Source organism: Leucoraja erinacea, chromosome 7 (assembly GCF_028641065.1).
Source record: "Leucoraja erinacea ecotype New England chromosome 7, Leri_hhj_1, whole genome shotgun sequence".
Lineage (NCBI taxonomy): Eukaryota > Metazoa > Chordata > Chondrichthyes > Rajiformes > Rajidae > Leucoraja > Leucoraja erinaceus.
The window spans coordinates 51,307,225-51,451,403 of NC_073383.1; the positions used below are offsets into that span (position 1 = coordinate 51,307,225).

The 144,179-nt window shown below is 42.2% G+C and overlaps 2 protein-coding genes and 1 long non-coding RNA gene across 10 annotated transcripts; 2 read left to right on the forward strand and 1 right to left on the reverse strand.

Moving 5' to 3' along the window:
* The first annotated feature begins 14,681 nt into the window (after positions 1-14,681).
* c7h2orf76 (chromosome 7 C2orf76 homolog) lies at positions 14,682-34,482 on the forward strand. Of its 7 annotated transcripts, none has more exons than XM_055638581.1 (7): positions 14,692-14,860; positions 16,043-16,088; positions 18,275-18,431; positions 23,309-23,359; positions 25,046-25,083; positions 25,979-26,060; positions 31,883-34,482. In XM_055638581.1, exons 3-7 carry the CDS (start codon positions 18,299-18,301, stop codon positions 31,957-31,959), a joined length of 381 nt encoding a protein of 126 aa, XP_055494556.1. In that variant the 5' UTR covers positions 14,692-14,860; positions 16,043-16,088; positions 18,275-18,298; the 3' UTR covers positions 31,960-34,482. The 7 variants fall into 7 exon arrangements, with proteins under 7 accessions (XP_055494559.1, XP_055494556.1, XP_055494554.1 ...); XM_055638583.1 differs by lacking the exon at positions 14,692-14,860 and adding an exon at positions 15,046-15,160; XM_055638579.1 differs by lacking the exon at positions 16,043-16,088 and having other exon boundaries at positions 14,692-14,879.
* On the reverse strand, positions 33,240-74,533 carry steap3 (STEAP family member 3, metalloreductase). 2 transcript variants are annotated; one of them, XM_055638577.1, is made up of 6 exons: positions 73,642-73,659; positions 45,007-45,071; positions 43,288-43,764; positions 40,847-41,374; positions 38,813-38,977; positions 33,240-35,366 (listed from the first exon to the last, which is right to left on the reverse strand). In XM_055638577.1, exons 3-6 carry the CDS (start codon positions 43,759-43,761, stop codon positions 35,070-35,072), a joined length of 1,464 nt encoding a protein of 487 aa, XP_055494552.1. In that variant the 5' UTR covers positions 43,762-43,764; positions 45,007-45,071; positions 73,642-73,659; the 3' UTR covers positions 33,240-35,069. The 2 variants fall into 2 exon arrangements, with proteins under 2 accessions (XP_055494552.1, XP_055494551.1); XM_055638576.1 differs by lacking the exon at positions 45,007-45,071 and having other exon boundaries at positions 73,642-74,533.
* Positions 74,534-103,432: 28,899 nt separating this feature from the next.
* LOC129699018 (uncharacterized) lies at positions 103,433-109,107 on the forward strand. Its single transcript, XR_008723758.1, has 3 exons — positions 103,433-103,952; positions 104,821-104,884; positions 105,608-109,107. It is a non-coding gene; the product is annotated as an uncharacterized LOC129699018 (long non-coding RNA).
* Positions 109,108-144,179: the final 35,072 nt, after the last annotated feature.

The following is a 144,179-nucleotide window of genomic DNA, read 5'->3' on the forward strand; positions in this document are numbered from 1 at the left end:
CTAGCCACATTTTCCTATCTCCACCCCTTTCCGCCTTCCGCAGACCGTTCCCTCCGCAACAACCTGGTTAACTCATCCCCTCGCACCCAAACCACTCCCTCCCCGGGTACCTTCCCTAGCAATAGCAAAAGATGCAGCACCTGTCGCTATACCTCCACCCTCGACTCGGTCCAGGGACCCCGACAGTCCTTAGATTAGGCAGAGGTTCACTTGCACTTCCTCCAACCTCATCTATCGTATCCTTTGTTCAAGATGTGGACTCTTATACATTGGCGAGACCAAATGCAGACTGGTCGATCGTTTCGCGGAACACCTTTGCTTAGCCCACCTGAACCAACTGATCTCCCGGCTGCTGGACATTTTAATTCTCCTTCCCATTCATACACAGACCTTTCTGTCCTCGGTCTCCTCCATTGTCAGAGTGAGGCTAAATGCAAATTGGAGGAACTGCATTTCATATTTTGCTAATTTCTCTCACTTCAGGAACCCCCGGCGTTTCCTCCCCCACCCACTAGCTTCTCATTTTCACCCTACAAACAGTTTACAATGCTTGTTTCCTTTATCATAATAATTTTTTTGCATATCTTTCCCTTATCCCTAACCAGTCTGAAGAAGGGTCTTGACCCAAAACATCACCCATTCATTCTCTCCAGACATGCTGCCAGTCCCGCTGAGTTACTCCAGCTTTTTGTGTCTATCTTCGGTTAAAACCAACATCTGCAGTTACTTCTTACAGAGTTGTATATACCATATACAATGATATTTACACTGATCTGTTCTGTAGTCATGACTTCTATGTTCTGTTGTACTGAAGCAAAGCAAGAATTTAATTGTCCTATCAGGGACACATGACAATAAACTCTCTTGAACTTGAACTCCTCCAGTGGTTTGTTTTGTTTTTGGTCCAGACTGCAGCATCTACAATATTTTATGTCTTCATGTTATTTTGATGGTCGATTTTTTCTCTCATTTCATGATATCATTATTGATTGATTCAAAGCTAGATACATTCTATGGCAGCTCTGCCTGGAGAGGTATTTCCCTGTAGGGGTATTTCACTCTGCAGAACATACTTTTCATGTTGTATATTAATGATTTGGATGATGGAATCGATGGCTTTGTGGGCAGGTTTGATCATAAGATCATGTGACACTAGGCCATTAGGCCATTCGGCCCATCGTCTACTCCGCCATTCAAACATGTCCGATCTACCTCTCCCTCCTAACCCCATTCTCCTGCCTTCTCCTCATAACTGACACCAACCGGTAAGGGTGATAAGGGTGTTAGAAAACATAGAAACATAGAAATTAGGTGCAGGAGTAGGCCATTCGGCCCTTCGAGCCTGCACCGCCATTCAATATGATCATGGCTGATCATCCAACTCAGTATCCCGTACCTGCCTTCTCTCCATACCCCCTGATCCCCTTAGCCACAAGGGCCACATCTAACTCCCTCTTAAATATAGCCAATGAACTGGCCTCAACTACCCTCTGTGGCAGAGAGTTCCAGAGATTCACCACTCTCTGTGTGAAAAAAGTTCTTCTCATCTCGGTTTTAAAGGATTTCCCCCTTATCCTTAAGCTGTGACCCCTTGTCCTGGACTTTCCTAACATCGGGAACAATCTTCCTGCACCTAGCCTGTCCAACCCCTTAAGAATTTTGTAAGTTTCTATAAGATCCCCTCTCAATCTTCTAAATTCTAGAGAGTATAAACCAAGTCTATCCAGTCTTTCTTCATAAGACAGTCCTGACATCCCAGGAATCAGTCTGGTGAACCGTCTCTGCACTCCCTCTATGGCAATAATGTCCTTCCTCAGATTTGGAGACCAAAGCTGTACGCAATACTCCAGGTGTGGTCTCACCAAGACCCTGTACAACTGCAGTAGAACCTCCCTGCTCCTATACTCAAATCCTTTTGCAATGAAAACTAACATACCATTCGCTTTCTTTACTGCCTGCTGCACCTGCATGCCTACCTTCAATGACTGGTGTACCATGACACCCAGGTCTCGCTGCATCTCCCCCTTTCCCAATCGGCCACCATTTAGATAATAGTCTGCTTTCCCGTTAAACTGAGTTATTTTGTCAATCTAAAGTCAACTTGACTCAAATACTTGAAGCTGTTGAAATCGATTCTTTATTCAGCTGAGACTAGTCTCTGAACCTTTCAACAGAACTGGAAGCTCTGGGGCGCGTCCAGATAATTTAGTAACTTTGATACAAACTCATGGCATTTATATAGGTATTAGCCATTTCAGATTCAGAGGGTATGACAAACTAGTAACCAATCATCGGAGTCCTTCTGGTGATTTACAACAGCAGTCACATGATCCCCCCTTCTCTGGCCTCATTTTACAACCTTTGTTTGCCTGTGGTTTAACTTTGTTTAGAATTATTTTATTTCAACACATCAAAACCCCAGTAGGCTCAATTATCAATGACCACTCCTCAAAATATAAGATACACACATATAATACAATGATCACACCAAGAAGAAAGATATTTCTATAAATCTAAACAAGGTCTAATGTTTAAAATCCTACTTAGACACAAAACATTTCATAAATGGTTTCACTACAATTTTACACAGTTTAAAATACCATTACCTATGTATTAAAAACATTAATTATATGAATTCGCCAAATTACACAGCTTCTAAGTTAAATTCAAAACCCACACACACCTCCCAACTCCAAGCATACTTGGGTCGTAAATTTGTCAACTTAATTGATAAGTGTTTGGTGCCAGGATACAACTTCATTCTACATTACACCATCCCTTTCTCTGGGATATGGATTTTTAATCTCTCTGCAAGGTCATTTACAAATATTACAGAAAACAGGGTAAATTTACAACTTCAGACCATCACCTCAAAAGTACAGCTTCTCGATCCCTTATCAGGGCTTGAAATTAACGGTTGCCCGGTTGCCAATGGCCACCCAAAGCCCCGCCGGGCAACATAAAAGCCGTGTCATTTTGCCGGGCTTGGCAAGCGAAGGAAAGCTTGGCTGATGTGGACAGCGGGCAGCCTGGTGCAAACTGTGCCGGCATTTCAAAGAGAACTCTTGCCTTATCTTTGTTCCCTGCTTGCCCTGGGGAGTTGCTGTTTGTTTGTGAACCAGCGGCGCAGGCAACGGATTGGCTCTCGACAACGCTGCAAATTGTTCTGCTGCTGTTGTTCCCTTAAAGGGCTTGTCAGTGATGGTTTTAAAGGGTGTCAGTCACTGACGCTCCGCAGTCGCCGAAAAAAATCGCAAAGTGGGACATGCCCTTTAAGGGAACAACAGCAACCAAACAATTTGCAGCGGTGTTGAGCCCCTGGGTGTTGTTCCCAAAGTCTGCATTTATCCCAATGTCAATGTTACTAATACAGATGATGTGGAGTAGACTTTGTGCAGTACTATTAGTGGGATTTAGCTGCCACAGGCTGGGTCGACAAATGGGGGCGTCGTGGAAAGTGGGGGGGGGGGGGGGGGGAAGGGGGGTGGAAAATGGGAGATGGGAGAGAGAGGGAGAGAAGGGGATGTGAGCAGAGGGGGAGTGGAGAAGGGAGAGAAGAGTGGAGCAGGGTGGAGGAAGTGGGGGAAGGGAAGAAAGGAGGAGAGAGGGGAAGGAAGAAGGGTATGGGGGGGAGTGGGACGGGGCAAGAGGGGGGTGGAGGGGAGAGGGGAGTGGTCCAATAAAATAACAATGGTATGAACATTGACTTCTCTAACTTCAAGTAGCCATTGCTTTCTCTCTGTCTCCATCCCCTCCCCCTTCCCAGTTCTCCCAACAGTCTCATTGTCTCCGACTACATTCTATCTCTGTCCCAACCACTCCCCTGAAGGGTCTCGACCCGAAACGTCACCCTTTCCTTCTCTCCAGAGATGCTGCCTGCCCCACTGAGTTGCTCCAGCAGTTTGTGTCTACCTAACGAACTGTCTATCTCTGTCTCATAGAATCATAGAATGATACATTGTGGAAACAGGCCCTTCAGCCAAACGTGCCCACACCGGCCAACATGTCCCAGCTACACTAGCCCCACCTGCCCCATATCCCTCCAAACCTGTCCTATCCATGTACCTGTCTTGGTTCCTGTCTTTCTATCTGTCTCTGTCTCTCTGTTTCTGTCTCCATCTCTGTCTCTGCTCTTTCTGTTTCTCTCTGTCTCTCACCTACCAGTCATCCCCTACTTTTTCATCAGAAACCCACCCCAAAATTTGAAGCTCCCCTAATGCTCCAGTGTAGTGCCAAGTAACAGCCATGTTGCTGAAAGTGTTATGATACAGCATGGTGTTCCTAGAGTCCCACACCAGAAGAGCTACCCAACATCTGCACTCTCCTTGACCTCGTCCTTACCATACCAGCAAGTTCAACTCAGGCTGAGCGAGGCTTCAGCCGGCTGAAGCACCACCATCAGAAGTTCCTTCCAAGACAACCAGGTGATGGACCAGCTCCTCATCATGCTGCATGCCAGTAACATCAAGGACCTTGATCCACGGCCAGCCATCAGCTTGTGGCATGCAGGAGAGATGAGGGCAAGGAGGCCTGACACGGGAGAAGACCCAGCTGCAGCATCAGCCTCAGGACCTCACCCTGACAGTGACAAGTCTGATGAGGAGAATGCTCTGCTTGAGAGCCACTCAGATGACAATTAAAGTGATTTTTAGATGTGCTTGAACAGCTCTGTATTCACTCTGCTTTTCAGGAAATGGTTTAAATATCAAGCAGAAAAGTTACACGTTCTCACAAATATAATGTTTCTGTTCATTTAAACTTGATAATCCCCCACCCCCACTAAAAAAAAATAACCACCAGCCATTTTTGATGCCCTTCTGGGCAATCTCACTTGCCAAGTTCCATGATTGATTCAATTATAGTCGCATACTTCCATCACTCATCTTCTTAGTAGGCACAGAGTAAAAGAAGCACTATGTACATTCACAAGTAAGGTGTAGGTCTGGTCAGGTAATAATAATAATACAGTAACAAGTATGTTACAAGAAAAAGAAAATCAAAGTACACTTCCATTCTCTTTATTTCTTTTAAATTACCTTTCTTTTAAAGGTATTAAAGTTATTTTAAAATCCCAGAGCAGAAGGGATATATTATGTATCTATTTTTCCCTCTTGATATTGTTACTGTGTCGACCTTCAAAGGTGTCAAACAGATCGATTCAATTCTTTATCAACTTACCTTGCTGTGACAGGGCACAACAGAGATTGATGATTGAAGATTCAAGAGGAAAAGGCCCATGCTATGGCCATGTCATGATAATTGTCGGTCCTTCACAGAAAACATGCTTGTAGTGTGCATGGTTAAGCATATATGTTACCATGGGCCAGGATTTATTGACACAGGTTGATCATACGCCTTATAATCCAACCACATTTTTGTTTGAAAGTGGAAAGAAATAATAGAAACGGCATCCATTGCAATGTGTAAAAAGAGTTGAGATACTGTATTATAATTTTGCTGCATGTCATTGTGGTATATATATCTTGATTGATGAATACGTTTAGATTGTGACTTTATTTGAAGCAGAAATAATATTGAGCATAATTCCAACTGGTAACTACGCACTTTGTCCAAGCACATTATCGCACGCGTCATGCAAGCCGTCTTAAATGTCCACGTAAACTGTCATTTGGCAACCTGAAAAGCTGCCTAGATTGCCCAACTGACAACAGAGAAAAAAAGTTAAGTGAGAGCCCTGCTTATCCCAACCTAATTATAATTGAACATAGCCAAAGCTAACCAGAGTCTATTATCCCACAGCCTTGAATTCTGTAAGAGGCCCTATTCAGCTATCCATTCTTCAACACAAAATCATATCAAATACAATTTCCTACAGCATTATAATTGCCTCAAAGCAATAAACTAAGCTATGCAGGTTCAGATTAGCATTTCTATGTTTTGATTCATCTGTTCGCTGTATGTGTTTCTTTGTACTTTATTTCTTTAAGATACATGTGTTTCTGAAAACCTTAAGCTTTTCCTACAACTTAACATAGGTTCAAAACCCGAAAGTTACTATCCGAGCAATTCTATTATATAATATTTCCTCAAGGGAACATGATAAAGGAATAACGTTTAGTGCAAGATAAAGCCAGTAAAGTCCGATCAAAGATAATCTGAGGGTCACCAATGAAGTAGATGGGCGGTCAGGACTGCTCTCTAGTTGTGGTAGGAAAATTCACTTGCCTGATAATAGCCGGGAAGAAACTGTCCCTGAATCTGGAGGTGTGTGTTTTCACACTTCTGTACCATTTGCCTGATAGCAGAGGGGAGAAGAGGGAGTGACTGGGGTGAGACTGGTCCTTGATTATGCTGCTGGCCTTGCCGAGGCAGCGTGATGTATATATTGTGTTATTGGGAGGCAGGTTTGTGTGATGGTCTGGGTTGGGTCCACAATTCGCTGCAATTTCTTACAGTCTTGGAGCTGTTCCCAAACCAACCTGGGGGCATCCCGATAAAATGCTTTCTGCGGCGCATCTGTAGTAGTTGGTGAGAGTTGTTGGGGACATGTGAACTTCCTAAGCCTTCTTAGGAAGGAGAGATGTTGGTGTGTTTTCTTTGTCGTTGCTTCAGTATGAGTGGTCCAGGAGAAGTTATTGGTGATATTGACTCCTCGTAAATTGAAGTTTTATACTTCGGCGCAGTCAATGCAAACTGGGGTATGTGTACCAAGGATATTTCCACGGCCCATTTCCACCCTCCTGATTCCTTGTTTCGGTTCTCTACGCTTCCTTTACATGCGAGGGAGCTGCCCAATTTCACTTCTTAAATCTTGAGACACTTCCTTTTCCCTTTTAAACTAAACTTAGAGCAGCATGGTGGCCTCGCGGTAGAGCTACTGCCTTACAGCGCTTGAGACTCGGGTTAGATCCTGACTACAGGTGCTGTCATTACGGAGTTTGTACGTTCTCCCCTTGACCTGCGTGGGTTTTCTCCGAGATCTTCGGTTTCCTCTCCCCACCCGTGGACCAGGCGAGGAGCAAGACTTGGTCGAGCAGTGGGCGAGGAGCAGCAGCCAAACCATGGACGGCGCCACGATCATCGTTGCAGTCGGTCGCTCACCAGATGATCGCGGATGATACAAAGATAGGTGGAGGGACTGGTAGTGTAGAGGAAGCAAGGAGTCTACAGGTTGGGAGAGTGGGCAGTGAAGTGGCAGATGGAATACATTGTAGCAAAGTGTACAGTTATGCACTTTAGTAGAAGGAATTATTTGAATCGGTTGTAAAGAAAGTAAATGCAATATTAGCGACAAGAATATAAAAGAGCGACAAGAATATAAAAGTGGCGATAAAATACTGAGGCTTTAAAGGGCACTGGCCAGACTATATTTGGAGTTCTTCCCTGCGGCTGTCACACTACTCAACAATGTACCTCGGTGACTGCCAATCACCCCCCCCCCACCCCGGACACTCCTCCCACAGGAAAAACACTATGATTGTATGCATGTAAATAGATTTATTTATTGAAATCATATTCTATGTCGCTCTTCCAGGGAGATGCTAACTGCCCAAGAAGAGTAAGGTGACGTGCCTCAATGACTATCAACCAGTGGCACTAACGCCGGTGGTGATGAAGTGCTTTGAGAGGCTGATCATGGAGCAAATCAACTCCTACCTCGACAAAAACCTGGACCCACTGCAGTTTGCTTACCGCCACAACAGATCAACGGCCCTCCACTCCGCACTGGATCACTTGGACAACAAAAACTCATATGTCAGGCTGTTATTCATTGATTACAGCTCGGCATTCAACACAATCATCCACTCCAAACTGGTTACCAAACTCGCAGAACTGGGTCTCTGCGCATCCCTCTGCAACTGGATCCTCGACTTCCTCATCCACAAACCACAGTCTGTTCGTATTGGTGGAAATGTGTCAGCCTCGATAACAATCAGCACGGGAGCACCTCAAGGCTGCGTGCTCAGCCCCCTGCTGCACTCACTCTATATACCCATGACTGCGTAGCCAACCACAGTGCGAACTCCATCATCAAGTTCGCTGACGACACCACTGTTGTGGGACGTATCACTGATGGGGATGAGTCAGAGTACAGAAGAGAGATCGAGCAACTGTCCATATGGTGCCAGCGCAATAACCTGGCCCTCAACACCAGCAAAACCAAGGAACTGATTGTGGACTTTGGAAGGAGTAGGATGGGGACCCACAGCCCCATTTATATCAATGGGTCGATGGTTGAAAGGGTCAAGAACTTCAAATTCCTGGGCGTGCACATCTCTGAAGATCTTTCCTGGTCCGAGAACACTAACGCAATTATCAAAAAAGCTCATCAGCGCCTCTACTTCCTGAGAGATTACGGAGAGTCGGTTTGTCAAGGAAGACTCTCTCTAACTTCTACAGGTGCACAGTAGAGAGCATGCTGACCGGTTGCATTGTGGCTTGGTTCGGCAATTTGAGCGCCCTGGAGAGGAAAAGACTACAAAAAGTAGTAAACACTGCCCAGTCCATCATTGACCTTCCTTCCATCGAGGGGATTTATCGCAGTCGCTGCCTCAAAAAGGCTGGCAGTATCATCAAAGACCCACATCATCCTGGCCACACACTCATCTCCCTGCTACCTTCAGGTAGAAGGTACAGGAGCCTGAAGACTGCAACAACCAGGTTCAGGAATAGCTACTTCCCCACAACCATCAGGCTATTAAACCTGGCTCGGACAAAACTCTGATTATTAATAACCACTTTCTGCTATTTGCACTTTATCAGTTTATTTATTCATGTGTGTATATATTTATATCATGGTATATGGACACATTTATCTGTTTTGTAGTAAATGCCTACTATTTTCTGTGTGCTTAAGCAAAGCAAGAATTTCATTGTCCTATACAGGGACACATGACAATAAACTCACTTGAACACTTGAACATTTCGTTGTCTCTGTACTGTACACTGACAATGACAATTAAAGTTTAATCTGATTCTGAATCTGAGTATTGTGAGCCGTTTTGGGCCCCATATCTGAGGAGGAATGAACTGGTGTTGGGGAAGGTCCATTGGAGGTTTACGAGAATTATCTCAGGAATAATTTGATTAACATATGATGTGCGTTTGACAGCACTGGGCCTGTACTGACTGGCGTTTCGAAGGATGAGGGAGGGATCATTGAAACATCGAATAATGAAAGGCCTGAATATGTGTCTGGTCCTAGTGGATAATTGATGTTGGGGTCAAGGCCATGGAACGTCAGGCGTAGGTGGTTACATACTCGCTTTTTTGTAGGCAAAATGGTGCAGGCACACGTATCAATTAAATATCAAGCTAGATTTATCAACAATTTATTTCAATCACCCTTCTGATTTTATTTTGTGATCAATCAACTAGGTTAAAAATATAAATTTATTTATAATTCTAAAGTATTTAAAATCTATTTTTTGTTTAACTTTGTAGAGGTACCAGCACACATTAGCATAAATCAACACTGGATTATTTCTTAATGGAGATGGTTATTGCTTGACACTTCTGTGATATATTTTATGCCATTTATTAGCCTATGACCGAACATTGTTGTTATTCAGTGGGTAGGAAGGAACTTCAGATAGACAAAAAATGCTGGAGTAACTCAGCAGGACAGGCAGCATCTCTGGAGGGAAGGAATGGGTGACATTTTGGATCGAGACCCTTATTCAGTCTGAATAAACATCACCTATTCCTTTTCTCTAGAGATGCTGTCTGATCCACTGAGTTATTCCAGCTTTTTCTGTCTATTGTCATTACTCACACAGGCATGGACTGGTCCATTTTATGAAGCCCTGGATGACTCGGGAGGTCCAGCGGCTGTTGAAAGAGAGGAACACCGCTTTTAGGTCTGGCGATAGGGCTTTATACAGCACGGCCCGAGCTAACCTGAAGAGAGGCATCAGAGAGGCCAAATCAAATTACAGGAGGAAGATAGAGGACCACCTGGACAGTAATAACAGCAGGCAGGTGTGGCAGGGGATCCAGTGTCTCACCAACTATAAGACCAACCTTGGAGCTGTTGAAGGTGACGCCTCGCTGGCAGAGGAGCTGAACCACTTCTTTGCTCGCTTTGAAGTGGAGCCACCCGAGACAGCCACATCACAGCACATGGTCCACAGCAGCCTACCCCTCAAGATAGAGGAGCATGAGGTGAGGCGCACTCTGCGGGCCATCAATCCAAGGAAGGCTACTGGTCCTGACGGCGTATCTGGACGCGTGTTGAAGGACTGCGCAGACCAGCTGGCTGGAGTCTGGACGAGGATCTTTAACCAGTCTCTGGCCCAGTCCACTGTCCCACCCTGTCTGAAGTCCTCCACCATAGTCCCCTTGCCCAAAAAAACCAACATCTCCAGCCTCAACGACTACCGGCCAGTCGCACTCACACCAGTGGTGATGAAGTGTTTTGAAAAACTGGTCCGGGGTCACATCACATCACTTCTGCCCCGAAGCTTTGACCCCCACCAGTTTGCGTACAGAGCGAATAGATCCACAGAGGACGCTGTAGCCACAGCTCTCCATGCTGCACTGTCTCACCTGGAGCAGCGGGGGAGCTACGTGCGGATGCTCTTTGTGGACTACAGCTCTGCTTTTAATACTATCCTTCCCCACAAACTGGTGGACAAACTGGGGGACTTGGGACTTCCACACTCCACCTGTACGTGGATAAATAGCTTCCTGTCGGGTCGAAGCCAGAGAGTCAGAGTGGGCCATCACACATCCACGGCCCTCAGCCTCAGTACCGGCTCTCCACAGGGCTGCGTACTGAGCCCCCTGCTCTACACCATCTACACGCATGACTGCACCCCCGCCCACCACAGCAACACCATTGTCAAATTTGCGGATGACACTACAGTGGTGGGACTCATCTCCGCGGGGGACGAGTACGCCTACCGGGATGAGGTGGAGCAGCTGACAGTGTGGTGCGAAGAAAATAACCTGCTCCTCAACACCTCAAAGACGAAGGAGGTAATAATAGACTTCAGGAAAAACAAAACGGACATGGTACCACTGACCATCAGAGGGGACTGTGTAGAGAGGGTGGCGGATTTCCGCTTCCTGGGAATCCACATTGAGGAGGACCTGACGTGGAGCGTGAACACCACTGCGCTGCTGAAAAAGGTCCAGCAGAGACTGCACTTCCTGAGGGTGCTCAGGAAGAACAACATCACTCAGAGGCTGCTGCTGTCCTTTTATCGGTGCTCCATTGAGAGCATACTAACATACTGTGTATGCGTGTGGTACACCAGCTGCACAGCGGCTCAGAGGAAAGCGCTCCAGAGGGCCATTGACAACGCCCAGAGGATTGTCGGCTGCCCTCTCCTTACCTTGGAGGACCTACACAGTTCCCGCTGCAATAAAAAAAACCCAGAATATAATAAAGGACATCTCCCACCCCGGACACTCCCTGTTTGAACTGTTGCCGTCAGGCAGACGGTACAGATCCACAAGGACAAGGACAAATAGACTAAAAAACAGTTTTTACCCCACTGCTATAAAAGTACTAAATGTGGCCGCCAAGGAACGCAGGGGCGATACAGACTAAGGGACTGTGGTAACGGTGAAATCGACAGAAGGATGGAGGGTTGGGTGTGTATGCGTGCTTTGTCTGTGATTTTTATTTATTTGCTTATCTTTATTATTTTACCGTGGATGTTTCGTTAGCTTTAGAAATGTTTGAATGCTGCACTGACTGCCTGACATTTTAAATTTCGTTGTACATGGCCCATGTTACAATGACAATAAAGAAACTATTCTACTAAGTGCCTGTATGTGAATGTAATCAGACATTCTGTAATCAAGTACAAATCCTCTCTTCTGACCTTACAATGGAGAAGTTCAAATTCAGCTCTCGCTCCATCGACAAGTTTGCAGGTAACACCTGTGGTGGACCGAATCACAAATAATAACAAGACAGAGTACAGGAAAGAGGTCGTGTTAGTAACCCGGTGTGGGGACAATAACCTCTCCCTCAATGTCAGCAATACAACTAGTTATCAATTTCAGAAAGCATGGTGGAGTACATGTATCAATGGTGGTGAAGTGGCAATGGTCAAAAGCTTCAAGTCTAGACCACAAGGGGCGCCTCATGATTGGCAGTCCCACAGTCTGTTTGTTTTTTCCCTTTTTTAAATTTTTTTTAGTGTGTGTTAAAAGTCTGTGTAAATGTTCTCCGGTTTGTTTTATGTGGGCGAGGGGGAATCTTTTTTTTCAGTTTCATACCTTACCGGAGATGCGATTAATTTTCAGATCACATTCTCCGGTCACTCTGCGGCCTACATCGGTGGAGCTGGAGGCCTCCTCCTACTGACCTTGGGCCCCACCGCGGAGGCGTGGACTTAACATCGGAGTCGATCTCTTGCCTGGGATCGCTCCAACCGCGGCCTGCGGACTTTACATCGGGAGTTCGCAGTCTCGGGAGAGGCCATGGATGTCGGGAGCTCCAATGTCGCGGAAGGTTCGACTAGTGCCGACGCGGGGTTTGATCGTCCAGCGCGGGAGAGCTGATATGCAGCCCAGATGCAGGAGCTGATAGCCGCTGGCTACGGGAGTCAAGATCATCCTGTCAATGGAGGGCTCGAGGCCCCCGACCATGGGAGAGCAAAGGGAAGAGATTGAACTTTTTTTTCGTCTTGCATCACAGTGAGGCATGTGGAGGAGTCACTGTGATGGATGCTTATGTTAAAATATGTTGTGTGTGTTCCATTGCTTTTTATTTGTATGACTGACTTGGCAAATGAAATTTCTCGTATGTTGCAAAACATACTTAGCTAATAAAGTATGATTGTGATTGTGATTTCTTGGCATTAATACGTACCCAATGATCTGCCATGGACCAACCACATGGATACGACAGCCAAGAAAGCGTCTACTTCCTAAGGAAACTGACTCATAAACTTGTATGGATGCAGTTTGTCCAGACACAACGCTGAATTACTGCAGCACTTGGCTGTTTCACTGTTTTCGTCCGCTCCACTGCAAAATCTCCTCAAGGTTTTCCGACTTTGAAGAAGTTCTCCTCCTCTCTCCACCGAGAGTTCGGCAACATCCTCCCTCGCTGCTGCCCCTCCATGATTCCTCCTGCTCTGCAGAGTCTGAAGAAGGGTCTCGACCCGAAAAGTTGCCAATTCCTTTTCTCCAGAGATGCTGTCTGTCCTGCTGAGCTACTCCAGCACCTAGTGTCTAAACCAGCATCTGCAGTTTCTTCCTACCCACCGCTGAGGTATTCCAGCACTTCGTATCTATCTTCGATGACAACCAACATCTGTAGTTCCGTCCTACCCACCACTTAGTTACTCCAGCACTCCATGTTTAAATTCGGTGCACACCAGCATCTGCATTTCCTTCTTACCGACCACTGTTACTCCAGCACTTTGTAGGTATGTTACAATACATACCTTCAGTGGTGCTGCTGTTCTGCCACTGGCCGTGTGCGCGATTCTGGCGCCTTTGTGGGGGGGGAGGGGGGGGGTTAAAACGCGGCTTTCTCCTACCTTGTCCTGGATTATATTTTGTTGGAGTGCAAGCTTTTGCTGAAGAATTGTTACGACGGCCGTTCTGTGTATTTATATTTCAAATCGCCCGACAAGTTCAGCGTTGGGAGTAATTTTAAAATCAGCTTCTAAAGCCGTCAACGCCGATAACGGGGACGGATTTCACGTACGGGACAGGTAAAGGAAAGCTGTTTATTTTATGTATAAAAGTGCTCCTTAAGATGCCTTTAATTCACATTTTACGTTGCGAAACGGTGATTTTTTTTCCCCCATACGAACCGGCAGTATTTTTCCTGCCGATATGGAGTTTAAATTCACCGCAACCGCAATGTTCCAATCGATCGCGTTCCACAAAAACCCACTCGCAAGATGATTTAAATGGCCATTAATTTACAGGTATTAAACATTAAATTCCTTCCATTTGGCCTATAAATCCATGACAATGAGATTTAAAAATTATGTTAATATTGTGAATTCTTGTGTGAATGTTATTTGGACAGGCTATTTAAAAATGTTAATCTAATCTTAAGAAATTGATAGATGTTTAGATCTAGTAATTGAATTTTGTAATTAGCTACAATTAGGTAACTAACTAATTATATGCTTTAATTTCAAGTCATCTAAGTAAGATTGTTTCATATTTGTTTCATATTTGTTTCAGAATGCTTCAATCTATGATAACTGAAAATTTATTTCAGTTCTTTTACTTTTTAAGAAAGGTTTGGGCTTTTGACTGTCCTCGATCACAGCTTTTGAGTTAAGTAAATGGAAAAGCAATAGGGAACAAGATGCCGAGTATGAAAATGGCCATAACCTTTTTAATACTGAAGATATGAAAGTGAATTGGGTGTCAAATTAAACTTCTTTTTATGCTTTATCTGATGGGATAAATTACAGACTTGATTTTTAAAATCTCAAAATTTTGTAACATTGCTACACTTTGTGTCTATAAAAAAAACAGCAATTGCCGTTCCTTTCAACCCATCGCTGAGTTGCTCCAGCATTTTGTGTCCAACTTAAGTGTAACTAGTATCTTTGGTTTAAATCAGCATCTGCCGTTCCCTCGTCACCGCCCCAGCGTGAGTGGTGCTCGGGGGGTGGAGCAAAGATGCTAGAGCGAAGATCTTTGGGGTGGAGTTCTTACCGATTTGAAACGTCTGGCAGTTGCACAGGAGTGGAGTGGGCGCGGCCGCGGCCCGGCGTTGACGTCGGGGCTCTATGACCTTTGGGGGCGAGGCCACTGGCGGAGGCGGCGCTGCTCCGCTATAGGATCTTTGGTTGGGACGCACTCAGCTCCAAAGAGCAAAGATAGGATCTTTGGCTCTGAGTTTGTCCTCTGAGACTGCGCCACGGCCCTGAACTACAACTGAGCGAGTATCCTCAGCGGCATCAAAGTGCGTGTTCACTGAAAGGGTAACGGCAAGGAATCCCGAGAGTGCGGGAGCAAAACACAAAATGCTGGAGGGTCTCAGGTTCTGGCAGCATCTGTGAAAAGAAATGGAAGGGCGATAAAGGGCGATAATCAGGGTCCGGACCCTTCCTCGGTCTTGCTCGAAGGTTGCAGCATCTATAAATCCTTGTAGCCTAAAATTCGGAATTCAGCAAATGTAAACAGATACCATAAAATGTAATGAATCACAAAGATGGCGGCGACAGCAACGGAGCTCTAACATCTTTGGCGACGACCAGGCAGCGTGAGTCTATCCTGGATCTCGCAGGGAGCCAATGAAGGGAGAATAATACTGGGATCATAACAATGAAGGAGGGAGGACCTTTATAGCAAAGATCATAGATCTCCGCTCTATGATATTTGCTTTATAGTCTATCCTGGATCTCACAGGGAGCCAATGAAAGGAGTATCCTAATGAAAGGAGTATAATACTGGGGTGGGATCTAGCTCTCCGCCCTTGGACACAAAGATCTTAGACATTCGCAAGACTCTGGCTGCGGTAAACAGGGTTTTTTTCGACTGAATGGAGCCAAGTTGTAAATAAATGAAAGTCAATAAATAAATAAATAAATAAATAAATAAAGACACAAGGAACTACTCATGGAATCTTGAGCAATGTTCAGTGCTGGAAATACTCAGCGGGTCAGGCAGCATCTGTGGAGAGGAATGGGCAGAGGCTGCTTTGCGTCTTGACCCTTCAGTGGTATTGGAGTAGTGGGGAGAAAGCCTGGCAAATGTTAAATGGAGAAACGAACTGCAGATGCTAGTTTATAGTGCTGGGGGTTTATAGATAGGTGGGATAAGTGACAGGCTTGAGGTGACAATAGTGTTGGTTGGGATAAAATATACAAGTGTTGGAAATGTGAAGGTTTAATGAAATAGAGGTAGAGAGCAAAGATCTATGATCTTTGGTGGAGAGTATACCAAGAACTGCATATGTTGGGATCTTGAGCCATACACACAGTACTGGAAGATCTCAGCTGGTCAGGCTGCGTTGGGGAGGGAATGGACAGGTGATGCTTTGGGTTGTGACCTTGGCCTGGATCCATATATCATGACATATTTGATTGTGATTGAAAATTTAATATGGGCAAAATATGAAGCATATTCACATTTTATTTTGCAGTGGTGTGATCACTGTATTTCGGGTTCCAGTAATCTGGAGATAAGAGGTATGTGGCACAAATTGCACAGGTAGAAACCAAATTGTTGAAAATGGGGGGTAAAAAATAATAAACAGATGCTAGAAATTTGATATTTAGAACGGTGAATGCAGTAAAACTGAGCAGGTTGGGCAGCATCTGAGAAAACGAAAACAGTTATTGTTTTGAGCCAGAAACCTTTTGTCAGGCCATAATGAATTACTTTTGTATTTGCAAAACATTTACTTCTTTGGTGCAGTTTTCCTCTTAGTGTTTGGATTTGTATTGATGCTGTCAGGAGCAGATGTTGGAGCTCTCAGGAAAGTTTTTATATCTTATCAAAGTATTTGTATACAGTTGGGTCTTCTGGGTACCCCAAGCATTTGTTGATCTTGTATTATGAATAAATGGTGTTTTACTTTAGCTGTTCCAGGGATGTGGTTCACAGTGACAACGGTTAGGAATTGAGTAGTTTGTTGCGTTGGTATTTGGAAAGCATACATAATCGACCCAAAACGTCATCCATTCCTTCTCTCCAGAGATGCCGCCTGTCCCGCTGAGTTACTCCAGCTTTTTGTGTACAAAATGGAAGTATTTGGTGATTGGTATTTCCATGATGAAAGGATTTAGTGAGGAATGGCACTGGGTTAGAAACATGGGAAGTAGAATTGGTAACGATGGAGGCATGAAATAATAAAGCCAAAGTATTTGTGGTAGCGTATGTGCTTTCTAAATACAGGAGCACAAGTGGACAGAGAATTAACACATTAGAAAATTGTGCAAACATTTTTATTAAGAGTTTAATACTTTAAGAGTTTAATAAATTAAATTATAATGATTTAGAAAATGTTCCGAATACTTTCATCAATCACTTTCTCGGGCTATTATGCCATAGAATCAATAGGAAGTTGAAGAATATTGGACATGGTTATTATGTGGGTATGTGGATACAATGGCTAAAATATGCAGAAATTATATGATGAAAAATGTTTGTTGATTTTTGAGTAGTCTTAACATTGAAACAATTATATTTCCCAAATCTATATTCAATTGAGAAATAAAATATAGTGAGTAATGGGATCTGCCTATAAATAACTAAGAATTGAAGGGACGTTTGTTAGTAATAGAGACTTGGAATGCTGCTTGTAGGAAGCCTGGTAATCTGAAGTTTTAATAATCAAGATGACCATGGAATTTAGAGAGAGACGATGAAAAAAAAACTGAGAACAGCGTGAAATATTAAAGGTTAAACACATCAACACCCATGTAAAAGGAGAACAAAGTGGAAGAAAATAAAAATGGCTAATAAGTGGTTGACCATTAAATATTTAGTTGATCTTCATTTGCATTCAATTAATGTGCCAGAAACTGGAGGATCAAAGGTTTAATGTGTGAGAATATAATAATACAAATAAAATATTGGAGACATTAAGGATTGAGGGCCACTGTTCATTACTGCTAATGACTTCTGTATCAGGATTTTTAAAAAGATAGCTAGGGCATTCTGTATCCTTTATTCCAAGATTCCTACATTTGGAACCTAGCAAAAATACAGCCTTCTTTGATTTCCTATGTTCCTATGTCTTGACATTGTAGGTATAGAATCTTAGCTTTTGTAGCTGTATTTTGAAGATTCGCTTTCCTGTCTCCTACATTTACTTGATAACTTGCTTAAGATTTAACAAAAATGAAAATTAATCTTTAGTGTAAAGATGTCAAATATATATATTTCAAAAAAAATTGATAGGAGTGGATGCTGAAGGCTCAATCACTTTTAAGTTCTCGCATTCCAATGTCAGTACCCTCATGACCTCCAAATCGATGAGGCATAAGCACCTGAGATGCTGATGTAGTCTATAGCTTCTTATGTCTGTAGTAACAGAGTCTCACATAGACTTGAATATTGAATCTTAATAACCTTGATGAGCCATCACTGGCTTTGATTGCTTGCTATTTGACGCTGGCAAATATTTTTGACATTAAATTAATATGAGCCAAAATTTCCAAATTCAACGTGACAAATTCTTTGGTTGACACATTTAAGTTATTCTAATTTTCCCAACAAATATTTCTCAACTGCAAATGTTGGTGAAAGTTCAATGTTTTTGAATTCACAGTAAGTCATGTATTTCTCTGGTAATCTGAAATTGAATTGACTTAATGAACTAAATTTGGTTTAATATCATTCATTTTTTTATTTCTGCTTCAAATTGTAGGCTTAATGTTCCTAAATACAACACATGTCGTCTGAAAAAATAACTGTTACTGTTCGGCTGGTTCGTTCTTTCGAGCATCGCAATTTCAAACCCGTAGTCTACCATGACGTTAATGTTAATCAATCTGTAAAGGAATTCCTTTCCTTTCTCCAGAATGGTGAGTTAAGTGAATGATCTGTGTTTTATTATAGTAACATATTACTTTTGCACTGCTGGGTTAGATTTGCGATGCATGTGCATTCTACTATCAATGTGCATTCAAATGCCTTTCTAAAGAAAGTTGTCTTGTTTAAAGTCTCTGCTTATTCAATTGTATCTCCAGCCACAAAGTAGTATAAGGGTAGCAATGTAATAAGGTTTCACACAACAGCAGATGTTTATCACATCTTTCTGGTCACACAAAATGAGTGACTGCAAATGTAATTAGTTTAGTTTAGAGATGCAGCGCAGAAATAGGCACTTCGGCCCACCGAGTCCGCGCTGACCATCGATCCCCGCACACTGTGGGAGGAAACCGGAGATCCTGGAGAAAACTCGCGCCGATTAAGGAGAGAACGTACAAAGTCCGTACAGATAGCATCCTAAGTCAGGATCGAACCTGGGTCTCCAGCGCTGTAAGGCAGCAGCTCTTACTGCTATGCCACTTTGCTGCCCTTCTGTCATGCGCTCTGAGATCAGTAAGTATAGCGCACCTCAATGAGAGACCAGACTTTTATACAGTAGTCAGGGCTTGCCAGAACCTGGTATAGTTGGAACAAAGCAAATCCTCTTTAGTTGGAACAAAGCAAAGCACAGTCTCAGTGGGGCCCTGTACAACTGCAGAAGGGCCTCTTTGCTCCTATACTCCTCCTCTTGTTATGAAGGTCAACCTGCCATTAGCTTTCTTCACTGCATGCTGTACCTGCATGCTGACTTTCAGTGACTGATGAACAAGGACACCCAGATATTATTGTACTTCCCCTTTTCCTAACTTAATACCATTCAGATAATAATCTTGCCACCAAAGTGGATAACCTCACATTTATCCACATTAAACCGCATCTGCAATGTTTCTGCTCACTCACCCAACCTGTCCACTTACCCTGAATCCTAATAGCATCCTCCTCACAGTTCACACTGCCACCCAGCTTTGTGTCATCTTCAAATTTGCTAATGTTACTTTTAATCCCTTCATCTAAATCATTAATGTATATTGTAAATAGCTGCGGTCTGAGCACCGAGCCTTGCGGTACCCCATTAGTTACTGCCTGCCGTTCTGAAAAGGACCCGTTATTCCTTACTGTCTACCCGTTTCCTGTCTGCCAAGCAATTTTTTAATCCGTCAGTACCCTACCCCCAATACCATGTGCTCTAATTTTGCCCACTAATCTCCTATGTAGGACCTTATCAAAGGCTTTCTGAAAGTCCAGGTACACACTACATCCACGGGCTCTCTCTTGTCCATTTTCCTAGTAACATTCGCAAAAAGTGCCAGAAGAATAGTCAAGCATGATTTCCCCTTCGTATATCCATGCTGACTCGGACCTATCCCCTCTATGCAAACTTTATCAATGATTTAGAACAGCAGGGGACCTAGCATTGATACTGATGGGATTGTTTACAACTCAAATGATCTAGTTATTTCCACTGTATTCTGTCAGTTAACATTCCACATCACTATTGACTCCAACGCTGGATATACCACTTTTGTTTTTATCTCTTGTGACAACGTATCAAAGGCTTTCTGAAAAATTGAATTCGCATCAACTGCTTCACCCTAATCTATTCTCGTTACCATCGTAAAACTCAAGCAGACCTGTTAAACATAATTTTATTTTCTTATATCTGCATTGACATTGCCCAATCCAAGTGCCCTGTTGCCACTTCCTTAATATATTCCATATTTTCCCCTGCTACTGATGTCAAGTTTCTGGTTTTCTTTGGCCCTTATTTCTTAAAAAGTTGGATTCAATTTGTTATCTTCAGATGTGCAAGAATTGTTCAAGCATCATGGAATTTTCATAACCATAGGATGCAAAATCTTCAGGTCCTGGGCGTTATCTTTGTCTCATTAATTTCTCGAATACAAATTTTTAACTGATACATATTTCTCTGAGACCCTCATGCACACTGACCTTGGTTCTCTATTTCTAAAGGTTCTTCTGTGTCTTCTGTTAAGATCGATGCACATAATGATCCAATTTATTTGATATTTCTGTATTTCACGGTATTGCATACTTAACTCCTCCATTCCTTCTTTCCTTTTGCTGTTTCTTAGCTCCACCTAAACTGATACTGCTCTTGATATTTTTTAAAGCTAAGATCCTTCCTTTCCACATCCTTATCCTATTCTGTAGTAATAATCTTTCAAAACTCTTTAGATTCTGTTCCTGAAGATTGGCGGGTAGCAAACGTAACCCCACTTTTTAAGAAGGGAGGGAGAGAGAAAATGGGGAATTACAGACCAGTTAGTCTAACATCGGTAGTGGGGAAACTGCTAGAGTCAGTTATTAAAGATGGGATAGCAGCACATTTGGAAAGTGGTGAAATCATTGGACAAAGTCAGCATGGATTTACGAAAGGTAAATCATGTCTGGCGAATCTTATAGAATTTTTCGAGGACGTAACTAGTAGCGTGGATAGGGGAGAACCAGTGGATGTGGTGTATCTGGACTTCCAGAAGGCTTTCGACAAGGTCCCACATAAGAGATTAGTATACAAACTTAAAGCATACGGCATTGGGGGTTCAGTATTGATGTGGATAGAGAACTGGCTGGCAAACAGGAAGCAAAGAGTAGGAGTAAACGGGTCCTGTTCACAATGGCAGGCAGTGACTAGTGGGGTACCGCAAGGCTCAGTGCTGGGACCCCAGCTATTTACAATATATATTAATGATCTGGATGAGGGAATTGAAGGCAATACCTCCAAGTTTGCGGATGACACTAAGCTGGGGGGCAGTGTTAGCTGTGAGGAGGATGCTAGTGAGGAGGATGCTAGGAGAGTGCAAGGTGGATAGGCTGGGTGAGTGGGCAAATGTTTGGCAGATGCAGTATAATGTGGATAAATGTGAGGTTATCCATTTTGGTGGCAAAAACGGGAAAGCAGACTATTATCTAAATGGTGGCCGATTGGGAAAGGGGGAGATGCAGCGAGACCTGGGTGTCATGGTACACCAGTCATTGAAGGTAGGCATGCAGGTGCAGCAGGCAGTAAAGAAAGCGAATGGTATGTTAGCTTTCATTGCAAAAGGATTTGAGTATAGGGAGGTTCACTGCAGTTGTACAGGGTCTTGGTGAGACCACACTGCAGTTGTACAGGGTCGAATTGTGGTTGGACAGGCTAGAGATGCAGGAAGAGACTGTTCCCGATGTTAGGGACTGTCCAGGACAAGGGGTCATACTCTCTAAGGATAGATTGCGAGGGGATCTTATAGAAACTTACCTTTAAAACCGCTAGATGAGAAGATTGTTCCCGATTTTTTCACACAGAGCTTAAGGTGGTGAATCTCTGGAACTTTTTTCTCTCTGAACCACAGAGGGTAGTTGAGGCCAGTTCATTGGCTATATTTAAGAGGGAGTTAGATGTGGCCCTTGTGGCTAAGGGGATCAGGGGTATGGAGAGAGGGCAGGTATGGGATACTGAGTTGGATGATCAGCCATGATCATATTGAATGGCTGTGCTGGCTCGAAGGGCCGAATGGCCTACTCCTGCACCTAATTTCTATGTTTCTATGTGGTGGGCACAGCCTAAAGTTGTAAGACAACTTGTTCTGTTTATTACCTTCGCTCCATGGATGCTGCACCCGCTGAGTTTCTCCAGCATTTTTGTGTACCTTCGATTTTCCAGCATCTGCAGTTCCTTCTTGAACACAATGTTCTGTTTGATCTTCTGTTTGTGCACGCCAAGTCGATTGCATTCGTTGAAACAGGATGAACCACGTGAAGGTTGCAATCTCCCACCCCCTTCCGTAGGTTAAATCACGGAGGCTCCAAACGTCTAATGCTTTCAAAAAACCAAGGAGTATGTGGTAGTAGCGATTTTTGGGCAAGTTAATTATTTTTTTTTATTTTCCAATTTAATATATCAAAAACGTTGTGTCAAAAACGCAACGATCGTTTACGATATATTTTCTGATTTTATTTAAATCAATAAAATAAAATTTGGGACATCAATTGGTCATCAAAACTAAGAAACACTGTCTCTTGTTTGCCTTTCGTACGGACCAAGTCGCTAACTTCATTCCTTCGTGTCAACTTCGGGAAAAATCCATATGCCTGTGTATCCATGTGCTTATCCAAAAGTCTCAGTTAAACTATAATATATACTATTGGAAATGCCCTCACCACCATCCCTCTGGGTGTTCCAGGCACAGACCATTCTCTGTGTGTGTCTCATACATCTCCTTTAAAGGTTGCCCCACTCACCTAAAACCTAATGCCCTCTTGCATTTGATATTTCCATCCTGATTGCCTGTCCTTTCTAGGACTCCTCTTTCTTCATTTGCTAAGTTTCTCAAAGAGTTGGATATTGTAATGGCCTTTAATTCATTGTATATGGTGTGAACGAAACAGATAAATAGAAATGGTATTGTGAATTAAGTATTCATATATTAAATTAATATGTTTCAAATTTACATTATTTGGGACAGTTTGAAAGAATTAGATCATGCTTGGAAAATACAACTTTCTGTGTCAGTGAAATTGTTTATTACTTCATAATTGAATGTTTATTTATACTTGAATGACCAGACATTTCCTCCTGTTTCATGGAACTGTTAACTTCGTAACCTGTTATCAATATTGCCACATCTTTTGATACGTTATTGCAAATGTTTTGTAATCAGTCCTGTCTTTTGTGTCAATTTTGCAGATTGCAACCAAATTTTGTGTCAATTTTGCAGATTGCAACCAAAGATCATAGGCTCCACTCGATAATCTTTGATTGCAACTATAGTACTTGCAAGTAGCTTCTGAATAACTCCGATTGCATACCTGAAACATTATCATTATTTTTTAGTTTGGATCAATGCATAAATGTTTGTTTTGCTTTCTGTAGATGTATCTTCAAAGCCTGGGCTTCCCCCACCATTTAGGAAACACACATATGGTATGTTAATTTAACAGAAAGTTATGAATAGTTCTTTTGGGAAGTTGTTGTTTATATTCATAAAGCAGAACAGTTGACCATAGTCTCTCATTTATATAATTCACTAAATAACTAAATGTTTTCAACATGGTTCACAGGAAATTAGAAATTATTTTTCATTCCTGGCTATAAGTGGCAATAATACTCACAACTTTTCTCTGGCTTAAAGCTACATGTTTTTTTGCCATCCTGGCCACAAATGATGTGTGTCATGGTGATAAACTCCCCTGTTGTTGCTCTTGATTGACAGCCGCATCTTCCCTCACATTTATTAATGAGGAACAGTGTGTACCATAGTGTATCGCCTCCCCATCATTCTTCTACAGCTGACAGTCTTCTCTCTTGTTGTAATTGCTGTTGCATATTCCCGCAATGATATATTAGTAAGCTTGTTCAGCATCAGTTTTTTTTCTATTGTTTTTTCCTTTGAGCTTATATTTGATTCCTAAACGCTTTGGTTAAAGCAGGAATATAAACCTTTATGAAATATGAACTGTAGGTTCTGAGCTATAGGGAGAGGTTGCGTAGGCTAGGACTCTATTCCTTGGAGCGCAGATGGGGTGATCTTAGCGGTGTATAAAATCCTGAGAGGAATAGATCGGGTAGACGTACAGAGTCTCTTGACCAGAGTTGGGGAACCAAGGACGTAGGTTTAAGATGACGGGGGGAAAGATTTGATAGCAATCTGAGGGGTGACTTTTTCACATAAAGGGTGGTGGATGTATGCAATGAGCTGCAAGAGGAGGTTGATGAGGCAGGGAAAATCTCAACGTTAAAGAAACAATTCGACAGACACACTAATTTAGTTGGGACATATTGGACGGTGTGGGTACATGGGACCGAAGGGCATGTTTCCACACTGTATGACTCTGAATGGTCCGAAACTACAAATGTTTACATTATCTTAGTGGTATTTTTTGTAAATCTTGACAGCTAACGTAAGAGCATCATGTATGTTAATATACCTGTGTAGGAAGGAACTGCAGATGCTGGTTTAAACCAAAAATAGACATATACCTGTTGTGCTGCTACAAGTAAGAATTTCATTGTTCCATTTTGGGACAAATAGCCCTGTCTTAATAGCCCTGTCCCACGGTACGAGTTCATTCCAAGAGCTCTCCCGAGTTTAAAATAAAATCAAACTCGTGGTATGCACGGAGAATGAACGTAGCGGGTACGTCGGAGCTCGGGGACGTCTCTTAGCGCTAACGCCAGGTTCTCGGAAAGACTCGCTAACAGCAGGTAAGCACGGGAAGACTCGTGAAGATTTTTCAACATGATGAAAAATGTCCACGAGAGCCCCGAATACCGACGAGTGGCCATTACCATAAATCTCTGAGTTCGAATCAGGGCAAACTCGGGAGAACTCTTGGAATGAACTCGTACCGTGTGACAGGGGTTTAACTCTTGATCTTTGAATGTTAATTTCATCGGTTTGAGAGCCCCAGCCTAGTTTCAGCTCTACACCTGAGGAGAAAACATAATTTATGTGGCCAAAAAAAAAGAGTAGAACCCTAAGAATAGTTCCAGATTGAAAAGTAGCGAAATAAAGAAATGCTTAAAAATGGTGAGAAAATAGAAACAGACATATAGCCACAATTTTCTTAGTGAATTATGTAACTTTGATTATTTTTTAATTTACTTTAGATACATTAAAGATTATTCACCAAGCACATGGGGCAAAGGTAAGTATAAAAATAATATATTTTGCATCTTTTAAAAACCTTTTGCTATCTATGTTTAGTTTTTCCTTCAGTCAACAAATAATTTTGTAAGCTCATTCTTTTGCAGCATGTTGTTTTACTTTGCTACATTCCAATAAGCAAGTTTAATTTAATTGATTTAAAAATGAAAAGTGCTGAAGGAACTAAGCAGATCAAGCAGCATCTATGAAGGGAGGGGTCGGACTTTCTTTAGACTGGAATTTTAATTATTAGAACTAAATGATCTTGTCTACTTTTTAGTTTTACGATAGTATAAAATGATACCTGTGAATAAAATATTAATTAAATTGTTGAATCAAATACTAATATTTGTGACTTTTGTATTTTTAAGTGTGTTGGTTTACATTTAGCAACAATGAAACAAATAGTGCTTTGGGACTTTAGGGGGTTTTAACTTTGTTGGTATGTAATTTGCGGTTATGACTTCATAACATTCCCTTTTGTTCTTTTATCCAAATTGTGGCTGTGTGCTTTCAACATTTTCTTGCAGCTTTTCACTTATGGACATTTTGTATAAAAGAAACATTTAAAAAAGTGGTGTTGCTATTGATGAAAACCTCCTGTTAGATTCTGACAATCTACGCTCCTTTTTTGCTACCATTAATTGAACACTAATGTTTTGAGTTATAAAGGAGACCAATAAACCTTAAAATACACTTGCATTCTGGGGGGGAATAAAAAACTTTGTATGGTTATTTTAAAACTGGCTAAAAATATTTCTCACCCAGTTTTATAGGTGGTGATTGTTTTCCTGAAATATGCTTTCAGCCCCTGTGTGGTAGACTATGAATTGAATAGCTCTAGCTTGACACAAGTTAAACCACAATAAGGAATATTTTGTATTTATTTTTTACAGACAAATGATCTTGTTGTAAGTTTGGATAATGATGACCAACTTATATTAAAGGAGACAAGCACACTGAAAGAAGCAGGAGTGGGTAAGTGCTTGGAAATACCTGGCTTTATACTCTGAGATGGCTTGCAGCTTTTGGAAGGTGATGATGAGAGGTTAAGCTGCATTGATTAATAGGCAGTTGTTCATCTCGTGGTTCAATTGATTAATGACAATTAGATGCTAAATTGAGTTTCTCATTGGCATCACGGCTGTATGTTATTACTTAGTGCACCTCCATCTTGAAGGTAAAATATTAGTAGTGGTGGATAGATTTAAGTCTCACAATATATTAAACCCTCATTTAATGGACACCTTTATAACGCTTCATAGCGAATTCATCTTCCCACACCATTCTGGCTCGCTCTGCCTGCCAGACACGACTCCAGGCTCGCACCCCGCCCGGCTGAAGGAGGCCTCCCTCTCCCTCCCTCCCTCCCGGCCTTGGCGTGTGAGAGGGGTTGTTTTGAAAGCACCGTTGGTGGATTTGCAAGCAGCAGCCGCTATCGCCCTGATAACGGCCGCTGCCTGCAAATCCACCAACGGCGCTTTCAAAACAATCCCTCTCGCACGCCGAGGGAGGAAAGGAGGGAGGGGTCTCCTTCCGCCGTCTGGAGCAGCTGCACCAAAGATCCTGTAGCTATAGGATCTTTGAGCTGCACCGCTCGGCCCCGCGCCTTCCCGTCGGCTGGCAGAGGAGGGGAGGCGGTGGCCAGGAGATCCCAACCACCTACCCATTTGGTAGCAGCACTTTGGCGTTGGACAGGGATGGCCAAGGCAGCGGGGCGATGTTGTCCGAGGAGCGCTGACCCCATCTGCTCTCTCTCTCTCTCTCTCTCTCTCTCTCTCTCTCTCTCTCTCTCTCTCTCTCTCTCTCTCTCTCTCTCTCTCTCTCTCTCTCTCTCTCTCTTGCTCTCGATCTTTCCTTCGCTCCATAGATGCTGCTGCACCCGCTGAGTTTCTCCAGCACTTTTGTCTACCTTCGATTGTCCAGCATCTGCAGTTCCTTCTTGAACATAATATGTGAATGCTTCATTGAGCATAATTCCGACTGGTAACTACGCACTTCGTCCGAGCACATTATCGCACGCGTCATGCAAACTGTCTTAAATGACCACCTAAACTGTCATTTGGCAACCTAAAAAGCTGCCAAGGTTGCCCGGCTGGCAACAGGGAAAAAAAGTTGTGAGAGCCCTGAGATTTGATCGTTCTTTTTATTCTGGATTTTAATTCATGGATTGTTTTTTTTTAAATGTATAATTTATGATTCTTTTATGTGATATACTAAGATTTTATATGTACTTTTTTTTAATATGATGTTTTTAATATGCAATGTATTTTTATGTAATGTAACAATGTTACAATATTTTGAGATTTTAAAAATCAAGTCTGCAACTTTATCCCATCGGATAAAGCATAAAAATTAGTTTAATTTGACACCTAATTCACTTTCATATCTCAAGTATTTAAAAAGTTATGGCCATTTTCATACTCGGAAATTAGCATCTTGTTCCCTATTGATTTTCTATGGACATAACAAAAAAGCTGTGATCGTGGACAGTCAAAAGCCCATAACTTTCTTAAAAATTAAGAGAATGGAATGAAATTTTCAGTTATCATAGATTGAAGCATTCTGAAACAAATATAAAATCATCTTACTTGGATGACCTGAAATTAAAGCATATAATTAGTTAGTTACCTAATTGTAGCTAATTCCAAACTTCAATTACTAGATCTAAACATTTTTAAATAGCCTGTGTCCAAATAATATTCACAAATAATTCACAATAAAACATGATTTTTAAATCTTATTTACATTAATTTATAGGCCAAATGGAAGGAATTTAGTGTTTAATTGCTGTAAATTAAAGTCCATTTAAATCAGCTTTCTAGTGGGATCCTGTGAACGTGCTGGTTTGGAACGTTCACATTGCGGTAGATGTGTACCCTCAAATGCCCAGAAAAATACTGCGGGATATAATGGGCCCAAAATTAGCTACTCGCAACATTAAACTTTGTATAAAGGGATCTTAAGAAGCCCTTTTTAACGTGAAAATAAACAGCCTACCTTCCGTTTTCCCCTGCATGAGATCTGGCCCGTTGTCGGCGGTCGCGGGTTTAGAGGTTAATTTTTAACCTACCATAACAATTAAATAAAGCCCTTAAAACTAATAATAGCTCAAGCGAGGGAATCTTCCAGCGATTTTTCGTTAATAATTAACTAGGCTGAAAAACCTCGATTTGAACAGCCTAGGGAAAATCGCGTTTTAAACCCGCCCCCTTCTAAACGGCGCCAAAATAGTGCACATGGGCTGGGACAGATTTTCAGCGACCTTCAGGTACGTTTTGCAACATACCTATGTAATGTTGTCCCTTGTATGTAATGTTGTCACAAGTCCAACCTCCGCAGTTTTGGGGACAGAGCCTTCTCCAGGGCAGCTCCCAGGCCCTGGAACTCCCTCCCCCAACTGATCCGCAATTCCGTGTCCCTCACCATCTTCCAGTCCCGCCTCAAGACCCGTCTCTTCACCTCTGCCTATCCTTAGCCCCACGTCCCCCTCCCTTTTCATCTGTGCATTAATTGCCTCATATTGTGTTTTGTATTGAATTCTGTCTTTACTTTGTGTACTAGTCATGTCTCTACTATTTATTTCATTCCCCTTACATGTTTTTCCTCTACCTGCTAAATTTTTGTAAGGTGTCCTTGAGACTCTTGAAAGGCGCCCATAAAGAAAATGTATTATTATTATTATTGTCTGAACCTTGATTCCAAAATAAAGTTTATTATTATTATTATTATTATTATTATTGATAATACCTTACTTAAAATATGGCGGACAAGTTGGGAAGTTATGTTACGGTTATACAAGACATGGGTGAGGCCGCATTTGGAATACTTTGTTCAGTTTTCGTCACCCTGCTGTAGGAAGGATGTCACTAGCCTGGAAAGAGTGCAGATTGACCAGGGTGTGGACAGGACTCAAGAGCCTGATCTATAAAGGTTGGGCAGTCTAGGACTAAAGTCTAGGACTTTATTCTTTGGAGTGCAGGAGGCTGAAGGGTGATCTTGTAGAGGTGTTTTAAATCACGAGGGGAGTGGATAGGGTGAAGGAACAGTTTTATATATGGTAGGGAATCAAGAAACCAGAGGACATAGGTTTAAGGCGAGAGATGAAAGACTTAATATGAACCTGTGGCAGGATTTTCACTCAGAGGGTGGTGGGTATATGGAATAAGCTGCCAGAGGAGATAGGTGTGAGGCAGGTATTATTAACAGTATTTGAAAGACATTTGGATAGGTACATGGACCAAATGGATTAGCTTGGATGGGGCATCTTGGTCGGCTTGGGTGAAATTTGCCAAAGGGCCTGTTTTCTTGCCATAACTCTGGTTCTTATGGTATTATTTAATCAAAGTTTCACATTTTTCAAATTCGTGGTTGGTTGTTGTTGAATTTGAATTATGCAGCTGTTTCAGGATGTCTAAATATTGGTACATTGAAACAAATAAGTTACAATTTCTGTTTCATGTTTATACTAAGAATGAGTTGCAGCAATATTGTTTGTCAATGTTAGCATCAAAATTTACAGTCAGCACATTAATTGAATAGCCTTGACAGCGACTAGTTATGAGCAAGTCAAAGAATCAAGCTTGTGATTAAGGAAAAATGAATACGTTTGATTTTTGTCCAGGGCATTTGGTCAGCAGTCTGAACTTGGCTGTCAATTGGTGAGTTAGTAAAAGATCTTTGGAGTTATTGCCAATGAAAGATCAAGGTTCAGGTTTCAATCAAAAATAGAGTTGCCTGATCTCAACTGGGGCAGAGATTGATGTTTTACAACCAGTCTCAAGACGCCTGCAAAGGATTGAGAGAAAAATATGCCATGATATACTATTGTTAGTCAGAAGCATAAGTTTCTAAATTTGAAATGACAATGAATTTTTCAAACACTATATATTAATAGAAAGTAGTCCTGATGTACCATGTCTATCTGGACTACACTTCTTCCCACCCAGCTTCCTGTAAGGTCTCCATCCCCCTACTCCCAATTCCTTCGTCTATGCCGCATCTGCACCCAGGATAAGGTGTTCCACACCAGGGCATCGGAGATGTCCTCATTCGTCAGCGAACGGGGGTCCCCTCTTCTACTATAGTTGAGGCTGTCACCAGGTTCTCTTCTATACCCTGTAACTCTCACTCCCCATCCCTTCACTCGTAACAAGGGCAGAGTCCCCCTTGTCTTCACCTTCCACCCGATCAGCCGTCACGTACAACAAATAATCCTCCGACATTTTCGCCACCTCCAACGGGATCCCACCACCGGCCACATCTTCCCATCTCAGTGCACGGTGCGGGGGATACCGTACTTCAGCCGCTTCCTGGTGAGGACGCGACTATATTCGAGTCGCGTCCTCCCCCCCCCCACCCCCCCCACAGCGGCCTACCTACCTGGATTGGCGCGGCCTTTCCTGCCGGGATCGACTGGAGCTCCAGCAGCGGCGGGACAGCGCTGGAACATCGCGGGGCTGGCGATGCCTTACCGGGGGTCGCCGTCTGGAGCCCGGAGTGCTGGACCTGCTGCACCAACATCATGGAGCTGCGGTTTGCAGAGCTCCCAACGCGGGCGGCGCTGACTACAACGCGGGGTCCTGTGACTCTGCCCGGCTCGACCTGCGGACTCGGGAGCTGCAGACTCCGGCAGCGGGAGGCGGCTGATCAGGAGGTCCGGGCCGCTGAGGAGGAAGATGCTCACCGTCGGGGTTCGGCGTCGGCGTTCCACCAGCCCGGCGTGAGGGCCTGAACATCGGGCCACCCGGGGCGGCGACTGCGGGTGCTCGGAAGGCCCCGACCACGAATGGACACGGAGGGGAGGCTGGCTGGACTATGGTGCCTTCCTCACCTGGGTGCCATTTATGTTGTGTTGTGGACTTTCTGTGTTTGTGCTTTTTTAAAATTTTTAATTCAATTTCAATTTTATTTTTAATATGTTTTATTATTTTTTATTATTTTTCTTGTGATTTTTTTTTAACGATACTGCCTGTACGGGAAATTCATTTCGTTGTCTCAAAGTGAGGCAATGACAATAAAATTTGAATACAAGAATACAAGAATACAATCTCCTCCCCCGTTTGCTTTCCACAGAGACCGTTCCCTCCATAACTCCCTGGTCAATTCGTCCCTTCCCACCAAAACCACCCCTCTCCTGGCACTTTCCCTTGCAACCGCAGGAAATGCTACACATGTCGCTTTACCCCCCCTTCACTCCATTCAAGGACCCAAGCAGTCTTTCCAGGTGCGGCAGAGGTTCACCTGCACCTCCTCCAACCTCATCTATTGCATCCGCTGCTCTAGGTGTCAGCTGCTCTACATTGGTGAGTCCAAGCGTAGACTTGGTGATCGGTTTGCCCAACACCTCCGGTCGGTTCGCAATAACCAACCTGATCTCCCGGTGGCTCAGCACTTCAACTCCCCCTCCCATTCCGAATCCGACCTTTCTGTCCTGGGCCTCCTCCATGGCCAGAGTGAGGACTACCGTAAATTGGAGGAGCAGCATCTCATATTTCACTTGGGCAGTTTTACACCCCAGCGGTATGAACATTGACTTCTCTAATTTCAGGTAGTCCCTGCTTTCTCCTCCCCTTCTCGGTTCTCCCACAGCCCACTGTCTCCGCCTCTTCCTTTCTTCTTCCCCCCCCCACCCCGCATCAGTCTGAAGAAGGGTCTCGACCCGAAACGTTGCCTATTTACTTCGCGCCATAGATGCTGCCTCACCCGCTGAGTTTCTCCAGCATATTTGTCTACAACAGAAAGTACTATGTACCTTAATAGTATGGTACTGATACCCATTTGTTTTGTTTGTTTTGCAGCCCATGAAACTGAAATGGCTTACTTTAAAAAGGAAGATTATGAAACATACAAAACGAACCCTGTAGTTATTTGGTGACAATTGTAGAAATGTCAGTGTTTGAAAATTTAATGTCCAAGTATCACATTCTGTGAAGTTTGAAATTTTGAGAACTGTGTGATAAAGCAGCTCATGCAAATAATGTTTTTTTTTCTTTCCTGTTTAAAGATGAATTGTAAAAACATACATTTTAATTTGGCTGTCTCATTTATGTCACTCCACTATATTTTCACCAGTTGTAATGTACATTTCTGGAATAAGATGTTTAGAAAGTTCTTCAACTGGTCATGTTTACAACCCAGTATTGAGGGGAACCAGGGAGATTTCATACTTACCATCGGGAAATGTTTGATTATAGAACCATATAGCTGGATCAAAGTAAAACATTGTTTATTCATGGATAAAATAGTTAACATTCTTTCAAATTAAAATAATGTGGTTTTGTGAATTTATTTGGTAGTTGATGTAAACAAACCACATCCTGAGATTTTGTAATGAAAGTTATTGAGTGCATGGAATAGATATTCAAAAGCAGAGGTTGACAATTGCTGCAACAGCTTTTATCCTTTTAACAGTACAGCCGGTAGAGTTCCTGCCTCTCAGCTCCAGTGACCTGTAAAAAGCCTTGATTTCTACACAAAGTATTTTACTAATAGTTTATTATAAGCACTACATACATACTATGCACTAGCTGTCCGTGGTCATCACTGGAGCTAGAGAGCGAGCTGGAGGTGGGGACACTACAATTATACAAGAGACAATGGGGAGTGGTTAGTAGTGGTGAGGTCACTGTGTTAAAGGAACATGCACTGATCTACAGGTTAAATCTTAATCTGAAGTTTGCATGTTCTCCCTGTGAATGTGTGGGTTGTATCCATTGCTTTGGTATCCTCCCACATCCCAAAGATGTGTGGGATGGTAGGTTAATTGGCCATTGTAAATTAATCCTACTGTGCAGTTGAGTGTTAGAATGTGAGGCAAATTGATTTTTAAAAAACATTGGATTAGTATAAATGATTGGTAAGACCCAGTGGGTAGAAGTGCGTGCTTCCTTGTTGTTTGACCGACTCCTCAAAATTTATGGTTGATGTTATCATTGTAACCTATTGTTTGAATAATGACAATGATCAAAAATTTTATGAGGAATTTAAGTTATTAGAGGTGAGAGGTCATGTTTTAATTTCTTGAGATAGAATACCAAATTACGAAAAAATTTGAAATATTAAGCTTGAATTTATAACTGGTATTATCAAATTTACAGTATATCTTCTAGAACACAAGTTAAAAAAAACATGAATGTGCAGCAAATAAATCAAATGTTATTGAACATTGAGCTTTAGGTTTATTATTGTCATGGATACTGAGGTACAGTGAAAAGCTTTGTTCTCAATACAATCCAATCAAGTCAGCAAGTCATACACAAATACAATCAAATCATACTCAAGTACTATAGGTCGAGCAGAGTGAAAGATAGAGAGTGCAGAATATAGTTCTAAGCAATATTGTTTGAAATAGTTCATTTAACTAACTATTGTAACCCAAATTGTAAAATTACAACATGTCTTATGTTGTAATTTTACAATTTAATAAAGTAGTCATTTTTCTTAAGGACAGTTTGATTTGGCACAATTCTTTAAATAAGAACCTTTGAGATGAATTTTCATCTGGAACAACTCTGCTACAGTTAAATGGTACAGGCTGATTTGCTGCCTCTTGTCATGACAAATATGAGAAATGACTAGAATTACGTAACTCTCTAATTTACAGTTTCTCCATCAATAAGTAACAGAGGGGGGGTGCAATTAACTAGCTATCTATTTCTAGATTTACCATCACCCCTTTCTACCAACAATATTTGAGAAAAGTGGAAAGATTTACCTATCATTTAGTGACCGAGAGGTCAAAGAGTGATTATCAGTCAACATAGAAAGATGGTAGATGGTATGGTCTCATGACTAAGCAGAATATTGTGATTGTTAACTTCTAGGATTGTTGTCTTTCAAGGTGGTTCAAGAAAACTGAATGTGTAAATTTTACTAAGGAGACAAAAATCACCGTACAATATAGAATTATTTAATCCTCACCTAGTTTTTTCTAAGGATAATATTGCCAAAAAGGTTCAAGTTGTAAGTCTGGATGTTTATCACTGAATTCAAGACGAAATGTTTTTGAAACATACTCCAAGTATTCACTGGCACATTTATTTGCAATCTATGAATCAAATTGAGGCTAACTGGAACAGTACAGGACTTTTTGCTGTGCAGGAATAATATTTCATGTTAAGTAAATTCTAAAAGTTCTAAACTCTCCATACTAAATAGTCTGTATCCAACACTTCTGACATCTCAGTGTAATTCTTGAAATAAAATGTACTCTATATTGCAAGTATGCCAGAAAGTTTAGATTGGATGGGCTGATTTAATTCCAGAAATTATGTGAAACATTAATAATTCAACGGAAACATTTGCCCATACATATATACAAATATACTTATTGTGTAACAGCCAATGTCAGAGTATTTTGTGCTCCAGCCAGATCATAATAAATAGCTACATCAGTTTACTATTGTCTATAACTGCCATTTCTTCTCATCTGTTTAATGGTGTGGGGGATGGGTGAGATGTGGAAGGTTTAAAAAAAATTTAAAAAAAATCTACTCAGAACACATCCTGAGCTCTGTACAACTTTTTTAATTTTCAACATTATGAATTATTGCTGTCTAACCCAATAGTCTGCTGCTCTTTCCGGGTAACTTGTTATATGGTTATATGGTAACCTGTCACCTTAGTGGATCAAGGAGAAACTAATGTTTAAAAGTGCAATTAAATTTCACATTTAAAATGTTCAATACATTTAACATCGTTCAAATACATTCAAATTGATGCACAAGGTTCCAGAATGATGCCACAATTTTTAAAATGTCATAAGGAAACATTATTTTGCTTGTTCTGCACAATGTAATCATATTATTCAATATGTACAAACCATATGCAAAAAGTAATTCTATATATGTGGGAATAACTAATCTTGAGCAGCATCTCTGGCTCTACCTATCAGATATTTAAGAAACACATACATGTGTATATGCACTTGGTTTATTTGGGGAAAGTTTTTCCTTATAAAATGACTGACAACTTTGAAGATAGAAATCAAACCCTGCTGGTGCTCTCCATGCTGAAATGTGCAACAGAGTCTGCTTCACCAGGTTCACGGAACTTCGCTCGGTAACTGGTTTCCCATCCTCGCCTGATGCATTTCAGTTTCCGATTCACACAAGGAAGGAATAGGAACGCTTTGGCCGGAAGGACTATACACGGCACAATGAGAGTGATCGCGAATGTCGGTGGTAGGTAGAACTTGTATTGAGTAGAGTCAAAGGCTTTGCGCCATCCAAAAGTTAGAACATGCAGAGTGCTGACCACCAGAGCAGTGAATCCAAGTCTGGACTGAAAAAGTAAACAATTTATAATTATTACCTCAGAATGCATATGAATAATGTACAGCAGCTAATGAGCTTTTACGCAAAGAACTTTAAGAACCACCAGAATTAGAAAAGTAAATTATGTGCACAATTTAGATAGTATATGCAGAAACTATTCCAATATTTTACCATTGTAATTCACAAATTACAATTTACTTCTGGAGTATCTTAATCATAAGGAGAAGGATTAACAAATTGATATGCATTAATAAGTTCCACGTTTTGATTTGGTTTTGATTTAGTTTCTGTCTTAACAATGATCAATGTAAATTGTGTGTTCAATGATTCACTGTTCACAGAAAACCTAGAGAATTATGAAACAAATTGTTGATCTTCACCACTGTCTTTAAATTTCTCTTTAAATTGCAGTTTATAAATACACTTTCACTCGTTTTGCCCACAAGGTACAATTTTAAAGTGTAGATAGACACGAAAAACTGGAGTAAGTCAGCGGGACAGGCAGCATCTCTAGAGAGAAGGAATGGGTGACGTTTCTGGTCTTGACCCGAAACATTTCTCCAGAGATGCTGCCTGTCCTGCTGAGTTACTCCAGCTTTTTGTGTCTATCTTCGGTTTAAACCAGCATCTGCGCTTCCTTCTTACACTATTTTAAAATGTAGTTGTCTTATGACCATTCTCCTGGTCTGCAACTATTGATTTTCACAGATATTTCATTGTCTTATGATCAGCTTTGTGTTGAGCTCAGCTCCATCAGCATTGGCAACTGGCTGCACTCATTGACAATCAGTCAAAATTGTCCTTGATATCAGCTGGTTGATGTCTTTGATATTTAAAGAACTTAGTGATGTGTTGGGCTTGTCAATAAAATAAACTCTTTTGAACACTGTACTCAAATCCGTATGCTTCAAAAGTGAAAAAATATTCAAACTAAATAATAGAGCAAGCTCTACATGCTTTGTTCCTGGTAGCCAATGGAAATCTCAATTGAATAAAGGTTGCTATTAAGGCACAGAGCAGGACTCACAACTGGAGGGAGGGGAATTAAATGCACGACACTCTAAACACTATAGGGAGTCCAGAAGTGCAGTACAGAGGCAGCCAGTAGCATAGGCAGGAGATCACATGGTGGTGCAGAAGCAAGCCCAAGTTCACATCAGTACTGGACCCCAAGGCTTTCATGGGGAAAGGCGGATATGTCCCAGCTTTAATGTTAATGTTGGAACAGAAATCTATGCAATTATACCTCATAGTCCCCTTATTGAATTGCTAAAAACAACTTTAAAATATGCTGTTAACTAGAAAACAAAGAGCAAATATTGCTTTACAAATAATAAGTAACTAGCAGTAATCTAAAATCTTATTTTCTAACTACTATCATTATCAAATCTAGCATGTGGACATAAGACCTTGAGTTGTGTTTTTGTCTCCAAAATCATGTAATTCACTGCTAAAATCAAAAGACTCCCACAACTATCAAGGAAACTTTGTGACATGAATTTCCTCCTTCCAATAGTTCTAGGGGATCCCTGACATCAAGCAATAAAATTAACATGATATTGGCTGAGCAAACAGTCATAAAGAAGCATTGTCGTCCATGAAATCAAGAAATGATTAGTAGAATTTTCAGAGATAGAGAAAAATAAACAAACAAACAAAGAAATAATAAATTTCATAAAAATTGGAACACACAGATAATTAATGTAGAAACCTAGGTTTGAATTTTTTTTAAATTGCATTGAAATATTTATGAAATTAAAATCCATTCAAAATAGTGTTTATATTAGAAAAAACATGCTAAATAAGATATCTCAAATTAAAAGCTCAATTAGAGTCGGTGTCAACTCGATGACTTCGGCCCAACTCATCCACACTGGCCAACAATGTCCCAGCTACACTAGTCCAACTTGCCTGTGCCTGGTCCATATCCCTCCAAACCTATCCCATCCATATACCTATCTAACTGTTTCTTAAATGATGGGATAGTCCCAGCCTCAACTACCTACTCTGGCAGCTTGTTCCATACACCGACCACCCTTTGTGTGAAAAGGTTACCCCTCGGATACCTATTAAATCTTTTCCCCTTCACCTTGAACCTATCACCTTTGGTCCTCGATTCCCCTACTTTGGGCAAAAGACTGCACATCTACCCGTTCTATTCCTGTCATGATTTTGTATACCTCTATAAGATCTCCCCTCATCCTCCTATGCTCCATGGAATAGAGACCCAGCCTACTCAGCCTCTCCCTAGAGCTCACACCCTCTAGTCCTGGCAATATCCTCGTAAATCTTTTCTGAACCCTTTCAAGCTTGACAATATCTTTCCTATAACATGGTGCCCAGAACTGAACACAATATTTAGAATGCAGTCTCACCAACGTCTTATACAACTGCCACACGACCTCACAACTTCTATACTCAATACTCTGACTGATGAAGGCCAAAGTACCAAAAGCCTTTTTGACCTGCGACCCATCTGTGACTTGACCTTCAAGGAACCATGCACCTGTACTCCTAGACCCCTCTGTTCTACAACACTACCCAGAGACCTACCATTTACTGTGTAGGTCCTGCCCTTGTTCGACGTCCCAAAATTCAACACCTCACACTTCTCTATATTAAATTCCATCAACCATTCCTCCGCCCACCTGGCCAATCGATTTAGATCCGGCTGCAACCGTTCACAACCATCTTCACTATCTGCAAAATTCATGCTGCAAACTGGTGTAATTGTGGGAGGTATTTTTGCACTGGGGAATTGTGCTAGAGGAAGCATGGAAATCAGCATCCAGTGAGTTCGATATCAGGCCGTCAAGATTTCTGAACCGTTGCTGAGTACATTATTGGAACATTTCCTAAATGTTTGAAGGTCTCATCAATTTACCAACTTTTGAAGACTGGATTAAATGATTCTGATAAGCAACAGACCCTATGAAGGTGCAGGAGTTCAACTGCGTTTGGAATTTCCACATTGAATTGTGCACGTGAGCAGTGAATTTAAATAAAGTACCAATGAGTGCTAACAGTTTGACTATTGCAACCACCATAAAATCTGGACCAAGGGGTTCCAAATGTAATTAAAATGTCAACTGGAATGACAGTGCACAAAATACATCAATGGACAATGTTTTATATTTGAATTCATGTCCAAATTAGTTTAAAACATGATTGGTATGAGATGTATTTAAAGCTGACTGAACGAAAACCAACACAAGACTAATGAGACTGGTAAATTGTCAAAATTAACGTCAGCTTTCAAATACCAGAACTTTCAACAAATAAATAATTACTGCCAATGCTTTTCTTAAGAAACAGCTGTACGTTTGCTTTTTATAAATCTAAATTATTATTGACATTTACAAAAGTACTCAAAGAGCTTCACCAGAAACAGTCACGTATCACTGTCATAAGCTTACTGCCTCCAATTTACAAAAAAAAGTAAAATTGCCTTACTTGAATGAAATTGAATTCCCTCCAGTTCAGAGAATTTGCCACTGAAGGCAATGATGTCACAGCGAGCAATGAAAGCACGCCGATAGCCAAAATTCCAAAGAAAAGGTAAATTTCCATCCTCCATACTTCTTCTTCTACCCAAATATTCTTCTTATCACCTCTACTCTGTTAAAGCATGAGAAATTGCACCAGTTATAAACATAAATAACTATACCCAAAGAATCACTATAAAATTAATTTTCGATCTTTAATGCAACTCTTAGTCATTTTACTGCATTTTCAAACCGTGCCATAAGCCTTTTGAGTTTTGATGAAAAGTTAAATATTAAATCCTCTCTACGTTGTTGATAGATCTGATAAATGATTTTCAGCATTAAAGTTATCATTTTCTGGAGTGTACCTAATTGTACTAAGTTGTGTGTGTGTTAGTTGTACTATAAACACCTTATAAGCAACTCATTAAGTAATATCAAAATTCTGTTAGAGGCTTCAATCAATTAACTAATTTAAGAAGTTAACATTCCTTTAAAGGATAAACGTTCAATTAGGCCATTCGGCTCATCGGGTCTGCTCTGCCATTCGATCAACCCTATCCTGCAATCTGCCAATAACTTTTGACGCGCTTACTACTCAAGAACCTATTGATTTTTCAAAATACTCAATGACTTAGCTTCCACAGCAGTCAGTGGCAATTAATTCCACTGGATCACCAGCCTCTGACTAGAGAAATTCGTCCTCATCTCCATCCGCCTTTTATTCTGAGGCTGTGTCCTCTGGTCCTAGACACTCCCAAAAATATCCTCTCCACATCCACTATATCTAGGCCTTTCAATTGTCCTGCAAACTTAAAAACGTATTATTTTGGGCCATATTAGATATAAGCCATGACGGGATCAAATATTGATTTCAATCGAATCTCTTCATCACTATAATCGTTACACAACTTATTTAGCACTATTAATAGCATTCAGATGGGTACTGAGCACTGTCTTTTTTGATGCCCGATTACTCAAACTGCAAAGCCCAGATAAGTGACAATGTTACATAAAAGAGAAGTGATTCAGGGACTAAAATCAAAACAACATCATCAGCATTTATTATTTTATTGTAAGGATCTCAGAAAACTATATCATGCCAAATTCCTATATGAAACTCACAAATTATTAAAAACCTGAATTTTAATTTGCAGAGTCATTTTACCTTAATAAGTTTCAGTTCAAATTTCTGTTCCTATAATGCCAGTAATTTTTAAATTAAAAGTATTTAAAAAAATATTTTATTTTAAGCTATAGGAAATGGTGACATAGAGATTAGATAATTTTTCAAGTCATTGTTCAAAAATAATACATTACATAAATAACAAAGGCTATCAGGATGTACAGGTTTATTAGGATCTTCAGATTACTAAGTAGTCTTTGGTAGATCAAGCCGATTAAAAATTCCTTACAATAATATCTTCTTGTTAATGGTTGCTCTTCTAGGTCTTTGATTACCAGAATTTAGTTTTAAAACGGCTTGCATTCTAGTGCCAGTGTTTATAGCCATTTCTTTTTCAGATAAATGGTTGTTACTCATTTAATGTAGTCTGATCCAGCTCAGGAAAGTTACAGAACAAATGGTCACTATATTAAATATTTTAATGTAAAGTTAATTAGGAAGGAAGGTTAATAATTTTTACTAATTGTACTCTGTACCTATTAATTTAGTCAGTTCATATTTTTTTTATAATTTGAATTCATTTAAAGTGGTAATTTGCCATCTTAATGATATTGCTTAATTGAAATTTCTAGATAATTTGATAAATCAAAAAAAATCTCTCCATCCACTTACATTCCCACTCCAAGAGGAGATTTTACTTTTTGATTCTCTTAGAAAACACCAAATTTACTTATAAGACCAGGATCTAGTTTGACACTTGTAAAATGGTCTAGAAGGTATTCTCCAATGAAACTTGCCACTTGGTGGTGTGCTTGCTGCATCATCTTTGAAATTAGTTATTAACAGGCCAGTTGCGTGATATTACATTTCTCTTACCAAAGCAGAAGCTTCATTCAGCAGCTGGTAACGGGCAGATCTACGCATAGGGAGGCACAGGCTGTAGACAGCATGTAAGGCAGCACAGAGGAAGCTCAACAGACCAAGTTGTTTCCTTTGTTGAAGCCACTGATCCAACCAGCATGGAAAACGCTTGTACTTTGTACCATTGCGCAGTTGAAAGAGTGCTGCAAGAACTCCTGGCAGGTAAACAAGGGATAGCATCACAAATGAAACACATGGTAGAGTGACATTGACGACACCAATTGGGATTTTATAAAATACATTGTGCCCTTTCATTACATATGGGTGAATAACCTTCCTAATAAAGCTGTACACATAGAAAAGTACAAATAAGACTACAGTCAGGATAATAGGCATTTTCCACGAAGGGAAGAGACGTAATGGGAGGTTCTCAATTTCTTTTGCTGATGATAGTAAGCCAAAATCCAGAGGAATGAATCCCATATTTCGTGCTATTTCAACCACCATGCATCTAGCTTCTTGGCTGTTGCTACAGATCATCACCTGCAGGAGAAGAAGATATCCTTGTAAATCAAAAACATAGAAACAGTTTTCCAGAAAGTTTAAGGCTAAATAATGAACGCGAGGTTATTCTCCCAGCCAAACATATCTTTCGGCATAACTAGGATTTAATTTTGTTCACAGAAGTCTGTAGGAAATACTAAATTACACCACAAACTGTTTTGTTTATGGTCCAACAATCTGCACTTTCAGGAATTCTACATCACTTTACTCAAGAGTAAAACCATCGCCGATTTGGAATTGTCACAAATTATTTTCAGTACCAAGTGAGAATTCTTTTGCACCAAAGTTAGTTTCAATATAAATACGTTCTCATTTAAATGTAAAAATGTAGATTTGTTCTGAGAAATGTGCTGAAGTCCTAATCATGATCTGCACTTTAAAAAAAATCATAATTCAACACTTTGAAGAACAGCGAGACTGCAACTGGCCTGATCACTGTTTAAAATTCACAATTTAACAATTATACATTTTTTTGTTACCATATCACAACAGTAATGAAATCAAATTCAAGTTCAAGTTTACATTTATTGTCACTGTACCAATAGGTACAGCGAGATTTGTGTTGCCATACAGCAATACAAATAAAAATAACACAACACACGATAGAATTTAACATGAACATCCCCACACAGCGGAATCAACGTTTCCCACTGTGGGGAAGGCAATAAAAGTTCAGCCTCTATGTTCACCCGTAAATGCATAAATATTATAAACAGGATCTGGAAGGTTCAAGCGTCCAAGAGGTATTTTATACCCAAAGTCTTATAATGGTTCATAAGTCATAAGATCATAAATGATAGGAGCAGAATTAGGCCATTCGGCCCATCAAGTCTACTCCACCATTCAATCATGGCTGATCTATCCCCCCCCCCCCCCCCCCCCCCCCCCCCCCCCCCCCCCCCCCCCCCCCCACTACAATATTAAACCTCTCCCTGGCCAAGTCCGTGGTCCCTGCCTGCTTCAAAAGATCCGTCATTGTACCTGTACCTAAAATTGTCTCCCCAGCTTGTCTGAATGACTAACATTCGGTGGCCCTCACCTCGGTAGTCATGAAATGCTTTGAGGGGCTGGTCAAGAAACACATCTGCGCCTTCCTCCCTCGCAACATGGACCCGCTACAATTTGCACACCATCAATTCGCATACCGTAAGGCAAGGCAGCACCTTTACCACCTCAGGCAACTGAGGAAATTCAGAGTGTCTCTGAGGATCCTCCAGTGCTTCTACTCAGAGGCTGTGGAAAGCATCTTGTCTGGAAACATCACGATTTGGTTTGGGAACTGCTCTGCCCAGGACAAGGCTCTGCAGAGTAGTGCGTTCGGCCGAACGCACTATGGGAACTACACTCGCCCCCCTGCAGGAACTACACATCAGAACGTGCAACTCCAGAGCCAACAAGATCATGGGAGACCCCTTCCACCCCAGCAACAGACTGTTCCAGCTGCTACGGTCAGGCAAACACCTCCGTTGCCATGCTGTGAAAACGGAGGATGAGAAGGAGTTTCTTCCCAGAGGCAATTAGGACTGTAAACTCCCATCTCATCAGGGACTAACTTTACTGTACCTTTTACTGTTGTGTCTTTTTTAAATTGCTGGGTTTTTTCTTTTTTTCCTCCCACAAATATGCAATATGTGAATATGTGTTTCTGTTCCATTCTGTTTTGTAGTTTTTTTGCACAATCCACGAGCATTGCCACTTTTCATTTCACTGCACATCTCGTATGTGCATGTGACGAATAAACTTAACTTTGACTTTGTCCCCATTCTCTTGCCTTCTCCCCATAATCTCTGATACCTGTACTAATGGGTTTGTAGCCCCATGTCTATCATATATCAGGGTACATTAATAAAAGGAAAGAATTACATTGCGTCACTTTATTTACTGATACATACCTGTTTACTTCCATCTCTTGCACCTGACTGTAGAGCCCAGGCTGAGATGACATTAAAGGCTTTTACAACTGTAGATTCTGGGAACATAGAAGCAAGGCGTTCTGCATTTGATTCTTCACGCTCATTTACTTCAACATTGTTGCTGACATCCACAAGAATCTTTCCCATCAGTCCATCTCTAAGTTCGTTCAATGTACTGTAATGTTCATGGTGCACTGCTACAAAGATGATGTTTGCCTTGTTAGTAGCTTCACGTTGACTGGTAACTTCAATTGCACTGGGAAACAAACTTTCATTGCATTTAGGATATCGACTTCCAACGATCACGTCATAACCAGAACGTACGAGACGTGTTGCCAAGGAGCGAGCAAAATCTCCAGTCCCCAAAATACCCACTGTAATTTTCTGGAGGTTGTAATTATGAATTTCACACTCATTCCCCAAGAGTGGCTTTATCATTTCCTTTTTGGCCATTCTCTGCAGCAAGAAAAGAAATGGTGAGATGTGATTTTCTGTGGATAATTGTAGTATACAAACATGATGAGATGGAGGTGGGAAGTGGTGAATGTAAGTAGGAGCCATTCATGCTTAGGCTAGTTACTGTATAAATACATATTGCGTTATTTTGTCTAGATATTTCTAGCAGGATCATTTTGAACACTTGGGGGTGGGCATTTGATACGTAGATGGGTGTGACATACATGATAGAGGTTAGAGGGACTGACCAGATCAGAGACCAGCCATGGGATTTGGAGAGAAAACAGTTCTTACCAGATAGTAAGAGGGACTTCTTAAGGGAGAAGGGAGTCTGCTTTAGAGGTTTGAAGAAAGCACACATGAGTGGAGACTGCAAGAGTCGTATGACTTGTGATGTGTGCAAACATCCTGAAATACTTCACACTGAACAGAAGAACACAGAGAAGAAGCCTGAGCATACAGAACAGAATGAGAAACCAACTGTGAGTGATGCTGTTTCCTCATCTAAGATGTGTGCGCATATTGGGGCCGGTGATGAAGTCTGCATCTTCTCCACCTTACCAATACAGGTAAAAGCCGCAAGGGGGACATGGTGTTGCAACCATACGCATTTTTGGATCATGGATGTTCAACAACCTTATGTACAGAAAGCTCGACAGTACAGCACAAAAGATTAAGATTCTCTTGCATACCATAAATGAAGAGAAGCCCGTGATCAGTCATCATATCTCAGGTTTGGAAATATCTAGTCTGGACAAAGATGATTTTATACAACTATCTGATGTGTTCACACATAAGACAATTTCTCATCTAAACATTCCCAGCCAGGAAGAGCTGAAGCAATGGCCTTACTTGAAGGATGTCAAGATTCCTAAAATCCTAAAATAGAGACTGGCATCGACCTACTCATTGGAACAAATGCTCCAAAGGTATTGGAACCTTGGGAGCTGGTCAACAGCCAAGGGGATGGACCATTTGCCGTGAAGACCCTACTCGGATGGGTCATCTATGGTCCCCTGAGAAGAGACAATGAAAGCTGGAATGAAAATGGCTGCCCTGCTGCTGCTATCAATTGAATATCCATTGTAAACCTAGAACAGCTACTGGTCAAGTAATACAATCACGACTTCAGAGAAAGAACCAGCAAGGAAGCAGAAGAAATGTCCAGAAAAGAAGTAAAGTTCTTGGATATTATGAACCACTCAGTAAAGATGATAGATGGACACTACAGTCTAGATTTACCTTTCAAACAAGAAAGCGTCAATTTGCTGAATAACCGTTGCATTGCAGTGCAGCGCATCAAGAGCCTGAAATGCAGGTTTGGCAAGAATGAGTAATGTCATGATCAGGCACGGAAATCGCTGTCAAAACATTAGGGGGGGGACACAATTTCTTGGCGGCCATGCGCACGCACGTGAGGCATAGGCCCTAGATCCTGCCTAGTATCTTTGCTGTGGAAGGTAACATCGGGAGCTGACCTGGTTGGTGACCGACTCCGAACTCCAGCAATAGGAGGTTCGTACGTCCCGAATCGTGGTGCTTGAATCGGCCCGTTCGCGGGGCCACCCATCCCACGGCGGGGGCTTCAACATTGGGAGCCTCGATCGCCTCGACACAGCAATTTGACCATGGGGCGATGGAAGATCCCGTTCGCCGGGCTGGCTGGTGAAAAGCCCTGCGAACGGGCCAATTCAAGCTCCGCTCTATGATCTTTATTCCATGGACGTCTCCCTCCTCCAATCACTGCACTCTATCCTCAGTCCCACCCCCCTACTTCCGCCTCTGACCAACTCCTCCCTCCTCCAATTGTTGCGTTGAATCATCATGGTCCCGTCCCCCCCCCCATTGCCTGCTGACCAACGTCTCTCTCGTCCAATCGGCGCCCTCGATCATCAGTCCCACCCCACTGTCTCGCGGAAAGCGGTGATTTCACCGAGTTTTAAAATCCGGATTACAAAAAAATGGAGGGGATCGTCCCCCACCTCTCAAAACAGGGTGGGGGGGTGGGACGTGCCCCCCCCGGGATTTCCGCCCCCTGTTCATGATTAATATATATCTATCCTTACAGAAATAATTGATAATGGTTATACTGCAATGGTACCAGTGGACCAGCTGAATTGAAGTGATGGAGAGCTCTGGTACATCCCACTTCATGGGGTGTATCACTCAAGGAAAGGAAACTTAAGGGTGGTCTTTGACTGTGGGGCAGTTTTTAAAGGAACATCACCTAATTGCCAACTGCTGCAGGGTCCAGACATACCAATTCATTCATTGGACTTCTTATCAAATTCAGACAAGAACTGGTTGCTTTGATTGCTGATATGAAAGCAATGTTTCATCAGGTCAAGGTGACAGAAAAGCATATTGACTATTTGTGGCTCCTGTGGCAGCCTGAGGGTGATGCACAGCAAGATCCTGTTGAATACCGGATGAAGGTACATCTTTTTGGAGCAGTGTCATCGCCAAGTTGTGCAACCTTTGCATTAAGGAAGACTGCTGAAGCCAACAAAGCTCATTTCCCAGCAGAGGTGATAAACACAGTAAAGAACAACTTCTATGTAGACGATTCTTTAAAGTCTATGCCTTCAGAACAAGAAGCAATTCAAATGGCAGCACACTTGACTTCCCTCTGCCAAATGGGAGGATTCATGCTGTCAAAGTGGACCAGCAACAGCCATGCTGTATTGGCATCCATTCCACAAGAAAACAGAGCCAAGAAGACCAGGGAGTTGGACTTGGACAAAGACAATCGGCCTATGGAAAGGGCACTGGATTGCATTGAAGCAGGTGTTGAAGTTCAGAATTGTGGTACAGGAACGACCATACACAAGACAGGGCATCTTGTCCGTGGTTGGCTCTATATATGACCCTTTAGGATTTCTAGCCCCATTTACTCTGCCAGCTAAGCTGATTATGCAGGAGTTTTGTAAGGAAATACTTGGATGGGATGAGAGCATAACGCAAACCTATCAGCGATGGACAGGATGGTTAGCAGATCTCAACAAGATGTCAGAATTTAAAGTGGACCGGTGCATAAAGCCCACAAACTTTGGTCAAGTTTCATCTTTAAGATCAGACAATGGCACAAATTTTATCAGAGAGGAAAGAGAATTGAGAGAAGCAATCAATGGCTTAAATCAGAACAAGATCCAGTGAGGAATAAGGTGGAACTTTAATCCCCAGCAGGATCCCATCATGGCAGTGTTTGGGAATGATTGATCTGCATGGTTCAAAATGTGCTTCACTCTGTTCTTAAACAACAAGTTGTGAACGATGAAGGATTGCAAACATTATTTTGTGAAGTTGAAGCAATTTTAAATGATTGACCCATTACCAAGAATTCTGATGATCCAGAGGACCTGGAAGCACTTCACCTTACCATCTTCTTCTGTTGGAGACCAAGCCATTACTACCACCTGGACTCTTTGTGAAGGAAGACTTGTACATTAAACACAGATGGAAACAGGTACAATATATGGCAGATATTTTTTGGAAGCGGCGGACACAAGAATACTTGCCTCTAATCCAAGAAAGACAACGATGGTCAAGGGTAAGAAGAAGCTTTATTCAGTGCTAAAGATTAATTGCCACCTATCGGGGGAGGGGGGCTATATTAGGCTATATAGGGTACACCATCCTGCTTATAGCCAACAGCATGGATTTGTCATTCTGATCCCATGACAATCAAAACAAGCATAGGACCAGAGTCCAAACTCGTAACTATTTCATAATTTAAATTTTTTTCTTATTGTGATTTTAACAATTTCAAAGGTATCAAAGGTATTTTATTGGTCACATTCACATACACCTAGGTGTAGTGAAGTGAAATGCTTCTTGCCATTTTGCAGCACATAAAGAAGGAATACAGACATAACATTAATAAGAGTTTTAAACGTAAAGAACATCCCCCCACAATGGTTCCCATTATGAGGGAAGGCACAAAGTCCAGTCCCCAACCCCAGTTCACCCATTGTCGGGCCTATTGAGGCCTCCACAGTTGCCTCTATGGAGGCCCGATGTTCCAGGCCGTTCTCGCCGGGTGATGTTGCTCCGGCGTCGGGAGAGTCCTCTCAGCGGCTTGGGAACCCTGGAACGGCCGCTTCCGTACTGGAGGCCGCGGCTTCCAAAGCCAACAAGGCCGCGCCGGTTGGAGCTCCACAACTGGCGATCTCATCTAGAGATCCCAGGCTCCCGGAGTAAAGTTCAGCGCCGCCGCCCATGGCTGGTCACTCCACAGTCCAGCAGCTCCGCGATGTTTTCCTCAGCGATCTTCAGCTCACCGGAGCTCCAGCGTGGCGACCCGGGCAAGGTATCGCCCGCTCCGCGATAGCGCTCCAGCACTGTGCCGCCGCCGAAGCCGAGTTTCTGGGCGGTCCCCAACAGGAAACGCCGCTCCAGGCCCACTGGTAGGCCGCGAGGACGGGTCGAAGCTGCAGCCCGGAGAAAAGCTGCCTCTCCGACCAGGTAGGGACCCTGAAAGGTAGTTTCCCCCTTCCACCCCCCCACCCCCCACATAAAAAAGTCTAGACCTCCAAACAAAACACTTAACTAACTAAAATAAAAAATAAAAAGATGAAAAGACAGACAGCTGCTGGCTGGGCAGCCGTGCATAGGAGAGCGCCCCCCTACATGTGATTCAATCATTGATTTTAATGCTAGAATTTAAATGAAATTTTAAACTTTGTGCTTGTTGGTTGAAATTTTATTTATGCATTAATTTTATTATTATTATAAATATCCATATATTTATATAGTAAGAGACATTTTGCCAAGTTTGGAACCATATAAAAGAAGCATTGAACATCAAATAAAATTACCCGTTCCATTGAAGACGTACTGAAAATATACCCAATTTATGGAATTGATATTCACTCCCAGTGTAGGTGTTTTTGAAAGGTACTTTGAGGATCATTTCTGCAATAGCATGAAGCTGTGAACTGTGTGTTAAGCAAATCCTTGGCTTCAAAAGGCTACATTTACCTACAGCTACAAAGATTAATTGTTAGTGTGCACCAGGCATTTCAGCCAACAAATGTTTGAACCTCAGACTAACGTCTGTATTGAAACGTGCACTCATTTGTTTTTTCAGTGTAAATACTCGGGATGCTTGGTCAAGGACACTCAATTAAACAATACTGCAATAGGAGAGACAACTCAAATAGCAACAGCTTATATTTTGCAACTGATCCATTATCTTCAACAAATATTCAAGTATAATCCTCTGATTTGCGACTGTCAGTCAGTACTGGATCGCTGAAATGAATGGCATCTACATTTGAGTATGTAGGTAACATGAGCAAGACTGCATTTATTGCCCAGGCCAGTTATTGAGACGACAGTGGGATTTCTAGCTAAATATTTCAGTCCTGGTGACACCAGAGCTTCCACAATGTTATTAGTGGACAAGCAAATAAAGATGTTCCCAAACCGGAAACCCTGGATAAACAAGGAGGTTCAGGATCTGCTAAGGGCACGCAACAATGCCTTCAAATCCAGGGACACTTCTGCCTACAGTACGGCCAGGTCGAACCTGAACAAAGGCATATAAAAGGCCAAAGACATCCACAGACAAAGGGTGGAAGACCACTTCAATACCGCGGACACCAGAAGCATGTGGCAGGGTGTCGGGGGCATCACTGACTACAAAAGCAGCCCCGCCTGCCCCCACGGTGATATCACACTGGCCAACGAACTAAACACCTTCTTTGCCCGCTTCGAAACTGGCAACACCACCAGGAGTGGAATAACCCCAGCCATGGCGGAGGGACAGGCCTTAATACTGAGCACTCAGGAGGTACAGTGCGCTCTGCGTAGGATCAATCCACGCAAGGCTGCAGGCCCGGATGGAGTCCAGGGAAGGGTACTAAAGTACTGTGCTGTACAGCTGGCGGAGGTATTCACGAGAATCTTCAATCTGTCTCTATCTCTGGCAACGGTCCCCAAGTACCTGAAAACAGCCACCATAGTGCCGGTGCCGAAAAAGTCTAAAGTCACCAACCTGAACGACTACCGCCCGGTTGCCCTAACTCCAATCCCAATGAAGTGCTTTCGAAAGGCTGGTCCTCTCCCACATCAAATCCAGCATCCCTGCCTCACTGGACTCTCATCAATTTGCATACAGGGCAAATAAAGGATGCCATCTCTCTGGCTCTTCACAATGTCCTGACTCACCTGGACAGACAGGGCACGTACGTGAGGATGCTCTTCATTGACTATAGCTCTGCATTCAATACGGTCATCCCCACCAAGCTCACCACCAAACTCCACCAGCTAGGCCTCAGCTCGCCAATATGCGATTGGATCCTGAACTTTCTGACGGAGCGACCACAGGCAGTGAGACTGGGCCCGCACCTGTCCTCCACTATCACCCTGAGCACCGGCACACCACAGGGCTGTGTACTAAACCCCATACTCTACTCCCTCTTCACTCACGACTGTGTTCCTGCATTCGACACCAACACCATCGTGAAATTTGCAGACGACACAACAGTGATTGGGCTGATCACCAACGGTGATGAAACAAAATACAGAGCGGAGGTGCAGAACCTGGCGGACTGGTGCGCACGTGCAACAACTTGTCACTAAACACCTCCAAGACCAAGGAGCTGATTATTGACTTCAGGAGGTCCCATAATGGCGAATACGCCCCAATCTCCATTTACGGGGAAAGTGTGGAGAGAGTGTCCAGCTTTAAGTTTCTGGGCACTCACATTTCTGAGGACCTCACATGGTCCACCAACACCGCTGTGCTGGTCAAGAAGGCACAGCAACGACTGTTCTTCCTGAGGACATTAAAAAAGACTGGTCTGCCACAACAGCTGCTGACAACCTTCTACCGCTGCACCACTGAGAGCATATTAACGTATGGCATCTCTGTGTGGTATCTCAGCTGCACGGAGGCGGAGAGGAGAGCTCTTCAGCGCGTCGTCCACAGAGTGCAGAGGATCATTGGGACACAGCTACCAGCCTTGGAGGGCATCTACCACACACGGTGCCTCAGGAAGGCCGTCAGCATCCATAAAGACTCCTCACACCCTTGTAACGGACTATTCGAACTACTTCCCTCTGGCAGATGTTATAAGGCCTTTTACGCCCGAACCTCCAGACTCAGAAACAGCTTTATTCCCAGAGCTATAGCGGCTCTGAACCGGCCCTGCTGAGTGCCCCCCATCCCCCCTGGACTGTCTCCCTCGGATGGTCACGTCACACAGCTTATTTATTTATTTTACTCTTCTTTTACATCGGTTGGAAGCTGCAAACTAAATCTCGTTGCACTGACGTGCAATGACAATAAAAGATATTATTATTATTATTATTATTATTGTAGGGATTTCGGGATGCTGAGACAGTACTGTTGCAAAAAAAGCAATTTCTTTCCAAGTTAACATGTTCTGCTATTTGGAGTGGGAATATGGAAGTGATGGTGATTATGCAATATCATTGCTATGATTTTTCTTGGGTGGTTAAAGAATAATGCAGAGGCGTAATGTATTCTTACAGAAACGTAATTTGCTGCATTACAAATGTAGATAGTCAATATTGTGGCTACTCACACATCACAACAATGGAATGTTGTCAAAGATTATTCAAGTCAAAATCAAGAGAGGAATATATCGGATAGACACACTGTGTCTCTTGGCTAGTCTGGAAGGTTAGACCAAGGTTAGCCAGACATTTTGATTGAAAATTGGCTTGGAGGAAGAAGTAAACTTGTACTTGTGAAGGGTTGTTTTATGATTGGAGGCTTGTGATTAGTGGAGTTTCAAACGGTCCATTGCCATTTGTTACATAGATTTATGATTTGGATGACGATGTTGTTAACACGTTGCAGATGTAACTAATATTGGTGTAGTGGACAGTGAGGAAGGATATCTAAGTTTACAAGAGGATCGAGATTAGTTTGGAAGGTGGGCCAATGATGGTAAATGGAATTTAACTCTAACAAGCGGGAGGTGTTGCACAGGTATGTCAAACCAGGGCAGTTCCTGCACAGTAAATGATAGTGCTCATGAGTGCTGTGGGACAGTGCGATGTGGGAGTACAAGTGAATGGTTTCCGAAAAGTGAGGAGTCAGGTGGACAGTGTGGTGAAGGCGGCAATTGGTAGGCGTGGGTTTGTTGGGAGGAGTATTGATTACAAAGCTGCTGTGGCATTCACTAGGGCATTATCTGGGCTTGCAGGCTTGAGTTATATGGAGAGGTTGGATACGGTGAGGGGTGACCTTGTTAAGGTGTACAGAAGCATGAGAAGCATGTTTAAAGTAAAAGCTAACCATCTGTTTCTGCAGAGTAAATAATTCTAATACTAGAAGACATAGGTTGAGTGTGAGAGGGGAGTTTTAAGAGGAACCTCAAAGATAACTTTTTTAATGTCTGCGTAATCCATACGTAATGAGCTGCGAAAGAAAGCTAGTAAAGTAGATAAAATTGAGGCTTTTAAAGGATATTTGGACAGATATATATGGCTTTGAAGACTGGGCCAAATGCAGGAAAATGGGACTAGCCCAGTATGCCAACTTGATCATCATGGACAAGATAAATGGTCTGTTTCTGTGTTATATAGCTCTATGACTCTATGATTGGATTAAATGTGTCCTCTTGACAAATTCAGCTAACATTTTATCTAAATTCGCAGTCCGCATTCATATCTTGATCAAAACAGTGCAAAGGTCCAAAGAAGACTTGTTGTAGCAGTGAGAAAATTATGTGCATTGTTTGGTAGTATTATTCAACTCTGTCCATCACTTTGTTCCTGGCTGGTAGAATGGAAATTGGTCACATTAGATTTCCTCTACTTGTCTGCGGATAAATGCCTACTTGAGCTGTTCCTCTACATTGTCAAGTGGATCCTAATGCTATTATTGATTTGCCAGAGAAACAGCTAGTGATTAACAAGTTTTAGAAGCATTATAACAAGCATACAGTAACCCCTGTTATATTACTGGTTCCAGTAAATTAACTGGTAAAGGCTATGTGAAGGCCATAATCATTTCTACTGATGGTGCCGGCATCTTGAACGGAAGCCGAATGCAAATTCCAGTGGAAGAAACCTGTAGGCACTTCAACTTAATTTCATGAACTCCATACACAAACAGCTGATTAATCACGGGCTGCCTAAAGCAATGAGTTCAATATATTGTTTTTTTTCCAGTAAAAGTATCTTTTATTATCCAAGTTAGAGTTGAACTGGTGAAAATCGTGTAGGTTCTGCAGGTTACAAACTTCATGTTCAGAAGTCATATGAGCAGAATTAGGCCATTTGGCCCATTGAGTCAACTAGTCACTCAATCACAGCTGATCTATCTTTTCCTCTTAACCCCAATCACCTGCCTTCTCCCTGTAGCGTTCAAGAACCTATCAATCTCCACTTTAAAAATACCCAAAGACGACGTCCACAGCCATCGGTGGCAATGATTTCCACAGATTCCACCATCCTCTATTCCACCCCAACAAAATTCCTCATCTCCTTTCTAATGGTACGTCCTTTGATTCCGTGGGAGCCCTCTGGTCTTAGACTCTCTCAATAGTGGAAACATCATCTTCATATCCACTTTATCCAGACCTTTCATTATTCAACAGTGTCCGGGATAATTGTAAAATAGAAGCTAGCCACCACCCATCTAAGTTATTAAACTATGAAAGATCACAAAAGATTACGTTTAAAGAAACAACTAAAAATTGGACGGGACATGTATTGGGCGTATGTAATGGTTTTTTTTACACAAAGATAAAGGTTCATTTGACTTGGTATTATAAAGGAACAAAAATAAATCTCAAAACAAATAACCTTTAATTCCCTACTCCATCAAATATCTAACCCATTCTCCTGTACGTATATTTCCACCCACTTCCTCCCACCTGTGCTGGGGAGTCTGTTCCCCTCATGCAGTACACTCTGTGAAAGTCACGAAACATGCATTTTCCACTTAGACTCTAGTATCCATTTCTTTAAGATTCATGTTTAATATTAAACAATCACAAACAGTACTTTAGAAAGTATTTTTATGTAACTCTGTAATCAAAATTGGACCTGTGGATGGATTCAACACCATAATTAGGGCTTTTACTCTATCTCCTCTATATATAGCACAATCCGGTTGCTGCCATTTCACTACTTGATTTCATTCTGCTGTACATTCACGTTTCTCTCAACAGATCGCTCAGATGGGCAATGCCTTGTAGCCTCTAGTCACTTACATAGAGCACAAAACATACAGCACAGGAACAGACCTTTCGGCTCACAATGTTCGTGCCAAACATGTTGCCAAGTTAAATTACAATCATCTGTTGCACAAGATCCATATCCCTCAATTTCCTGCATTTCCATGTGCCTATCAAAAAGCAAATGGCACATCTAAAAGCTTCTTAAATGCCACTATCATACAGTGCCCTCCATAATGTTTGGGACAAAGACCCATCATTTATTTATTTGCCTCTGTACTCAACAATATGAGATTTGCAATAGAAAAAAAATCACATGTGGTTAAAGTGCACAATGTCAGATTTTAATAAAGGCCATTTGGTTTCACCATGTAGAAATTACAGCAGTGTTTATACATAGTCCCCCCATTTCAGGGCATCATAATGTTTGGGATACACCAATAGTCATGTTTAGTATCTTGTTGCATATCTTTTGCATGCAATGACTGCTTGAAGTCTGCGATTCATGGACATCACCACTTGCTGGGTGTCTTCTCTGGTGATGCTCTGCCAGACCTGTATTGCAGCCATCTTTAGCTTATGCTTGTTTTGGGGGCTAGTCCCCTTCCGTTTTCTCTTCAGCATATAAAAAGCATGCTCAATTGGGTTCAGATCGGGTGACTGACTTGGCCATTCAAAAATTTACCATTTTTGAGCTTTGAAAAACTCCCTTGTTGCTTTAGCAGTATGTTTTGGATCATTATCTTGCTGTAGAACGAACCACCGGCCAATGAGTTTTGAGGCATTTGTTTGAACTTGAGCAGATAGGATGTGTCTATACACTTTGGAATTCATTATGCTATTACCATCAGCAGTTGTATCATCAATTGAGATAAGTTAGCCAGTACCTTCAGCAGCCATACATGCCCAGGCCATAACACCCCCACCACTGTGTTTCACAGATGAGGTAGTATGCTTTGGATCTTGGGCAATTCCTTCTCACCTCCATACTTTGCTCTTGCCATCACTCTAATATAAGTTAATCTTCGTCTCATCTGTCCACAAGACCTTTTTCCAGAACTGTGATTGCTACTTGGCAAACAGTAACCTGGCCATCCATTTTTTGCGGCTAAACCACTGGTTTGCATCTTGTAGTGTAGCCTCTGTATTTCTGGTCATGAAGTCTTCTGTGGACAGTGGTCATTGACAAATCCACACCTGACTCCTGAAGAGTGTTTCTAATCTGTCGGACAGATGTTTGGGGATTTTTCTTTATTATAATGAGAATTGTGTCATCAGCTGTGGAGGTCTTCCTTGGCCTGCCAGTCACTTTGCGATTAGTAGGCTCGCCAGTGCTCTCAAGTAAGCCTAAGGTTTGGTTGATCTCTAATAGTTTTATTCTTGTTTCGCAGTCTCATAATGGCTTCTTTGACTTTCATTGGCACAACTTTGGTCCTCATGTTAATAAACAGCAATACAAGTTTCCAAAGGTGATGGAAAGACTGGAGAAGACTAGGTGCTGAGAGCTCTCATACCTGCATTAAGGAGGCATTTAAACACTCCTGAGCAATTACAAACACCTGTGAAGCCATGTGTCCCAAACATTATGGTGCCTTGAAATGGGGGGGGGCAATGTTATAAACACAGCTGTAATTTCCACATGGTGAAACCAAAATGTATAAAAATACCCTTAAGAAAATCTGACAATGTGCACTTTACCACGTAAATTTTTTCTATTACAAATCTCAAATTGTGGGGCACAGAGACAAATAAACGATGGGTCTTTGTCCCAAAATTATGGAGGGCACTGTATCTGTTTCCACCACCATTGGCAGTGCAATCCAGGCACTTACCACTCCCTGTAAACAAAAACTTGCCCCGTATGTCTCCTTTAAACTTTGCCCCTCTTAGCCTAAAACCATGCCCTGTAATAATAATAATAATAATAATAATACATTTTATTTATGGGCGCCTTTCAAGAGTCTCAAGGACACCTTACAAAAATTTAGCAGGTAGAGGAAAAACATGTAAGGGGAATGAAATAAATAGTAGAGACATGACTAGTACACAAAGTAAAGTCAGAATTCAATACAAAACACAATATGAGGCAATTAATGCACAGATGAAAAGGGAAGGGGACGTGGGGCTAAGGATAGGCAGAGGTGAAGAGATGGGTCTTGAGGCGGGACTGGAAGATGGTGAGGGACACAGAATTGCGGATCAGTTGGGGAGGGAGTTCCAGAGCCTGAGAGCTGCCCTGGAGAAGGCTCTGTCCCCAAAACTGCGGAGTTTGGACTTGTGGATGTAGAGGAGACCAGCTGATGTGGATCTGAGGGACCGTGAGGGTAGGTAGGGGGAGAGGAGGTCAGTGAGATATGGGGGGGGGGGGCCAGATGGTGGAGGGCTTTGTAGGTGAGGATCAGGATTTTGTAGTTGATCCGGTGGGAGATGGGAAGCCAGTGAAGTTGTTTGAGGACCGGAGTGATGTGATGCCAGGATTTGGTGTGGGTGATGAGTCGGGCGGCTGCGTTCTGGACCAGTTGGAGTCGGTTGATGTAGGTGGAGCTGATGCCAAGGAGAAGTGATTTGCAGTAGTCCAGTCGGGAGGAGATGAAGGCATGGATGAGTCTTTCAGCAGCGGGAGGTGTGAGAGAGGGTCTGGGTTTGGCGATGTTGCGGAGATGAAAGAAGGAGGTTTTAATGACATGGCGGATGTGAAGCTCAAGGGAGAGGGTGGAATCAAAGATCACGCCAAGGTTGTGGGCCTGGGGAGATGGGGAGACAGTGGTGCCGTCGATGGTGAGAGTGGGGTTATTGATTTTGCTGAGTGTGGATTTGGAGCCTATGAGGAGGAATTCTGTCTTATCGCTGTTGAGTTTGAGGAAATTATGTTGCATCCAGGTTTTTATAGCTGACAAACAGGATATGGGAGGGGGGGGTTTGTGGGGGGATTTGGTGCTGAGGTAGATCTGGGTGTCATCAGCGGAACCGTGGAAGTCCACGTTGAAGTGGCGGAGTATCTGACCAAGGGGGAGGATGTAGATGATGAAGAGGAGGGGGCCGAGTACGGAGCCTTGGGGAACGCCTTGAGTGACTGTGGCTGTAGCCTTGACATTTCTATCCTGAGAACAGTCTACCTTATTCTATGCCTCTCACTTTTTCCCCATTCTCCCTACTACAGTCTGCAGAAGGGTCCCAACCTTAAACGTCACCTATCCATTTTTTCCAGAGATGCTGCCTAACCTGTTGAGTTACTGCAGCATTTTGTGTCTATGCCTCTCATTATGTTATTTACTCATATCAGGCCTCCACTCAACCTCTAACGTTCCCGAAAAAACAATTCAATATTGTTCAATCCCTCCTTGTACGCAATTCCTGACCTTTTGAATCTAATTAATTTATAGTTAATCTTTATAACATTTCATTTCATTTTTCCAGTTTGTTGTAGTTCAATATGTCCCTTCCCACCATCTACCAAATACCTTTGCATTTGCTTTGCAAACTATACTTAAAATCTTCCTTCTGGTGCAGTATTTTATTCAACATTTCAGGAAACCTTGAACTATGATCACAACCTGATGCTTTTCTTTCTCCTGAAGTGACTGAAATTTTGTTACAAATACAGATATACTCTGGTGCTAGACTTTAAAATATAACATTTATTGAAATCAATTTTTTTATAAATTTGCCATAAGTGGATTTGGCTCTCACGAGTTAAGAATCTGGAATCATAACCAACAGAATGCTTTAACCTAAATGTCATCTGCAAACCGAGACAATTATGTTTAGATATCTAACTCCAATTTACAATCACATCCCAGAACTACTACCATGTTCCTGCAATAGTACTTTCTGCCTTCCTACTAATTTCTTGATTAATACGGGTGTCAGAGATTATGGGGAGAAGGCAGAAGAATGGGGTTAGGAGGCAGAGATAGATCAGCCATGATTGAATGGATGAGTAGACTTGATGGGCTGAATAGCCTAATTCTGCTCCTATCACTTCATCTTTTGTCTGTCCTGTGCTTATAACATTCTTTCACTAAGTTAGCCAATTCTGTATTTCTTTTATTGGCTTAGGTTGTTTCCATGATTACCTAGCTGGGGAATCTTCCTCATAAATTTATACTGACCTTTCTCCAATACTTAAGTCGGCATTTCATTATCACTCTTTCATGATGCATTTTAACATTTTACCCACAATAAATGTTAGGCTTGTAAGCTAGGAATTGTCTGGAGGATCGCCATGTCCCTGCTTCATTGTACCTATTTTCTAAACAGTGGAAAATATGAGGCTGGCAAAGATGTGGCTGACTTTCACTTGATTTGTGTGTGGGACTGGTGCCTTGCAGTGAAGTGCAACTGGCCACAACTAGGTCATTAGAAAACAAAGAACTGTATTGTATCACAATTTTTGGTCGGATGGCTCACGGAATTGGAAATCTTCAACAAATAGCCATAATAAATTGATTTTAATATTCCATGGGTCCTTGAAAATGCTGAAAGCTACTTAACAGTTAGGTATAAGCAGATTTCAACAGAACACATGCAAGCGTACAATAGACAAAGCAAAGCTTATACTTTGTGTGGAATTAGTTCTCAGCCTATGAGAGGCATTATTTTGGTCTACAATATTTCCGGTCTGACAGAATGTGCAGAAAATGTTCCTTTTTAAAAAAAGTAAAAGCACTAAGCGCTAAAGTGTACCCGGAAATGAAAGATTTTGGTAAAAGAGAGAAAAAACACAATTTAATAATTAACCAATAATTCTCATCTGATGTCTGAAAGTCAACATGAGACTTTGTTTGTGCAGTGTCGTATTTAGCAATTTCCACGCTAGTCTTCTGACCAGCTCAAAATACAGATTGTTAGATTCCCTACAGAGCAATCCTTCATTTCATTATCAATTTTTCAGAACTGGAATTGAGAAATGAAATGAAAATTATGATGTCTCATGCAAAGTAGACTTTAACATAAGGTTTTAATATACGAATGGAAAAAAAGCATTCCTTTCCCTACACAATGCTTCTTTAACTGCTGCCAGAGAGGCAAACCCATGTCATATGTTAGAAAAACTTCAATGTTACTTTATTGACATCTGTTTTATTCTAAGCAGCATGTGTTTCATTTTTGAAAACCATTACAAACTAATGCTTTGAATGAATTTGCAGAAAAAATACTGAATGAACAAAAATCAAATGGATTCCCTCCATTTCCTTTTGACTACCTCCAGTAGAACAACAGTTGACATCCTTACAAATCATAATTATGTACGTATCACATACAGAGCAAAATTATATTCTGGCATGGTTAGGTCTGCTGTGTTTATTTATAGTGACTCAGCCTACTCGTGAGACACAAACATCTAATCAAGAATTCAATACTTGTTATTGCATGTCTGATCTTTAGGCCTTGGGATAAAATTGACAGTACCTACTTGTACCAATGCAAGCATATATACCACAACTGGTCAAGAATTGTTGATCCACTTGGAGAATTTAGCACTGTCAAAGGATAGATTCTGCAGAAGCCTTTGGAAGTCAAATGGAAAAAAGTTGTCCAATTTTTACTTTGACTGTAAACTTTATATTTATGACATTCGTATAGTTTCAGAAGTTACCAAAGTTTTGTGGATGGTAGAAGAGATATGCTGGAGTCAAATGATTGAGGGCAAACTGCACACACAGAAAATTATGGTTACTTGGTAGTGGCTCTTGGATTTTGGCTAGGCTAAATGCAGACGTTCCTGACGATGAATTAGCTTTGTAAAACACTGGGAAAGCCCCATTTTAGTTTTTAATTCTTTGTATTGTTTTACCAAAAGTAGAAAAAATATTTCAAAATGTAAGGTCATGTGATATTAGCAGTTGCACAGGCTATAATAGTGCCTTTGTGCAGTTAGCAGTTGCATTGCATTCACCAAGGTGTGCTCAGCAACAACTGATAACTCCTGATGTAAAGGTTGGTACAGTGGCACAGCTGATAGAGCTACTGCCTCACAGCGCTAGAGACCCAGTTCAATCCTGACCTTTGATGCTCTCTGTGTGGAGTTTGCACATTCTCCCTGAAACAGTGTAAGTTTCCTCTTGGTATTCTGATTTCTTCCCACATCCCAAAGACGAGCGGGTTTGTACATTAATTGGCTATTGTAAATTGCCTCGTGTGTAGAAAGTGGACACAAAATAGGATACTGTAGACTGACAGTCAGTGTGGACTTGGTGGGCCAAAGTTTCCATGCTGTATCTTTCAATCAATCAATCAAAACTGGCAAAAAAAAAAAATCCAGTGATTTATGGGGTACAGATCTCACCTGTCCCTAAGGTTAATTTAATTCTGGCATTAATTTTAGAGAAATCTGGTGATGAATTTGAGCAGGCTTAGCAGCCAATTATATTGAAATGTTGTCACAAATGAGCAAAACAGAAAGTAGCATAGAAGTTTTACTATAGCTTTTTTTTCACAATTTTATAGAACAAAAAAATTAAATAATCAGAACATACACTGAATTATAATAGACACTAAATAATAAGTTTAAAATCTTTTGAATATCAACAGATTGATGGAAAATGGGGAAATTTGATATTCTAGTCATCAATTATGGCTCCCTAATGTAATATCACGATGTGCTGAACTGGGGTATAACTGGGGTCTAATCAAACAAAAATCTGATAGCTTACTTTTGAAAAAATAGCAGGACAGATCACCAAAGGCATGTTCAAGGAGAAGAATGGCTTGGATCTGTACCTGCATTCAAGCCCCTTTCAAAAAATCCCAGACAATACCTAAAAGGGAAGGCGGCTGGTAGTTTAAAATCCAATCCAAACATTGGTCGCCTGATGTTTACCCCTGCATTGTGCTGTCAGCTTGGATTCATCTATTCCGTCTGGACAATCCTATAACCTTCCGACACTGAACAAATGACACCAAGTGGTGAGTTTTAGAGGTGAAGATGAGAGTATATTGTGCAGTATAGTGCAACATTAAAGTTTCAAGTTGCACTTAATTCACCAAAGGTCAACATCTGAGCATTAACATAAGAAGAATGTACAAAAGTGGAAATTTATGCTGACTTAAAATGATTTCCATCTGGGAGGACTTTCAACAGCTCACATTGTAAAGGGACAGACTATCAATGCCAGCAACATGTGGATTAACTACACACTAACAAAACATAAACTGTCTTCAGTTTCATAAAGTAAAATGACTATTTCACCATTATTATCGGCTAAATTTTAGAGCTAGCATTTGGTAGAAAGGAGCAATGTATTGTGCCCCAGTGACTAATAAAACGGAATAGGTTGCACTTAGGTAGTAATTGGTGGAAAACAAACTTTTGAAGACTAAAGACAAACGATTAGAGTAGTGTAAACACCTGCAGTGTGGAGGAGGTTTGAGGATCAAACACCTTTTCCTTGTGCTGAAATTATTACAATCTGTGGCCAGAGATTTCCTTAGATCTGCTCCTATTTGTCATAGGTCCAAGAGAACTTTAGATTGATCATGCAAAAAGAGTTTTTACTTCTCTTTATTTGAAAAGCAATGGTAGGAAAGTGGGAATAAAGTTCCAGGAATATAGGGACCATTTACATTTTGGCAGGAAACTCTGATGTATGCTCCAAATTATAATTACATTTTCCAGAACTAATAGGTGTACTGGTCTGGTTTAGATGATTAGTAACATCTTTTGTACAAAACTGAATACGGTTCGGTGCTGGAATTTGAGTTAAATGGCAAAAATCTCTATCTTTTTTTGTGTTCTAACACAGCATTTAAAAAATATTGTTGCAAAATAAAAGCGAATTGTCAACAATACAAATGTACAACATATATACATCTGAGCAAATCCAAACGATCAGTAAATTGAACAATTCAGCAAAGAAAACATGGACAGAGCTCAGCAAAACTGTTTCTCTTCAAGAAAATGTTTGCGCTTCCATCACTGCCCCTTTGTGTGTCCATGTGTTGTGAAGTTGAAATGACAGAACAATCTTTAACAGAATAATTAATACCATTTAAACCACTTCAAAGAATAATTAACCAATCCATATTCCATCAGAATACAAGATCGTCAATAAGATAATTCAATCTTCTTGACCACCTATGAGCAAGTTTCCCAAAGTGATCAAAAGGACACAAATTGCTGGAATAACTCAACTGGTCAGGTAGCATCTGTGGGGAACGGAAATAGGTGACGTTCCAGGTTGGGAACCGTTTTCAGACTGATTGTAGGTGGAAGAAGAAATCTGGGAGATGATTTCAGACTGATTGCAAGAGGAAGAAGAAATCTGGACACAGAGGGAGGCCCATGAGAGGGTCTCACAAAACCCCCAGAGGAGAACTTCAGAGTAAGAGTACCTCGAGGAGATTGCATAGTGGAGCAGTCAAAATATATGCCTCAGCATCTGCAGTTCCTTGTTTCTACATTTTGACTGCTCCACTGCAAAATCTCACCTACTTTGAAGAATTTCTCCTCTTCTCTCCGACAAGAGTTCTATGAGACCCTCTCTCATCACTCCCCCTCCCTTTGTGATTCTCTCCCAGCTTTCTACACCCACCCACCCCACCATTAGTACGAAGAAGAGTCCCAACCGTCAGCTATCCTTATTCTGCAGAGATGATGCCTGACCCGCTGAGTTACTGCAGCACTACTTTGTGTCCCCAAGTGATCAGTTGAAATTCTCAGTCAAATCAGTTACTGTATATACACTGCAAACAATGTAATATCCAACAGAAAAACATGTGCCATTAACCAACCTGGACTAAGATCTAGTATTTCAGCAGCACCCACAAAAATACTTTTGAAGTCTTTTGCTAATCATAGCAATGAGCCAAATAAATAATTTAAACCACCTCAAAGGAAAGCACAATATTTAAATCCAGAAAAAGACAGGTAAAGAATACGGCAGAAATATGTTTATTGTTCGAATCACCAGAGTTTCTTACGAAACCCAAAATACAAGTTGTCCAGGATGAATAATTTGTTTGCCTATTTCACACTCCAGATTGGTCAAGAACACCATGACTCAGTTACAAGAAGCTCAAATCTTACATGTTTGTCCTTCATCCCTTCATGATTTGAGATAAAGACAAGGGAAAAAAAACATTTATAAAACAATTTTCACATTCTCAAGCTGTCCCAGCTTTCTTTCAGATAAAGAAGATAAATATTTACACTTGGTGAGGTACAGGAAATGTGGCAACCAATCGTTTCACAGCTAAACACAAGATAAAAAGATTAGATAATCTGTTTTAACTATGCATAAATGGATTTAAAATAGGGCGGAAGCAGTCCTCCTCTAAAAAATAGTGACATTTGATCTCACATATCTATCCAAGGCCAGACAGAGCCTTGGAATAAGTTTTGTCCAAAAGTAGTGCACTGAAGAAACACAAATAACATGCTGGAGTCTCTGGCCTGGCCCTTGAACCCATTCTCAGGGGTCAGCTGTGCCACAACTAAAACTAATGTGCATACCTTAAAAATTAAAGTCATAGAGCAAGGAACCAGAGCCTCAGGTTGACTGATTCTGCATAAACTATCAATCACACAAATCTATTTGAAACCCCTCTGCTAACTATTTTACAATTGCAAAAAAAAGACAATTAAGAGGCTGGAAGGAACTCAAATAAAAGTACAAAACATTGTTACCATTTTTAATGTTCATAACTTCCCCATTATGATATATCAATTGAAGTACTATTTATTCAGTCTACTGTCCAAATACAAGTTGGTGCTCCAAATATCACAATAATTCATTTATTTAAAGTTATTTTCGTAGGATCATTTGAAGATTTTTTAATCACTAATTACTCAATCAAAATTGTATTCAAAGAATCGATTCCAAAGTTACAACTGCATCCAGCAGGTCATGCCAGAATATAACCAACAATAACTTTGCTCATTCTATTCCACTATCCTTAATCAAAAACAGTAATCCTTTGCACAGGGACATTTATCAGAATCCTTATATGATGAATGATAGCTATAAGCATACAAGCTGAGGATTTTGAGTAGTGCAATTGGTTTTGTTTCACATGCAACGGACAGACATTATTCCAGCAATCCAGGGTTACCCAATGCCCAACACTGCTGTTTTTGATTGAAAGATTAACCAAGCATATCTCTCTTCAAGAGCCTCTCCAGGCTGTGCATCAAACCACCACCCCACCTCCCTTTCCCCCACTCTCAACCCCTTTCCAAAGTATATATGTATTAAAGGAAGACATTTACCCAGAGGAATATGTTACAGAATTCAATTGTTCCTAAAAGCCTTTCAAGCAAAAGTGAAATAAAAGTCAATTATATTTAAAGCTACCTTTTAATTGGAAACAGTATAACTATTTGAAAGGTAACATGGGCAGTGAATGCCAACCTTGTGCCCAGATCCCAGAAAATAAGTGAGAAAAAAAGTTTTGTTTTGTAGGTGAGATTTTCATTTGCCTGAACCAGGATTTGCGTAAACGATCCCATGACTGTATGACTTGGACAAAAACATGGGTGTTACCTCCAGCGGCAATATTAATCGCTCAATCTACGGCATAACAAAAATTGATTATATCTCCTCAGCAAATTGCAGCTTGTAGAGACATTTACAAATTAGCTGTGACCTTTCCTACTTTATTATAGTGCCCATACATTAGCTTTACGGAGCTCAAGCTGAACTATAGCTGTGGAAGCTGTTGCACTAACAAAAAATGTTAAAATACAATACAATATTTATTTTTAATGGCTAAAATAATGGGTAACGTACACTGTGATTCCCCAACTGCTTACTGTACCTACGTTAATTTTCTGTTTGTTATTGCTACTTCATCACTCATACATACCGGTACTCTCTTTCATTGTGATGGAAGAATAAAGCAAGACTACAATTGGGACTTCACCTCCGTCAATTCATATGTCAGAGTGAAATCAAGTTAAATTTCTTACCGGTACAGCCATATCGGCAACACTCCTGAATGAATCCACTTATCAATCCACTGATTGTGTCCGCCGCTTTGTTGCTAATACATGTACTTCCACCTCTATCATATACACGATTGTTGTTTCAGCAGTAAATTGATAACTTAGAATTCTTTCATGCAATGCCTTCAAGGGAGTACAATCCTCATCAAGGCTCCAGGAATTTAAGAGGGATAATATGTTTGACACAATTTTTCAGGGCAAATCGGATTAGGCGATAAATACTGCTAGGCAAGGATTCCCTAAATTCCAGGAACAAAAATGTAGTTTGTTCACCCCCTTTACAGTGAGCCAGATTTTGAATCACATGCTGCTTGAACACAAACAGCAGAAACATGTATTTGTGGAGACGGCATCTTGCATAATTTGCACATTTTTGTTTGCCCGATAAACTAGAAAGTGTAGTAATTTAACAATGCATATGCTCAACCTTCATATCATAGAGAGAGCAGGGAGTTGTTCCTTCAGGATTTCAGGATAATGCAAATGGTAACACTTAACATTTAAACCATTTATTTCTGAACATGTTCAACTAGAAATGATGCAACAGGTGGTACTGTTGCCTCACAACTCCAGCATAGGCCGTGGGCCAAACATCGAAAATGTGCCTAGAATTTAACTTTTGTGACCCTTGTTTGGTATCTACTTGAAATTTGGCACAGATTTAGATAAAATATCATTGAGAAGGAATTCATAACTCGTCAGTGCAAAATAAATTGCACGCTAATTAATTAAACTAATTAGAAAAAGTAACAGCGCCCTCTTGTGCTCAATAATAGGTAGCTGTATATTACTCTATGGGGAGCTGTGGTAGCGCCGAGACCTGAATGGGAACATTGAATATTAATACTCCAATTACACGGGACGGGTAACTCTTCACCTCAGGAATTTCAGTCTTTCAATCCGTGATCTACGGGGAGAGGATGCTGGTGAATATGAGGTGACTTTTTGAACAAGTTCAGGAGGTGAAACTCAGGCAAGGGTCTGACTGGAGGTGTACGGTGAGTGAGACTGCCGCAGAGGTCCTGGGTTACACTGGCTCCTGAACCCGGCTAATAAATGGGTGAGGGCAGATCCTGTGCGTTCCCCAGTTTACTGAACAGCTAGTTACTTTCCTCTGGTAGACACACTTGCCGGAGTAACTCAGCGGGTCAATCAGCATCTTTGGAGAAAATGGATAGGCGACGTCTTGGGTCCAGACCCTTCATCAGTTTGAGAGTGAGGGGAGAGAGAAACTAAAGATATCTGTGTCGCTCAGTCTGAAGAAGGGACTCGACCCCAAACATCACCTATTCCTTTTCTCCAGAGATGCTGCCTGTCCCGCTGAGTTACTCCGGTATCATGCGTCTACCAAAGGAAAGTAACTTTGTTTTAGGTTCTTTGTATGAACCAGTGTCCAGGATCGCTGGCCTTGATCTGGATGAGTAAGTACACTGTTCATTAAGTCTTCGCGGCCTCAATCACCGCCTGACCTTGGGCTGTCTCCCAATCCATCTCGGAGAACGAAGCACGACCCGTGGTACATTTTGGGGTCACGGTGAGGCATATCTCCCTCTCTGTACAGCAAGATCATTCCTCACTGCATTGCCGGGAACCTGTTGATTAAAATCGATCCAACCACCGTGCTCGCTGTAACTGAAATGAACAGGCGGACCTTTCTCATCCCTACAGTAATCGATGAGATGTGTTGTATTCCTCGCCCCAGGGTTTATATCAATTCAAACTTGGACTCACTAAACAGCAAAAGTAGACTGTATATAATAACTAGAGCCAGGATTTTGCCATAAATGCCATGCCTTTTCATGATTTCACAGGATAATGCCTTTTTCATGATCGAGTGCCTAAATCAGCCCTTTTTTTCAATTTTGCTAAAAGGTCGTGCTAATTTCTCTAGTTGTACCATGATTACAATGAAGTTTTCTATGTTAACACGTTGATATTAATGTATTATTAACGTGTAAACATACAAGAAATCCTCCACCACAGGGGCGAAACCAGGGGCGCCACTGTCGGTCATTCATTCGTCCGTGCGTCTGCCCGCTGGTTCAGTTTTCTCCAATATTTAGTCAAGAAAGAACTGCAGATGCTGGAAAAATTGAAGGTAGGCAAAAAAATGCTGGAGAAACTCAGCGGGTGATGCAGCATCTATGGAGAGAAGAAATAGGCGACGTTTCGGGTTGAAACCTTTCTTCAGACTGATGTTTTGGGGGGGCAGGAAAAAGAAAGGAAGAGGCGGAGATGGTAGGACTAGAAGGAGAGCTGGGAAGGCAGAGGAGGGAGAAGACAAGGCTATCTATAATTAGAGAAGTCAATGTTGATACCGCTGGGGTGTAGACTACCCAAGCGAAATACCCAAGCTTGTCTCCTCATTACATTTACTGCTGGCTCCAGTACAAAATCTGAGTTTGAGTGATTTGTGCAAGGAATTCATTGATGCTGGAACTCCACTGTGAAAATTGGAAAACAAATCTCTCAGAGGTTTTTTTAGAGAAATACACAAAGGAACATATAGCAAGTGAGTCATCATTATGGAAAAATTATGTTGACAGCAACTTCAACATTGTTGTGCAGAAAATTAGAGATGTAACAAAATATGGATCTCAATAGACGAGACAAGCGATGCTGTGGGGAGATATGTTGCCAATGTGATCATCGGTACACTGGAGGCAGTTCAGCCACCAAAGGAGTATTTGTTGACATCGGAAGTATATCTCATTCAAACATCCCAGAATTGAAAAAAATGGTTTTAAAGTATCGGGCAATGGTCTGGAAAGAAAAGGGAATATGGCACAGGATTCTCTCCCAAGAGGCAAGTTTCTTTCAATTCTGTTCAGCGAAGAATAAAAAGACACCACTAACTTCATTCAATTCAATTTAATTTATTAAATCTATTCATGTTCTTTTTTTTAATGCATATCATTTTACAATTATCTGTATGCCCTTCATCAGTGATAATTCTGCTCCTTGAACATGTTAGATATTCCCTGTCATCCATTTATTAACCTTTGCTATCTTGATCTAATTGCACCTATGTTTCCAAAACTAGGTAAGGTGAATTAAAAATAATGATTCCAAAAACACTGTAAATGTCTGCATTTTATTCCCTTTCCCACTTTAACCATTATCCTGATAATCGTCAAATATTAATTCTCATTCAGATTATTGGTGTAAGACATTAACTAGCAATGTTACAAAATTTTGGGATTTTAAAAATCAACTCTGCAATTTATCCCATCAGATAAAGCATAACAATAAGTTTAATTTGACACCAAATTCACTTTCATATCTCAAGTATTAAAAAAGTTATGGCCATTTTCATACTCGAAAATTAGCATCTTGTTCCCTATTGATTTTCAATGGACATTACAAAAAAGCTGTGATCTTGGATAGTCAAAAGCCCATTTCTTAAGGAAAGATTAACATTTTTAAATAGCCTAAGTGTCCAAAGATTATTCACAAATAATTCACAATATAACATGATTTTTATATCTAATTTACATTAATTTATAGGCCAAATGGAAGGAATTTAGTGTTCAATTGCTGTAAATAAATGCCCATTTAAATCGGCTTTCTAGTGGGTTCATGTGAACGCGCTGGTTTAGAACGTTGACATCGCGCTGGATTAGTGCCCTCAAATGCCGAGAAAAATACTGCGGGATATAAAAAGCCCAAAATGAACTACTCGCTATAGATAACTTGATATATAGGGTTATATATATGCCCCATTTAATGTAAAAATAAGGTACATACCTTTAATTGTTTGCTTTATAAAACCCTGGGGCTGCGAGAGGTTGCGGAATGAGACAGTAATTTTAAACTATTATAACTATATTATCGAGGCCTATAAAACTAATAATACCTTTTGCGACCGGGTCTTGCAGCGATTTTTCGTTAATGATTTACTAGGCTGAACATCTGCGATTAGTACAGCCTAGTAAAAATCGCGTTTTAAACCCGCCCCCTCCAAACAGCGCCAAAATCGCCGACATGGCTGTGGGCAGATTCCCAATGACGATTCAGGTAGGTTTTGTAACATACCTACATTAACCAATGAATCAAACTCCTCTAAGATTTTGTAATACATAACCTTCCATATGAGACCTATTCCAGAGGCCAGGATACCTATGGAGCATTTTTAATAAGCTGAAAAATATATGGACTGATCCCATGGATTTATAGTACCCAACTTTCTTGGATGACTCAAACAGTGCCAAGTTCATTCTCAAGGCTGCCCTGCAATGAATATGGCAAGAACTCTGCAGCCATTCTCCATTTATGGAAAGCACATGTTCTTGGAAAGTCTTGGATTCAGCAAAACATCATATGTTGAAAATGCTGGGCTAAATGCATCTGGAGAATTTAGTTTCAACTTAATAGCAAGTGGGACATTATATTTATGAACCAGAAAAAAGCTTTCAAAATTGAAATCACATAGACCAAAGAGAAAGTGGTATTACAATGAAAAATTATATATCAAAAGTGGGAAAATTGAAAATAAAAATAACTTTAAACTTTTTTTGTACCTGAACTACCACCTACCCAACACTGGGGAAACAAGGAACTGCAGATACAAGTTAATACACAAAAGGACACAAAGTGCTGGAGTGATTCAGCAGGTCAGGTAGCATCTCTGGAGAAAATAGATAGTTGACATTTCGGGTCATAGAAACATAGACATAGAAAATAGTGCAGGAGTAGGCCATATATCCACCAGCGGCATCGCACGATTGGCAGCCCCGCCAACAGTCTGTGTGTTTCTTCTTTTTTTTTTATTGTTAGTGTGTGTTAAAAGTCTGTGTAAATGTTCACTGGTTTGTTTTATGTGAGGGTCGGGGTGAGGGGAAACTTTTTTTTTCTGTTTCTTACCTTGCCGGAGATGCGATTAATTTTCGGATTGCATCTCCGGGCGCTCTGCAGCCTACCATCGATGGAGCTGGATGCCTCCTCGGACTAACTTTGGGTCTCACCGCGGGTTGTGGACTTACATCGGTGCCAATCCCTTGCCTGGGATCACTCCAACCGCGACCTGCGGTCTTACCATCAAGAGCTCGCAGTCTTGGGAGAGTCTAGTCAGGAACTCCAACGACGCAGAGGTTCAACCAGTCCCGACGCAGGGTCCGGTCGTCTGGGGCGGGGTGCTGACATTCCCCCCGATGGAGGAGCTGACATCCCCCCCGATGGAGCTGACTGCCTCAATGCGGAGGGCCCAAACGCCGCCGGCTACGGGAGTAAAGATCGTCCCGTCAACAGAAGACTCAAGGCCCTGACAGCGAGAGAGCTAAGGGAAGAGGTTTGAACTTTTTTTCGCCTTTCATCACAGTGAGGAATGCAGAGGAGGCACTGTGGTGGATGTTTGTGTTAAAATATATTCTGTGTGTTCCGTTGCTTTTTATTTGTATGACTGACTTAGTAAATTAAGTTCTTCATGTGTTGCAAAACATACTTGGCTAATAAAATATTATTATGATAGTAATTCAAGTCAAGTCAAGTCAAGTTTATTTGTCACATACACATACGAGATGTACAGTGAAATGAAAGTGGCAATGCTCGCGGACTTTTGTGCAAAAGACACAAACAACCAAACAAACTATAAACACAATCATAACACACATATTCTTTTACATAATAAATAATGGAAGGAAAAACGTTCAGTAGAGTTAGTCCCTGGTGAGATAGGCATTTACAGTCCGAATGGCCTCTGGGAAGAAACTCCTTCTCAACCTCTCCGTTCTCATCGCATGGTAACGGAGGCGTTTGCCTGACCGTAGCAGCTGGAACAGTCCGTTGCAGGGGTGGAAAGGGTCTCTCATGATATTGAAGGTTACACAAAAAAGCTGGAGAAACTCAGCGGGTGTAGCAGTATGACCAAACTCTCTCATGATATTGTTGGCTCTGGAGTTGCACCTCCTGATGTATAGTTCCTGCAGGGGGGCAAGTGAAGTTCCCATAGTGTGTTCGGCCGAACGCACTACTCTCTGCAGAGCCTTCTTGTCCTTGGCAGAGCAATTCCCAAACCGGATGGTAATGTTCCCGGACAAGATGCTTTCCACCGCCGCTGCATAGAAGCACTGGAGGATCCTCGGAGACACTCTGAATTTCCTCAATTGCCTGAGGTGGTAAAGGCGCTGCTCTTACTCACGAGTGCTGAGGCGTGTGATGCCCATGTCACATCCTCGGAGATGTGGACTCCCAGATATTTAAAACAGTTCAGTGAAGGAGCGCATTCCTCGGGACAGCCCTCACTCTCCCCCAGGGGTCAGTGCTGTTCGGCCATGGTCGCCCTCAACCTACCCTCCCCATGTGGCCGCACTGTCACGTGCTGTGGGTCGGCAGCACCCACACATGGGGCCAGGTGGAGCGGGGCCGCGGCTCCAGGCAGAGGACACATGGCGACGAGTGATGGCAAATCCGGCAAATGAGTGAAGGGGTGCCAGTGGATGTAGTGTATCTAGACTTTCAGTAAGCCTTTGATAAGGTCCATCACGGGAGACTGGTGACTAAAATTAGAGCACATGGTATTGGGGGTATGGTGTTGACATGGATAGAAAATTGGTTGGCAGACAGGAAGCAAAGAGTAGGAGTGAACAGGTCCTTTTCAGAATGGCAGGCAGTGGCGAGTGGAGTGCCGCAAGGCTCGGTGCTGGGGCTGAAACTGTTTACTATATATATTAATGATTTGGAAGAGGGAATTAGGAGCAATACTAGCAAGTTTGCAGATGACACATAGACTGGGTGGCAGTGTGAACTGTGAAGAGGATGTTAGGAGGTTGCAGGGTGACCAGGACAGGTTGAGTGAGTGGGCAGATGCGTGGCAGATGCAGTACAATATAATAATAATAATAACAACTTTATTTGTTAAGCACCTTAAAAAACAACCAAAGCTGACCAAAGTGCTGTACAGAAAAAAGAAAACAAGCAAGACATCATAAAACAGGCAGAACAACAGAACATACAACTAACACGAGGCGCATAAATTACATACGAAAATCCAAAACAATAAATTAAAATACATAAAACACGAGTACGAACCACGCAGCAAAACCAAGCAAATAAAGTTAATAAACAATTCAACACCTCACTGGTCTACAAAGGCCACGGAGAATAGATATGTCTTCAGGAGTGACTTAAAAACATAGATAAATGTGAGGTAATCCACTTTGGCGGCAAAAACAAGGGGGCACATTGTTATCTCAATGGGGTTAGGTTAGGTAAGGGAGAGGTGCAGCGAGACCTGGGCGTCCTTGTACACCAGTCACTGAAAGTTAGCGTGCAGGTACAGCAAGCAGTGAAGAAAGCTAATGGCTTTCATAACAAGATGCCTTCATAACAAGAGGATTTCAGTATAGGAGTAAAGAGGTTGGCCTTCATAACAAGAGGATTTCAGTATATGAGTAAAGTGGTTCTTCTGCAGTTGTATAGGGCACTGGTGAGACCACATCTGGAGTATTGTATACAGTTTTAGTCTCCTAATCTGAGGAAGGATATCCCTGTGATTGAGGCAGTGCAATTTAGGTTCACGAGATTGATCCCTGGGATGGCGGGACTGTCATAGGAGGAAAGATTGAAAAGACTTGTATTCACTGGAATTTTGAAGGATGAGGGGGAATCTTATAGAAACATATAAAATTATAAAAGGACTGGACAAGCCAGATGCAGGAAAAATGTTCCCTATGTTGGGCGAGTCCAGAACCAGGGGCCACAGTCTTAGAATAAAGGGGAAGCCATTTAAGACTGTGAGAAAAAAACGTTTTCACCCAGAGTTGTGAATTTGTGGAATTCTCTGCCACAGAGGGCAGTGGAGGCCAAGTCACTGGATGGATTTAAGAGAGAGTTCGATAGAGCTCTAGGGGCTAGTGGAATAAAGCGATATGGGGAGAAGGTTGGCACCGGTTATTGATTGGGGACGATCACAATGAATGGCGGTGGCGAATGGCCTCCTCCCGCACCTATTTTCTATGTCCCCGTCAGCTGCAGCAGAGTTGGGGACAGTCTGGTCCCTCCGCCCACCCAGAGTCACTGACCGCGCTGCACGGGCACCCCGACAATACTCTCAGCTCACCCCCAACTTCCCCCACAACTGGCGCTAATCACATTAGAAAAGCGCTCAACAAAAGTATTTTTCTCGTTGATTCTCTCCAATTTACCATTGCTGGATTATTTATAGGCCCATTTGAACAGAATGGTTGGAACAAACGTTTTCCCAAAATTAATTCTGTTAATGTCACAGAGAGCGCCTATTTTTGGGAATAGAAACTTTGCATGGTTCCAATTTACGGAGTGAATCATGGAGTTCTGCACGTCTAGGCATTCCCTTCCGTTTGAACTCGGAAAAATGACATTGAATCAAGAACAGCGGCACTAAACAAAACTTTTTCTCCCAATTAACGCTCAGACTGGGGTGGGGGACTGATACAAAATGTGACTTTCAACTTCGCACTTAACTCGATTAAAGTCTGTGTCAGACTTAGCTGTTGGCTGATCTTTATTTAAATGCAAAGTCAGCAGTAATAAGAGCAGACGGAAGGGTACAACTACACTCGTACACGAGGAGCGCACACACTTCCTCAAAGCTGAGGTTTGTAGCGATACTGTGTTACACCACCAGCTCTTCCTCTGCAACATATTGCGACTGTTCTGACCCAGAAACCATGAGGAAACAAATCGGTTTAGAACCTCAACACAACTTACGGCAGCATTACAACGCTGCATGAACACCAAAGCCGATTAACACAGCGCACTCACTGAAAAAAACCATTCTGGTTTCACTGTACTTACACGTTGTTGCTGCGCTTCATCCAAGTTGGAAGGACGTTCTGCCATGTGACCAACTGCAGTCAATCCTACACTGCCCCTCCTTCCACACTGAACACTGCGATTAGATGAACAAAGGCACGATAATCGGAAGGAACACACACATTTAGGAGTATCAGAATCAGACACGCGTGGCAGAGAAGGAATCTCTCAGCAAATATTCGTGCGGTTGAAGAGATTATCAAATAATATCGAAGTGTCCTCTCAATACAACCCACCCAGGGCGTACTGCACAAACGGTTGAAAAGGCATTGCTTATTATTTGTATATTTTTGTTTCTTACAAATATTTTGTACTTTGCAAAACCATAAACAGCTTGAATTCATATGGAACTTTTAACATAGAAAAGCATCACAAGGTTTTAAGACTCAGGAGAAGCAGAAGCAGAAGACCAGTTGGTCTTTCGATCATCTTGGATGTGCTTCTCCTTCTCGGTGACATTTTGCTGCAGTATTCCCATAACCCTTGGTCCTCTTCATTTCTAGAAGCCTACTGGATGAGAAAATACAGGGCAAGATTAGCAAGTTTGATGATTATGCAAAAGTGAGTGTTTTTTCAGATAGTGAAGATGGTTGTGAATGATTGCATCAGGATCTGGATAAATTGGCCAGGTGGGCGGAGGAATGGTTGATGGAGAAAAGGCGAATGAAGCGCTGGCTGAAGAAACTGCATCAATTCTTATTCATAAGTAATGTGTACATATATATTTAATCTGAGGAATATGGGTGCCGTGTGGTCACATTATAGGAAAATTAATGTATTCCAGACTGGAGCACAACAATGATAGTTTCTGAGTCGAATGTCACTATTCAAAATTCTTCAGCCTCATCTATGAATATGAATGAGCAATGAAATTCTCAATTCCAGAGAGACTCCCATAAATGGTCAACTCCTCATCCCCCCCCCCCCCCACCAAAGGAACAGGTAGCGGGAGAGCGGAGTGTAACAGTAAGAGAGAGGGGACAGATGCGAGTGAGACACACAGACCCATACCTCATCCGCAGCCAGGTTCGAACCTGGGTCCCCGGAGCTGCAAGCATTGCCGAACTGCCACTGGACTGCCTGGTCCACCCCCCCCTCGAGTGTCCCATCCCCTCCTGGGGGGCGGTCGGAGACGTCTGGGGCAACCCCGGACCGTCGATACCAGGCCCAGAGCCAGCACGGAGAAGAAGCACCAACCCCAGCCCAACTCTGCCTGTCCCACTGGGCCAACTGACAGCCTCAGACTGATGACACCATCGGCCCCAGGCCCACAGCCTGCGCGGAGAAGAAGCGTCAACCCCAGCTCAACTCCGCCTGACCCGCCAAGCCACCGCAGCACCCCATGTGCATCCCCGCCGATGACCGGTGCTCGGCCCCCACCGGCACCGAGGGGCCAATCGACAGCCACTGGACAAGGAGAGAGGCACAGCCGACGGTCCCCAATCCCCCAGGGAGCCGGAGCCAGAGCCTCCTCCCCGCGCCGGCTGCAAGCTCGGCCCAACACCTATGGCCGCACCCGGACAGGGACGGGACACCTGGGATGGGGATGGGGATGGCCCAGCAGCAACGCAACAGCGCCCGCAGCACCGGAGACCCGGGGCCGCCCCCAAACACGGACGAGCACGATCTTGGTCACTCACTAAAGCATGAAGCAATAAAAACAACAAAATAATCTTAGCTTTTAACAAAGGAACAATAAATATTAAATAAATAATAAATTCTGAAGAAGGGTTTCAACCTGAAAGATTGTCTATTTCCTTTGCTCCATAGATGCTGCCTTACCCGCTAAGGATCTCCAACATTTTTGTCTACCTTTGATTTTCCAGCATCTGCAGTTCCTTCTTAAACATAAGACAACATGTTTTTATGTTGTAAAATTCTTTAATGTTGTGTCTTATCTTTATTTGTGTGCTGCATTGGCAAGTCAAATTTCACTACACCATTTGGTGTATGGGATAATAAATGTCCTTGGTCTTTGTCTTGTCTTTGAACATAAATAAATATTAATTCATAGATTGAAAGCAGTATTTTCTTGCCTAGAAGTATCAAAGCTGGAAAAAAATGAAGAAATGAAGGTCTCTTTGTACACAGCTCCACTGCTTTCCAGCAATGTTTATGCATAGTCACCTTTGACCTGGGAATGCGCAGTCGAAATACTGAACTCGCTTATACAGAGACGTGTGAAGTGTTGCGTTTTGGTTCGTCGAACAAGGGCAGGACCTATACAGTAAATGGTAGGTCTCTGGGTAGTGTTGTAGAGCAGAGGAATCTAGGAGTACAGGTGCATGGTTCGTTGAAGGTCGAGTCATAGATAGGTTGCAGATCAAAAAGGCTTTTGGCAGTTTGAGTATTGAGTATAGATGTTGGGAGGTCATGTTGCAGTTCTATAAGACGTTGGTGAGACCGCACATAGAATATTGCATTCAGTTCTGGGCACCATGTTATAGGAGAGATATTGCCAAGCTTGAAAGGGTTCAGAAAAGATTTACGAGGATGTTGCCAGGACTAGAGGGTGTGAGCTATAGGGAGAGGTTGAGTAGGCTGGGTCTCTATTCCATGGAGCATAGGAGGATGAGGGGAGATCTTAGTCAAACACTGCCAAACTGTCAGATCTGTTTATTCCCACATTTTTGCTTTAAGTCTGGCAACTAATTCTCTTTGTATCAGTGTATTATTCACAATTCTGTGCATTCTAACCTTGTGGACCAATCCTGTATTTGGAACTTTATCGAAAGCTTACTTGAAACTCCAATGCAATATTCAACGATCAAGACCTCAGGCCTGAAACAAAAGCTACTTTCTATTAGGCGGCAGTGATCCCAAGCTTTTATATGAGGCCCAGCCAAATATAGTAGGTATCTCAAGGCACTGGAAAAATATATCTATTGTTACATCATCAAAATCCTCGAAGTCCACAGAAGGACAAGTAAACCAATGTTCTTCAACAGTAGCGAGGCCCTAGTTAATCCATTGGGCAAGCCGCACATTTGGCGTTTCCAAGACGAATGTAGACCAAGGGTTCCTAGCCTAGGGTAAAATTTGCCTAGCCAGGGGATAGATATACAGCATGGAAACAGGCACATTGGCCCACCGAGACCATGCTGACCAGCGATCCCTTCGCACTAACACTTTCCTACACACACTAGGGACAATTTACTTCTATACCAAGCCAATTAGCCTACAAACCTGTATGACATAGAGTGTGGAAAAAAATCAGAGAGTGATACAGTGTGGAAACAGGCCCTTCAGATCAACTCGTCTACGCCTACCAACATGTCCCAGCTACGCTAGTCCCACTTGCCTGCGTTTGGTCCATATCCCTCCAAACCTGTCCTACTCATGTATCTTTCTAACTGTTTCTTAAATATTGGGATAGTCCCAGCCCCGACTACCTCCTCTGGCAGCTTGTTCCATGCACTCACCACCCTTTGCGTGAACAAGTTACCCCTCAGATTCCTATTAAAGCTATGTCCTATGGGCCTCAATTCACCTACTCTTGGCAAGAGACTATGCATCTACCCGATCTATTCCTTGCATAATTTTATACATCTCTCTAAGATCAATCATTCTCCTGTGCTCCAGGGAATAGAGCCTACTCAACCTCTCCCTATAGCTCAGACCCTCTAGTCCTGGCACCATCCTCGTAAATCTTATCTGTACCCTTTCCAGCTTGACAACATCTTTCCTATAACATGGTGCGCAGAACTGAAAACAGTACTCTAAATGCGGCCTCACCAACGTCTTATACAACTGCAACATGACCTCCCAACTTCTATACTCCTGGAGTTGCTGAGAAAACCAATGCAGGTCATGGGGAGATGTACAAACTCTGTACAGACAGCACCCATAGTCAGGATCGAACCTGGGTCTCTGGCGCTGTAAGGCAGCAATTCTACTGCTGCACCACCCTGCTGCCATATGTTCAAAGCTTCCTTGGAGAAATACATTATCCCTGTTGATACCTGAGAATATCTAGGACATGTGCAATCAAAGTTGAGAAGGAGCATTTGATTGGTTGAGGACCTCAAGGCCCTATATCAAGTGCACACCAATCATACTTTAGCCATGTTTCCTTAATGACAATTATATTACACCACTATTTTCTATTTCCACCATTAATTCTCTACATTGTTGGGAAAGCTGTCCACATTTGGATAATGCACCTTCAATTTTGTCATTTTAACATTTTCCCTTCTTCGATTCCATTTCGCTTTCCTTCTGCTGTTGATTTATGCCAGTTTTTATGGTACCTACTTACTTTGTTTCCTCTTGAATTCCCCTTGCTCCCTCCCAAGCTAGTTTAAAACCATTTTCAACCACACTTGGAAATTCCCCAGCAAAGATGTTGGTCCCAGTCCTGATGACGAACAAACAGCTCGATAATTGCAGGTCCCATTTGCCCAGAAAATGTCCCACTGCCTCAGCATTCTAAAACCCTCCCTATTGCACCAGCCAGGCATTATTTTTGCTATTGTTAATTTGAGATACTGAGAGTAATCCTGAGATCGCTGGCTTTAAGATCTTACTTTTTCACTTGGCCTATTTCATTAGAGATTTGCTCAAATCTCCATATTTCAAGACAGAAAGAACTGTCTGATTTGCAGAAATGTCTGCATCAGGAAGTCGCCTTCCTTGAAATTTCCTACTTTCGTGTTTAGTCTCACTACATGGCCCAAATGAGATAATGATATCCTTGTGCACCAACACTAATATTTTATGTTTTAGGCAGTAGCTGCTTGCACTACATATTGTGCAACGTAGCAAAGGTACATGGGTTTATGTCAAACATCCTCCCTCAGTCAGCACGTCATCCCAACTGGCCATTGTATTATGAGATAAAAACAATGTCTCCAGTTGTGTGCTTCTATGTTAAGCTACCTCTGCCTACCCCATCAGGTACCTTCTGCCAATCTGTGGAAGAGATTGTAATGGCCACATTGATTTCATTAGTTACCTCAGAACCTACAAAACCGGCGTGGAATTTGTCCTTGATCTTGAGGGTAGCCTAAGAAGGAGATTTGTTGTTACCAACTCTTCTTCAGATAAATAAAAAAACATCCTCCCTCAGTCAGCACCTCAATAGATAATGTTGTAGAATGTCCTAACCTAGATAATATTTAATGCCGGTTGTTCAGCTTCATTTGGAAAAGCTTGAAGTGACACCAGAGACAGAGTGTTGTGGTGTAAAGGAGTTATTTGGACTGGATGTCTGTGACCTGTGGAGTTTCACAGGGATCTGTGCTGGGATCTTTGTTTTTTTGTGATATATATAAAAGATGGACATAAATGCAGAAGTTGGTTAGTAATTTTGCAGATGACACCAAGGTTGACGGAGTTGTAGACTGTGAGGAAGTCTGTCAATGAAAATAACATTATATAGATCAGCTACAGAAATGGGTGGAAAAAAGGCAGATAGTTTAATTTGAGCAATTGTGAGGTATTGGAATATAGGGGGCAATTATGCAGTTAATGGCAAGACCCTGAACAGCATTAAATTTCAGAGGGATCTTGGGGTCCAAGTCTAGTTCCCTGAAAATGTCAACTCAAATCAATAGTGTAGTTAAGAAGACATGTGATCTGTTTGCTTCAATGGTCGGGCCTTTGAGTATAAGAGTCAATAATTTATGATGCAGCTTTATAGTCCTTTGGTTAGGCTGCATTTGGAGTATGGCGTGCAGTTCTGGTCACCCCATTACTGAAGGATGTGGAGGCTCTGGAGAGTGTAATGAGGAGACTCATACGCACGTCAGGGTACAACGCATGTTTATTAAAGTCTACTCACAGCACATTTCTGCAAGGTGTTACAGTAAGCTAGCAACTGCTCAGACTAATTACTTAAGTAGCCTTCTGATAATATAAACCACACAGTAGGCGGAGCTTCTACTAACAAGCACTACAATTGGTTAGTAAAAAGTAACCAATCTACATCTTTCCTTGTAGAAACAAAGTAAAGCATTGATACATGGTGGCTAAATAATACAGTAGCCAAAATGCTAATAACGCATATGGGGACCTATAGATGATTACACAAAATCTCTGTATCTAAGCGGTGGCCTACTGACCCGTACGGCACGCGTGCGGTATAAATCTGCATCTCCTCCTTTCATCGGGGAAGTGACCGGGGAAGTGACTGGGAATGGCACCGGAGACCCGTCAAGTGGAGGTGGCGAAATAGGTGAGCAGGACGCTGAATGCCGTGGAGAGGCAACGTTCCCAGTATGGTGTTAACCTTGCCCGATACGACAAGCCTTCACAGCCTTCCCCTCCCTGGCAGCAACAAAGGTCTACTGCTCAGTGCCCTAACTGTAACAACTCTCATGCTCCAGGTCGGGAATTCTACGTTGCTTTTGGTCAAATTTGCCACTACTGTAAGAAATTTAAACACTTCGCAAAATGTTGCCGTTCTCGTGTGACCAGTCCCAAGGACAAATGTGCACCTGTTAAAACAGGAACCTACTGATAACGAGCACCAAGAGCTGGACGCGCCATCCCCCGCTCTCCTCTCTGAAAGCCAAGATAACAGTTCAGAAATTCACTCCCTCCTCCCTTCCACTAACAAGCAACTTGACCCCGATGTCACCCTGATTGTTAATAACAAAACTGTGCTCACTAAGATTGATACTGGAACAAAATGCAATGTCATTTCCTTATCTGACTTTAAACGAATACGTAATGCTGAGCATGTTGAAAAAGCTATGGCCATGTTACGGGCCTACGGGGGTGAGGTTCTGTACCCACTTGGAGAAATTGAATTGAACTGCATCATAGACTAGTGGTCTCACACTCTAAAGTTTTTTATTGTCTGAGGAGAATCTGCAACTATGCTTGGTATCAATACATGCCATGATCTGGGCCTAGTCTACTTTGGCCCTGCTGTCCATCAACTCTTTCTTACTGAGGGCCCCACTTAGCAGATACTCTCACAACATAAAGAACTGTTTGACGATGAGCTTGGAAAGCTGCCCCTCAAATACAATATCGCCGTGGATCCCAAAATCACTCCTGTGGTCCAAGCCCCACACCATGTTCTGCATGCCATGCATGACAGAGTACACAATGAGCTCCAGCGGATGGTCTCTCTGGGTGTCATAACTACAGCTACCGACCCATCTGACTGGGTTTCCACCATGATGGAAGAAATCCGAATCTGCATCAACCCCAGAGACCTAAACACAGCAATCAAATGCCCACACTACCCGATGTGAACGGTAGAGGAAGTTGCTGCTCAGATAGGCAACGCATCCATGTTCTCCATTCTGGATGCCAAAAGCTGGCCTACAGGGAGGAGGTCCAGCAGATCGCAGCATGGTTCTGACACAACCTGGTAAGAGGAGAGTAGATACAACAGAGGTGGCACAACACATTAACGGGTTAGGTGGAAGCCTACTCACAGTCAACACACTTCTGGCAATATAGTGTTATCAGTAAGCTAGCAACTATTCAGACTGAACTACTTAAGCACCATTGAGACTTCTTCTTGCATCACAGTATGGTATGGCGTCTCTGCACAGCTTGCAGAGTTGTAGGACAACGGTTTGTTCTCCATTGATCTTATGTTGATTGTGTACACCAGGTTGATTGCATTCATCGAAACAGCCTGGACCACGCGAAGGTTGCAATCTCCCACCCCTTAAGCAGACTGCTGATAATATAAACCGCATAGTAGGCGGAGCTTCTACTAACAAGCACTACAATTGGTTAGTAAGAAGTAACCAATCTATAGAGAGGGTGCAAGATAGAGCCAAGAGTGTTTGTTTAATTGTCATATGTACTAACAGCGGAACAATGAGATTCTTACTTGCAGTAACATAAAGTGTAAAGGAGATGAGCGGGGACATTTTTTTTACACAGATGTTCAGCACAGACATTGTGGGCCGAACGTCCTGTTCTTGTGCTGTACTGTTTTATGTCCTATAACATAAGCATCATAAAAGGAACCTAATACAAACAAGCAGTCAATGCATGTAGAGATTGGATAAAAGTACCAGTTCCTATTGGCTGTGATGTTTTCAACATGCTGAGCCTACCTATTTTGTTTCAGTAGCTTAGTTTTTAAAGATCTGTCTGCCCTTGCTACCACCCTGTCTCCCCAAAGCCCGTCTCATGCTCCTTTCTCCATCTGTTCTCACACAGTGTTCAAATAAATTAGTGCAGTGAGTTGTTTATCAATTAACCACACTAGCAAACGAATGGCTAATGCATATTCTTTAGGGGAAAAATTCCAACATCCATTTAACATATTCACCAACTTTCATCAAGATACCTTTGTTATATGTGTGATAAATATTAAAAGTGCCTCCTATTTCTAATTCCTTTCTGGAAGAATGGCTTAAAAGTTACATTTTGAAACTTCTTAATTCAATTGTAGCTGGGATATGTTAGCTGGTGTGGGCAGGTTGGGCCGAAGGGTCTGTTTCCACAATGTATCACTCTATGAGTCAATTTTAGGGACAGGATTCGGAATGTAAATCAACGTGACTGCATGGGCCTCATTAAGGATGTGGAATTATGTCGAGAACAATAGCAGAAATATTGCATCACAGGTTTAGATAGGTAATACTGCAATGCCCTACATTTCTTATTAAAAAAATCATTATGTAGAAGAATGCTTTGAACTTCTAACTAGTTTGACATGGAGCTGATGGAAATGAGCTAGATTGCCATTACCTGTATAATCAATTGAACAAAGTAAAGTTGCTTACATCCATGTTTTAGCTGAACTTGTTAGCTTTTAGAATCGGATCATACCTATTCTTTGAGAAAAACAACAGCCTATTGGCTCAGAAAATATTCAAGATTTTAATCAGATCAAATATGAAGTATAAGCTTTAAGCTTTACCTAATTAATAGGAACAAAACTGGGTTATTTGGGCCAGAGGTAGTCCAAAAATGCAACGATGGCACTCCCCAAACCACCCCAAAGTCCTTTGATTGTTTTACTATTTAACTTTTTTGATCTCCATTTTGAATGAAACCAACCAATGAACATATGTAGTAGTCTTCTTGAATTGATACATCCAAAGACCTCAATATTTTAAATGAGGAATTTTGGCAGACATCTTATTCTAAGATCAAGATTCCAGGTTCCACACTCTCCAGTCAGAGGACACACCTTCTAACACTATTAAATATTGCTATACATGTTTCAGTGAGATCGCTTCATTCTTCTAAACATTGGGGAATATTGGACTGCCCAACTCAATTTACACAATTTACCCAATTGCTCAATTTATTACAGTATGTCTAAGACAAAGAGTTTCTTCCTTGGCTAAGGACTTTAAAACCAAACACGTCACAAATGGGGTTCTATTATTTTTCGTGCTATCAATAACCGTTTGTGACAAAAACAAACATACTGCTCTTTAATAATAATTCTCAGTCTCCTATGGTTGGGATAAATGAGTAAAATCTGTTTCAGCATAAGTTAAAGTGGACAACTTGTCAGAGCAGGTATCAGGCCAATGCTAGAAAATGAGACTGGTAAGACCCATTTTATTTATTTGATTGTCTAATTCTCTACTGGGCCTCTCATACCCTGACTGCCCCATTTTCCTGAATCACAGAAGTGCCCCCACCTGCATCTTCTGGCACTTAACCATCATTCAAATTCCCCCACCACCCACCAAGCCTTGCTTTCTGCTACTAATAATAACCCGTGAACCACCAATTGTCCTGACCGAAAATCTCCCTGACTGTAGATCATAGAAACATAGAAACATAGAAATTAGGTGCAGGAGTAGGCCATTCGGCCCTTCGAGCCTGCACCACCATTCAATATGATCATGGCTGATCATCCAACTCAGTATCCCGTACCTGCCTTCTCTCCATACCCTCTGATCCCCTTAGCCACAAGGGCCACATCTAACTCCCTCTTAAATATAGCCAATGAACTGGCCTCGACTACCCTCTGTTGCAGAGAGTTCCAGTGATTCACCACTCTCTGTGTGAAAAAAGTTCTCCTCATCTCGGTTTTAAAAGGATTTCCCCCTTATCCTTAAGCTGTGACCCCTTGTCCTGGACTTCCCCAACATCGGGAGCAATCTTCCTGCATCTAGCCTGTCCAACCCCTTAAGAATTTTGTAAGTTTCTATAAGATCCCCTCTCAATCTCCTAAATTCTAGAGAGTATAAACCAAGTCTATCCAGTCTTTCTTCATAAGACAGTCCTGACATCCCAGGAATCAGTCTAGTGAACCTTCTCTGCACTCCCTCTATGGCAATAATGTCCTTCCTCAGGTTTGGAGACCAAAACTGTATGCAATACTCCAGGTGTGGTCTCACCAAGACCCTGTACAACTGCAGTAGAACCTCCCTGCTCCTATACTCAAATCCTTTTGCTATGAAAGCTAACATACCATTCGCTTTCTTCACTGCCTGCTGCACCTGCATGCCTACTTTCAATGACTGGTGTACCATGACACCCAGGTCTCGCTGCATCTCCCCTTTTCCTAGTCGGCCACCATTTAGATAATAGTCTGCTTTCCTGTTTTTGCCACCAAAATGGATAACCTCACATTTATTCACATTATACTGCATCTGCCAAACATTTGCCCACTCACCCAGCCTATCCATGTCACCTTGCAGTCTCCTAGCATCCTCCTCACAGCTAACACTGCCCCCCAGCTTAGTGTCATCTGCAAACTTGGAGATATTGTCTTCAATTCCCTCATCCAGATCATTAATATATATCAGCATGAGTGATGAACACATCTCTGTTTACCAGCCCATAGCTCAATTGCCGAATGCAATTCCCCAAGCTGCCTATCTCCATTATCCAATTAATGACTTAATTCAATCGTGAAATTCACCTCTACCATCTTGTCTACAAACCACCTCATGCTAATGCCAATCTCCAGTGAACCCAGTCATGATAACTTAGGAATATACTCCTCAAATACCATCAGCATGTCTCCTACCTCACAAAAGGTGTTAACGCTCTAGACCATCACTGTACCATTATATAGTATGCCCATTGCTCCATCCCTCACCCGCATTTCAGTCAATCTGATAACTGAAGTGCTGCTCCTGCCATCTTTCAGATAGGGATTGAAGCACAATACAACAATGGTTGTTGGTTTATTTTAAGACTGCCTTGAGTCAGTGGTTGGAACATGTTCAAGACCTCTACATCTAGCCAGAATTAGTATGCTCAGTCTTCACTAATTACATCACAACTTAATCATCTTCTTCATTGTATCCTACATGTCATATCCTTGGCCTCTCAATCAAGCTGACTTATTCTTTGCTCTTCTTTATGACTTCTCCACAACTGGAATTATCTCTTGTGGTTACAGTTATACTGTAGCTGCTTTGAGGCTTATGCAGTGTGTGACTATTCGTTCGAGATGGTCTCATGATACTTCTCATTTTAATTGACAGGTTAATATATGAAATTCACAGAAATGTTAACATGGAAATGAAGAAAAAATGGCTGATTGTTCAGCTGGAGGCTGTGATTCTCATGATCTTACCCAGGTTTCTCTGTGGAAGTCCAGAGCTGGTGAGAGCTTAAACCAAGAGCAGCATCCTCTGCTGCCTCATGTATACCATGGAATATCCCTGCAACACTTTGGCTGACTCCTCAAGGAATTCAAACTTCCATGGAGTTCCCAATTTACAAGTTGGTTAGTTGATCCCTCAGCCTGCACCAGATTGTACCTGGTTGAAATTAAATGGGGAAAAAACAGCTGCTGTGAGGATAATAGGAAATATTTTAATTTGATTCAATACAACTAGTTTAGGGCGGCAAGGCAGCACAGTGGTAGAGTTGCTGCCTTACAGGGCCAGTGACCTGGTTCGATCCTGACTGCGGTTGCCGTCTGTAAGGAGCTTGTACGTTCTCCCCATGACCTGCGTGGGTTTTCTCTGGTTTCCTCTCACATTCCAAAGACGTACAGGTTTGTAGGTTAATTGGTTTGGTATAATTGTAAATTGTCCCTAGTGTGTATAGGATAGTGCTAGTGTGCGGGGATCACTGGTCGGTGTGGATTTGGTAGGCCAATGGGCCTGTTTCCGTGCAGTATCTCTGAAACTAAAACTAAAAATATAAGTATAATTACTGCTTAAAAGGTATTTGTGCTTCTAATGCCATCATTCTTAAATGTAATTTTAATTTTTAATGGTATTTTAATTTAAACTTTTCAGTGATGGCTTTGACAATTTATAAGTCTGGGTAGGTTGTCTAAAGCTTCAAAGCCTTTCTGTGAGGACAGTTAGGTGTTTGTGTTGGGAGAGGAAAAGGAAAACTGTGACCAGGATATTGATGGAAGAAGCAATTGAAGGGTAAGAGGTCTCGGGCAGTGGATGTTCACCCTTATTTATCTCATTGCCACTTTTATGCTCACAGGGAAGTGTGTACGTGTGTGCGTGCGTGATAACAGCAAAAACAGCAATGTCTCTGTTAACAGCAGAGCATTTACCACAAAAGATGTACTTGAAATAATAAATACACCCACTCAATTCCTGCTAGTATCCATAATTCCTCTCTGTATTTCCTAAATGACAGTCACTGAAATCATGTTAGGAATGAACTTTTACGGTTGCTGCCTGACTAAAAATATGATTCTGGAATCAGATGAAGGCTTAGCTTATATTAATTCAACCATGCTGAGTGACTTTGAAGTCCTACTATTGCAGGATTCCATTGTTTGTTTAACATGCTTTTTATTTGGAGTTAATGTAGCTTATTCAACACAGGAAAAAGTGTGGGTGAGAGCTGATGAAGATGTTGCAAGCAGTTGAGTTTTCAATGAAAACCACTTCTGGCTTTCTGAGGTCGGGGATGAAGACCAGCCAGCAGGCACTGGAGCAATTGTGATATTCAACACAGATGGGCTGAAGTAGGACAGAGCATTTAAAATCAGTGAATGAAAGGACAGAGGTTTTGTAAATTTACACATTACTGCAAAGGTCCATTGCTGCTGGTGTGTTATTTTACACTAATGTGTTAATATGTTAATGGAAGCCTTGAGGTTAGCTGCTGAATTCAATATTGGGTGAAAAAAAACTAACTAGTGGAGGAACTCCGCAGGTCAGACCACATTTGTGAAGGGAAATGGACAGTCACTGTTTGGGTTGAGACCCTTCATCTGGATTGACAGAGTAGCCAGTACATAGAGGGTGACAGGGAGGTGTGGGACAAGTGTTGGCAAGTAATGTGGATCCAGTTGAGGAAGGGTTAATTGGCAGATAAGAGTTAGTGGAAGAGGAAAGGGTGGATATAACAGAGGCTCGGAAGGGATGTGGGGACAACAATAGGATGTAGACTGTAGAATCTAATACAAAAGGAAGAGCAGTACCAAATAAGGGATGGATGATGGGCTAATGGGAGGGATGTGATAGCAGCTAGGGTGGGTGGAGGGAGGAAACAAACTGAGTAATTCTGAGCTTTTGGGCTGGAAAGGACTTGTGTGGGAGGATCTGGATAGATCAGAATGATAGTTAAATGGATTGTGCAGAAATGGGTTCTCTGAAATTGGAAAATTCAATATTCATAACATTAGGTTGTAGACTACTTATAAGATACTTTTCCTTTAGTTTGTGTTTGGCTATCTTGGCAATGGAGGAGGCTTATAACAGACACTTTTACAAGAGGAGTACTTTCATTCTAATGCCAAAATAACAAAAAGGTAGCATGCCCTAATGACTACCATCCAGTGGCTCCAACATCCACCGTCTTGAATCCCTACTGGATGCGAGTCATGGTGCATAGCTCAAATTAAGAGGCACACAGATAAGGTAGACCCTTTTTTTTCCAGTGTTAGAATGTCAAAGACTAGAGGGCATAGCTTTAAAGTGAGAGGGGGAAAGTTTAAAGGAGATGTGTAGGGCATATTTTTACACAGAGGTTGATGGGTGCTTGCAACACTCTGTTGGGGCATATGTGATAGTGGCGTTTAAGCGGTTTTTAGTTAAGCACATGGATATCCATGTAATGGAGGTTTCTGGATCATGTATAGGCAGATGAGGTCAGTTTATCTTGACATTATGTTCTGCACAGTCATTGTGGGCCGAAGGGCTGTTCCTGTGCTATATTTTTTCTCTATTCTATGTTCTACTGAGTCAAAATAATCTCACCGCCAATTGGATTAATTTTGTATTTGAGAGTTTCGGTGAGGGTTGAGTTGTGGGCTCAATTAGCAGAAGAAACAATATTTGCAAAGGCAATTGTGTCACATTTCACAAAAGCATAAATCTCATGCATTAGAAACATTTCTTATTCTTATGTGGCAAATGTGGCAGTGTACTAGGTGGTCAACAAATGCAATAATTTATCTTCTTGGATGGATAAACAAATGTTAAAAAAAATGCTCAATGATATACAGTACCATATTCAGATTTTAGACTTTAGAGATACAGCATGGAAACAGGCGCTTCGGCCCTCCAAGTCTGCGCTCACCAGAGATCACATCGTATACTAACATTATCCTTCACTAGAGGGATTGTTTCACAACTTACCAAAGCCAATTAACCTACAAACCTGCATGTCCTTGGAGTATGGGAGGAAACCAAAGCACCTGGAGAAAACCCGTGCGATCACAGGGAGAAGGTATACATTCTGTACAGACAGCACCTGTAGTCATGATCAAACCCGAGTCTGGTGCTGTAAGGCAGCAACTCTACCACTGCACCACTGTGCTGCCAAAATTTAATGTGCTTCTGATATCAGATTTCAAAGAATTCTATCATGATTATAGTAATTAACTCATCTATCTTCTATCTTCTATCTATACATAACTAAAACTCTGATCTTGTGCTCTTCCAGTTTTGCGCTTTTTTCAATTTGCGCATGCGCGGTGCATGATAGTGCTGCAATTTTTCGCCACCTTACTCACCATTCTGTGCTACAAGGGCAACAAGTTTTGTTCCGATCTATGATATATTTTAAAAGTTATTAAGGTTTAAAAATCTTGAAAACCGCGCATGCGCAGATTGGTCTCCTCTCCTGTCAGTCGCCGCCACGCAGATTGGTCTCCTCTCCTGTCAATCGCAGGAATGGTGATGCCCCTTCCTGCATCATCACCGCACTGATTGGCCGGGTAGCTGTCAGTCACGGGCGGCGCCCGGTGAGGAGAATATAAAGCTTAAGGAGCGAGTGAGCATCACTTACGCTCCGCCGGCTGGAGATGCATCCGCGGGCACCTCTGTGGTGTGAGTGGCTGAGCGCACTTCACGGCCTCCATGTTGTCCAGCCGTGGGAGCCATTGGCTGCTTCGTCTGACCCGGGCTTCTACCCGTGGCCCCGGCCGGGGTTCTATGCGGCGATCCAGGAGGCATTAAGACCATGGGGTCGCGGTGGCAGTGGGGCTTTGCGGCGATGGAGCGGTGGCGGTGGTGGGTCCTCGGGGTGGAGGTGGGGTCTCGTGGCGGCGGTGGGGCTTCGGCGAATTTCAAAAATCCGCGGAGAAATCTATCTCTTCCTCTTTTTTCATTTTTTTCCTGTCTCATGTCTGGTGGGGGAGGAAGGGGAATTGAGGGAGAGGTGGGGGGAGTAGGGAAGGTACAGAGTGGGGAATAGAAGGAGAGGGGGAGGTGAGGAGGGATAGTGCGGGGGATAGTGGGGGGGAGGAGTGGGGAGGTGGGGATAGAGGGATAGGAGGGGGATAGGGAGTGGAGAGGAGTTATGGAGGAGGCAGTGACTGAGGGTAGGAGAAAGAAGAGGGAGAGAGAGGTGAAGGAGGGATGGGGATGGCAAGAGGATAGGGGAAAGATCCTGGGGAGGTGAGGATGGAGAGTGGGGGGGATTGAGGGATAGGAAGGGATAGGGAGGGAGAGGGGGGAAAGTGGGGGAGGTGAGCAGGGAAAATGGGGGATGAGGTGGAATAGAGGGAGAGGAAGGGGGTGGAGGGGGAGGTACAGAGTGGGGAATAGAGGGAGAGGAGGGCAGTGGGGGAGATGAGGAGGGATAGTGGGGGGGGGATAGGGAAGGTGAGGAGTGGGAGAGTTGGGGAATAGCAGGATAGCAGGGGGGTAGGGAGGGGCGAGGAGTTATGGTGAGAGGGAGCGACTGAAGGATGGGGAAAGGAGAGAGGGGGAGAGGTGAGGGAGGGATTGGGGAGGGGAGAAGGAGAGGGGAAAGAAGAGGGAGGGTGAAGAGGAGGGGGAGAGAGTGCTGGGGGATGAGGGGAAATGAGCTGTGCCTGTGCTGTTGGGGGCTATGCATGAGTGGTGGAATATTGCGTTGGGGGAAAGGGTTGCGTTGGGAAACGGGCGAGTGGTAGATTACTGCATTGGGGAACCAGACCCAACAGGTCTGCACTTAGTCCAGTCTTAATTATTTCTATGTGCAAATAAGGAAGTTCATAGATAGTTTCCCTTCTTGTACCGATTCCATTTCTGGTGTTTTGTTTCATGCCATGCCCATACTTTCTGTGATTATTAATAATTGAACTGAAGGCTACACAGCCTTTTGTTTCTGTTCTTCTACCAGTTGCTGCCGGGGAAACAAGGCCAGGTGGTTGGCAGCCGCATCTTTGGTTTATCTGATCTGTTCATATTTTAAATGACAGACAAGACAAGGGAACAGGAATGCTGCCTTGTATGAAATTGAACACGTCTGCAAAGAGAATATCAGATGGACATGTCAGAAAGCCTATCAAGGGTTTCAGGTGTTGTTATGAACGATCATTTAAATTCTTGAACACAATTTTGTCTTGTAATCTTATCTACACATTTGTTATTGTTCATCTTTAGAGTCATTAATTAGAAAGTGACCTGAATTAGGTTTGTTGTATTCTGCTGCTGAGTCTTATGTGAACGCACGGTAGGTGAAAAACTGTCACACGTATAATATACGATCAAAGGGCACACATTTATTTAACAGCTTTTATTTTGTAATTTGATTCACATCTCCTCTACATTTGCTGTTAATTTAACCTATTTTTCTCTTTGATTTATTTATTTTTCCTGACATTATATCCCTCACTCTAAATTTGAATATGTCCATATTCCTTTAGGTTGTTACTTGCTTCTTCTACTCCCACCATTTATTTGACCATTGTTATACATCGTTTCTGTTTGGTGTAGGTATCACAGTGCAAGCTTGGAACACAGTTGCTGCATCTTGTGTCTCCACAGTAATAATGGATTTCCAATAGACTTTGTCCTTATTTTTTTTCCGTTGGAGCACTGTACTGTCAGGAAGGGAATTGAATATTTAGGTGATTTTAGATGGAGAAAATGTGATAAAATGTACTCAAGGTAGGTGTAATTCATCCTGTATTTGAGTCAGTTTGAACCAGGCAGTCTGTGACTCATACATTCATAAAGCTATATGGCATCATGCCTATGCTGACAAAGTTACTTAAGGGCCTATCCGAGGTAATTCAAGAGTTCTCCCGAGTTTCCCCGATTCGAACTCGGAGAATTATGGTATTAGCCGTTCGTAGGTACTCGGGGCTCTTGTGGACATATTTCACAGTGCTGAAAAACTTCACAAGTTACCGCGTTTTCCCGAGTACCTGCCATTAGCATTACGAGCCGCTTCGAGACATCCACGAGCTCCGATGTAGCCGCTACGTACATTCTACGTAGTTTCCATGAGTTTTGATTTTTTAAAACTCGGGAGAGCTCTTGAATTACTTCGTACAGTGGGACAGGCCCTTGAGTCCCATTTGCCTGTGCCTGGCTCATTTCTCTCCAAACCTTTCCTATCCATATACCTATCCAAGCGTCTTTTATACATGATAATTGTACTTCCCTCTACCACTTCCTGTCACATCAATTTCATGTATGCAGGCACCCTTTCTGTGGAAAGAGTTGCCCCTCAGGCTAGGCTACTACATTCTCCATGTCAAGTTGTCCCTGAAATTGTTTTCTTGGACTCCTATTGTCCCATAACTGAAGGTTTGGATGGGGGAGTTTCAGGATTAAAGACTCTGCAATGATAATTATATATATATATAATCTGAATAGGGGGCTATTTGGAGGTCGTGGTATTCTAAAGCCCTTGTCCATCTTTTAGTTTGGTAATCAAATGTTTTGGTGAAGCATTTGAAATAGCTGAATGAGCATCTGCATTGTATTTTGTGGAAATTACACACTGCTGTCACTGTGCATCAGTGGTGGATGAAATTAATGGTTAGGCTGAGTGATGGGTGCCTAATCGTACAGGACAGTTTATCTTAGATGGTGTTCAGATTCCTGGGAATTGCTGGAGCTGCGCTGAGGTGGGCAAGTGGAGAGTCTTCTATCACACTCTTGACATGCCATGGAAGTGATGAAAATAGGTTGGGGTATGAGTAGGTGAGTTCCTTGCAGTAGGATATCAAACATCAAACCTGATCATGTAGCCACAGTGCTTATGTGGTTTAACTTTAGACTTTGAGATACAGCACAGAAACAGGCCCTTTGGCTCACCGAGGCCACGCCGACCAGCTATTAGCCTGTAAACTAACACTGTCCTACACACTTGGAACACACCGTGTGGGAGGAAACCGGAGTACCCAGAGAAAATCCATGTGGTCACAGAGATAACGTACAAACTCCATACAGACAGTACCCATAGTCAGGATCGAATCTGGGTCTCTGTCGCTGTAAAACAGCAACACTACTTGCTGCACCACTATGCTGCCCCCAATGGCTGCTGCAATTAGTTTCTAGTCATCAATAACCCTCAGGATATTAATGGTGAGGCACTCAGTGATGGTAATGCTATTGAATGTTAACCACAGCCATCTTCCTTCATGCAAGGTATTACTCTAGTTCTTTGAGTGTTTCTCCCTTGAGGCCATTGACTTCTGTTTTGCCAGGGCTGCTTGGTTCTATACTTGATCAAATGGTGCCTTGATGCCGTGGGCATTCACTCACACCTTACATCTGGAATTCATCTCTTTTGGACCAAGATAATCATGAGGTGTGTAGCCAAATGGTCCAGAAAAAAAGTCAAAATGGGCATTGGTGAGCAGATTATTGGAAATTAAGTTCTTCCTCACACTGCTGTTGACTATGTGTTTTGTCATTTTTTTGTAAATTATATGTATGACTGCAGGGAAACAGAATTTCGTTCAGACCGAAAGGTCTGAATGACAATAAACAAATCTAATCTAATCTAATCTAATCTAAGTCATACAGCATAGAAACAGGCCCTTTAGCCCAACTTGTTGACCAAGATTTTGCTGATGTTTCAATGCAAACTGATTTGGCAGTAATTAGTTATTTGGACTTTTCCTGTTTCTTGTGAACAGACAACACAATTGTCCACATTGTCCAGTGTATAATGCTGTAGTAACAGCTTGATTAAGGAAACAACTAACTGGAGAAATGGTTTAGAGTTGGGATGTATTCTCATTGATAGTCTTTGTTGTGTCTGGGGCTGTCAGTTATTTTGTTGATATCAAATTGACTTCTTCTTCTTGTGCATGGCATGCACAGCCTAGGGCAACTTGTAGGGCAACTTGTTCTATTTGATCCTATTTGATTTTGCACGCCAGGTTGATTGCATTCGTTGAAACAGGGAAGGTCGCAATCTCCCACGCCATCTAATTGACTGAAGTCTGGCTTTTGTGATGATAGCAAGTCAGGAAGGTTATGCATTTCCTTGCACATTTCTTTTAAACTTTGTCCCCATTGCTATCATCACAAGCCATATCAAAGTTATTCCTTCTAGTATTTGTATTTTACATCCTGGGAGAATAGTTCCGTCTACCCTATTTATGCCTCTCATAATTTTAAATCCTTCTACCATGTCACCTTGCAACCTCCTGTGATCCAGAGAAAACAATCTAAAAGCCCTGTCCCACTACGAGTTTATTCAAGTGCTCTCCCTAGTTTAAAAAAAAATCAATCTCACGGTAAGCACGTAGAATGAATGTAGCGGGTACGTCGGAGCTCGGGGACGTCTCTTAGCGGCTCGTAATGCTAACGCAGCTGAGGAAACATGTAAGCTCAGGAAGACCGTGAAGATTTTTTCATGTTGAAAAATGTACACCCGAGTCCAAAGCCTCCACATTCGTAAATCTCCAGTTCGAATCAGGGGGGAGAACAAAACGTACAGTGGGACAATAAGTCTCCCAAATGCAAACGTATCCAGGCAAATTCTGGTAAAGCTGCATCAAATGACATTCTTCAGTAAATGACAAAACTACTCTTATCCAAAATTCATAAAGCTGCCCTTCAGACCTATGACCTATGAAAACAAGTATACCTTTGCCATCCTTACCACTCTTATCCATTTGTGTTGCTACTTTCAGTTAATTGAATTAAACTGAATTGAAAGACATAGCATGGAAACAGATCCTTCAGCCCACTGAGTTCACACCGACCTGTTCATCCTCAACACGGATGCATTCTCAGACCCCTCTTTACTCCTTGTAAATCTGCAACTGTGCAGCCATATACAAATCTAATTCAATTTTCAAATTTGTAGACAACACCACCATTGTGGGCTGGTTATCAAATAATGATGAGACGGAGTTCAGGAAGGAGATGGAGACCCCCGTGTCCTGGAGTCAGGCCAACAACCATTCTCTCAATGTAAGCAAGACAAAGGAGATAGTGATCGACATCAGGAAGCGAAGCGGTACACATACCCCAGTTTGCATTGACAGTGCCAAAGTAGAGATAGTAAATTCCTAGGAGTCAATATCACCAACAACTTCTCATGGACCACCCATATTGAAGCAATGACCAAGAAAGCACACCAACGACTCTACTTCCGTAGAAGGCTTATAATGTTTGGCATGTCCATTACAACTCTTTTATCAGGATGCATCAGCTTGGTTTGGGAACAGCTCCATCCAAGGTCGCAAAAACTTGCAGCGAATTGACTAGTTGCACCATGGCCTGGTTCGGCAACTTAAACATCCAGGAGCGGAAAAGACTGCAAAAAGTTGTGACCACTGCCCAGTCCATCACCGGCTCTGACCTCTCCGCCATCAAAGGGATTTATTGGAGTCGCTGACTCAAAAAGGCAACTAACATTATCAGAGACCATCATCCTGGCCACACACTCATTTCACCAATGCCACCGGGAAGAAGGTACATGAGCCTGAAAAATGTAAAGTCCAGGTTCAGGAACAGATTCTTCCCTTCAGCCATCAGGCTATTTAACACGACAACAAATAAGCTCTGAACTGCAACAGATTATTATTATTGCACTATAATTGTTTGTTTTTTGAGTATGTGTGTATGTGTATATATCAGTGACGTGCGGTGATGTCAATGGCTGGGGAGTCACTGGCTAGTATCAGAGCCAGATTTACACACATATGATACTGATAGAGGCAGCTTAAATTCACCATTCATTTGTCAGGTTGCACAATGAATTCACCATTCAATTGGCAGATTGCCTCAACTCACTAGTCACCTCACTTTTAGCCACATAACGCAAAATTACAGAGACCTGGGTTTTGTTTGTGACATCCGTTGTCTCGTCTACTTCGACTGCAACAAATGGGGCTGCATTAATCTCCTCTTTGATATAATTTCTAATTACATCACCGACTGCTTCAATTAAATCGTTCTGTATTCTGTTTGATAAGCCAGAAAATACAGTGGATGTCTCCAAATGTCTAGCTAACTTTTCATCTTTCTCAGCAAAAGCATGTAATAGCTCCACATAGTTGCCACAATTAGAAGAGCTTGCACTCTCATCGTTACCACGAAATGCTAACTCCTGTTTGGCTAGGAAGCAGGTCGCATTAATAAGGTCTTTTAATATCTCACAGTTTTCATTTACCTTAGCATTGTGGATGCTAATATTTAATCTCCGCTTTTCATTCAAAGCCAGATCTATCCTTGAAGTTCCAAAAGTTTGTATAGCAATTTGGCTTTGAATGTGAGTTGTCAATTTTTCATGTTTGTTGAGGCTCCTTGGTAGATTTTTCAAGTCACAAAATCCCTCGTTAGTCCAAACATTGTCGGTAGTGGAGAACAGAAAGCAGGGAAAGCAGTAAAGGCGATTCGTCATGGCACAAGCCACACAGCCAGTCTTTTTGTTGGTACCACTCCATTTGAAATGATCGTGTTTTTTTCTGTACCTTCATTTGAAGTAAGTCCTTAAGCTCAGGCATTGGCCTTCCAGTGTTTATCACTCCCTGTTTTGATTGAAAGTCCAATTTTGAGAAATTTTTAAGGTTAAATATAACGTTTTCCATTTTTGCAGCCGCTGGAAATTTTTTGCTAGAGCTAGCTAACGTGGAGGGAGAGCGAGCGTTAATTACATGGGCTGAACCTATTGACGGTCGCTCTCCCTCCACTGGGCTCAAGACACGCCCCCCTCAGTGAGGCAGATGTGATAGCTGCCTACCCTGGTGCTTTTTCATTGCAGTTTTATGACGAGACCAGCGAGCCTAAATAACTTTATACGTGAAATAAGTTACCTGGACTATGGAAGGCGAGGACAGGTAATGAAGGGGTCTACAAACATTACATTGGTGACATACAGAGAGATAGTAACAGGCACACGCTTATATCCCGAGCTCCATCCAGTTTCTGAGGGGTTGCGCAATCACAGGGGAGGCTCAGCTCATCACTGCCTCACCTCTCGTGTCTCCCTGTATTTGCAACGGAGCTCCGCAAATTTGGCGATTTTGACTATAAAAAATGATTAGAATCATACAGAAATAACATTTATTACACAGATCAGTAGAAAAATCTTTATATTTATTTTATTTTATTCTTATTTTTCTTTACTTTTCGTAACAGCTATTTTCATTGGGGTATGACAGGTGAAGCACTGCCTCCCCTGGCTCCCCTGACTACATGTCCCTGGTATATATGCACACTGAACTTTTTTTCTCTCATTTATGTATTATGTTTACATATTCTGTTGTGCTGCCGCAAGTACGAATTTCATTGTTCTATCTGGAAAATATGACAATAAAACATTCTTGATTTGACTCTTGACGCAGCCCAGACCATCACACAAACCAACCTCCCTTCTATTGACTCCTTTTTTGTACCTCACACTGCCTCGGCAAGGCCAGCAACATAATCAAGGACGAGTTGCACCTGGCACCCGCTTCTCCCCTCTACCATCAGACAAAAGGTACAGAAGTGTGAAAATGCACACCATCAGATTCAGGGACAGTTTCTTCCCAGTTGTTATCAGGCAACTGAATCATCCTAGCACAACCAGAGAACGGTGCTGAACTATCAACTTTGGTGACTTTTGGACCATCCTTAATCAGACTGCTGGCTTTACCTTGAACTAAATGTTCCCTTATCATGTATCTATACACTGTAAATGGATTAATTGAAATCATGTATTGTCTTTTTGCTGACTGGTTTGCATGCAACAAAAGCTTTTCACTGTACCTCGGTACATGTAACACTAAACTAAACTGACTACTTAGAGTCATAGAATCATTGTTCTATATTGCTCCACTTTCTCATCCACACCTTACACACCTGAGGCAATTTACAGAGGCCGATTAATCTACAAACCTGCATGTCTTTGGTCGTGGGAGGAAACTGGAGCACCCGCAGGATGCCATGTCACAGGATAGTAGAAACTGCAGATGCTGGTTTACACAAAAGGCCACAAAGTGCTGAAATATCATGACAGTTCCTAAATAGGCCTTGTACTGATCGTCCTTTAATTGGCCCTGTTATTTCTGTTAGACCGGCCCCAAAACAGCAATGTCAGCAGAAATAGTGTAGCAAGAAAAGCCATGCGGAAGATCTCATGGATCCTACAACAATTGCTCTCCTTAGTTAGCACCTCACAGACAAACTGAGAATTGCTAACTGAGAATTGAGAACCATTCATCGGGAGCACAGGAGAGCTCGGCAAAAATGGCTTCATGTGGGCTCCATGTCACAGACTGCCCAGCTGCCACCCCTTCAAGCATCTCCAGCCCCAGTTGTGGCTGAGTTAGCAGACCCACAAATAGGCTCCTCAGCAACATCAGAACTCATAGAAGCAGAGTGAAGCAAATCATCTAGTCCCCAAGCTAACACAAATTTAATTAACATTTTCATTAACAGCCTAATTTACTTTGCAGGTTGAATAATATATTAATGCATAATAATGTTAAACTGGCAGCCAAATTTGTGGTTTTAAAGTTTAAAAGTATATTAAAGGATACAAACATTTCCAGTTGGCTTCTTTGTAAAGATTTCATATGAATATGCTTATTAAACGACTTTTTTAGAATTGGCTTATACATCTCATGTGACATTATTAGATGCACCCATCAATCAGATTGGAAAGAAGTGATGAGATAAAAATAGATTAAAAAGCATTTTTTGCACTGAATTCTGCTCCGTGACAATATTAAAACTGAAAAAGACGATAATTTTTAAAAGTTTCTACTTCAGATGGTTCCCTCTCCTTTCACATTTTCCTGAACATACTATTAGAAAAACATTTTACAAATGATTTACAAATTATTGATTTTCACCAGGTTATTATGCTGATGTACATTTGATTATGGGAAAACTAGATTGTAATTAAGATTGTAAAGCATGTGTTTCTGCAAAGTTTATGCTTATGCATATTTTGGTGGTTGTGTAGGCAGGTGGAAATAGCTCCCTCCTATAATTGGCATCAAACACCTGTTCTTGGTATCGCTGGAAATGTGTACAGGGTGTAAAAAGGTTGAAGATTTATTCAACTATTCAAATAAATGGCCCATTATGCCTGCACGGCATTGAATCCCATTATCCCCATTTATAATGGATACCAATGGGAATGAGCTGTCAGCAAAATTTCATTTACTGGAAACAATAGGAAGAGTAATTGAAGAGATTAAAGCTAGATCAGTAGCAATTTTTTTTATTTTTCCTTCTATTTTTTGTATGTAGGAAGGAAACATTTCAGAAATTATTTTCACGTAGAGGGTGGTAAATATCTGGAACGAGATGCCAGGGGAGGTGGAAGAGATAGGTACAATTATGAAGGCATTTTATTAATTAGAAGGCATTTGGACCGGCACTTGGATAGTAAATACATAGAATGATACAGGCCTAATGTAGGCAAATAGGATTAGTGTAAATAGGCATCACAGTTAACAATGTCTGTGCTGTACGATGCTATGATTCTACGATTTTTAAATAACAATCTCTTTATCATTAGCTGTGAGTTTCACAATAGAATACCTAATCCTGAACTGAACTGGGGAAAGATGAAGAGGATGACAACATGATGCTTGTTAAGTAAAGTCACAAAGCAAGTTCTTGACTCCATTTTCAAAAGCAGGGATATATACTTTCACAATCACAAGCACAATCACGATAATACTTTATTAGCCAAGTATGTTTTGCAACATATGAGGAATTTCATTTGCCAAGTCAGTCACACAAATAAAAAGCACAGAACACACAAAACACATTTTAACATAAACATCCACCACCACATTCCTCACTGTGATGGAAGGCGAAAAAAAAGTTCAATCTCTTCCCTTGTTTGCTCTCCTGCGGTCGGGGGCCTTGAGCCCTCCGTTGAGGGGACGATCTTGACTACCATAGCCGGCGGCGGGCCCTCAACGTCGGGGTGATCAGCTCCTGCATTGGGTGGATGTCAGCTCCCCCGCGCCGGTAATCGAACCCCGTGTCACGGCTGGTCAAGCCTCTGCGTTTGTTGGTGCTCCCGACTAGCCTCTCCCGAGACTGCAAGGTCTATGGTAAAGTCCGCAGGCCGGGGTTGGAGCGATCCCAGGCAAGGGATCGACTCCGATGTTAAGTCCACCCCCACCGGCACTCAAGGTCAGCCCGAGGAGGCCTCCAGCTCCATCGATGGTAGGCTGCAGAGTGACCAGAGTCTCGATCCGGAAAGTAATCGCATCTCCGGCAAGGTAAGAAACTGAAACAAAGTTTCCCCCCGACCCCACTCCCCCTCCCCCCACATAAAACAAACCGGAGAACATTTACACAAACATTTAAAATGCACTAAAAAAATTTAAAAAGACGAAAAAACAGCCAGACTGTGGCGGGGCTGCCAATCGTTCGGCGCCCCTGGTGGTTAATTGCTACTTGCTACTCTGTCATAGGATTAGTGCAGCTAAGGCCTTAAGCATTTCAAGAACATTGAGATGTCTGAGATAACAACTGAAGAAATGTACATGGATAATTGATAGACCTTATGGATATAAGTTCCCCAGCAGGTTGACTGCATATTATTAATGCTCTAATAGAACCACTGATGAAAATACTGGTATATTCTATCACAGATTTTCCAGGTATAGTCTGAAAAAGGGTCCTGACCCTTGCCTATCCATGTTCTCCAGAGTTGCTGCCTGATCCACTATGTTAGCCCAGCACTTTTTGTCTATTTTTGTAAATTAGCATCTGTAGTTCCTTGTGTATTCCACATATGTCATTGTCCACTCATGCCATCTATGAATGGTGAGTGCTGAGGAATGAAGGAACGTCCAGTATTTAGGTGATATTTCGGTATTATTCTTTGTTTTGTTTATTTTATTAGAAGTTAATACAATACAAAACAATACAGTGGAACCTAATTTTAGGTGCCAACTATGTCATACCATAATCCATTCTGTGAACAACCTCTAGTTTTATGTTTTGAAAAGGAAGTATGCAAGACAAGAAAAAAAAAACAATGGAAAGGGGAAAAAGAGGAAAAATAGATGGTAGAGAATAGAAAAACGTGAAGTGTGTATATAAAAAAAGAAAGTGGAAAGTAGAAATAGGAGAGAAGGCCCCTTAAAAGAGAAATTTTCAAATCTTTATTCGGAGATGTAGATCTATCCACGGCATGAACTGAAATCAGCAATCTTTACGGTACCGCTGCATCACATGATTCCAAAAAGTCGATGAAAGGAGACCAACTCCTTAAGAATTGGTCATATTTATCTATTAGTCGGAGTCTCATTTCTTCAAGGCATGCTATGTCCATCATATTCCTAATCCACATTTTAACAGTTGGTATTGTTGTATTTTTCCAAAATTTATGTATCAATTTCTTTCCAATTATTAACCCATAATTAAAAAAAAACGTTTTGGTCTTTATTTAAATTGATATCTTCTACTATTATTCCAAATATAATCCATTCCGTTTTAGGTTCTATTCTTGACTTGAAAAGCTTTGTAAATATATCAAATATATCGCTCCAAAATTTATTCAACTTTGTACATTCCTACAAATGAATGTGTTATATTAGCGTTTTGAAACAAACATTTATCGCATTTGGGAGAGACGTTTGGGTAAAATTTATTCAACCTCGTTTTTGAATAATATAGTCTATGTAATAATTTGAATTGAATTAAATTATGTCTTGCATTAATGGAACAATTATGTGTGTTCATCAGATACTTTTCCCATCTATCCTTCGAGATCTTTATCATTAGATCATGTTCCCAATCTTCTCTTAGTGCTTCTGTTGAGGGTAATTCACTATTTAATATATTATTATAAAAGTATGATATTAGTTTTTGTGAATCAGCCTTAATATTCATTGCTTCTTCTAAAGGGTCTAAAAATATAGTTTGAAATCTATGTGTATATTTCTTCATAAAGTCACATATCTGTATATATTTAAAATATTGATTATCTTTCAGTTTAAATTTTAGTTTTAAATGTTGAAATGATAACAGTTTGCCCAATTCATACATATCTCCTACTTTCCTAATCCCCAGTCTATCCCATTGTTGATATGTTTTATCGATGAGAGATGGTTTGAATGTGGGGTTGTTCAATAGTGCGGTTAGTACTGATAGATTATTTAATTTCAAGGATACTTTTATTTGTTTCCAAATTCTTATTGTATTGTGAATAATTGGATTCTTCTTATATATTATGCTATTCAATTTTATCGGTGAGAGCAAGATCATTCCTATATCATATGGATAGCACTCGTCTTTCTCCATTCTTGTCCACTCCAACTGCTGAGTGGAATTATCCGACCAGTACATTATGTTCTTAATATGCACTGCCCAGTAGTAATACATAAAGTTAGGTAATGATAAACCCCCAACTTCTTTAGATTTGCACAAATGCTTTCGTTGAATTCTGTGTGCTCTGTAATCCCATATAAAATGAGTGATAGTAGAATCTAGTTTTTTGAAAAAGTATTTTGGAATATATATTGGGATAGCTTGAAACAAATATATTAATTGTGGTAAGAAAGTCATTTTTATAGTGTTAATTCTACCTATCAATGAGAGCGGGAGCGTTTTCCAAAATTTAACCATATCATTCAGTTTATTTAATAGTGGCATAAAATTGGCACTAAATAATGATTTGTCTCTTCTCGTAATTTGAATATCCAGATACTTGAATTTTTCTGTTGCAATTTTGAAGGGGAATTTTAGTAAGTGTCTCGAATCCTGTGGTTTTAAAGACATAATTTCGCTTTTGTTCCAATTTATTCTATAACCTGAAAAAGAGCCGAATTCCTCAATTAGTGTTAATAAGGTGGGTATACTCGTTTGTGTATTAGTAATATATAAAAGAATATCATCAGCGTATAATGACATTTTATTCTTGCTAAGAGTCTTTAGTGTTACATCCGTGAATATTCGGGTGATTTCTAATCTTTTCGCCCGACGGTTCTATCATAAGGGCAAATAGCAATGGGGATAAGGCACAACCCTGCCTATTACCCCTTGATAAGTAAAATTTTGGAGATAGCATATTGTTAGTTAATATTCTTGCCGTAGGTTTATCGTAATGTAGTTTAACCCATCTAATAAAATTCTCTCCCGTATTCAATTTTTGGAGTACCTTGTATAAATACTGCCATTCTACCTGATCAAATGCCTTCTCTGCATCCAGCGTAACAACTGAAATATCTTCTTTGTCCTCATTGTGAGAGTAGATTATATTGAAAAGCCTTCTCAAATTATTAAATGATTGTCTTTTGGGTATAAATCCCGTTTGATCCGTATTTATTAAATTGTTAATATAATTATTCAGTCTTCTAGCTAGAATCTTTGCTAAAATTTTCTGATCCGTATTTAGAAGTAAAATAGCTCTATAAGAACCCGGTTCATCTAAATCTTTTTTTGGTATAAGCGTTATTGTTGATAGTGCTAGAGTTTCTGGTAGTTTATTTTCGGTATAAGCCTGCGTGTATAAATTGAGTAATCTTGGTACAATTGACTCCTGAAATCGTTTATAAAATTCATTACTAAAACCATCTGGTCCTGGGGTCTTCCCATTTTTCAATGAGTTTATTATTTGTTTTATTTCTTCACTAGTAATCCGTGCTCCTAATTCCTCTTGTTCTAAACTATCCAATTTTGGGAGATTGCAATTATCTAAAAAATTTGTAATTTTACTAACATCTGTATTTATTTCAGTATTATTCTGATGCTTCAATAAATATTTGGATTATCAGTAGTCTGAATAGTCATGACAAGAAAGCAGGCATCAAATTAAATATTCACTTACATTCAATTGACATTGGTAGGGGGAAGTAAAAACTGAAAATGATGGGTTCATAGGCATCATCTGTGGAAGGAGCCACAGAGTCACCATTTCATGTCAATGACTCTTCATCAGAACTGAAATGTTAACTCTGTTCCTCTCTTGCAGATGCTCCTTGACCTGATGAGTATCCCCATCATTTTTCTTTTTTTAATTTGTTTTCAAGTACATGTAATTTTTTGCTACTTGTTGAAAGGGGAAACAGTCCTTATAACGGAATCTTTCAGAGACCTATATCCAGAGCTGCAGATCATGTTGCTTGGATATCTACAGGCATCAGGCGTTTCAGGTTTAAATGGACACACCCATTAATAGTGCAAGACAACACCATGCTGCAATGATAAGTATGGGAACAGGAGCAGAATGTGCTTCAAAGTCACTCCTTTGGTAAGTATTTCTGCAGCAAAACATCCATCGCAGCAAAGATTAAACAAAATAAGTTAGATGCTACTGTAGTTTCATTTTCACTTATAGTGGTAGTCTAGTAGGCCCCTCTCGGTCATAACTGACCATGGGTGATGCATCCTGGTCGGATGCAAGCCTCGGTGATGTCATATGGAGGACAGGCTGTTGCTCATGCAGCACATCCCCCCTCTCTACATCGCTGATCAATCCAAAGGAACAGCAGGGCCGTTACAGTTTGGCAGCACCATCGCAGGAGCTGCCAGAGCGAGGTTGTAGACAACGACAAACTGCCTTAGGGGCTCCGGAATTTCTTGAGGTTTATTCCTGGAGCCTTTTCCATGACCGGATATGGCCACAAAGCAGTGGAGGTTTTAAATCAGAGTTTTCCTTCTCCTAGATGGACTGCCTTCCCAGGCTGACGAGCCCCATCTGCCCGAGACTCGTGGGGGCGGGAGCGTCTACCTTCCCGAGCAGGTTTATAGCACCTGCCCACTGCCCAGCTCACTTATAACATAATAGAATATAATAGGTTAGTAAATACTTCAAAAAACAGTATTCGGGTAAGTAATCTCCACTAGATTCAATAACATCTTCCTGCTCTCTGCAATCAGACTCCTGATGGACTTCTCATAAACTAAGGATATATTCCCAATCTTCCAATCTACCTCATTGAGGCCCTTGTACTTAAAAAACATCTGTACTTTCTCTGTAGTTGCAACACTACATACTTTGCAATTTGTTTCCTTTCTCTTTTTGAACTTTCTGTTGTTCTCATGAATGCTTTGACGGGGAACATGCACTATGGTGGGGGGTGGTTGGTGCAGATGGAGAGCAGACTTGAGAGTTCAGAAGGGATAGACACTGAGGGGAAGATGTGTCTCGTGATGGAATCTTGTTGGAACTGGTGGAAATTGCAAAGGATAATCTGTTGAATGTGAGGGCTAGTGAGTGAAGACAAGGAGGATACCTTTGCATCCTGAGGTAGAGGGGGTTCGAGCAGAGAGGTGGGAAAAAGATCAACTGGCTTGCTTCAAATGTTACACAATTAAACCTTTACAAAAGCCATTGTGACTTCCAAACTCAACCATCTTAACTCCCCTCCTTGCATCCCTTTGTTCCTCCCTTCATGATCTCCAACATGCCCACTGGTATCAAGAGTTGCAGCACACTGCTCTTAATCGTTGAGTTCCCTTTATAATCTGGTCCATATCACTCTGCACTCTGTTTTTTTTTTTTTGCTCGACCTATTGTACTTGAGTTTGACTTGATTATATTTACATATAGTATTATCTGATTTGATTGGATAACATGCAAGGCAAAGCTTTTCAATGTACCTCGGTATATGTGACAATAAACCTAACCATAAACCTCAATTTCGAATTTCACCGCTTCCATCAAAGTTGTAAGCAGACAGTTTATCTTTTCCAGGCATTACATTCATTTTTGAAAACCTTTCTGAGGAACTGTTTGATATCAATAAATCTGCATAAAGGTAATTATACCCCCGTTTGCTGTGAACTATAAATTTTCTATATTTTTTCCAAAGTTAACATTTTTATTCACTTTATTTCATCTGAAGCAAATGGTGTTATGATGGTATGAATTAACCTTGGATATTTCAGTTATTAAATTCACCACAGACCATTTATTCACAGACATATAGACATGAGGCACTGAAATATAACAAAAACAATTCCACTGCAGTAGAATCCAATTCTATGAAGAGATGCATTTGTTCGTCTTGCTGCACAGATCAGTGAATATACAAACCAAGGCTGCAGTACATGTGACATTTCTAACATACAGATTGTCCCTACAAGAACTGAACCATTGAAATATAAGAACATTAAGCAGTAGACTTACACGATTATCTTAATAGAAGATGGAACCAACCAAAATGAAAACCCACTTAATATTTTGCAATAAATATGATTGCTTTCATTTTAAATGAAACATGATTATTATGGAGCAGATGAACACAGTTATTTTCATGGCTTTATTTTAATAGTAATATCAAAGAGAGATATGGCTAAATTTGAGGGAGAAATCGAGTGAATAGAATTATCAGTGAAACAATCCATTGAGACGGTAGGCTAGTCTGGTCTCATTACCTTCAGCTGTTTTTCCATTTGTACACTAGAGGTCACTTATGAGACGTATCTCAATACTATTAACAAAGAAGATCAACTGAATTGTTTAAAATCATATCTTTCAGGTATGAACATATTAGGAAACAACTGTCAGACGCTGTGACATTAGAGGATTACACTTGGCTTCTCTTTATTTGCATTGATGGAATATATATAGCACTTTCCCCTGAAGATTGAAGGCATGCAAAAATGTGTGACTGAACTTTGTCAAGTCTAACTGTAGCCTGAGGGTATCATAAAAAATAATGGAAATACATGAATAAATGTAATAAAGCTAGAACTATTTGCCAAAAGAAGACACTAATGAATGGACCATGACAAGGTCAGTGTGTTCTAGCATTTCAAATTAAGTATGGTCAAGACATTTTTACCTGTATGATTATAATAGCTAGATATACATATATCATATGCACTGGCAAAGGAACAATGACATTCTTACTTGCAGCAGCACAACTGAATATATATCCAATACATTTTTCCTGCATCTAGCCTGTCCAATCCCTTAAGAATTTTATGTTTCTATAAGGTCCCCTCTCATTCTTCTAAATTCCAGTGAATATAAGCTCAGTTGATGCATTATTTCATCATATGACAGTGCCGCCATCCCAGGGATGAACCTGGTGAACCTACGCTGCACTCCCTTAATAACACAAATGTCCTTCCTCAAATTAGGAGACCAAAACTGCACACAATACTCCAGGTGTGGTCTCACCAGGGCCCTGTACAACTGCAGTAGGACCTCCTTGCACCCATACTCAAATCCTCCCGCTATGAAGGCCAACATGCCATTTGCTTTCTTTTGCTGTACAACTGCCTGTTATACCTGCATGTTTACTTTCATATTATGGAGGAAAATATTTTTTACCATCCGCCTAACGATGCCTCCCATGATTTTGTATGTCTCTGTCAGTTCTTCCCTCATCCTCATCAGCTCTCAGGAAAATAATCCCACCCTAATCATTCTCAATATTCCAAACCAGGCAGCTTCCTGGTAAATCTCCACTGCACCCTCCCCAATGTAATTGCATCAGTCCTTTTATGTGGCAACCAGAACTGCCACATTTATCCAACTATAACAATAAGATGCTGTAACCAAAGTTTTATAAAGCCGTGAAAGATATACTTTAAAGTCATAGAACAAGGTCAAAAAAGGACAGCTGTGAGGTTACATATGAAAATTCAGATTTCTTTCAGAAAAACACCAATCTGACATTACCATCCCTGAAAATGACATCTCATTGCCTGATTTCTCATGCAGATGCATTGAAAGGCCTGTTTTCCATGTTCAAGTTAAACTCACCTCATTTTAGAGCTGGTCCATTTGAGGCAAACTAGTTGATTTTGATTGTAAGATAAAACTTAAATATCACCAAATAAATTGCAGAAGGTTAACGTGGAACCTCATTCTCCTGATTTTCAATTGGAGTCTTTTGGAAAAGGTGCATTTCTGATAATCTTTCTTTTCCATCCCTGTTCCACAATCCATAGGTTAATTTAATCTTCCTGTCACATTTCTGGTGTTCTTCTTAAAGTATGCTTGAATCTGATTACTTGAGAAGATGCACCAGTGCTTGCCCTACTAAAACAGTTCCAAGATGACATGGAAAGAAGACAACAATGTTTGTATTTCCCACCTATAGCAGTTTTCCATCCAAATAGTAATGCAAATGCAATTGATAAGAGTAAGTCAAATGTGCTGCAAATGTAGCAACAAGGAACTGCAGATGCTGATTTACACAAAATGACACAGTGCTGGAGTAACTCAGCAGGTAAAGAACATCTCTGGAAGGCATACCTTGAGGAGATTTTGCAGTGGAGCAGTCAAAATATAGATACTGCTTGACACAAAGTGCTGGAGTCACTGCAAATATTGTTTAGTCACTGGGTTCATGAAATTCTGGAAAATAGTTATATGTATAAAAACTGGATTGTTTAATAACATTAGGATCTGAATAAATCGATGCATTTAGCCAATGTATCTCAGAAGAGCTGACAATAGGCCAACATCCACCCACCATGCATCTCTTAAAAAGTAATTAATGAACGGTGAACGGTACACAGCCTTGTAATTTATTTGTTGTCAACAAAATAGTCTGCAAAAACTTAGAAATGAATTAAAAAACTGTTTACTTTTATAAATATTTATATTAAAATATTACAATCTTGCCAATCTTTTCTAATTTAAAATTACAGCTTTAATTAGTTTTTTTGCCACACTTGCTGATGTTGATTAACCCAAGGGTTTATATTTTAATGTACACCAAAATTAATGAAGAGTAATGGAAAGATAGGTGTCAAGTCAGATATGGACTTTTCCTCTTGCAGGGGCTCTAACACTAAATCAGCTAGCAATGGACAAATCATGACAGAATCAGTTCATTATTTCTCTTGAAGTCATACCCCGAGTAATCAAGAGAATCAAGTTCTTGTAGCTATAAATCCATCACTATAAAAAATAACAGGCTTTGGCAGCCATAGGCAAGCATTTTCAGGGAAATCTTGACAAAGTTAGACAACATAAGAAATGAATTACTAAAAATTGCTGGAGAACATTCAGCAAACTGAAATATTAATTTACAGCTGTGCTGATATAAAATGATTTTGCCAATCTATATCAACAAAATTGTCATCTGTATCAACGATTTGGACGAGAGTGAACAAGGCATCAGTTTTCAGATGATACTAAAATAGGTGGTATCATAGTCAGTGAAGGTGGTGATCAAGAATTACAGCATGATCTTATTCAGCTGGGTAAGTGCATGAGGAATGGTAATGGAGGTTCATTCTGATAGGTGTGAAATATGGCATTTTAGGAAGTCAAAGCGGGGCAGGACCTTCACAGTGGGACACAAAGGAACCTTGAGAATGTTGAAGGGCAGAGAAATCTAGGAGCACAAGTTTAGTTTAGAGATGCAGTGCAGAAACAGGCCCTTCGGCCCACCGAGTGCACGCCGACCAGCAATCCCCGCATACTATCCTACACACACAAGGGACAATTTACATTTACACTAAGCCAATTAACCTACAAACCTGTACATCTTTTTTGGAGTGTGGGAGGAAATCAAAGAATGGGGAGAACGGACAAACTGCGTGCAGTCAGCACCTGTAGTCAGGATCGAACCCGGGTCTCCTGCTCTGCAAGTGCTGTAAGGCAGCAACTCTACCGCTGTGCCACTATGTCGTCCAAGTACATATAGTTCCCTGAACATGGCGTCACTGATAGATTGGTGAAGAATGGCTTTTGGCACGTTAGCAATCATCAGTCAGAGAATTAAGTGTAGATGTTGGGTCATTATTTACAATTGTACATTGTGTTGGCAAGGATGCATTTGGAGAGTTGTGTTCAGTTTTTTGTCACCCTGTTATAGTAAGGATGTCATTAAGCTGGAAATAGTACAGGTAAGATTTACGAGGATGTTGGCAGAAATCGAGGCCCTGAGCTATAGGGAGAAATAGAGCAGGCTAGGACTTTATTCGTTGCTATACAGGAGGGTAAGGGCTCAGTTTAAAACTGCCATCAGCATCTAGTTAAAATGTACATAAATGACATTCTGCTTCCATCATTGTCCACAGGCACAACTGCTGCCAGTAGCCAAGTACATCTATACAGATATATTTCATCATTGACAACTCATAGTGAAGCCAGAAGCTATTTTTATATGATTTTCCTGAGCTTGTGCAGATTTCAATAATATAAAGTTTAAATTGTCATAAATGCTACTGTAATAGCATATTCGTCATTGGGTGGTGCCGAGATGGCAGCTTCGCCAGCAGCCTGTGTGTTATTTTGACTTTTTTTGGTATTTTTAGTGTGTCTAAAATGTATGCTTTAATGTTTCTCGGTATGTTTTTACGTGGGGAGTGAGGGGGGGGGGAAATAGGGGTAAACCGATTTCAGTCACTTACCTCGACGGAGATGTGATCTTTCTCCATGTCACGTCTCCGTCCCCTCCCCGCGGCCTAACAACTGGATTGGTGCGGCTTTTCCTGGAGACTGGCCTGGAGCTTCAAGCCGCAAGCACGGAGCTGGCGATCCTTTGCCGAAGATCACTTTGGAAGTGCTCCGACTGCGGGGCTTGTGGACTTTAACACCGTGAAGCCGCGGTCTCTGGTAAGAAAAGGCCGACTCGGGAGCTCCAGGCCACGGAGTGTTTCCGTTCTGTCCCGATGCTAGAGTTTCCATCATCCCGCCGAGAGGGGTTGAACAGCGGACCGTCGGCAGAGGCAGTGCTGAGGGTTCAAGGCCCCGACCACCACGGGTGAACAAAGGAGGAAGGTGACTGAACTTTATTGCCTTCCATCACAGTGAGGAATGTTGATTCCACTGTGGTGGATGTTTATGTTAAAATTATGGTGTATTGCGGTTTTTTTTACTTGTATAGCTGTATGGTAACTCAAATATCACTGTACCTTAATTGGTGCATGTGACAATAAATGTGAACTTGAACTTGAATTTAATAGAATTACTTCTGTAGAATAAATTGTGTAACCATTCAAGAGTCAAGAGTCAAGAGTGTTTTATTGTCATATGTCCCAGATAGAACACTGAAATTCTTACTTGCTGCAGCATAACAGAATATGTAATCATAATAAATAATATAACAAAAACTCAGAAAAAAAAAAACAAACAATAACAGTGCAATAATTATAATAATAATAATAATAGTCTATTGTAGTTCATAGCTTATGAGGTTGTAGTTTTTAATAGCCTGATGGCTGTAGGGAAGCAGCTGTTCCTGAACCCGGATGTTACAGTTCTCAGGCTCCTGTACCTTCTTCTCCATGGCAATGGTGAGATGAGTATGTGGCCAGGATGGTGTGGGTCTTTGATGATGTTGGCTGCCTTTTAGAGGCAGCGACTACGATAGATCCCTTCGATAATGGGGAGGTCAGAGCCGGTGATGGCCCTGGCAGTGTTTACAACTTTTTGCAGTCTTTTCCGCTCCTTGACGTTCATGTTGCGGAACCAGGCCATGACGCAACCAGTCGGTATGCTCTTTACTGTGTACCTGTAGAAGTTCAAGAGAATCCTCTTTGACATACCAAATCTCCGTAATCTTCTCAGGAAGTAGAGGTGCTTTCTTTATGATTGCATCAGTGTGCTGGGTCCAGGAAAGATCATCGGAAATATGCATGACCAGGAATTTTAAGTTTTTGACTCTCCCCACCATCATCCCATTAATGTACACAGGATTGTGGGTCCTCAACCTTCCTCTTCCAAAGTCCACAATCAGTTCTTTGGTTTTGCTGATATTGAGAGCCAGGTTGTTGTGCTGGCACCATATGGTCAGTCGGTCGATCTCACTTCAATACTCTGAGTCATCACCATTTGTAATTCGTCCCACAACGGTCTGGGTAGTTACTAGAATATTGAGCTAAATTCTAAAATCTATCAAAATAAATTCACGGTGGTGTAGCTGTAGAGATGCTGTCTTACAGTGCCAGAGATCTGTGTTCGATCCTGACCACTGGTGCTGTGTGTATAGGGTTTGAACCTTCTCCCCGTGACCGTGCGGGTTCCCCCCAGGTGGTTTCGGTTTCCACCCACACTCCAAAAACACACAGGTTTGTAGGTTAATTAGTTTTGGTAAAAACAAAATTGTAAATTGTCCATCATATGTAGGATAGTGCTCGTGTACCGGGAAAACTGGTCACCGTGAACTTGGGGGGCTGTTTTACACCGTATCTCTAAACTAAATTATATATTCTCATTCTGGAGCTAAAGGTTGGGCTTTTACAAAATTAGACTAACAGTAAGGTTAATGGGTTCTCTCCTCTAACTGGATCACAGCAGAATATAGTTACTTAAGGTTTTAACAAACGGACGCAATAAATCTAATACTATGTCCTTCTGAAATATATTTCTAAACGGCATTTGAACAGATTTACTCCAAAAAGGGAATAAAAGATTTTTAAATAAGTTGAACATCACAACTGTGTTTTTACAAAATTCCTCCAATACAACAATGACTGTACTCCAATACAACAATTAGAAATGTTTGATTTTGACGGCATTATGAGATTGAGAAAAGCTGATGTAAATGGAAATTCTTTCCTTTACTGTTATGGGTCAAAGAATTCCTAGGCTAGAGATTATTTGGTGGTGAGAAAGAAGTTTTGAATCGACAGCATGGTGGGTCAACAGAAATTGAAAATGAAAGAACTGTACATGCGGAGAATATGAAAAGAAAATAATATGCAAGTAAAATGTCAGCTTGCCTGGCAGCAGTTGTGGAAAAAGAAACAGAGATAACATTTCCGGTCATACGCCCTATGCCAGAACTGGGAAAAAGATCTATATTTAGCAATGTTACAACATTTTGAGATTTAAAAAATCAAGTCTGTAATTTATCCCATCAGATAAAGCATAAAATGAAGTTTAATTTGACACCTAATTCACTTTCATATCTTCGGTCTTAAAAAAGTTATGGCCATTTTCATACTCGGAAATTAGCATCTTGTTCCCTATTGCTTTTCCATTGACTGAACACAAAAGCTGTGATCGAGGACAGTCAAAAGCCTATAAATTTCTTAAAAATTAAGAGAACTGAAAGAAATTTTCAGTTATTATAGATTGAAGCATTCTGAAACAAATATGAAACAATCTTACTTAGATTACTTGAAATTAAACCATATAATTAGTTAGTTACCTAATTGTAGCTAATTACAAAATTCAATTACTAGATCTAAACATCTATCAATTTCTTAAGAATAGATTAAAAATGTTAAATCGCCTAAGTGTCCAAATAACATTCACACAAGAATTCACAATATAACACAATTTTTAAATCTCATTGTCATGGATTTATAGGCCAAATGGAAGGAATTTAATGTTTAATACCTGCAAATTAATGGCCATTTAAATCAACTTGCGAGTGGGTTTTCTGGAATGCGATCATTTGGAACGTTGCGGTTGCAGTGATCTAGACCCCCATATCGGCAGGAAAAATACTGCCGGTTCGTATGGGGACTAAATCACCGTTTCGCAACTTAAAATGTGAACTAAAGGCATCGTAAGAAAGACTTATATACATAAAAGTAAACGGCTTTCTTTTACCTGTCACCTACGTGAAATCCGTCCCCGTTGTCGGTGTTGACAGCTTTAGAAGCTGATTTTAAAATGACTCCAGCGCTGAAATTGTCGGATGATTAAAAAAAAAAGACACAGAACGGCCGTCGGAACGATTCTTCAGCAAAAGCTTGCACTCCAACAATATATAATCCAGGACAAGGTCAGAAAAAAACGCGTTTTAACCCCGCCCCTCCCCTCAAACGCGCCAAAATTGCGCACACGGCCAGTGGCAGAACTGCAGCGCTTCTGAAGGTAAGTATTGTAACATACCTACTATATTAGGGTAGGGTTGCCCGGTTTACAATGCTGTATGAATAGTGGGTCAATATGAATAGTTAGAGAAGCAGAGAAAATGAAGAAAACAACAAATAAATCTCTGAAATAAAGTTGGACCTGTTGCTGAAACCATAAACCAACAAATATTTATCCAGTGTTCCACCACTGTATAATGCTATTTCACATCAGGCTCAATGCAACAGGTGCAATGGAAAAGGCCAGACATAGCAAAGGTTTTCCGTCAGATGACCATTAATTGTGGAATGAAAAGAAACGCTTATGTGTCTTAGGAGCACAGGAAGTGGTTATGTGGAAGAGCCCAGGCGAGTTGGTAGGGATACTTGGAAGGATACGATTGGGTCACGATTGGAATAGGTGGAGCAAGGTCATGATGGGGAGTATTGGAATATCCGAGGAACAGCCAGTAAGGGTACGTGTTAGTTTAAAATACCCAGAGATTCTTACCGGGTCTGCTATGGTATAAATTAAAACCAGGTAAATTAGGTGCTTTTAGTTAACACCGAAGTGAACTGCTCATATATTGCCAAGGCTGATTCAACATGTTATCATCTTTGAGCCCTCAGTGAAGTTCATGGATGCCATATCCAGATACCTTGCACGTGCTGGATTCTATTGTACATCTCCAGACATCTTGTTGTGTTGATATATCAGCTGCATAGATGTCCCAAAAAGGGTAATGGTGCACTTTATTATGGTCCATAAATCCAGTTTTCATGTAGAGTGTACAAACATTGGATTAATTGATAGAAGAGAAGATTTACGAGGATGCTGTCAGGACTCGAGGGCCTGAGCACTAGGGATATGTTGAGCAGGCTAGGACATTATTCCTTGTAGTGTAGAAGGATAAGGGGTGATATTATAGTGAAAAAGATCATGAGAGGAATAGATACGGTAAATACATGGAGGCTTTTACCCAGAATAGGGGAATCAAGAACCAGCGGACATAGGTATAAGGTGAGGGGGGAAAAGATAGGAACTAAAGGGCAATCTTTTTACACAAAGGGTGGTAAGAATATGACACAAGTTGCCAGAGGAGGTAGTTGAGGCTGGTATTATCACACGTTTAAGAAACAGGTACATGGATAAGATTGATATGGCAGTATATGGGCCAAACGCAGGCAGGGACTAGTGTAGATAGGGCATATTGGGCTTCATTATGGAATTCTCTGCCACAGAGGGCAATGGAGGCCAATTCACTGGATGTTTTCAAGAGAGAGTTAGATATAGCACTTAGGGCTAATGGAATCAAGGGATTGAAGTACTGACACTTTTGAAAAATATAAAAGTGGATAAGTCTCCAGGTCCTGACAGGATATTCCCTAGGACATTGAGGGAAGTTAGTGTAGAAATAGCCGGGGCTATGACAGAAATATTTCAAATGTCATTAGAAACGGGAATAGTCCCCGAGGATTGGCGTACTGCGCATGTTGTTCCATTGTTTAAAAAGGGTCTAAGAGTAAACCTAGCAATTATAGACCTGTTAGTTTGACTTCAGTGGTGGGCAAATTAATGGAAAAGATACTTAGAGATAATATATATAAGCATCTAGATAAACAGGGTCTGATTAGGAACAGTCAACATGGATTTGTGCCTGGAAGGTCATGTTTGACTAATCTTCTTGAATTTTTTGAAGAGGCTACTAGGGAAATTGACGAGAGTAAAGCAGTGGATGTTGTCTATATGGACTTTAGTAAGGCCTTTGACAAGGTTCCTCATGGAAGGTTGGTTAAGAAGGTTCAACTGTTGGGTATAAATGCAGGAATAGCAAGATGGATTCAACAGTGGCTGAATGGGAGAAGCCAGAGGGTAATGGTGGATGGCTGTTTATCGGGTTGGAGGCAGGTGACTAGTGGGGTGCCTCAGGGATCTGTGTTGGGTCCTTTGTTGTTTGTCATGTACATCAATGATCTGGATGAAGGTGTGGTAAATTGGATTAGTAAGTATGCAGATGATACCAAGATAGGGGGTGTTGTGGATAATGAAGAGGATTTCCAAAGTCTACAGAGTGATTTAGGCCATTTGGAAAAATGGGCTGAAAGATGGCAGATGGAGTTTAATGCTGATAAATGTGAGGTGCTACACCTTGGCAGGACAAATCAAAATAGGACGTACATGGTAAATGGTAGGGAATTGAAGAATACAGTTGAACAGAGGGATCTGGGTATAACCGTGCATAGTTCCTTGAAGGTGGAATCTCATATAGATAGGGTGGTAAAGAAAGCTTTTGGTATGCTAGCCTTTATAAATCAGAGCATTGAGTATAGAAGCTGGGATGCAATGTTAAAATTGTACAAGGCATTGGTGAGACCAAATCTGGAGTATGGTGTACAATTTTGGTCGCCCAATTATAGGAAGGATGTCAACAAAATAGAGAGAGAACAGAGGAGATTTATTAGAATGTTGTCTGGGTTTCAACAACTAAGTTACAGAGATAGGTTGAATAAGTTAGGTCTTTATTCTCTGGAGCGCAGAAGGTTAAGGGGGGACCTGATAGAGGTCTTTAAAATGATGAGAGGGATAGACAGAGTTGATGTGGACTAGGTGGGACTAAGGGGAAAAAAAATTTGTTCGGCATGGACTTGTAGGGCCGAGATGGCCTGTTTCCGTGCTGTAATTGTTATATGGTTATATATGGGGAGAAAGCAGGAAGGGGGTACTGATTTTGGACAATCAGCCATGATCATATTGAATGGCAGTGCTGGCTCGAGGGACCGAATGGCCTACTCCTGCACGCACTTGCTATGTTTCAATGTTTCTATGGTTGGCATGGGCAAGTTGGGCTGAAGGGCCTGTTTCCATGCTATATGACACATATTGCTAGTTTCTCTAGTCTCTACTCTTTGCTTCTAAGCAATCCCATATCTGGAACCGCATGCATTTTCCCCATCTGATTTTCCCAGAGACATAGTTCTATATAGAAATAAATATATTAAACATCTTGGTTATTTATTAATCATTCTCTTTGTAACTATCTTAAACTATATTATACTCTTTGATTCAGGAACTAAGGGCTGAGAGCTTACCAAACCTAAATTAGGTTAATCACAGATGTACCTGTGTGTTCGATCCTTTAATTGAATGATTGTGAAGTGCAAAACTCTATCTTTAGACCTCGGACTTTAGAGATACAGCGTGGAAACAGGCCCGGCAACCCATCAAGCCCACGCCGAGCAGCAATCACCCCGTACACTAGCACTATCTTACACACCAGGGACAATTCACAATTTTTTACCAAAGCCAATTAACCTACAAACGTGTACGTCTTTGGAGTGTGGCAGAAAACCGGAGCACACAGAGGAAAACCACACCATCACAGGGAGAACGTACAAACTCCGTACAGACAGCAGCCGTAGTCAGGATTGAACCAGGGTCTTTGGCTCTGTAAGGCAGCAACTCTAACACTGCGTCACTGTGCACCCTTAGAAGAATTGTAGGTGCATGGCACATTTTTAACCTATCTAATTTATGCCAGTAAAAAATAGACAATAATTAGTAATCCCACCTTCTAGGACTTAGTACATGGCCCAATAACACATGCCTCTTCCAGTGTCCATCCAGATTCACTTCTAAATATATTGAAGCAGAATAATACCAGAGGATTGGCCCTAAAATATTTACCACTGCATAAATTATATATTTAAATCAGCAAAATCTAGAATTTAAAATCATAACATGTACTCCTGAAATAAACAAGACTTATAATGTCTATGACACAGTTCCATGGCCTGTACAGTATTTCATTTCTACTGTAAATCCACTATATTTAAATGAAAGTCAAACATTCCTGATTACATTGGTTTGAGATGATTGGTTGACAAGGTAACATGACTGTGTATTCTAACATCGTAAGACAACATTGTTTTGAAAGAAGCTCTTTAATATAATCATTGTGATGATGTTGATTTACATTTTGTTCATTCACAGTTTCACGCCAGTTTCACGGTAATCCCTTGAAATATTTATTCTGGTGAAAAATAAAAAAATGCTTTACTGAAATGATGCAGATCTGTTGTCAAAGAATAATGAGGAGATTTCCAAATTTGAAAACACAGCAGATATTAGAATGACTCTGCTGAAAGTTAAAGTTCATTTTAAAATCCAACCATGCTGTCAGTTTGTGGAATTCAGCATGAGAAAATAAATGGTACAGCTTTGTTGCTTCATGTAATGATCGCAGTGATAATCTGCAAGTAAGTTTAAGCATTAGAAAATATTGTAGCGTCTTAAGATATTTATTTCAGTGTGCAAATCCAAACTCCGTGGCTTAATCAGGTGGAAAATAAACATGAAAATGAGATTGAGGATTTGATAATGAAGTATGTCTAATTACTGAGCTATCAGAAGAAGCTCCAGATACTGATCCCTTTGGCCATTTTGGAGCTATTGTATTGTTTCCATGTTATTATTCTTATCATATTTTTTTCCTTCTTTACTGCTTACGGCTGATTTTAACCATATAACCATGAAACAATTACAGCACGGAAACAGGCCATCTCGGCCCTTCTAGTCCATGCCGAACACTTATTCTCCCCTAGTCCCATCTACCTGCACTCAGACCATAACCCTCCATTCCTTTCCCGTCCATATAACTATCCAATTTATTTTTAAATGATAAAATCGAACCTGCCTCCACCACCTCCACTGGAAGCTCATTCCACACAGCTACCACTCTCTGAGTAAAGAAGTTCCCCCTCATGTTACCCCTAAACTTTTGTCCCTTAATTCTCAAGTCATGTCCTCTTGTTTGAATCTTCCCTACTCTCAGTGGGAAAAGCTTATCCACGTCAACTCTGTCTATCCCTCTCATCATTTTAAAGACCTCTATCAAGTCCCCCCTTAACCTTTCTGTGCTCCAAAGAATAAAGACCTAACCTGTTCAACCTTTCTCTGGAACTTAGTTGCTGAAACCCAGGCAACATTCTGGTAACTCTCCTCTGTACTCTCTCTATTTTGTTGACATCCTTCCTATAATTAGGCGACCAAAATTGTACACCATACTCCAGAATTGGCCTCACCAATGCCTTGTACAATTTTAACATTACATCCCAACTTCTATACTCAATGCTCTGATTTATAAAGGCCAGCACACCAAAAGCTTTCTTTACCACCCTATCTCCATGAGATTCCACCTTCAGGGAACTGAGCACAGTTATTCCTAGATCCCTCTGTTCAACTGCATTCCTCAATTCACTACCATTTACCATGTACGTCCTATTTTGATTTGTCCTGCCAAGATGTAGCACCTCACACTTATCAGCATTAAACTCGATCTGCCATCTTTCAGCCCACTCTTCCAACTGGCATAAATCTCTCTATCGACTTTGAAAATCTACTTCATTATCCACAACACCACCTATGTATCATGTACCATCTGCATACTTACAAATCCAATTTACCGCACAATCATTGATGTACATGACAAACAACAGTGGACCCAACACAGATCCCTGTGGCATCATACTAGTCACTGGCCTCCAACCTGACAAACAGCCATCCACCATTACCCTCTGGCATCTCCCATTCAGCCATTGTTGAATCCATCTTGCTACTCCATCATTAATACCCAACAATTGAACCTTCTTAACCAACCTTCCATGAGGAACCTTGTCAAAGGCTTTACTGAAGTCCATATATACACCATCCACTGCTTTACCCTCAACAATTTTCCGAGTAACCTCTTCAAAAAATTCAAGATGATTAGTCAAACATGACCTTCCAGGCACAAATCCATGTTGACTGTTCCTAATCAGACCCTGTTTATCCAGATTTATTTTATTACCAAAGTTGATTCTGGTTTTATAATCATATTTTAAAAATCAGAATAGACAGTCTCGGCTTGTACCAGGCTGATGCTGTCTCCATGTGCATCATAATGCATTCTGGGATGTTTTCTGTGATGTTGGTGGAGAATATGTGTTTTGAACGCATGATAATACTGGGAGTGATATCACTTTCATCCTCCTTCATATCTTGAGACTCCATTTTGAATCTCAAAGAATTACATTTGGAAGGAATTCAGCCCATCTTGTCCTTGCTGGAAAAATATTAATGCCTCATATAAAATATTTGATGAAGGCCGAAATGCAGCATGCCCGCAATGTTGGGTATCAGAAAAGGGGGATAGAGAACATCTTGGACCTAACACCTATGGAAAGAGTGTATTGTAGTGTTGTAGTCATATAGCGCAATAGGTCACTTTGGTGTTTTAGCCTACTGACACTTCACTAGCCATCAAACACCCATTTACATTAAGTCAGAGATTATATTCTCCCTACATTCTCAATACCACACACCAGATGTTCAACGATGGGTGAGGATTTGGCTGCATGGTTGTTTTTGGAAATTACCAGCTAGGTCAGGTAGGTGGAGCATCTCAATGCAATGTTTAGCTTCAGTCTTCCACTCATCTCGTGATTGCACTGCAATCAATTGGCTGGGCCCTGACAGAGAGAACCAGGGTGGATGAACTGAGAGGCAGAGGCATAGCTGCAGAGGGAGAAGAGAGTAGCATCTGGCTGGGGTTGGAGTTTGTGGGAATAGTTAATGATTTCTACAGGAGAGATGATCATTGCAATCCACAGAGATGCTGAATGCTGACTTGAGTGGCCAATGGAGTACTCCTTTCATTCCTGGCTTATTAAAAAGCATTATTGAAGGCAGGATCTCCACATCTAGTAACCCTTGCATCCAGTTATTGAACACTGACTGCAAGCTTATGTCTGACAATAGGCAATAGACAATAGGTGCAGGAGTAGGCCATTTGGCCCTTCGAGTCAGCACCGCCATTCAATGTGATCATGGCTGATCATCCACAATCAGTACCCTGGTCCTGCCTTCTTCCCATATCCCCTGACTCCACTATCTTTAAGAGCCCTATCTAGCTCTCTCTTAAAAGTATCCAGAGAACCGGCCTCCACCGCCCTCTGAGGCACAGAATTCCACAGACTCACAACTCTCTGTGTGAAAAAAAGTGTTTCCTCATCTCCGTGGCTTCCCCCTTATTCTTAACTGTGGCCTCTAGTTCTGGACTCCCCAAACATCGGGAACATGTTTCCTTCCTCAAGCGTGTCCAAACCCTAAATAATCTTATATGCTTCAATAATAATGCCTTCTAAATTCCAGAGTATACAAGCCCAGCCGCTCCATTCTCTCAGCATATGAGAGTCCCACAATCCTGGGAATTAACCTTGAAAAACTACGCTGCACTCCCTCAATAGCAAGAATGTCCTTCCTCAAATTAGTGGACCAAAACTGCACACAATACTCAAGATGTGGTCTCACTAGGGCCCTGTACAACTGCAGAGGGACCTCTTTGCTCCCATACTCAACTCCTCTTGTTATGAAGGCCAACCTGCCATTCGCTTTCTTCACTGCCTGCTGTACCTGCATGCTTACTTTCATTGACTGATAGAAACATAGAAATTAGGTGCAGGAGTAGGCCATTCGGCCCTTCGAGCCTGCACCGCCATTCAATATGATCGTGGCTGATCATCCAACTCAGTATCCCGTACCTGCCTCCTCTCCATACCCCCTGATCCCCTTAGCCACAAGGGCCACATCTAACTCCCTCTTAAATATAGCCAATGAACTGGCCTCAACTACCCTCTGTGGCAGAGAGTTCCAGAGATTCACCACTCTCTGTGTGAAAAAAGTTCTTCTCATCTCGGTTTTAAAGGATTTCCCCCTTATCCTTAAGCTGTGACCCCTTGTCCTGGACTTCCCTAACATCGGGAACAATCTTCCTGCATCTAGCCTGTCCAACCCCTTAAGAATTTTGTAAGTTTTCTATAAGATCCCCTCTCAATCTCCTAAATTCTAGAGAGTATAAACCAAGTCTATCCAGTCTTTCTTCATAAGACAGTCCTGACATCCCAGGAATCAGTCGGGTGAACCGTCTCTGCACTCCCTCTATGGCAATAATGTCCTTATGATCAAGGACCCCCAGATCCCGTTGTACTTCCCATTTTCCCTGGAGAGTTGGGTACATTTGCTGCAGCTAATACATAAAGAAAATATTATTTTCAGTTATATCACCTCATGACCTTATCCTGCCTGTTGCAAGAAAGGATAATATTTGCATGCAGATCCAAAAGAAAAGTGCTCTTAAACAAAGACAATGATCAATAGGCAAAATTCACCACTGCCCCTCCAGATTTTGTGGGAAAGTTTATTTCAATAGGTTCTTCTCAGCTTAGTAGATATCAGATTCATGAAATCACATAGGCGTGTTGAGATCTTGTTAGGATGAATACACTTTTGGTGTCTATTTGATGCACAGATAGAGAGACAGAACACAATCAGCACAATTATAATCCTTTTTCACCTTGGGCATTCCCGTGAGATTGAGAGTTCTCTGTTTCTATGGCAAGTTCTGAGTAGTGGAAAATGCATGTGCTTAAACTGTTTTGATATGGAATGAAGATCAGCTACCATATAGTACTGTCAGAACAAGGTTTTGGTCCAATGGCAAACAGCTGAATAATGACTGGCTCAGGCCAGACTCTCAGCTGCACAGACAATCTCTACATATGTGGGTGAATTCTGACCACACACACAGATACACACGCACACACACAACACACACACACACACACACACACACACACACACACACACACACACACACACACACACACACACACACACACACACACACACACACACACACACACACACACACACACACACACACACACACACACACACACACACACATCAAATGACTTGTTCATCTTCTTAATTCCATCAAATACAATTTTGTCTCAGGTAATAGAGGTATAGAATTATGCAGTGTGGAAACAGGCCTTTCTGCCCAACTTGCCCCCTTTGAATAACATGTCCCATCTTCACTATTCCCATGTGCCTGTGACAGACCCATATCCCTCTAAACCTGTCATATCCATGTATCTGTCTAAATGTTTCTTAAACGTTGCAATAGTACCTGCCTCAACTACCTTCTCCAGCCGCTCGTTCCATCTTTGTAAACCTCCACCTCTGTAAACTTACCTTGCAAATTAACCTTTAAATTTCAAGGAATCATTCATATAAGCCTATTTTGCACTCCATGCAAAGCCTATAAAATATACGTTGCTACAATTGCTTCCAATAATGATGTGGTCTTTGTATATCTCTAACATACTGTATAGTTTGTACTGTGGTATCTGTGCCTCTCTTTGCAACTCACTAGCATCTTCTACAGAACCACCACCTACTCAAAAACAATCAGATTTTGGGCAAAAAAAGCTGGTTCTGCTGGTGACATCTACATCTTGAAAATAAAAAAATACTAGACTAAGAGGGACGCATTGGGTCCATGTCACACGGGAAGTCTGGTCCCCCAACACAACCCGTTTCCCAACGCAATATTCCGCCGGTTCTAGGTACATTCCACCACGGTAAATTCCACCACGGTAAATTCCACCATGGTAAATTCCACCAGAGTAAATTAAAAAAAGGAACTCCCACCGCAAAATTTTTAATATAATATAATTTGGGAAAAAGAAAGAAAAATAATAAATTTTAGCTCACATTTTATTCTGACATTAGGATAAAAAATAACAGCGAGTACATTAAAAAAGCAGTTATGAAAAAAAAAGTTCAATTTATTTAAAGAAAATTCTCTTAAGACAAATTGCGTGCAATACTTAAAAATTGCAGAGGGTTTTCATTTTGATAATCTTGAACTAGCTTCTTCAGTCGTGCATCAATAATTTGATAGGTCTTTTTTTTGTTGTGGAGTCTCCACATCCAATGTGTGCAATTTTTGTCTGGCTTAATCCTTCCTCAGCCTTAAGGGCAGTGCACAGTTTCCACAAATTTGGATGTGTGGATGTTATCGATGAGCGCAAAGCATTGTGGAACCCTTCTACGGAATTATTTGATCTTGGCAAGTCATTTAAAACGCGGTCGCGTACATTCCAGAGTAGGATAGGAAACTGTGGGGTTTCTCTTCGTCGACGAAGACCGCGTCCCCTTTGCTGAGTGATTATGGGTGCCCGATGAAAAAATTACTTCTGGTTCACTGCAGTTGTAAGTTGTATGTAGTCTAGCTCGGCAACCATTATAAAAACGCTCACAACGCCAATATGTCTTGATTTTGCTACTGTTATCTCCATGCTTTTCGTATATATGATTCTCTTCATCGCAAAGCTTACGTTTTCAGTTAAAGTGTGTATTAAACACTTATTCGAGTCACGTGGTGGAATTTACCATGGTGGAATTTACCATGGTGGAATTTACCGGTCACCATTCCACCACTCACCTGTGTCCCCAATGCAACCCAGTCCCTCAACGCAATATTCCACCACTCAACCATAGCCCCCAACTGTGCAGGAGCGGCTCATTTCCCCGCATTCCCCCGCACTCCCTCCCCCTCCTCTTCATCCTCCTTCTTCTTTCCCGTCTCCTCCTCCCCTCCCCAATCCCTTCCTCACTTCTCCCTCCCTCTTCTTTCCCCCACCCTCAGTCACTCGCTCCATAACTCATCTCCGCTCCCTACCCCCTCGTATCCCTCTATCCCCTACCTCCCCACTCCTTATCCCCCCTATCCCACCCACTATCCCTCCTGACTTCCCCCACTGCCCTCCATTCCTCACTATCTACCACCGCACTCCTCCTCCTCTCCCTCTATCCCCCTCCTCTGGTACTCTCCCTCCTTACTCCCCCACTTTCCCTTCTCTCCCTCCCTATCCCCTCCTCTCCCTCAATCCCCCCCACTCTCCGTCCTCAGCTCCCCATGATCGTTCCCCTCTCCTCTACTCCCCAAATCCTGCCTTCACTTCTCCCTCCCTCTCCTTTTACCTACCCTCAGTCACTCCCTCCCTCCCTCCTCTCCCTACCTCCTCCTACCCCACCTACCCCACTCCTCACCTTCCCTATCCCCCCTACTATCCCTCCTCACCTCCGCCACTGCCCTCCTCTCCATCTATTCCCCCTCCTCACCCACTCTCCCTCCTCACCTCCAGCACATTCCCCCTCTCCCACCCTACCCCCTCCTTTCCTTCTATCACCCCACACATCCTCCCCAGGATATTGATGTTGCAGCTGTCAGCCTCAGAGCCAGGCTCAGCACTGGGTGACTGACAGCGGACACGGCCAATCAATGTGGTGATGGTGCTGGAATGGGCATCGCTGTCCCGGCCGTGAGGAGATCAATCTGCGTGGCGATGACTGACAGGAGAGGAGACCAATCTGTGCATACAAGATTTTTATTTAATAACTTTTAAAATATACCATCGATCAGAACAAAACTTGTTGCATTTGCAGCACAGGAGTATGGTGAGTAAGGTGACAAAAAATCATAGCGCAAACTGGAAGATAACACGATCAGAGTTTTAGTTACATACTAGACTAAGCGGGACCCGTTGGGCCCCATTCCCCCAACTCAGCAATCCACCACTCACCCGTTCCCCCAATGCAACCCATTTCCACCACTCATCTGTTCCCCCAACGTAACCCATTGCTCAATGCAAAATTCCACCACTCACCCATATCCCCTACGGGAGGCCTGGTCCCCCAATGCAAAACGTTCCCCAATGTAAGATTCCACCTCACCCATTGGGTCCCTGTCACATGGGAGGCCTGGTCCCCCCACGCAACCCATTCCCCAACGTAAGATTCCACCACTCATCCTTTCCCCTAACGCAACCAGTTACCCCACTGCAATATTCTACCACTCACCCATAGCCCCGAACTGTGCAGCTTTCCCCCCTCTCCATTCGACGACTCACCCATAGCTCTCATGGGAGGCCTGGTACACCAAAGCAAACCGTTCCCCAAGGTAAGATTCCACCACTCACCCATTCACCCAAAGCGTATTCTGGAAAACAACACCCCCCACCCCGTCACACACTCCCCCCCCGCCCCCCCCCCCCCCCGTCGTACACTCCCCACACACACCCCGCCACACACTCCCCCCCCATAACACATTTCCCCCGTCACACACTACCCCCCTTGCGTGGCCCAGTCGGACTGAAGATGGCAGCGCAGCATTCGCCTTCAAGCTGCGGCTGCCGTTACTCTTCACGGGCAGGTCCGATTGTGATATCAATGTCGGACTCGCAGCTTATGTAAATGAGATCCCATTGTGATTGTAGGACTGTGAGATGGCATTATGACATCATCACTGGAAGCTGCTGGAAGAGTCTCCCTCAGTTATTATTTACAAAGTTGGCTTAAAATTTTTTAAATTATCCTTAACTTGTGAAATACAACATCAAATCTGAAGGAAACGTGACAAGGCCGACGACGGGAAAAAGCTGAGTAAGGTTCTCCAAAAATTTGTTTTGGCAAAGATACAATAACACATATACACATACACACGCACACATAAAATCAAGATGAGAGTTTTAGTTTAATACTAGACTAAGTGGGACCTGTTGGGTCCCAGTCACATGGGAGGCCTGGTCCCCCAACGCAACCCATTCCCCAAATCAATGTTCCACCACTCACCTGTTCCCCCAACGCAACCCATTCCCCCAATACAAACCCGTTCCCCCCATGCAATATTACACCATTCACCCATAGCCCCTAACTGCTAAAGTGCGGCTCATTTCCCCTCATACCCAAGTAATCCCTCCCCCTCCCCTTCATGTGTGGGAGGGGATGAGGAGAGGGGTGGAGGGAAGTGGGGTGTTTGGCAGGGGGGTGTGGGGTGGGAGGGGAGGAAGTGTGTGTGTGTGTGGACGGGGAGGTGTAGGAGGGGGGAGAGGGTGGTGTGATGGGAGGTGGGGTGTGGGAGAAGGGATGTGTTGCGGGTGAGCTGCGGGGTGGGAGGGGAGGAGGGTGTGTGTGGATAGGGAGGTGTAGGAAGGGGGAGGGTGGTATCTGGAGGGAGTTGTGGGGGAGAGGGGGTTGTGGGGGTGGAGGGGTTGTGGGGGAGGAGGGATTGTGCGGGAAGGGGGGGTTGTGGGGAGGAGGGATTGTGCGGGAAGGGGGGGGGTTGTGGGGGAGGGGGGGTTGTGGGGTCGGGGGGGGTGTGGGGGCGGCTGGGTGTGGGGGAGGGGGGGTTGTGGGGTCGGGGGGGTGTGGGGGCAGCTGGGGTTGTGGGCGGGGGGGTGTGTGGGCGGTGGGGTGTGTGGGCAGTGTGTGGGCGGTGTGGGGCACCAATCAGCAACGGGGATACACACAAAATGCTGGAGTAACTCAGCTGGACAGGCAGCATCTTTAGAGAAAAGGAATAGGTGACGTTTCGGGTCGAGACCCTTCTCCAGCCATGTTGTCACTACTCCGGGCCGGTGTCCCGTCAGTCTAGGGTCACCCCGAACATCTCCGGCCTCCGGGATGGGACACTCGGGAGGGGACGGGAATGGTAGTGAGACTCTGCTCATAAATCTGCCTGTGGTGCTGATATCTGTGTTAATATGTACCTGGTAAACATATCGTGTTTTGGTTATGATATGTATATGCTTCTAATTTAAAAAAGAAGGAAAAAAAAGATTGTAATTGAAAGGAACATATTATTAATTGCAGTGTTTTCAATTGCAATAAATCTGAAAGTAAAATTACATATTTGTGTATATTAAAAATAAAAAATAAAAAAAACAAATCTGCCTCCTGGGATTATACAGGAGAGGGGTGCGTGGTTCGCCCCTGTATAATAACCCTGTATATGACCTATGACCTTTGCATGTTCAGTCGGAATACCGAACTAGCCTATTCCTTTCACTTCTGGGTCAACACTGCTTTGAATCAAATTTGAACAATAAAATCATGAGGCACCTATGATTCTAAGGATTACAGTGGGTGATTACAGTGAAGGCAGCAGAAGCAGTGTGGTAGCATGTTTATCGAATCAATGTTGAAAAAAAACTTTGAGAAGGACTGGATAAGTGAACCAAAAAAAAAGAAGTCCATAAGGTGCACCACCACTGTTACATTGACCCTATCAATTTATTCTCTCTTCTTGCACACATCCTCTTCCTTGGAGGTATTTAACAATGTTTTGTAATGTGTGTCCCTTCATCCCTGTGTGTCCAAAGCTTGATATTGCATTGTCTTGTGCAGCTTCTTCAGCATGCCCGGGTGTCATGCACATTTTATTTCATTTTTCCAGGGCGTCATTGATTAGGTTCCTCATGGATGTAATCGGGAAAATAATGTTAGTTTCAAGCAGGCACTTAATGACTGCTTTAAGATGCAAAGGGATCAGGGATGATGGACTGCTGCAGAGCAAAAGCATCCTGGGAGCTGCCTGGGTGTCCTTTACACACAAACATAAATATCATTTTGTGGTTGGGTTGCCAGTTGCACATTAATTGTGTGGATGCCTTTCATTGATAAACCCTCTGGGTGATCTGAAGCAGCTTTAATTGCAACATGTATCCATTACATTACTTCCTCTTCTTGTGAAAGAGATACTCATAGCTGCAAATCTGAGTGCTTTCTCATTATGTTTGGTGTCTGACCAGGAAAAGTTGATCTAATTAGTGGCTTTGGAAAACAGGGCATCGCCCACTTCAATAATCTGCCGACTATGGGATTCTGCAGATGTCTCCGGTATGACCCTGGCAAAGAAGTTGAAGGCAGAGATAACTTTGACAACCGTTGGTCTAGCATGAACGCCCGGCCCACTTGGCAACAGATTAAATTCCAGCCAGTGGAAGATATCTGCCAACACTGGCAGGAAATGCAGAGTTACTTCAGACAACGGGGTCTACACATCAAAGATAAATTACATACAGATTCCTGCAAACTGCACCTCTCCATTGATTTCTGCCCTCCTGTGACCCATAAGATCGGAATTGCCCATTGCTGCTGTGTTTGCAGCTTCTGCTGTTACTTGCCAAAATTGCAAAGAAACAAAGTGTGCAATGGAATTTAATTAGCTGATCTGTAAAGTTTTCAAAGCAAACATTACTTATTAGTAAGGGTGTCAGGGGTTATGGGGAGAAGGCAGGAGATCAGCCATGATTGAATGGCAGAGTAGACTTGATACACTGAATGACCGACTTCTGATCCGAGAAGCTATGAACATTTGAACTAAACTTTCACACAAGAAGCTTGGAATACAACTGGGAAAACCTGTTGGCTTATTTCACATTTGGATTTTTATTGTGATTTCATGGGGGAAAATCTGGAAACCCATTCAGGAAACCCAAATATTGTGTAAAAGATGTGGCGCAATTTCCCAAGGAAATATATACTTGTGACCAAGGGAATGCTGCAAAGATTTCCCTGTTTGATTCCTAGGATGGCAGGTTTCACTTTTGAGGAGTGATCACATGGACTAGCTCCTCATGCCATCAGGATCCATCGCTAATCAGCGTTTTGGATCCACCCTTATATTGCTACGGAAGAAATCGACTATGAATAATAGAACTAGCACAGCAATTGACAGAGCAGCAGCACCGGCAGGACATAAGCTGAGAGCGCTTGGTGAGGGGCCTCGCATTGACCATTACTTTCTAAGAGGTAGGCCAAAACAGTAGAGTGAAGCCCAGTGGCTGGATAACCACCACAATCCACAAGGTATCAGCACCCCAGGCGAAGCTCAACCAAGTACTGTCCCACCAACGGATACGAGTCCAGAGCCCAACCAGCCACAGTCAGCGGCAGAGAGGAAGATGGAAGGAAAAAAAAGCTGAATGGAGTAGTCACTGGCTGTGGCTGAAGAGAAAAGATGCTGTCAGGGCTGCCTCATGACCATCTAGAGGCTAACACACCGGGTCTGATCACCCTGTGGTGGGCCTGCCTCAACTGAGGGTGTCATGTGATAAAAGGCCGAAACACCCAGTGACGTTGAGGTACACAACTGAAGATGTGTCTGATTGGTAGCAAAATCACCTAGTGGTCAAGAGTCAAGAGTCAAGAGTCAATTTAATTGTCATTTGGACCCCTGGAGGTCCAAACGAAATGCCGTTTCTGCAGCCATACATTACACACAAATAGACCCCAGACACAACATAATTACATTTTCATAAACATCCATCACATAGCTGTGATGGAAGGCCAAAAAAACTTATCTCTCCACTGCACTCTCCCCCCCCCGATGTCAGAGTCAAAGTCAAAGCCCCCGGCTGGCGATGGCGATTGTCCCGCGGCCATTGAAGCCACGCCGGGTGGTGCGAGGTCGCACACCGGGTCTTGGTGTTGGAGCCCCCGGTGTGCGCTCGCAAAGTCCCGCGGCCATTCCAGCCGCGCGGGGCAGTGGTGTCAGGCCCCGCTCCAGGAGCTCTTCAACCCCGCAACACGGGCGGGAGAATTCGCCGTTGCAGGAGCCCCGAAAAGCGGTCTCCCTCCAGAGATCCGCGGGCTCCCGGTGCCGCCGTCCACAGACCCGCAGTAGCAGCCTTCGCATCAGCAGCAGCAGCGGCATCGGCAGCAGCAGCAGCAGCAGCGGCAGCAGCAGCAGCAGCAGCAGCGCTCCTCCACCGCTCCACCCGCTCCGGTCTCGGCCAGCTCCGCGACGGCAACGGTGAGTCGGCACCAGAGTCCCCGGCTTCTTCCCGTTGGAGGCCGCTCCTCGTTGCGGCCTCAACGACACCTGAGACCCGACGAGAAAAGGTCGGGTCTCCAGTGCAGGGAGAGATTCAAAAGTTTCCCCACCCCCATCCCCCCACACACACACCCCAACATAAAATAACAAAAACTACATAAAAACACAGACAAAAAATAATAAAACGCGGACAGGCTGCAGAGGCCGCTGCTGGCCAGAGCCGCGCCGCCTACCGGATATACAGTGGGGGAGAGGAGGTGGAGGTGAGAGGGGGAAGAAGGGAGGAGGATGGGGAGCAGGGGATGGAGAAAAGTGGGAGGTGGGGGGAGGAGGTTGTGCGAGAAGGAAGAGAGACAGAGGGGTGAGGATGGAGGAGTGGGAGGACGGGGGGGGGGGGGTCATGGGGAAGAGGGGGAAGAGTAGAGAGAGGGAGAGGGAAAGGCCGTCCGGTGGGTGAAGGAGAGGCCGGCGCCTCGCCCCTGGTCATCCCCAAGAATATCAAATGTCAATTGTAGTGAAAAACCTTAGGGATTGTAACATCTAGCCCTACTAATCAATCTGAGGTTCTTTGTTTCTTGCTGTACTATTCGATGATTAATCAGTCTGGGCAAAGAGTCTCTTGTAGAAAATAGAAAACAGAACAGTACAGCACAGGAACAGGCCCTCCAGCCCACAGTGTCTGTGCCGAACATGGTGCCATGATAAACTAAACTCATTTGCCTGCATATAATCAATATTCCCTGCATATCTATGTGATTTTCTAAAATCCTCTTAAATGTCACTCTCGTTTCTGTTTTTGAGTCTGATGGTAGGTGCCTACAAGCTTCTATATATTCTGCCAGACAAAAACATGGAGAAGAAAGAATGACTGGGTGGGAAAGGTCCTTGATTACATGTTGGCTGCTTTCCCGAGGCAGTGATGTGTAAATATAGTCTAGGGTTGGGAGTCTGGTCTGTGTGATGCACTGGGCCACACTGTTGTGGTCTTTAGGTAGTCTGATTAGTAGGTTTGCAGTTGACATGGAAATTGATAGAGTAGTAGATAGGGAGGAAGGTTGCCAAATGATACAATGGATATAGATCAATTGGAAATGATAGATGGATAATCTGAACAAGTGGAAGGTCACTTGCAAAAGGAAAGTTTGCAATATGGCTGGACTCTTCAGAGAAGTATGTGCAGCTATTTTAGGATACAAATCCATAGCTCCCTGAAAGTGGCAACATATGTGGAAATGGTGGTAAAGAAGGGACATGACATATTTTATCGGTCACGGCATTGAATAGAAAAGTCAGGAAGTCAGGCTCCAGCTGAGTAAAACTTTAGTTAGGCCACATTTGGACTATTGTATGTGTAGTTCAGGTCACCACACTACAAGAAAGGTGTTGAGGCTTTGGGGAGCGTCAGCTGTAAGAGTTTAACGGCCAAACTTACTTTGTTTTTCTAGAGCATTGGAGGCTCAGGAGAGACCTTATAGAACTACATAAAATTATGAGAGGGTAGAAGTTCAGGGACTTTTTCCCCAAGATTGAAATGTCAAGTATTAAACATACAGTAGGTTTAAGGTAAGAGGGAGAACGTTTAAAGGAGATTTACAAGGTGAGTGTTGCATATGCAGGCAGAAGGGATTAGTTAGATTGATATCATGGTTACTGCAGACATGGTTGGCAGAAGGATCCGCTATTGTGCAGTATTGATCTATGTTCCATGCTTATGACCCATTATCTTTCATAGGAGTATGGAGGGAGGGGGAGAGGGATATGGGGAGAGAGGGAGAAGAGTGTGGAGGGAGGGGGAGAGGGGTAGGGAGAGGAATAGGGAGAGGAATAGGGGAGTGGGGGAAGAGTGTGGATGGAGGGGGATACGGGTAGGGGGGAAAGAGGGGGAAATAAATACTAGCATTGCACTTGCCTTCTTTCCTCCGATTTGACTTGCAGATTAACTTTTTGGGAATCCTGCACCAGCACTCCAAAGTCACTTTACACCTCCGATTTCTGGATTATCTCCCCATTTAGAAAATAAGTCTATGCATCTGGGCGTTTGTGGGTCTGGTATTGGAGTAGCCACGAATCAAAGGCTGACACCCACAGGCTGGCAACCACAAGACAGGCAGAAATGAGAAAAACACACACACACACACACACACACACACACACACACACACACACACAACCACCCACACACCCACACACCCACACACTTTTAAATATAGATAGAAGATAGATAGATAGATAGATAGATAGATAGATAGATAGATAGATAGATAGATAGATAGATAGATAGATAGATAGATAGATAGATAGATATTATTAGCTATAAGAAGACAGAACCCCCCACAATGTACTGGAGTAACTCAGCAGGTAAGGCAGTATCTCTGGAGAACATGGGCAGGTGATGTTTTAGGTTAGTATCCTTCTTGTAGTAGGGGATAGAAAGCTGAGTGGGGGTGGAGCAGGTTGGTTGACAAATGGTTATACAAAGACCATAGATAGACACAAATTGTGAGGTAAGAAGAAAATAAGAGGTAAAAAATGTGAAATCAGAGGAAGGAATAAGAAGAGAAGCTATAAGGAAAAGTTGAACAAGCCTGGATTGTTTTCCTGGGGTGTCAGTTGAGCAGTGACCCGATAGCAGAATATACAATGATAAGATAAGATAATTAGTCAGTCTTTTTCCCACAATGGAAATGTTAAAGACTAGGGGGTATTGTTTAAAGATCAGATGAGGAAAGTTTAAAGGAGATATGGGCGTGAAAGTTTTTTTATACAGAGAGCAATGATGCCTGGAATGCCCTGCCAAGGGATGATAGTGGCATTTATGAGACTTTCAGATGGGCAGATGGAAATGCAGGTAATGGAAAAATATGGATCACATGCAAGCAGCGGAGATTAATTGGCATCATTTTGGGCCGAAGGGATTGTGCCTGTGCTGTACTGTCCTATGTACTGTGTTCTATTAATAGGCCATGCAGCCCCTTGTTCCTGCATTGCCATTCAAGAAAAAGCGTCTTGACCCGAAACATCATCCATTCCTTCTCTCCAGAGATGCTGCCTGTCCCACTGAGTTACTCCAGCTTTTTGTGACTATCTTCGGTTTAAACCAGCATCTGCAGTTCCTTCCTGTACAGTTAATGTTTCTCAGCGAACTTTCCTGTACTAATCCCATATCCCTTAGTCATCACAAAAATCAAACATTTCTATCTGCCATAAAGATACTTCAATCATTGAATCTTCACAGACATCTTCGGTAGAGAATTTCAAAGTTCACTACTACCTGGGTAAAGATTTCTTCTCATCTCAGTGGTGAATGGTCAATCACTTATTCTAAAACGACCCAAGGCAAAAACATTTGTTGCAGAGTTTTCATGCCCAACTAGCATAACAATACTGCTTCACAAATGAATACCATTTATAATATTTATAAATCACTGTCATACCACTGAAGGAACACATCACTGAAGGAACACATTAGGAAAAGCATAACAAAGAGGAAGTTGTGAAGAAATTCCACAATGCACTTCCAATTTACTTACTTAATATGACACAGAAGGAGACCATTTAGCCTATTATATCCACACAGTCTCCCAATAAAGCAACCCTATTCCCTTTCCCTCCCTCTAACTCACCAAATTATTTTCTCTCTCATGCCAATTAACTTCATGTTGATTCTTTTGACACTTAGCTACACCGACCTGAGAGGTAATTTATTGTCGTCAAATTAACATACAAGCACAACTTTGAGATGTGGGAGGAAGCTGGAGCACCCAGCGGAAGCATGGTCATTCATGAAATATGGAAACTGCCCACAGACAGCACACAGTCTGAAGGAGTGAGGTGGGATGGGGGGGGGAATAGTAGTTAGTGGTAATTAATCTTGAGAATGAGAATTTTAAAATGTAAATATTAGGTGATAAGGAGCCAGTGGAGAAAGAACACAAATAATGAATGACTGAGATATGTGCAGGAGAATAGGGTGGACAGCAAGGTTTGAAGAAGGCAGCACACTGTCTGAAGAAGGGTCTTGACCCGAATGTCGTCCATTCCTTCTCTCCAGAGATCCTGCCTGCCCCGCTGTTTCTCCAGCTTTTTGTGCCTATCTTCGGTTTAAACCAGCATCTGCAGTTCCTTCCTACACAACTAGGTTTAAATGAATTGTTCATTGAGGGTGGAGGTTTGCTCTGTAAGTGTTGGAACAATATCGAGAATAATTATTTTCAGATTACACCATGAATTAATTTTAAAATATTACTGAAAATGTAATCAAAATGACAAGGATTTGCAATAAATTAGAGGACATCTTTGTAGATTTATGATATATAACATACCTACCTTAGGACACTGTATAACATCTAAGATTAGCTCGGGTGGTATATTTGAGTTGTCACAAAGACTTTCTTCTGCACACCTGAACAGCCATGGCTCCATCCAGCTAGAGTTTTAATTCAGCTGCTGCCTCATCATTGGCCTTTGTTACTTCTGGACACAATTAAACACACATTTCCCTGGTTGGCTCTGATAAATGATAAACAATCACATCCAAAGTCTAATGCCTGTATCCAATCTGTATGCCTGAATCCACTCTGAACACCCAAAAAGTGCTAATCACATTGTCCCAATGTTTATTTAGCTTAGTTTAGTTTACAGTGCAAAAACAGGCCCTTCAGCCCACTGAGTCTGCACTGACCAGCAATCCCTGCACCTCCCTGCACGGGAGGGGGGATCTTATAGAAACGTACAAAATTCTTAAGGGATTGGACAGGCTAGATGCAGGAAGATTGTTCCCGATGTTGGGGAAGTCCAGAACAAGGGGTCACAGTTTAAGGATAAAGGGGAAATCTTTTAGGACTGCGATGAGAAAAACATTTTTTACACCAAGTGGTGAATCTCTGGAATTCTCTGCCACAGAATGTAGTTGAGGCCAGTTCATTGGCTATATTTAAGAGGGAGTTAGACGTGGCCCTTGTGGCTAAAGGGATCAGGTGGTATGGAGAGAAGGCAGGTACAGGATACTGAGTTGGATGATCAGCCATGATCATATTCAATGGTGGTGCAGGCTTGAAGGGCCGGTTGGCCTACTCCTGCAACTATTTTCTATGTTGCTATGTTTCTATTAACACTATCTCACACAGACTAGGGACAATTAACACACTTGTACTAAGCCAATTTACCTGCAAACCTGTACATCTTTGGAGAGAAAACCAAAGATCTCGGAGAAAACCCACGTGGTCACGGGGAGAACGGACAAACTCCGTACAGACAGCACTCATAGTCGGGATCGAACCTGGGACTCTGATGCTGCAAGAGCTGTAAGGCAGCAACGCTACCACTGCACCACCAATGTATAAATTCTCAACCCAATTTTCAAATCCATCAATTACCTTGCCCTTATGACCATCTATTTTAATGACCTAACCTTGGACATTTTATTACACAGTCTGTAAAATTTACATAATTCAACTCACTTTTGCTCATCTGTCATCATTCTCCATACATGATTCTTATCACATTTTATTTGATAATTCTCCCACCAAAGTGCCTTGGGGGCATTTTGCTAGATCACATAAATGCAACCTCTTGTTTGAACTCATATTCCTGCAAATAGGACACCCCGGGCTCATGTTGAAAAACAATATTATATCAGTTTAGAAACTCAGAATTGTCACTGAGCTTGAAAACCAGCAGTTTCACAATGAAAACTGTGCTCTACTTACATAGCTTGGCAAAAAGGCTAGAGGCAGGAAACATTTTCCCGATGTTGAGGGAGTCCAGAACCAGGGGCCATAGTTTAAAATAAGGAGTAAACCATTTACGGAGTCGAGGAAACACTTTTTCTCACAGAGAGTGGTGAGTCTGTGGAATTCTCTGCCTCAGAGGGCGGTAGAGGCAGGTTCTCTGGATGCTTTCAAGAGAGAGCTAGATAGGCTCTTAAAAATAGCAGAGTCAGGGGATATGGGGAGAAGGCAGGATCGGGGTACTGATTTGGGATGATCAGCCATGATCACATTGAATGGCGGTGCTGGCTCGTATGGCCAAATGGCCTACTCCTGCACCTATTGTCTATTGTCTATCTTATCTTATCATATCATATCCATCATATCATATCATATATATCATATCTATATAATATTAAAACTCTGTGGCTGCTGGCTGGCTGTGTTTCTGCCTGACTTGTGGTTGCCAGCCTGTGGGTGCCAGCCTTTGATTCATTGCTACGCCAACACCAGACCCACAAACGCCCAGATTGTTTCCATTTCGGTAGAGATTTCACTTTTCATTCCAAGTATCCACTCCTGATTAAATTTTGTCGTGTTTATGTACACATTTTTAATAAAATGATTCCTTCTCCCCCCCCCCCCCCCCCCCCCCTCACTCATTTTTTCGCCTCCTGCTGGCCAGCGACCATAACGGCTGCTGGCGCCCGCATCTCGCCTCAAAGACGCCATTTAAAAACAGCCGCACTGCTTAGTCCTGAACGGCTTGAGTTGGAGGACCACGTCTCCCGTAGGGGCTATGGGTAGGGAACGGCTGCGTTGGGGGAGCAGACCCAATGGGACTACACTTGGTCTAGTATCTATTAAAACTGTGTGTGTGTGTGTGTGTGTGTGTGTGTGTGTGTGTGTGTGTGTGTGTGTGTGTGTGTGTGTGTGTGTGTGTGTGCGTGCGTGTGTGTGTGCGTGACTGCGTGTGCGTGTGCGTGTGTGTGTGTGTGTGTGTGTGTGTGTGTGTGTGTCTGTGTGTGTGTGTGTGTGTGTGTATATTTCTTTTTGCCTTTGAAATGTATTTCCTCGAAAACCAGATGCAAAAAAGTAGAGATTATTACATATTTTGGTAGAGATTTAACTTATGATTTCAGAAATCCACTCCTCTCTAGATTTGATCAATTATTTCCCCAGATTTTGAATAAAATTGTTCATAAAACATCAAAAAATTTTAAAATCAAACTGCTGCATGAGTCACAGTGCCCCCTCACAATGCCTCCCCACTCTCTCCCCATCTCCCCCTCCACACTCTCTCCCCGTCTCCCTCTCCCCTCCACCCCAACCCACCCCCCCTGCCACCTACCCTCCCTCTCCTCCTCCCCTCCACCCCCTCTCCCTCTGTCTCTTGCCCTTCTGTCTCTGCCCCTTTCTCTCTGCTCTCTTCCCATTTCTCTCTCTGCTCTCACTCTCTCCCCCCCCTCTCTCTCTATATACTCCTGCGAGTTGGGGGCTATGCGTCAGTGGATAGGGCCGGTTATGGGGTTAAAAGGAGCAAATTAATAATATTAATATAAATCAAAGGGGGTGGTTAGCATGTGTGGGGGGGGGGGGTAGTTAGTGTGTGTGATGCTGCATGCCGGCTCCCCCCCTCACAACCACACATTGGGGGAACAGACCCAACGTTGGGGGTCTGCACTTGGTCTGGTATATATCTAAAACTGTGTGTGTGTGTGTGTGTGTGTGTGTGTGTGTGTGTGTGTGTGTGTGTGTGTGTGTGTGTGTGTGTGTGTGTGTGTGTGTGCGTGTGTGTGTGTGTGTGTGTGTGTGTGTGTGTGTGTGTGTGTGTGTCATTTTGCATGTGAAACGTATCTCCTCAAAAACCAGATGCAAAAACGGGAGATTTTTACAATTATGGTAGGGATTTAACTTATGATTTCATAAATCCACTCCTCTCTAAATTCAGTCGATTATTTCCCCAGATTTTGAATAAAATTGTTCACAAAACATCAAAAAATTTTAAAATCAAACTGCTGCATGAGTCACAGTGCCACCTCACAGATGTCCAATCACAATGGATCTCATTTACATATATGACATCACAATGGGACAGGGGTGGGAGATTGGAACCTTCACATGGTCCCAATAAAATCAAACTGATGCATGAGTCACAGCGCCATCTCTGCCCAGCTGCTGACGTTACAATAACAGAGACATTTTTACATCCTCTGGTAGAAATTTTCCTTATGATTTCAAAAATCCAATCCTCTATACATTTGGTCAATTATTTCCCAAGATATTTACTCAAATTTATAACCAAACTGAAATTTAAAAAAAATATTAAGGTTGCCCAGCTGCTGACCTCACAATGCCTTTGCACCTGGCCCAACTGCTTCCTGGCCCAGCTGGCCCTGCCCGCCCACTGACTTCACAATGCCTTTGCACATGGCCCAACTGCTTCCTGGCCCTGCCCGCCCCTGCCCCCCAGCCTGCCTGATGGCCCCGTCTGGCCCCACCCGCTGACCTCACAATGCCTTTGCACCTGGCCCCTGCTTTGCGGCCATGGCCCCCCCCGGCCATCCCCCCCCCCCAGCCTGCCAGGTTGTTGATACCATTGTTTTTCATTGAATTGAATTATTTTTCTCACTTACCATCACTAATTCTTAACATTAACTTTTAATTTCAAAGACAGTTCAAAAAAAATAAATTGCTGTCTTCATTGACAGCTTATAATGGACCCGCTGTGTGTGTGTGCGTGTGTGGGGTGGGGTCCTCCCCTGAATTCCATAGAGCTGCCGACAGCTATCGTGCATGAGACGCGGATGGTTCATTTCCAGAACATTCTGAAAGCTTGACGCACGGTTGTATTTCGCGCTCTCTGTCTCTCCCCATCTCTGTCTCTCCCCCATCTCTCTCTCTCTCTCTCCCTCTCTCTCTCTCTCTCTCCCTCTCTCTCTCTCTCTCTCTCTCTCTCTCTCCCCCTCTCTCTCCCCCTCCCTCTCTCTCCCCTCTCCTCCCCCCTTCTCTCTCCCTCTCCCTCCCCCCCTCTCTCCTCTCCCCCCTCTCCCTCCCCTCCCCTCCCCCCCCCCCCCCCCCCCCTCCCCTCCCCCCCCCCCCCCCTCCCCCCCCCCCCCCCTCCCTCTCTCACTCCCTCCCTCTCCCCCCCTCCCCCCCCCTCTCTCTCCCCTCCCCTCTCCTCCCTCCCCCTCCCCTCCCTCCCTCTCCCCTCTCTCTCTCTCCCTCCTTCTCCCCCTCTCTCCTCCCTCTCTCTCCTCCTCCCTTCCCCCCCCTCTCTCCCTCTGTCTCTTGCCCTTCTGTATCTGCCCCTTTCTCTCTGTCTCTCTCCCCATTCTCTCTCTGCCCTCACTCTACCCCCCCCCCCCCCCCCCACCCCCCCACAAACGCCGTTGGAAGAACAAACCCAGAGGGTCTGCACTTGCTCTAGTTGTCTATAAAAATTAGGGCTAGGAATATAATGAACACTGATAGTACACTGTGGTCTTATGCAATTTATATGCCCAGTAGTAATGTTTCATTCACATTCAGAATGATATGCACTTTTCTCATGACAGAAGGCTCTTCCATCTACATTGATTTCCTCCATTTTGACAGCCATAAGACATGCTATCCTTAATACATAGTAATTGTGCTGTGCAAAATATTGATCTGACTTCTGTTTACATTAGGATTGCTCCTGGAACCTGAGTAGCCATGCTTCATATATACTTATTTTGCATGTTTTTAATATATAATAATTAATTTAAATTAGATTATAAATAGTTCATATTGAGGAATCAGCAGACTTGATGACAGGCAAGCTGTTTGAATTTTGTCACTTAGTCTTCCTTTTGATTAAATCTGACTTGAACTGACACAAGAGACTGTTCTGTCTATACAGGTGTCAATGAGTGTTAATTACTCTTATTTAAAGTGATTTTACACTTACAATGACAATATTTATTGGTTTCCTCTCTTTTCCCATTTTTGCGTTGTTTATTATTGCACTCGATGGCTTACCTTGATATCATGAAATTTATTCAGTGTCTTCTGTGTGTGTGGTGTTGGAGGCCTTACTGGCCTTATCTGTTGCACAGGCGGTGAGCTGGAATACTATTATTTTATTGGAACTCACAGATCTACATCAGTTGTGCAAGTGGGCTGAGGAAAGGCTAATGGAGTTTAATGTAGATATGTGTGAAATATTACATTTTGAGGTCAAACTGGGTAGGCCCACAGTGAATAGTAGGACCCTGGGAGGTGTTGTGGAAGAGAGGGATCTAGATGTACAGGTACATAATTCCATGAAAGAGTCATCACTGGTAGATAGGATGGTCATGAAGACTTTCATTACCTAGTCCTTCATCAGTAAAGGTATTTAAGTTGGGATAGACATAAAATGCTAGAGTAACTCAGCATGTCAGGTAGTATCTATGGAGAAAAGGAATAGGTGATGTTTCACGTTGGAACACCTTTTCAGATTGAAAGATAGAGGTGGATGGGGGGGCTTGGTTTCTTGGTCCTTAAATTGAATTTAAACTGGAGGTGGTGTGGGGGGGGGGCAGAGGTACTGGAGGTGAGAAAATGCAGAACAAAATGAAGTTGGTATATAATATTACTATTCTACAACAGTGAGGCTGCGTTTGGAGTATTATGTGTAGATAGAGGCAGACAGTGTAGAGGAAGCAGGGACTTTGCAGAAGGACTTGGATTGGATGGAATGGGAGAGTGGCAAAACAATTGGCAGATGCAACACAGCATAGCAAAATGTGATCATGCACTTTGGTAGTAGGAATAAAGGTGAAGACTATTTTTTAAATGGGGAGAGGATTCAGAAATTGGAGCTGCAAAAGGACTTGGGAATGCTGGTGCAGGATTCCAAAAAGGTTAATTTGCAAGTTGAATCGGTAGTAAGGAAGGCAAATGCAATGTTAGCATTTATTTTGAGTGGACTAGAATATAAAAGCAGGAATGTAATGCTGGGACACTGGTCAAACCAGATTTGAGTATTGTGTGCTGCTTTGGGCCCCATATCTAAGGAGGGATATGCTGGCATTGGAGAGGGTCCAGAGGAGGTTTATGAGAATGAAGATGATTGGATTAACATATGATGAACGTTTGACAGCACTTTTGACAACCTGGAGTTTAGAAGGATGAGGGGACACCTCGTTCAAACTTACCAAATCGTGAAACACCTGGATAGAATGGATGTGTAGAGGATGTTTCCACTAATGGGAGAGTCTATGACCAGGTGGGAAAGCCTCAGAATAAAAGGATGTCCCACCCAAACCACCCCCTGCCCTGGTACTCTCCCTTGCAACCGCTGGAAATGCTACACTTGTCACTTTACTTCCCTCCTCGACTCCATCCAAGGACCCAAGATGTCTTTCAAGGTGAGGCAGAGGTTCACCTGCACCTCCTCCAACCTCATCTATTGCATCCACTGTTCCAGGCGACAACTGCCCTACATCGGTGAGACCAAGCGCAGGCTTGGAGATCGCTTTGCCCAACACCTCCGCTCGGTTCGCTCTAACGAACCTGATCTCCCGGTGGCTCAGAACTCCAACTCCCCCTCCCATTCCGAATCCGACCTTTCTGTCCTGGGCCTCCTCCATGGCCAGAGTGAGGCCCACCGCAAATTGGAGGAGTAGCACCTCATATTTCGCTTGGGTAATTTACACCCCAGCGATATGAACAATTACTTCTCCAATTTCAGGTAGTCCTTGCTTTCTCCCTCCTTCCCCTCCCCTTCCCAGCTCTCCCACAGCCTGCTGTCTCCGCTATTCCTTTCTTCTTCATTCCTCCCCCCCCCCCCCCCCACCCGCACATCAGTCTGAAGAAGGTTCTCGGCCCGAAAAGTCAGCCATTCATTCGCTCCATAGATGCTGCCTCACCCGCTTAGTTTCTCCAGCTTTTTGTCTACCTCAGAATAAAAGGATGTCCCTTTTGAAAGGAGATGAAGAGGCATTTCCGAAGTCAGAGGGTGGTGAATCTGTGGAATTCTGTGAAGGCCAACTCATTGGTAATTTTAAAGCAGAGATTGATAGATTCTTGATTAGTAAAGGTCTCAAAGGTTATGGGGAGGACAGGAGAATGAGTTTGAGAGATTTAGATTAGCAATGATTGAACCATTTTAACTCTCTCCTTCCATTCCCATATTGAACTTACTGTCCTGGCCCTCCTGCATTGCCAGAGTGAGGCCACACGTAAACTGGAGGAACAGCACCTCAAGTTATGCTTTTCCCCTCCGCCACCCCCTCTTATTCTCCCACTCTTTCGCATAACCATTTCTACCTTTTCACTTCCCCTGTCTCCTTTTACCTTCCCCGTCTCCTTCCACTTTTTTAAGAAAGGCGGGAGAGAGAAAACAGGTAATTATAGACCAGTTAGCCTGACACCAGTGGTGGGAAAGATGCTGGAGTCAATTATAAATGATGAAGTAGCGGCACATTTGGATAGCAGTAGCAGGATCGGTCCGAGTCAGAATGGATTTACGAAGGGGAAATCATGCTTGACTAATCTGGAGTTTTTGAGGATGTAACTGGGAAAATGGACAAGGAAGAGCCAGTGGATGTAGTGTACCTGGACTTTCAGAAACCATTTGATAAGGTCCCACGTAGGAGATTAGTGGGCAAAATTAGAGCACATGGTATTGGGGGTAGGGTGCTAACATGGATAGAAAATTGGTTGGCAGACAGGAAACAAAGAGTAGGGATTAACAGGTCCCTTTTAGAATGGCAGGCAGTGACTAGTGGTGTACTGCAAGGCTCAGTGCTGGGACCGCAGCTATTTACAATATATATTAATGATTTAGATGAAGGGATTACAAGTAACATTAGCAAATTTGCAGATGATACAAAGCTGGGTGAACTGCGAGGAGGATGCTATGAGGATGCAGGGTGACTTGGACAGGTTGGGTGAATGGGCAGATGCATGGCAGATGCAGTTTAATGTGGATAATTGCAAGGTTATCCACTTTGGTGGCAAAAACAGGAAGGTAGATTATCAAAATTGTGTCAAGTTGGGAAAAGGGGAAGTACAACGGGATCTGAGGATCCTTGTTCATCAGTCACTGAAAGTAAGCATGCAGGTACAGCAGGCAGTGAAAAAGGCAAATGGCATGTTGGCCTTCATAACAAGAGGAGTTGAGTATAGAACCAAAGAGGTCCTTCTGCAGTTGTACAGGGCCCTAGTGAGACCACACATGGAGTATTGTGTGCAATTTTGGTCTCCAAATTTGAGGAAGGACATTCCTGCTATTGAGGGAGTGCAGCTTAGGTTCACAAGGTTAATTCCCGGGATGGTGGTGACTGTCATATGTTGATAGAATGGAGCGGCTGGGCTTGTATACTCTGGAATTTGTAAGGATGGGAGGGGATCTTATTGAAACATATGATTATTAAGGGTTTGGACATGCTAGAGGCAGGAAAAGTTCCTGATGTTGGGGGAGTCTAGAACCAGTGGCCACAGTTTAAGAATAATGGGTAAGCCATTTAGAACGGAGATGAGGAAATACTTTTTCTCACAGAATGTTGTGAGTCTGTGAAATTCTCTGCTTCAGAGGGCGGTGGAGGCCGGTTCTCTGGATGCTTTCAAGAGAGAGTTAGATGGAACTCTTAAAGATAGCTGAGTCAAGGGATATGGGGAGAAGGCTGGAATGGGGTACTGATTGTGGATGAGCAGCCATGATCACATTGAATGCGGTGCTAGCTTGAAGGGCGGAATGGCCTTCTCCTGCACCTATTGTCTGTTGTCTATATTCCTTAATCTGGCTTCTGAGTTTACACAAATTGTATCATTATCTCTTTATCTTACAATTTTGTCTTTTTATCTCAGACCAATCCCCCCCCCCCCCCCCCCCCCCCCCCCCCCCCCCCCCCCCCCCCCCCCCCCCCCCCCCCCCCCCCCCCCTATCTACCTGTCACTTGCCAGGCTTTATCCTGGCCTCACCTCTCTTCCAGCTCTTCCCCCTACTTCAATCAGTCTGAAGGGTCTCAACCCAAAATATCGCCTATCCAGGTTCTCCGGTGCTAAGTAACATTGAGTTACTACAGCACTTTGTGTCTTTTTTGATAAACCAGCATCTATAACTCCTTGTGTCTAAATAATCATCCAATTCCTGACTGCTTTCCCCACAGCAGAAAACATCACTCCATGTGCAGCCAATACACTATAATAAACTGCAAGAATTACACGTAAATTGCTGCATCACATAGCACAGTAGTTGGAACGTTGGTTAGTGGAAGAAATGGAACAAGCATGTTTGAAAGCTGTGTCAGGCAACGGGTCAGGCAGTATCTCTGGAGAACGTGGATAGGTTTCATGTTCCTATGGGTTACAGGGTTATGTTAAAGTGACACGTTAAAAGCACAGGTGCACAAGCTGAATTCATCAGGACAGGTGATGAGGGTGAGATTGTGAAATAGAAGTCTTATAGTGGTATCTGTAAGGCTTAAGTGTAATATAATAGCAGGTAAGTTTTGGTTCATTATAAAACCTGGCTTATGCATTGCTAATATGTGAGAATTGAGTGTGATTTGTTTATACCATGCAAAATCAAAACAAATGGAAGTACCAGTCAGACTGCAGATCATGCTTTCCAATGTTATAATTTAGACTTTCTGAATGCATTAACGAAATAAAACCTGCATAAAATAAATAAATATACTTTGCACAAACATGAAGTACAGTAGGATAAAAAATAGAGATGTGAGAATTCATAAACACAACTTTAATTCCATTGGGAAATTACAAGCCATAATCATAATTTGGTGTCATCTAAACACAAATTATTACAGTTAAATAGGGAGAACCTGTGTTAATTTGGAATGGATAGGTCATGACTGACAAACTTGATTGAATTCTTTGAAATTGTGAGGTAAGTGGAGGACAGGAGAAGATGTATTGTTCCAATTTATATGGATGATTATTCATTTGGACTAAAGTTGAAGCTCGTAGAACTGAAGACAAATTATTGAGTTAACTTGTAAATTAGTTGAGCTGTAAAAGGCAGAACATAGGGGTAACTGTGAAACTGTGGTTTGGTGCCTTACAGGAGTCTTATTTATTCTATTTCCTTTGCTCCATAGATGCTGCTGCACCCGCTGAGTTTCTCCAGCATTTTTGTGTACCTTGCAAACAAT

Coding starts and splice junctions, on each gene's coding strand:
- c7h2orf76 (XM_055638579.1), top strand. CDS start 18,299: ATGTCGTCTGAAAAAATAACTGTTACTGTTCGGCTGGTTCGTTCTTTC. Junction 25,084..25,978: donor ACCAAGCACATGGGGCAAAG/GTAAGTATAAAA, acceptor TATTTTTTACAG/ACAAATGATCTTGTTGTAAG. Junction 26,061..31,882: donor ACTGAAAGAAGCAGGAGTGG/GTAAGTGCTTGG, acceptor TTTGTTTTGCAG/CCCATGAAACTGAAATGGCT.
- steap3 (XM_055638576.1), bottom strand. CDS start 73,686: ATGGCAGAACGTCCTTCCAACTTGGATGAAGCGCAGCAACAACGT. Junction 41,375..43,287: donor CAAGAGATGGAAGTAAACAG/GTATGTATCAGT, acceptor CTTCTCCTGCAG/GTGATGATCTGTAGCAACAG. Junction 35,367..38,812: donor GGGAATTCAATTTCATTCAA/GTAAGGCAATTT, acceptor TTACTTTTTCAG/TCCAGACTTGGATTCACTGC.